We start from the raw sequence: 125,880 nt of genomic DNA, 5'->3' as shown, positions 1-125,880 counted from the left end.
CTATGAAGTGAGACGGGAAAAGGTGTGGCGGCTTCGATCAGGTGTGAGTGGGGCTTTTGTGTATGTGTTGAGGAGGGGGCGGGGCTTCAGACGGCCTATTGCATCACAGAACTGAGTGTGCGTTGCCTTATAAGGACATGAGAACATTTAGTGAAGGCACAGGAAGAGGCAGTTCAGAGTGACAATACCAGGAGACCGGTCTGACTGGACCGACCTGTCTGACTTCATTCTCTCTCTCTCTCTCTCTCTCTCTCACACACACACGCACACACACACACACACTTTCTCCCCTTGAGCTGTTCTTTGACACAACACATTAGGAGTCATGCTTAAATTAATAAGTAGCCTGATTAGTGGTTTTTGTTTAGGCAAGCGTTCACTATTAGCATATTTTCACTCCGGGTCAAAATTGCATTAAGGGAAAAAAGAAAACACAGATAAGTCACATTTGTGTATAAATTCACATTTTAATAAGTTCGTACTGAAATGACTGCATTACCATTTGACTTGCTCACAGTGCCTGCCCAGTGTTATCTTAGTTTTTTTTTGTTTTGACTTTTTGTATATCATTAAGCAAACACATAGCACTTTGGTTAACAATCACTCATAATTCAGTGACGGCACCCTAGCAACTTTAGTCAAAATCCAATCATGAATTCTTTAGAATATTTAAAACTCCATTTAAACGTGACCGGTCCAGTGAGATTAGTTGTTGTTAGATGCTGAATGCCCACTGACTCTGACCTGCAGCCGTTGACTCTGTGCTTTGACCTCCAGAACTGGTTTAGTGCATTCCACAGCAAATATTAGCCCAGAGAGGGACAGAGAGAGAGAGAGAGAGAGAGAGAGAGAGAGTGTTTATGTAAGTGCTGAAGAGACACATTCCATCCTGGTGTGGGCTGTGAGGAGCTGGACTGTCTCTCTCGCTCTCTTTCTCTCTGTAGTGGGAGTTCAGAGGGCTTCTGTCGCTCGCTCTCCGCTGGGGAATGTGAGGAATGAAGATCCACAGAGCTTCAAATGTTCCATGTTCCCCAGTGATAGGATGCTAGTATTGGGAAATCCGCATTTTAGCGAATTACTGCACTCAACGGAGGTCCCAGAGGTCCCTGCAATTTGCAAAGGCTAGGATGTAATTAAATAAACATGAGCACTCAGTGTTTCATAGTGAAGCGTGGCACTGTGTTCATTTACACGTGAGCAGCTCATGATCCGGTGTTTTCAGTGTTTTTTGTTTGAAGGTGTGTGGTTATTGATATGGTGTTTTATTTTCATCTTCTCTGAGAATAGGTCGCATATAGCATGCATTTGAAAACACAACTTGTGCCAACCATCTTCTCCAACTTAAGAAGTGCTCCCTCCCTGCGGTTTCAGCCAAAATAAGAGTTTGGTGGTTTAATGCTTACGAATCAAGAATAAATGTTACTCATGAATGTTAGTATTGTAGTTTTTACAGCTTTACTTTAAATTTACATATTTTAAAAAATTCATTAACTTGCCCAGCCCTACTTTTAATATATTTTATTTACTAATAATAGTAGTTAAAAGATAGTTTTATTATTATTATTATTATTATAATGAAAGTTAGAATTATTTTTTTAAATAATAATTTATTGGTATTTTAGTTAAATATTGCAGTTACAACTACCTGCTATAACTATATTCTAATTTATACAAATTTAACTCTATACTATACAGTGTATATATAGTTAACAATTGCCATTGAACCCAACCCCCGTATCATGCTGGACTTTTAATTACTGTAGTTTGTTACTCTGTTTTCCATTCTAAAGTAAATTATTGTGTATATCTGGTCTAGGGTGCTAAATGATTAGTACATTGTATATGTTGTGCTAAATACATATTATAACAAGCGCTAAAGTCTGTCAGACCAGAGAGACGGTCTCTGCAAGGGCAATCTGATTCCTCCTGGCAGGAACGATCTGATCTTTGGCGAGTCGCAGTATCGCACTTTCTGTGTCTCTGTATTATTCTCAGCCATGGCCTAGTGTGCTTCTGGTTTTTCTTTCTGTTTCTGATCAGCGTGTCGTAGATGAGAAACCACTTTATTTAATTTAGCCTGTTTCCGAGCACTCAGAAACCCACCAAGGTGTATTTCAAGCCTATTATAGAGGTAATGTTGGTAGAAGCAGGTGTCTACAGTACTTTGTGACAGAATTACCTGTTGCTATATTCTTTTTTTTGGCATTTTTGCCTTATTTGATAGGACAGTGTAGGTTTTAACAGGAATCAAGTGGGGGAGAGACAAAGGTTGGCAGGATTGGGGAAAGACCTCAGGAGGCCCAAAGCGCAACCGAGCCATATGTGTGCTGCCCACGAGGCTATTAGCGCCGACACTTGTTGGTATCTTAATCTGATGCACAGTCACTAGCTAGTAGCTACAGGTGTTTCTGTGTTTTTGGCTCTGCGTGTGTTGGCAGACTGGATTTCCTGTGTCCCTGTGAGGCCTCCGTTTAATCCGACCCGACTCACTTTCCTTAGTGAAAGCAGCCTTGAGAGAGAGTCCGATTCATGCATGTGAGTCAGTGCTAGTGAAGCTCTGATCCGCCACCAAAGATAAAACACGCAGAACAAGTAGTGCATCAGAAATAAGCCAAAACTGAGGGAGTCACTAGGTGAAAATGGGCAGAGATGTTGCTAGATAGTCGTGCAATCTGTGAAACAGTAAAGACGGCGCTGACGTTTTGTCAGTCTCTTATAAATTTGTCCTGACATATGGTCTGTTTAGCTGTTGTTGACTCCTGTTAGTTGGCTTATTAGTTACAGATTGACCTTTTGCCAAATTCCTGCTCGTCCGCCACTGCTTCGGGAGGATGTCGCAGGAATTTCAAGCGTGCTTGGTTTGGTGACCTTTCTTGGTAACAGTTTTCATTTTTTCCACAAACCGTTTAAGCGGTTAAAACACAAACCGTGAGCACCTCCAGAATCTCCGGAGCTGAACCATTATTTTTCAGTGAGATTCATGTATCTGTGTTATTTATGAATGTTTGTCTGAATGAGAGGTTTAAGGAATAATTCACCCAAAAAATTACAATTTGTTCTCAGAAAAAGCCATCTTTTGGCTTCTCAAGACATTAAGTGCTGGACTGGAGTGGTGTGGATTGCTTGTGGATGTTTGAGATGTTTTTATCAGCTGTTTAGACTCTCATTCTGACGGCACCCATTCACTGCAGAGCATCCATTGGTGAGCAAGTGATGCGATGCTACATTTCTCCAAATCTGATGAAGAAACAAACTCATCTTGAATGGCCTGAGGGTGCATACATTTTAAGCAAATTTAGATTTTTGGGTGAACTATTCAAGTTTAAAGTTAACAACCTCTTAAAATCTTAGTTCTACAATGCACAGCCTATTTTTTTAACTACAGTGCACAGCAGCAGTCTGTTGAGTTTAGTCGGTTGTGAGTCTGAAGAACGAGATGTTCTCAGACTTAATTTCCGAGTCCCCTACTTCCTGTCCATCTACACCCAATGACTGGTGTAGAGCTCATTTCCTTTGGGCTGTGAGATGTTCTTTCTCGTTATTTGTAAGTTAAAGGGACAGTTGACCCAAAAATAAAAAAATTCTACGATCATTTATTCCCCCTCATGTAGGATTTCTTTAAATGACAGAATGTTGATTTTTTTTTTTTTTTGGTTTTTTTTTTTTTGGATGAACTGTCCCTTTAAGACTGGAGCGATGATGTCACTCTCGGTTATTACTTTTTATTCCACCTGGAGTGCTTACCTCTCAATGACTTGCACATTAAACACTGAAACTTTTTTGGCATGATGTTTTGATCAGGTGCAATTGTTTGTCTTGTTCAGTCTCTTTGTGTTTTCTAGCTCAAAGGTTGTTCAGCTCGTTCTAATCAGATTTTAGAATCGTTTATTGTACATGTATGGGCTGAAGAAATATTTCCTGTGTCACATCCTGTAACCATAAAGCGCAGCACATCTTTGATTTGCGATGTGTGTGTATGAAGGTGTGAATTCATCTTCGACGTGTGTGTATGAAGGTGTGAATTCATCTGGAGGGGATGTTGCTACTAGTCTAGTGAATATATATATATAGTGTTGTAAATGGTCTAATTTATAATAATGTTGTAAAAGGGATGAATTTTATTATGCAGACTTGTTAGCTTGTTCTAAATTCATCCTCTCTAAAACTAATTTCAAGCCAGTATTATTTTAGGATCATTACTGTACTCTGTGAGTATTTATTGATATTTTTAATTTTAATTTGGGTATTTTCTGTTTTCATTTTAATTTTAGTTAGTTTTAATTTTTTTGTTGAATGTCGGATTAGTTTTTATTAATATTTAAATTTTAGTTTTTTAATGTTAAATAAAATATGAACACTTACTATTGTAATTTCACTGTAAAAATTTTGTAAAAAAAAATCTTGATTTAATATTTTTAATTTGTTTTAATGTTTTTTCATTTAAATTTTTAGCTATAGTAATGTTGTTGTGTTTTAGTAGTTTTTATTCCTTTTTTGTTTAATATTGTCTGTGTAGGGTTTTTTTATTTTCCTCCAGTAATTTTAACCCTCACACCTGACCCACTAAACTGGATCCTCAGCTGATGCGCTGCTCAGGTGAAGTCTTTGCATTTTCTCACGTCTGCTCACTTTCGGCTGTGTTCTCACTCTCGCCCTTCAAACACAAACACACTTCATTTGTTTGGACAGTCTCTCTCTGTGCGTGACATGCATGTCTGGCATTCCTAAAATCACTCTCGTGCTGTATTGGGATGATTTCAGTTCCTGAGCGAACTCTCCCCGAGTCAGACACTCCTTTCCAGCATTCTTCAATCAGCTTCTATTTCACAGACACAGACACTTTTCCATTAAATAATATTATTATTGTATTTTTATTATTACTACTACTACTAAAGCTTTTACCAAAATGTAAAAATTACTCTAAATATTTAAGAAAAATAATATTAATTGTGTTTGAAAATAAAAGATGGTGATTATCTTTATTATTATAATTAATAATTGTTATTGTTTCTATTATTATTGTTATTATTATTAACAATAAGAACTATTATTATTATCACTTCAACTAAATAAAATATTGAACAAAAAAGTACTATAAATATAAAAAAAATTGAAATCATTGTATTTTACAGTCTAATACTTATGGTAAAATTACAGACAGTGTGTGAGTTTAATGAGACTTTATATACTTCATAATAAAACATCTAATAAACATTATCTTTGTAGGTAAATGTGTCTCTGTTGTGGTGGCTTGGACTTCCAGAGGGAATCAGATATACACATGTTTAGACGTGGATCTGATGTCCAAATATCGGATATGTATCTGATTTAAAACCACATTTGGAAGGGCCGGAGAACAGATGTGGAAAAATGGGTTCACACGTGTGCGACGATATTTGATCTGTGTCAGATGTGAATAGAAAAATGACTCCTGCAGGTGTCTAGTGACTTTCAAGTCGTTCCAGATTTGCAGATCTGGTTGTTGGTGTTAGTGGTTTGAGATGGATCCGTCCCGGGCCGCTGCGAGGGTTAACGTTCCTGCAGTCTCACTGAGAAACCCGAGCCCTTCCGACGCTGCTCGGAGTCTCACAAAGACAGGAAGTGCTATAAATAAATCAACAAATAAACATGGCATCCACCAGGGCGACTCCTACATGGACGTCCCGCTCTGCTCCTCTCTCTTTTCCTGTCCTCCTCTGGACTTTGGGTTGCTGTTGTTGCTCCGGGTCGAGACGTTTCTTCAAGTAAATGTGAAGCTCATTGCACAGTTTTGGTTGTTGATATTCTCTCGGTTCTTGTTTAGATTGTTGTAACATTTGAGACTCACTGTGTTGTAGTTCTAGATCACAGGACGTCCCGAGGAGTGTAAAGGATCTATGTGCTTTCCCACCATTTTGACTGCATTTTGTGTCATTTAAAGGGGTCATATGATGCTTTTTTTAAAGATTGTTTTGTGTATTTGGTGTAACAGAATATGTTGACACGCTTTAATGTTCAAAAAACGCATTATTTTTCAAATACTGTACATTATTGTAGGTCCTCTATGCCCCGGCTCTCTCATACGCCTTGTTTACTACAAAGTCCCTCCTCCTGACAAGCGCTGTCTGTTCTGATTGGCCAACTGACCCAGTGCATTGTGATTGGCCGAACACCACAAGCACTCGTTGGAAATGTAACGTCCCTTTCCATAATCACGAGCTTCATCTTTTAAAATAAATATAAAGACAGTTAATAAAGTCCTTAGTTTTACAATCAGTTCAAGCCTGAAAGAGGAACAGAGTCACATGACAGAGACAGTGATGAAACTCGTATGTGTTTGCAGTACACAAGCCACAGACGGTTAAGACAGCTGACACCACTGTGTCTCTCTCTCTCTCTCTCTCTCTCTCTCTCTCTCTCTCTCTCTCTCACACACACACACACACACAACGTGCAAAACTCTGCATTTGAACAGTCAATAGCAAATACTGAAACTAATAACAAAACATACTTACAATAGTGACGTGACATTCAGCCAAGTATGGTGACCCATACTCAGAATTCGTGCTCTGCATTTAACCCATCCGAAGTGCACACACACAGAGCAGTGAACACACACACACACACTGTGAACACACACCCGGAGCAGTGGGCAGCCATTTATGCTGCGGCGCCCGGGGAGCAGTTGTGGCTTCGATGCCTTGCTCAAGGGCACCTAAGTCATGGTATTGAGGGTGGAGAGAGAACTTTACATGCACTCCCCCACCCACAAGTCCTGCCGGCCCGAGACTCAAACTCACAACCCTTCGATTGGGAGTCCGACTCTCTAACCATTAGGCCACGACTAGGCCATGATAGCTGATTCCGAAGCTGCAGATTGTCGTAGCAAAGTCAGAATTACCTTAATTTTGTATTTAGCTATCAGTAAATTTCCATCCCAGGTCTAGAAAATACACTTCGGATTCCCTCATAAATCCAGGTTTTGTTTATTAAATAAGTGACAGTTGTTAAGGGCATTATTTAAATATGAAATATTTAATATCTTGATTTTTAGTGAACTAATATTTAGTTAAAATTATTTTAAGTCATCTTGAGGCCTTCTTTGAAGTTTGCTGTTATTATAATATTCCATAGTCATTCACACTTGGTTTTATATAAGTTTTTTTTTTTTCATAGCACCACCTACTGGATGGGCCTGTTTTAGAGCTAAAAATCTCTGGAAACAATACTGGGTCTTTTTTAAAGCCGACTGTTGCCAGTTTATAAATGTCACAAATTCAGCTATGGTGCACTTCCTTTAGCGTAATGGATCTTGTGCTAAAGTTTGGTTTTGTTGAGTTTGTGTAAAGGCTCTTTGGCTCCGCAGCCGTTGAGTGGGTGATGATGCTGATCTGATGGAGATCTCGCAGACGGAAACACATTAGAGCTCGCAGAGAATGAGGAAACGGCTTATTACCATTTCAAATATTCCTGCAGAAGTTTCCTCTAGGATATGAACCCTGCTTGAGCAGTACTACTATTACAGACGTGACATTTGAGTGCAGAGAAAGTATTAATTACCAGTATATCAGCTCATCTGTACGTATAACCCTGAGTTCAACCTGAGAGCCAGAGATGCTTCAGATGAGCGTCTCATGCAAACCTTATAACAGTGACTGTATCATTCGGTACAATCATCGTCCACTAAATAGCATTGTGCACTATTTTGACTATTATAAATAAAATGCCACGGCCCCCAAAATATCATGTCAAATATGTAAAATTTTGTTATAATGCAAATACTTGGTTTCTATTACGTTATTGATTACACTTTTTTACTCACTATATTACTATATTATTAGATGTATTATTTAATTGTTTATATTTGTTTATTCTTACACTCTCAAATCCATAAGCAAGCTCCTGAAAGCAGGCCGGATGGAGAGAGTGACGGATGGTACAGTATCACTCGTGCTGATTGCGTCTCACCTGTCAGAGTTTGTGTGGGACGGCCCGGGAAGGAAACGATGTGCTTCTATGTCACATGCATTCTTGAGCAGGGAGTGGCAACCAAGAGAGTTTTGTCTCTTACATTTCCGAAACTCTGGCCAAAAGTGCCACATTAATGCATGCATGCATGTGTGGCGTAGTGGCTCTTTCTCTGTAATTCCTCTGACTTGGATGGAATGATGTCACCCACACCCAACTAATCACAGACGTCCCGCAGGGCTTTCCCTAAACACACACACACAGAGAGTGCCCCTGTGTGAGCAGAGGTATTTCAGGCCTCATCAAATAGTGTAGATGTGGCCGTCCGGCTCGGGTCCTGACTGGTTTGTGTGTATGTGTGTGAAGGCTGAATTGTTTTTGTGGCGGCCCTGTCCCGGGTAGGTGCCTGTCGTACGAGGGCAGGGGGTGCTGAAGGGGCTCATTATCCACTAAACTCAAAGGCGTCTTTGTGTTTCAGGCTGCAGGCCTAGAAACCCCTTTCCCAGTGTGATCTGATGCCTGTCTCTGTCTGTTCATGCTGCTTCATGTTGAGCTGCTGAGGATCACATAGCTATTAGACACTAGTCAGTTAGAGAAGCTAACTAATGAGTAAACCGCTTGTGTTTTTTCTTTTACTACTAATATTTTTTCGTAATATAGAGTTATAAAGGAAGTAAATGTAAAACACTTTTATTTTATTAGTATTTATATACTGTTATAGTATTTATTAATATTTTAAATTTCCTTTTATTTTTTATATTTTTCTTTTGAATATAATTTATAATTGTATGTATATTTTTAATATTTTGATTTTTTTTAATGTTTTCTTTTTTTGCTTTGTTTAATATTTGGATTTATATATTTTTTTTTTAATTTGTAATTTTATAAAGTGTGTGTATATGTGTGTCTGTGTGTGTGTGTGTGTGTGTGTGTGTGTGTGTGTGTGTGTGTGTGTGTATATATATATATATATATATATATATATATATATATGTGTATATATATATATATATGTAAAAATTTTTTTTTTTATATATGTATATATGTATATATGTATATATGTATATATATATATATATATATATATATATATATATATATATATATATATATATAGATAGTTTTTTTTTGTTTTGGAAGATTTGCCAGAATTTGTTTTCTGCTCACCTTGTCATATTGTTGTCATATTTCTTCAGCAAAGTATATAACATTTCAGTGTTTGTCAAACTGTTTCATACAAGAGTGGTCTTGCATTTGTTCTAAACACATCAGATGTTGAATTTTACGCCCTTGTGTTTCCTGAGCAAACATCTTCAGCATTCCTGCATGCCCTTTCCTGTTTCCCTGACCTTGTTTCCACTTTTTTGACATCATTTCCTGTTTGTTCTAGACTTTCACGGCCTGGTGCAACTCTCATCTGAGGAAGGCGGGAACGCAGATCGAAAACATTGAGGAGGATTTCAGAGATGGACTCAAACTCATGCTGCTCCTAGAGGTCATCTCAGGTCAGTGAGCTGCAAACTTCATTCATTCATTCATTCACCCAAGAGTCTCTAGTTCATTTGCAACTTCCCAAATCTGTGAGAAACACTGCAGAGACGCCGAGGAGAATGTAGTGGAGTTCAAGTTTGTGCTGAGACGATGGATATATTGTGGGAAAACATGTGAGAAGTCATCATATTTTTGTGCAGGGGAGAGGTTACCAAAACCTGAAAGAGGCAAGATGAGAGTTCACAAGATCAACAACGTCAACAAAGCACTGGACTTCATCGCCAGCAAAGGAGTCAAGCTGGTGTCCATCGGTGCAGAAGGTACCAACACTTTCCTGTGTTCACTCCTGATTTTATATACAGTGTGTGTATATATATATAGCCCGGATTATTATCATAACTAAAACAATAATTAATTTCCTGAAACAAAATATTAAAAATAAAACAGGCTTTGTGTTAAATTAAAATGAAAACTGAAAAAATAAAAATTGAATTCAACACATTAACAAAAACTATAGTACTATATCGGTGATACTAAAATAACACTGATGCATGCTAATAAATATTATATAGTTTATAGTTTAGTTTATATATGTAGTTATATTAATTCAAGCAAGTTTTTCCCTTTCAACATCTAACAGTGTTGTGTGCCTGTCTTTGTAGAAATCGTGGATGGAAATGCCAAGATGACTCTGGGAATGATTTGGACCATCATCCTCCGCTTCGCCATCCAGGACATCTCAGTGGAGGGTATAATTTAACCTCCATATTGTTTTAGAAATTTTAGGAACAGCTCTGCACAGCATAATCAAACATACTTTATGATGACTTAATGAATGTTTAGTGAATGTTTGTTTATGGTGTGTGTCTTTCTGTTGTGTCCTCCGCTAAAGAAGGATTGTTGCTCTGGTGTCAGAGAAAGACGGCTCCTTACAAGAACGTCAACGTTCAGAACTTCCACATCAGGTTTGAAATCTTTGACCTATGACCTTTATTTGACTGGGTGTTTTCTGTGGTTTTGATTTGTGGATTCACCTAAAGCTGGGTTTTGCATAAAGCGGTGTTATGGATGTATTTGAATAAACAAATAATAGCTAAAGATGATGGATGAAAAAATTGCTCTTAAATCGGAAATATCTCAATTACACAGTCACTTTGCAAGCAAAGTTCCTTTACTGTTAAAGTTTAACAAGTCCAACACTGACATGAATGCAGAAATAGAAGATTTATAAGCTGTGGTTTGAGTGGCGCCCTCTGCTGGTTAAAGGAGAGAAATATCATATACCTGTTTCCTCTGACCATCTCTTCTTCTTTCTCGACAGCTGGAAGGATGGTCTCGCCTTCAATGCTCTGATCCATAGACACAGGCCAGAGCTCATCGATTATGACAAGCTGAGAAAGGTTAGTATCTCATTAGAAAAAAAGACTAAGATGCAATCCGTAACTGTTAATGTATTGATTTGAGGGGTGATTTTGTGCAGTTCTTTAGATTGAAAAGATTAAAAGTGGAGCTGATACTAACTGGCAGCAAAAAGCACAGTCAAATTAGTGAATTTATTTAATAAGCATGCAAGGGTGGTGACAGATGTTGTAGAACTTGAGCGATGGATTTTTTGCTTCTTGTGGAAATTTCATATTGTGATATCAGAATTTGTGTGTCCAAAATTACAGTACATCAAAAATAGTATGCTAAAAGTGAATAACTGAATACCAATTTGCATACTATTCATCCTAAATAGTATGTGACATTACACTTAGTGTGTCCCAAATCTCAGTATACCATCCAGGCTTTTTTAGCATACTATTTTTGATGCACTATTTCTAATGAGAGGAGAGTTGAATTCCAATTCTCACTATCCGTACTAAATCGTATGTGACATGATAGTTAGTGCATCTCAAATCTTAGTACAGTTAAAAATAGAATGCAAAAAGTGCATGGATGAGAGAAGAATTTGCATACTGTCCAAAATAGCATAGTGAAACTAGCAAAACCTTTTAATAAACAAATATGTAAGGGGGTGATGGATGGTGTATATTTTGATTCTTGTGGAAATCTGTGGATGTTTCCGCTGTGTTCTGCAGGTGCTCTCAGAGGAAATGCTGAAATGACTGTTTGTTTCATTGTGTGTTAACAGGACGACCCAGTGACCAATCTGAATAATGCTTTCGAAGTGGCAGAACGATACCTTGACATCCCCAAGATGTTGGATGCAGAGGGTATGAACTCTTCTCTCGTTTTCTACATCCATCACTATCTGTGACTGCATATGTAGTTATTTGTGTGCTTTTGGCTGTGCGATGATGTGTGTGAGTGTGTGTGAGTGGGAGAGAGAGTGAATGAGTTGCTCTATTAAAGTGTGTGTGTTTTGTGCATGTCAGCACATGCCCTGTATTTCTAGGAGTTGTTCCTGCTCTCCGACACAGACAGTGCAAACACCCACACTTAATGTCTTTCACAAACATTGTGTCACCATGGTAACATCCCTGAGCATTATGTTATTTCTCCCTCAAGCATAACTTCTCCAGGATCTCTGTTCAACCTGCTGCACCGGAGTGCTGTGTGTGTACTGTTTTGTAACCCTAATTTGCATAATGGGCAGCCTCTATAGTTTGTGATATCACTGGTGGATCCCAAATCATAGTACATTAAAAATAGTATGCTAAAAGTGCCTGGATGGTATACTATTTGTGATGAGAAGAGAACCGAATCCCAAGTCACATGCCATACATCCTAAATAGTATGTGACATTACAATTAGTAATGTCCTTAATTACAATAGAATGCAAAAAGTGCCTTGATCGTTTATTATTTCTGATGAGAGGAGGAGTTGCATACTTTGTGACATCTTAATTAGTGCATCCCAAATCTTAGTAACATGCAAAGTGGATGGTATACCGTTTCTGATGACAGGAGAATTGAATCCTAGTTTGCATTCTTCCGATCCTAAATAATGTGACATTACACAATTAGTGCATTCCAAATCTTAGTATTCCATCCATGCACTTTTAGCATCTAGTTTTGATTTATTATTTTTAATAAGAGGAGTGAATCCCAATTTGCTTACTATCCATACATGGATGGTATATTGCTTCCAATGGATTTTCTAGATCTGATCTGTACTTGGTTTTGAGTACAAAATGAGTACTATTCATTTGACATGCTATATAGTAGAGAAGACCATAATCAGACATGGGGCCAGTTTTAATATTAATAATTTATGTTGATGCTAATGCTCACATACAAATTCAAACAGCATGGAGCGAATGGATCTGTGGTATCAAGATGCAAGTCAGTGACATAGTAGTATGTCCAAATACTGGCGTACCTCCTTACTGCATACTGAAAAGTATGTTCTTGGCCTTCACCAGTGAATTGAGGTTTGCCCATTCTCGTTGTGTGTATGTTAACGAGTGTGTAACTGGCACATGCCTGTTATAAGTGTGTGTTTGAGTCCCATCTGCGTCTCTGTATGTGCATGTGTGTATAACTCTTGTTTCCCTGCAGACATTGTGAACACAGCTCGTCCAGATGAGAAAGCCATAATGACCTATGTGTCCAGTTTCTACCATGCCTTTTCTGGAGCCCAGAAGGTACCCCATGACTCCTAACCCTTGACCCCTCATCATCTCCTCTTCAGCATGGCTTTTTCCACCAGTACTGGAATAACCAAAGAGGGGCGCTGGTGTCCTAACCCGTCCTCCTCTGGCCTACGACTCTTTTCTCAACAGCAGATATTTCTCTCACTTTGCGGGTTTTAACACAGGACTTCAAACCCCATTTCCCTCTGATGGGGAGCCCATAAAATGCATAACCACCCCCTCCTCTCTCGGTGGGGACACACAGGCTTTGGGTTGCTTTGCTTCACTGCTGTCTTTCTCTCTCTCTTTTTCCGCTGGGTTTGCTATAGATATCGTGGGTACTCTGCGACCGGATGAGAAGGCTATTATGACCTACGTCTCCTGTTTCTATCACGCCTTCTCAGGTGCTCAGAAGGTGAGAAACCTTTGACCCCTGACTGTTGGCCTTGAAACTCTTAAATGTGCCTTCATACCTGGTCTCTCGTCTTGGTTTCTTGTACTTTGTTCCAATCAGATGTGCTGCAAGAGTAAAGGACTAATAGTAAATGTAACTGTATAGCTTATACTCAAAATCTTTGCACATTTATGTTAATACAACAATAATAGACAACAGTTCTAGCATGGCAAATTGATATTGTCATATTGGGTTAGCTATTTCAAAATTCTTGTAGATGCTCTCCTCACAATAATGTAAACAAACATTGATGATAATTTTTATTCAGTCTGAGTTTTCCCTCGCTGTAGGCTCGCCATATGGCACTGACTTGTTCTGGATTGGGTCTTTCAGACAAACGGATGCCTTGTTTTCATAATCCATTGTTTTAATCCATTTGAGTCAAATACGAAGTCTTAAATGAGGAAAGAATCCAGTTATAATTATGGGAATGTAAAATTTTTAGACAATTGATACTTACATTGGAAATCCAATTTGTAACCTGCACCAAAAACCAATCCAACTGAACCAGGTGTGAAAGTGACTTGAAAGATAAGGCCACTGCTTCATTACACCCAAACCATTGCCCTCACCTCTTTCTATATATGCACTTATTTTCTAATGGTTCTGAAGTCATTTAATATCCTCAATGGGTGTACTGGTCTGTCACAACCTTCTTTAAATGCTGGAAAGGTGAATTTCATTGTTTGATGTTTCATATTTGCACTCACTGATTAAGTTTGTAACAGTTGAGGACAGTGTTGAGTGTAAATATGAAAATCATAATGCAATTCACAGTATAGCTCACATTTAAAACACTAGGGTTGTGGTTTTAATTCTTAGATGTTCTGTTATCTGTCTACACAAGCACATGTATTATGTTTGTTATTTATGTTAAGCCCACCTTTACACTGGACCGTTTTTTTTTCTGTGAGGTTTTGGTGCTGCATATGCTAGATATGTGTTTTGCATTTGAGGTGAAGCCACAGGCTTATAATCGTAATTGTTTAAATGTGCTTTAGCATTTTACACAAGCGTTTTGAACACTTTCTGTGTTTCAGCGTTAGTTAATGCTGTAGGGAACCCTGAAGAGATCCTCCAGTGGTGGTATAAAAATTGAGAATGCAGATTTGGTTTTACAATTGGCATGTGGATTTTTCAGCTAGACTACAAGTTTTCGAAACTAACCAATTGGTGTTTGCATGAAATGTCAATTAGTATAAAAGAGCTTAGAGGTGAAGTATGTAATGTTGATGTTAAACTTAATCTTAATTTCATTTGTTTTCACGCATGTTATTGTGTGTATAGCACTTTATTAACTTACAACACTTGGAGTTTTGTTTCACTGTGTACTCAGTACATCGTTTGCGTGTTTGTTTGTTTGTTTGTTTGTTTTTTGTTATACCCACCAAACCAAAAACCATTAAATACTGGATAGTTAAAAATTTCTTTCCTGTGTAAACTAAAGCAGCATCTTGACATTTACAGTTCTAAACACAGATGTGTCATACTTCTTAATTTAAGTGTATTGTGTATACTATATCATTGTACTTTAAATATATGGTATACCCTATATATTGGTGTAGTAAACATTGTGCTTTTCAATGTTTTTAGAATGATTTGATAAAATTTCATAATTAGAAATATGCGTGATGTAATACGATTGTAATTGTAATCTTCTGTGATAGGCTGAGACAGCAGCCAATCGTATCTGCAAGGTGTTGGCAGTTAATCAGGAGAATGAGCACCTGATGGAGGACTATGAAAAACTGGCCAGCGATGTGAGTTTGTGTCATTGTGTTTTTGCTGTTTAGGTGATATTCAAATAGACCTATTTATAGACAAACTACCCAGAGTGTTTAACTTTTAATGTCTCAGTATGTTTTCTGTTGATACTCTATTAATTTCTTTATTGCACACTTTTTTCTTATAGCTGTTGGAGTGGATTCGTAGGACAATCCCATGGTTGGAAAACCGTGCTCCAGAGAAAACCATGACAGAAATGCAGCAGAAATTGGAAGATTTCCGCGATTACCGTCGCGTTCACAAACCACCCAAAGTTCAAGAGAAGTGTCAGCTAGAGATCAACTTCAACACGCTGCAGACCAAACTCCGTCTGAGCAACCGACCAGCCTTTATGCCATCTGAGGGACGCATGGTGTCGGTAAGAAACGTGTAGTACATGTACAATTCAATTTATAAGACTTAAGTCTTTTTTGCTTTATCGCTATGATGAAACTTGTTCATTCTCAACCTGTGTTGTTGAACCACTGGCTCATTCTGAAAGATATTTGGCTTAAAAGTTTTCTTTCTTTCTTTCTTTCTTTCTAGGACATTAATGGTGCATGGCATAAACTGGAAGGGGCAGAGAAAGGCTATGAAGAGTGGCTACTGAATGAGATCCGTCGTTTAGAGAGACTTGACCATCTTGCAGAAAAGTTCCGTCAGAAAGCTGCCATCCATGAAAGCTGGACAGATGGTATGGATACAGAAACTACACCTGAACTTACTGATGCTTTTGACAGTAATTCACCAATCACTCTCAGTATACATTAACAGACTGCTTCTTTATGACTCTTCCATCAGTGTTTTGAATCTCATGAATGCAAAGCCTTGTCAGCCAGGCAGAAGTATTAAGATCTAAAATCTTTATAGATCTAAATTGATCTGTGTTTGTTTGTGTAGGCAAGGAGACAATGCTAACACAGAAGGATTATGAGACCGCAACTCTGTCTGAGATCAAAGCTCTCCTGAAGAAGCATGAGGCGTTCGAAAGTGACCTTGCTGCCCACCAGGACAGAGTGGAGCAGATTGCCGCCATTGCACAGGAGCTCAAGTGAGAAAACAACAAAAAATTAGAAGCAACAAACAACAAGAGAGAGGGCTAATTAATGAAATAAAAAATTCTGGCCGTAAGTGAAGTTGAGACAGTGTTCAAACTCTTCTGTGTGTGTATTATAGCGAGCTGGACTACTACGACTCCCCGAGCGTTAATGCACGCTGTCAGAAGATCTGTGAGCAATGGGATGCTCTGGGTTCCCTCACACAGAACCGCAGAGAGTCTCTCGAGGTACGCATGCTTTCTCAGAGAGACACTTTCTGGCATATTTCTACATTTTATCATGTTGACTGTGTGTTTTATCTGGTCTACAGAGAACAGAGAAACAGCTGGAGTCTATTGACGAGCTGTACCTGGAGTACGCCAAGAGAGCGGCACCGTTCAACAACTGGATGGAGGGAGCCATGGAGGACCTTCAGGACATGTTCATTGTACACAACATCGAGGAGATCCAGGTACTGCAAAATGTGTTGTATTCGTAATCTTTCTAAAACCTCTGAAATGGAGAACCTTGTTTTGTTGCTGAACAAAAGAAATGCTGGATGCAAGAATCCCTTCTCTGACATTTTTTCACTTCTCTCTCTTTCTGTAGGGACTGATAACGGCTCACGACCAGTTCAAATCAACTCTTCCAGAGGCAAATAAAGAGCGGGAAGCTATTCAGGCCATCCAGGCTGAAGTTCAGAAAATTGCACAGTACAATGGCATCAAACTGGCTGGAAACAATCCTTACACCACCATCACCCCTCAGAGCATTGACAAGAAGTGGGAGAAGGTAAGATCTGTTTGTGTTGTGAATGAGACATTGCTTCCTTCAGGTGTTTGGGTGTAGGTTTACAAATGAGTTGAGTTTGCAAGTATTGATGTTATCTTGCGTCCTTGTGAAGTGCAGCAACTGGTTCCACAGCGTGATCAGGCTCTTCAGGAAGAACTCGCACGTCAGCAGTCTAATGACCATCTCAGACGCCAGTTTGCCAACCAGGCCAACATGATTGGACCATGGATCCAAAATAAGATGGAGGTATAGTTGCCTCTATTTCTGTACCTTGATGATCTCATCATTTTCAAAGAAGAAAAATATTGAATAATTCATCTGTGTCTCCGTGGCATGATATTTGTAGGAGATAGGGCGGATATCAATTGAGATGAATGGAACGCTGGAAGATCAGCTGACCCACCTCCGTCAGTATGAGCAGAGCATCATTGAATACAAACCCAACATTGACCAGCTGGAGGGAGACCATCAGCTCATTCAGGAAGCACTTATATTTGACAACAAATACACTTCTTACACTATGGAGGTATGCATATGCCAATACACACATACTGAAACTATGCAGGAACCATAGATGTATTGTTTAGGTCAAGTGTTTACAATTCCTACATGCTGTTCCCCTCTAGTGTAAACTTTGTTTAGCTTTGTTGTTACTTGACAGTGTTTCCATTTGCCTTTTACTCCTCTATAGCACCTTCGTGTTGGTTGGGAGCAACTCCTTACTACAATTGCCCGCACCATTAATGAGATCGAGAACCAGATTCTGACTCGTGATGCTAAAGGCATCAGCCAGGAGCAGCTTCACGAGTACCGCACATCCTTCAATCACTTCGACAAGGTCAGGAACTCATTTGCATGTTTGACTGTGTGTGAAATGGACCACTTAATTTAGGTAAAAGAAGTATTTGTAAGACCATGAAAGTCATTCAAGGTTAGTGTTGTAGAGGAATAGATCACTCAAACATGGAAAAACTGTCATTTTTAACAAAAAAAGCATTGACATGTCAGGACTGGTTACAATATCCATAAAAACCAATGGTGCTTTGCATCACTGCTGATACATTGCTTCAAAATTGAGTATATGCAAGTATAGATGAGTATTGAGAGTTTAACATCCAATTAACAAAGAAAGTCATGCATTTTGGAATTACAAGATTGAGCTCATTTTTGAGTGAACTGTTCCTTTAAAAATCATAAGGTTTGTGTTTTTGTAACTGTGTTAGCAAAGAGATCTGAGCTGCAGGCCACTAAAAATACACAACATTGCAGAGGATTAAAGTGTCCATATAAAGAGAAATTTAGTCTGTGTTGCTTATGTGAAGGTGAATGGCTGTGTTTAATTTCAGGGTGATTGATGCATGATAAAAATGGACCTCAGTTTAAAATTTTGGTTAGACTTGTTTTAATATTTTCTCCACTTACTCTGGCACTAATGGGAGGGAAAACGTCTTAAATATACTGTGTGTCAAACACCTCTGACCTGAAATGTGCCACCTATAGCCAATATGTAAATATTGTCTAGTGGAGGTGAAGTAATGAAGGGGTTTTATGTTAAAGTGGAGAAATTTATTCACCATAAAAGAAGAAAAAACTGATATAGTGATTTCATAATGGCTCTCTAATATCATAAGCTGAACATTATGTCTGACATTCGTAAGAAATCAGGTCACTAACTGTCATAAGTATGTTTCATTATACTTGTTTAGCCATCAGCCCATGTGTCTGACATCCACAATGTTTTGTCTCCATCTTTTTTTTTTTTTTGTCATGCCACTGCCTCCATCCCACACATGCTGTTATGTCATTGTGTATTGGTATCATCAATCCTAATCTGCATGCTCTGATTGGTCCATCCACTTGCGTTATTGGGTTACCACAGGACCACAGTGGTGTCTTACAAGCTGAGGAGTTCAAGGCTTGTTTGATCAGTCTGGGTTACGACGTAGAAAACAACAAGCAGGTATGAGCACACCCAGAGAAGAAAGGGTTAAGATGGCTGTGTGTGTGTGTGTGTGCGCATGCTGCCTCACTCGTTCATTCCATCACTCACTAACTCCCTCACTCACCTGTTGTGCTGCTGCTTTAAAAGGTGCCCTCTGCAGGTCAGCTAAGGTTTTGCTTTCATGTGTTATGTTTCTCACTGCTTCCTTTTTCTTTCTTTTTTCTTTTCACTTGTCCTTGCTATAACCTCCCTCCTTCTCTTACGTCTCTTCTGTACAAACTCAATCTGATTCCTCTATCAAACTCTTCTGTTTGCATGCAACCTCTTAATCTCCCCAAATTCTCTGCTTTCCACATGCATCCTTCCTGTTTATTTTCTCATCCTTCCCTTTGCAAACTATAGAAGCGCACGGGGATAATGGACAGCGACGATTTCCGCGCACTGCTCATTTCCACTGGAACAGCTTGGTACTGCTACCTCCTTTCTCAATCTACAGCAACACAGTCTCTCCTGAACTCCTGCTTTTGCTTACTGTTAAAAAATAAGTTGTTTTGTTGGATATCATTGGTTATTTTTTCATATTTTGTATTTATATTTTAAGATCTGTAAAAAGAAAAAAAAATTACTGAATAGATTCTAATTATGCCTGTCACAATAACTTTTTGTTGTGCGATATATTGCCTCAGAAATAATTGCGATAAACATTATTGGCATTTTAAGACCATTTTATGCCACTGAATACATAATCATAATATAAAAGCATAATGCAACAAGGCCAACACACTTTCAAATGACAACAAACTTTTAATTCTTAAGAATATTTAGATCAGTGGTTCTCAACCACATTCCTGGTGGACCAACTACACTGCACATTTTGCACGTCTCCTTTGTCTGACACACCCATTTCAAGTCTGTGAGTCTCTACTAATGAGCAGGTGTGTTGGATTAAGGAGACATGCAAAATATGCAGTGATGGGGGTCCTCCAGGAATGTGGTTGAGAACCACGGATTTAGATTGTGGAAATTAAGTATCAAAATATTAGATACATTAACCTTGAATAAATAGTAAATAAACATTTCCTAACGAAAAAAAAAAGAAAAATTCACATAACTTTTTCCATTTACAGATTATTCCTGGACCTTCTTTTCTCTGTAAATTAAGGGTGCACTGTATTGATGAAAAACACACTCCCTACTTAGCAGTCAGATGTTTGTATGCACAAAGGCACCCCTCTGGAAGAGATCCCTAAACAAGGCCATATCTGCAGATGAAACTTTTTGTAGAAGCATTTTTTAAACTCAAACTAGCACCAACTACACCACGTTATGTACTAGAAAGTGGAATGCAAAAAACATGGTGACATTAATTTTTATGTAAATATAATGGCCAATGTATTGTCACCAAAAATTATTGAGGTCATGTACATATATTGATAATTGCAAGTCGATATATTGATAATTGCGACAGGCCTAATTCTAATATACCAGCGGTGGCCAACTTTGGTCCTGGAGAGCCACAGTCCTGCAGAGTGTCACTCCATCCCTAATCAAACATACCTCATCAAGGTCTAAGGGTTACTGGAAAGATACAGAAAGTGTTTTTATCAAGGTTGAAGCAAAGCTCTGCAGGACTGTGGCTGTCCAGGACCAGAGATGGCCACCCCGTAATAGACCATAGTCAAGCACCTTAGATGCAGTATTAATTTGGATCAAATGAAAATGGGGCTGAAGGATAGATGTAAAGTTAGCATTAGGGATGAGCATTCCAAGCAAAAATAATATTCGAAAATCGCTGGGTATTATTTGATTATTATTCGAAAACCGCACCCCTCCCCCACATGCACACACAAAAGACCCATAAACGGAGAGAGATGGAGAGAACTGGATTCACGCTTTCAATCTGTATGATAAACGATTTAATTCAGAAGATAGGCTACCTTAACTCAAGCTATATAATGATTGTAACGTGCTGAAAATCATTTGCCATCATCCTGTCAGTCATCTCTCCTTACTGTCTTTATGTAGTAAGTGAAATGTTATGTACTATAACAGGCTACCGCTAGCAAGCGGCTAACCCTTCAGTGGCTCCGTAGAACGTGTTATTTGTTTTCCGCGCCTTTCTGAATACGGATTCAGCCACACCTCTAATCCAGTCGGGGGTGTTTGTGGTCCACACAGAACTCTTACTTGATATCGTCCCAAGTTACTGTAACCGTTATATGCTATGCAAGTCTACAGTGTGCACGTGAGACAAAGTTTTCTGAAAACATGGGGAAATTTAAGACAGTAATCGCGCAACCTATTTGATATTCTCTAATTACATCAACCAACCGAATATTCGAAAATTGTGACCCATCCCTAGTTAGCATTCAGTGGGTTGTACTACTGTTCACTTTGGTATTTACCATTCAGGTGACCATTTAAGTCTTAAAATCAATGCATTGATCCATCTGTATGTCCAATTTCTTACAGCCTCGTTTTCATTTGCATTCAATATGGTTTCTTAACTTTGATTCTCATGACTGTCCTCATGGTTTATCTGGGTTAACCTCTAACCTCTGTTCTTCAGGGTGATGCCGAATTTGCTCGTATTATGGGCATTGTTGACCCCAACAACAGTGGAGCAGTGACCTTCCAGGCCTTCATCGATTTCATGTCAAGGGAAACAACCGACACAGACACCGCAGACCAAGTCATCGCCTCATTTAAGATCCTAGCTGGAGACAAGGTAAGAATATGCATGCCAGGATGTCTGTCTACATTGTTCAGAGTTCTTGTTGTATGGGACTTCAAACTATCCCCATCTATTCTCCTTTTCAGAACTACATCACAGCCGAGGAGTTGAGGCGTGAGCTTCCTCCTGACCAGGCAGAGTACTGCATTGCCCGAATGGCACCATACACAGGCCCCGACGCGGTGCCGGGTGCTCTTGACTACATGTCCTTCTCCACCGCCCTGTATGGGGAGAGCGACCTCTAAGGGCAAACTCCAGAGCAGTTCTCTCTCCTGCATCAGTGCTGATCTTCTCACAGACTAGATAGATGAGAGCCCTGGATGGAGCCGCATCTGTCTTTCTCTCAACCATCCAGTCCTTAAAGAGATCAGTGCTCCTGAGGAAGAGGAAGATATTTAAGAGTGTTGGAAATGGGACTTCATAGCACACCTGAGGGGGAGGGGGATAGATGTTTGGGGGAAGGGGGTTACCATGGCATTGTGGGAAGAGCAAATAACTGTTGATAAAGCTAGCCACGCATTGAGGGATAACCCTTTGATTCCGTGTTAAACATGTCAGTCTTGGAGAGCTTAAGGAAAGTTGTAGGATGGAAGGGAAGAGAGAAGTTTAATATTGCAGATTCAGTGTCAAGGGAAGAGGGTGCGTGGCTTTGGACTGAAGCCACAGCTCAGGTTCTTTAATCTTCTTCTGTTTCCTCTTAAAATGACATGCATACTATGAAAGAACTCAATGTTTTTCCAGCTTTTTAGTGAATTCTCACCAGCAGTTACCTGTAAAGACAGTTAGTGTTAAGCCGTTGGTCTCGTTAAATTAGAATCATATTATCAATTAACTCTATTAGGTTGTTATGGGATGGAACTAAAGAGAGCTTAAAGAATCAGCTTTGGCTGCAGTCTATGCCTAGACACTTAACCTGCACCCTCTACCCCGATGGGGAGAGCACAAGCTTTTCCAGTTAACATGCTATTTTCTTTGTTTTAATTTCGTTGTTTTCTTGCTAGAGTTGGTGGAGTGGGAGGTTTGGTTTGGCATTGAAATATGTTATTTGGCATATAGCAAGGCTGTATATCATAGGAAAATGGAGAGAATGACTCAAGAGTTTTGATAGGGAATTTGTGACATGCCCTCTTAACCCATTTTGCTGGATTGGTGGAACTCTTTGAAAATCTAACCTCAGCTTTTCCTCCCTTTTTTATTTCTCTCCTCTCCAGCAATTTTGAGTTAGCAGGATTCTATGCTGTACATACTTATGTATTTCCAGTACACAGAACTGTCGGACTACCCATGGCGGTCACACTGGGCTTCAAGTCATAAGCAAAGATTATAAAATGAGCATTTTCACCCCTGCGGAGTACTGTAGGCAGGTTTAGGTAGCTACAGGTCTGTTTTTTTAAGGGTTGAAGAATGAAGCTACAAAAATACCTAGTCGATTTATTGTGTTCCTTCCCCAATCAACCATACAGCGTTCTCTTATTGACTCCCTGACTAAAGTAGACATGTCCCTTAAGGATTTATTAACTGTAATTAATGTCCATCTGCCATCCATCTCTAATTGTTTCTCAGATATTACTGAATGTCAATGTGAGAGCTTCAGTGCTGATGTGAGCAGCATAGCCTTGTAGTGATCCTCCACTAGAGCCTATGACAACACAGCTGCTGAATCAACAGTGGAAAAGAGAATTTTATATAGTAAGAAATAAGTACAAATGTGCCTGGTAGTTGCAGGTTGCTCTCTCTCCCACTCATTTTGTCCTTTCCTTTTGTTGTACACTCGTTTTTCTCTTTATGTAGGGAGGGGCAGGGACCCAATGTACAGCTCTGGAGGTTGAGGGGAAGGAGTGGGAGAGCTGAAGTCTTAATGAACATTCCATTATGTCTTAATTAACATTAAATTACTGTTTAACAAATCTATGCAATCGTGTGTCCAATACCAACATGCTCTGTAATGAACGGCGGGGGTGATTTGCAATCAGAAGTGTTGAATTCAAGTGAGAACAAATTAAGGGTAGAGGGAGGGAAAAGGGTTGGGCAGATGGGCCTCAGAAGATTTGAAGACTTGGACCAAAAACCTGCTCTTACATCTGCAAAGTTGAATAAAAGCATTTGGAATTCTGATTTTTTTTTTTTCTTCTTTTGTACTCTTTAATATCAAACGTTACCTGCTGTACTGGAAATTTGCAAAAACTGCTTTCTGTCTCACAATGAAAAGTGAATTTCACATGCACACATAAAGTTTCCTTATAAAATATTACCACTTTGAATTATTTGTCTGTGTCCCTGCTTGCTGAGGTTTTCAACCAGTCATTTGACTTTGTCTCGCTGGAGCTTAAATGAATGAGTTAATGACGTTCTGTCTTCAATACAAGTTCTGTCAACAACATTGGTGTAAAAAATGATTAGCAATTTGTCTTTTAGACCATGATCCATCCTGTGACAGACAAATTTACTCTATTACTGTTTTAGTGTTAATGTTTTTCCTCAAAATAACTTTTTCCCCCCATGGTAATCTGCATTAGCCTATGCCTCACACATTGGATGGTGCTCAATTTGTGGGCTGCTGAAACATTATTTTAAGAAATCTCAAAATAGCCAGATACTATATGTGCTATTAAATTGCTATGTGCTGTTATACTTGTATAAACACGTTTAAAAACAGCAGCTCTATTAAACAGTTTAGACAGGTGAAGACTGACAACAACCAATAGTTAACTTACCATTCTCCTAGCCGTCCTGAGGAGATTACAAGACAGGTTGTTTTAAATGTGTTTAAGGATATATTATTGAATTTTAGTCGAAATGGGTAGTTTTTATCGCCGGTCTGTTGATTGTCGTCGTCGTCGAAAAACTCGTAGGGTGAAGAGCGAACGGTTAGGCTGCTATGACAACCTGAGTAAGCGCGGGCTTTTTTTCTGCAGTCTTCAACCTCTGAATCCTGGCAGCTAGGGCTGGGAGTCGATTCCAAAAAGAATCGAATCCGAGGCGTTGGGAATCGAGAGTCGATTCCAAAGCTGGGAATCGATTCCATCAAGGGGAATCGTCTCCTCATTTAGAGCCTTTTTCAGTCCAACAAAAGGCAGCACACACATTTAAATTCACGAAAATAAATTGAAAGAAAACGAGTCGGTAGCTTACTGATCATTTGAATTTTAGGATGCAGCCTACCTAACCGTTTGAGAAGCACCATTCACCTCCCTCATGCTCACGAGAGGTGTGAGATTATTATTTAAATTTTTATTACCATTCGCCTCCCTCGTGCTCGCTTAAAGTTATTAGAAGTCTGATTAGTTTCCTGATTCGGATAGCTAGTTTTAATGAACCAGAAAAAAAATATTCAGAGGTCACGGTGGAACTGCTTGACCACAATTTTGAGCGCTGCACGACAGAATAGATCATGACGTCATCTAGGGTCTTAATCTTATTTCCATCTAAAATACTTTTAAAACATTTCTATCAGCCAATAATAATTATAAAAGAAAACGTCACGAGCATAGATGAGTGGCCGAGAGCGCATCTGATTGACAGATAAACCACGAGCTCTATCAGTTATTAATGTTCTGATTATTTTGTTTCAGTGTGCAGTTTGTTAATAGTGTGCAAAGCATACAGTTAAAGTAAACTTCATCATTCAGCTGAACTGTGCAAATTGTTTAATTCATGATGCGATAAAGCATGTCCCTGAGCTGTGGGCTATGATCATTTCAAATTTTCGGAAAAATTCAGATTCACAGTTAAATGTATACATTTGCTAATTGCTACAGAAAATTAACTAAAGGTGTAATGAAAAACTTTTTATATTAGTATATTAGTAACTCTAACACAGGCCTATTAGTAACTAAAATATTAGTAACTAAAAAGTCACAAAGATTTAATATTTAACATAACCCTAGTGAAGGAAAAAGGGTTTTGTGAATTTCTTTGTATTATAGTATTGCAATGTGTCAAAACATGCACCTGTTAACCTGCAAAAAAAGAAAAGCCACCTGCACTTGTGAAATGTCTGAGCACATAAATCTGAATAGATTAAAGAGTATTTGTCTAAAAGCGATACAGGAATACATATATAGATATATATATATATATATATACATATATAGATATATATATATATAAAATCACCCCATTTTTAAAACGTCTATATGATAAAGACAAAAAATATTGGCATTAAATTCTAAATATGCACACCTGTCAGCAAAATGGCACCACATCTCTCAACCACCTGAGGCCACTCAGATGGCGGTGTTCATGTCTGCTGTTGCACATTGAAATTGGACTGTAAGTGTTTAAGGAAACGCGTAACCTAGAGTCCAAAAATTAGGAGTTACTTTAGTACCTTACCTCTGTCATTGAAATATTCAAATTTATTTTATATTCTTACAGTTGAGACCTAAATCCGCTGTTAATATATATAAATATGTTAAAAAAAATTGGTCTTTCCAACAGCTGTAGAACTTAAAAACATGCAGTGCATGCTGACATACACAGAAAATAATTAATAGGGGAAATAATAGACATTAATGTACTTGATTAATGACAAAAATGAGAAGAAACATTGATTAAATTCTAAATCTGATGGGTCATGACTTGCCCTTTACAGCATGTTATGCTAATGATTGTGTGTTGCTGTGTATAGAACATGTGGGCATGTGCACACTCATCAGAGATGGAAATGTTTCCACAAACGTCTGAGCATGTGCAAGTCATTTTGCAAGCTCTCTCTTGGGCTTATTTAAAGGACACACTGCTCTATTCTTTTCATGAATTCAGTAAACACATATGTTTGGGATATTCATGGGTAATGGAGCCTCTGCTATTATAAATCTAAACTACATCTCTCATGTAGCTTTGAATTTGGACATCAGAACTCCTTTATATACAATAGAAAAGATATATAGCTGTTTAATACTTGTTATAATCTGGCACAGAAAAATTGTTACTGTTGTAATTGGAAGACTTATGCTCTGATGTGTTCTTATCCCAGCGTTGGCCAATTCATACTGAGAGCAAACTGCCATCTGACCAGAGTTTTAGTTTTTCTTCTACTGGGACATGTTTCCTCTCTGGGTTTAGAGCGAGGCATTCGGTGGCGCTCCACTCCTGATCCTGACCAGCGCTCTGTTCTGACCGCTGCAGGTGAGTTCAGTGCGTATTACTTTAAACTTATGCCATTAATGAAAACTTACAATTTTATAATTTTAAATCCAGAAGTCACAGTGCCTCCATTCTAGGTGACAATCCTGCTGAACTCTGACCCGAGTGGAAACCGCTGTGACAGACGACCCGCTGGTGAGAGTGAAAGATGATCAAGGCTTCATTTGAGTGTTTTAAATACTGAATTTGTTCTGTTTCTTACTCTGCAGACTCTTTGAAGACCTGTGAACACGAGAGGATGTCTGTGCTCGCTGAAGTGGCCATTCAGGGATCAGAAGAGCGTTTTGTCCCAGAATGCAGTGCAGATGGGCGGTACAGAGCCGTTCAGGACACTGCTGGTGCGTGAGAGTGGACTCAGGACGGCCTGTGCCGGGCACTTCAGCCATATAGAGAGATTGTGTTTGTGTGTTAGTGAGTGTTGAAAACTGAAAACATGATTCTGTACTGTGTGGAGGAACCAATTGCCTGACTGCAGCCCTCAGGAAACACACGCTCATCATCAACAACAACTGCTACACCCAAACCCCTCTCTCAGGTCAGATCTCAGACTGGACATGATAAGTTGCACCCAGAATGGGAAGAATGTCAAAATGTTGGGACAACATGCCTTTACTCTTCTAAACCCAAACCAAGTTGTTCATACCGGTGTTGTGTCGTATAGGACATACTTGTGTTTCTGGAATAAAAAAGGTGATTTAAAGGTAATATCTTAAACTCAAAAAAGTTTAAGTCTGAAGTTTAAGTTAGCAAAAAAGTCTGAATTGTAAGATACTAACCCAGCATTGAGAGGGAAAAAAAAGTCTGAATTGAGAAACTCAGAACTGAGAGGAAAAGAAGTCTAAGTTTTAAGACATAAACTACCCAGCATTGATTGGTGTATTGAATTTTTTTTTGATTTTTTCTCAGAATTGTGAGTTTATGGCTCAATAATGTCAATAATGCAGCACTAACTTGTCTGTAAAACATATGTCTTTTTATCATAAGTACATTTAAAGGCACAATATGTAAAAAAAAAAATTATTAAAATGTCCAAAAACCACTAGAACAGTGTTACATATTTTGCTGACTCGTGTACTTACATGATCCCAAATTTTTAGAAGAATGTTTTATTCCAGAGAAATAAACAATTTTAACTAGTGACACGGACCGTTTCCATAGTGTCATTGTGTCACATGCCAATGACGTCATACAACCTCGATTTCCGGAAGGAGCGGAAGCGGTTGACTGTGGCATAATAAATGCTCTGCTGATTTCGAGCCGTGTGTCACGCTCGTTCTGCGGCCTTGTTTCGCTTCGACGACCTCAGCCTCACCCTGCTTCATTCTGCTACGTTAATAAATCATTAGCTCATCCATGAACATGATTTCTGCCCATCTGAGTCCCATCTGATTGCTTCGGCTGTGGGGATAAAGACCACAACTCCCATGATTCCACACTCAGTCACGGCGTCATCAAACTACGCCTTTGTTTTAAATACGCGCCCTCCAGCGGCGAAAAATTACATATTGTGCCTTTAAAGGATCTTTTATAGAGTTGTATATACAAGTTGTAATTTTGATTTTATACAATATTTGTATTAATTGTATTATTGAATGTTGAATCTGTATGTCATGTGAATATGATATGACGATGAATTTAAATGCAACCAACAGGTCCGATCTTAGCCTATTTGATTCACTAAAATATATATGGCAGATTTCATTTGGGATATCTGTCTGTGTTTGTGTAGGTTGTGCCAGTGTACAAAAGGCAGACTTTCTGAAGAGTTTAATGCAAGAATTTCAGCAGGAAGTTAAAAATGAGGCTCCATCTTCTGCTTCCGGGTTAGAGACACACACATGGATTATAGACATTTGACATCTTGACAGAGGATATTGAGTCAAGATGAATCAGAGTAAACGGTCACTCTGTGACTCTTTCATAACATCGATCTGTTTCCAGATGACATTTCAACAATTATTCATGAGTGAAGCAACAGCACGGATCAAAGTTGAATCACTTGAATTTAGTTTCGATTTTGCATTTTTAACCAACACACTGATATTGTGACTTTGTTTCAGTGTGGATGAATTCAATTTCAGTGTTGATTTATATGCATTTTGTTAACTTTATTATAGCCATTTATATTCAGTTTCTGACTCAACCAGTGAATTAAAGCATTATTTGTATGAAAACATCATTTTTTTCAATTCATTCTGGCAGCTGAAATGATACACTTCACATTTAAAATGGTATTTTTATTGTTAATTGAAACTATTAAAAACATATTTATTAATTAAAATAAATCTGGAATAAAATGAAATACAAATATTAGATGAAAAACTAAAACTTAAAAGCCGTAAATGAAAATGTTTCCTCGGCAGCTAATTGAAGTAAAACAAGTTTAAATTGTAGGAATATAATATAACTGAAATAAATATGTGAATAAAGCTAAATAGAAATATTTATGAAGGCCCGTTTCTGCCACTGAATAGAATTTTTTTTAAAAAAGGCTTTTGCGACTTTGTATCTTGTAATTCCGACTTTTTTTTCTCAGAATTGTGAGATATAAACTCGCAATTGCAAGTTAAAGTCCAATTTTGGGGAGGAAAAAGACTGATATGTTCTCAGAATTACAAAAGTTTATATCTCTACAATATAATCTACAATTATGACTTTAACACACAATTGTGAGTTTGTATCACACAATTATGAGAAAAAAAATCAGAATTGTGAGATAAAAGTCACAATTACCTTTTTATTTTTTATGTAGTGGTGGAAACGGGCTTCCATAAATATTTTCAAAATAATAGTAATAAAAATTTTTTGGTGAAAAAATAAAAAATTTTAAAATTAAAATCTTGCCTTGGCAACTACATGAAATAAAACCAGTTTAAATGACTAAAACTGAAATAAATATGTAAAGCAGCATGAGGACCATCTTTAAGGACTGTCGGGTCTGAAGAAACACAAAACCCAAGACAAAGACCTTCATTTTGCTTTTTTGGTGAAAAAATAAAAAATTCAAAATGTATATAATAAAAAAAAAATAACAGTGCTTTAAAAGTGCATTGAGAAGACACAAAAAGCTGATTAATTATGCATGCATTCATGTGATCTTTGTAATCTTTCTAATGATTTCAAACGCATTTCTACATTCTCATTACAGTGGCAGATCTGGAAAGTATGTTGATCTAGAACGTCCATCATGAGTTGAGTTTTGTGTCGTTTATGATGTTGTTCTTGTCTCCTCAGCTCTCCAGACTCTTTCTCGTCTGTTCAGACTCTCACTCAGTGCTTTACGTGGCTGGACGCAGACGCCGATGGGCTTCTGAGCGAGCGGGAAATGCATCCATTGTGTCTCCTGCTCTGCAGAACTCTGCGTCCTCTTCTGCGACCGGAGCGCAGACTGTTGCCTAAGTGCTCAAGAACTCACTTCCTGTCTTGGCATTTAAGGCCGGACTCCATAAATATTGTGCAGGATGAAGTATCTTTGGAAATGATTTCAGACTTCAGTCTGACCTTCATCTGTCCACAGCTCTTTTGAGTCTCAGACTGCAGCGTTCAATCACTTCACTCTGGGTTTCTGAATCTGTTTCAGCTCTCGCCCGCGCTCTGACCTTTTCACTTATGCAAGTCCAAACACTTTGCCTTTCAAATAAAGGACTTGTTATTGGTTCTGTAAAAATAACCACGGTTAAGCCTTTCTGAGTTTCACGAGTGTGTGTGACTGTATTTGAGTGGCTGAGAGAGTGAGTTTGGACAGTACAATAATCAATAATCATTTTTGTATTTAAATCTGAAACTAGAAAGTTTTAGGACTAAGAATTCTAAGAAATACAAAAAAAAAAATACTAAAAAATTATGAAATTCATCTACATGTTTTTAATTAGCAATGCTGAGAATATAATGTTGAGTTAAATTAGAAAATTTCCATTGGTGGTCTCAGATTTTTGAATATATATCATATTTTTAGGAATATATATATATATCTTTTTTTTTTTTATAAAAGCAAAATGAAGGTCTTTGTCTTGGGTTTTGTGTTTCTTCAGACCCGACAGTGCTTAAAGATGGTCCTCAAATCAACAATAAGTCCTTGATTATGAGTGAGTATGAATGGAAGATTCATAATACTGTGGTCCAAGCATCCTTGAATGGCGTAAAGAAGGTTTATTATACTGCTGTGACAGATTACACTCTATTTGCTCCGGTGTGTTTGTTCAACTCATTTTATATAGTATGTGTCTAAATATTGGGTTATGTTTGCTATTCCATGTTCAAACTTTTGTTTAGTTTTGTATTGTACTCTACCTAAATACTATCAGTTAATATAATAACACACATGACTGAATGTGTTTCTCCGTATCTTAGACAAGGTTTGACCAGCAACATCAAAGAACACCCCTAGGTGGCAGTGCAACTCTAGTCCAGCTCTGAGTGACTCTGCATTGAGTGACTGACTGACTTTGACTGTTGACTATCAGTTTGCTCCATGCATGATACAATTTTGAAGGTGGCTTTTCTTGAGATGTTTGGTAGCAAATAAGCGAGATATTAGTTTTATGTCAAAGTACAACTAAGGGCACGGAAATTACATCAATGCATTTCCTCTTTATCTCTGGCTAAAACAGACTGGCATGTAACAATCCGTCTTTAATATAGTATCTCAAAAGTGTTAAGAACAGAAAAGACTAAGACTCTAGAATATTCATTGTTTCAGTACAGCTTCAAATAAATGTAAGAAAGGTTTGCATATAAATCGCCATTGATTTATTAAGACTGATTGGAAAAACACTGGTTGGACAAAATGTTGTTTTTACCACAATTCGATTAAAATACAGCTTCCAACCTTCTTAGAATAAATTTGTACAACTTTTGATGTTTATCAGGGCAGATGTTGAAGTTCAGATGAAGTGCAGATGTTGAAGTTTAATGATTGTTACAACATTTTTTCACATTTTAGCACTGGTGTCTGTGATTAAAGCAGTTGCAGCTCTTTCATGGACGTTGGCTTTGTGATGTTCTCTGCGGTGGGTTTTTGTGGAAACAGGGTCTTCGAGGTGAATAGTGAGGTTTGCTGTCAGTAGTTCTGTGGACACAAGTTTTGTGTATGCAGTCATAATTGTAAAAACTGCTGTTTTTAAAACATCAAAATACTGGGCTCCTAAGGTTACAGACACTGCTTCTATATGGGCTCCCATGATTTGCCATTTTTGGAAATATTACAAGTCACCCATTTCACAGATTACTACAAAACACTGCTGAACACAATTTATACAAACTAGAGAATATGGACAACAAAAAGATAAATAAAAGATTATACATACAGCCAAAGCTGAAGAGATTTATTTCCTTAAAAAGCAGAGCAAACAGAATACATACTGTATATTGTAGTGACCTACATATTGTCTGGTACTATCAGTTGAAAGATCACTTTTAAAACATTCAAGGCAGCAAATATTGAAACTATAAGTATATCACTGCCACCTGGATTATAAACAGATTTCCTGATCACGTTCATTCATTTCCTGTTTGCATTTAAGCCAGTTTTGGTGTTCGAGAATCTTCAGTTTCTGCAGTAAACACAGGAGCACATGATTCATGATGATTTGTGTTTCTGTATGTTAAACACTCACATCACTGCATCAATGTCGCAGGCACCGGGTTTGCTCTGATCTGGAAACCGATCGCAGAATGCTCCATGGGATTTTCTCTCAGTGGGATTTGGGAAAGGCAAATGCTGGAACAAAGGCAAGATTCACTATTTAAATGCTCCGCTGTCCAGAGTGACTCACAGTGTGTTCCTCTGTGTACATTACATGCAAAGCTAAACATTTCATGTAAGTCAGCATTATATTTAGTAAGCTGCAATGACACAAAGTCATAAAGGGAGCAGAAAGAGTAAAAATGAACGCAGCACGATCTAATCTCATCATCATTATCATTATTGTTATTGCTAGCCTGAAGAGCATCATGAAAGAATATGTCAGATTTAGGCAGCATTATTGCTCTCAATAATGTTGTGTAATATTCAGTTCCTGTAAAAAAAAAAAAACTCTTCCAGTTCCTCTGTATTCTCGAGATACTTAAAAACATCAAGTGTGCTTAGTAACTTCATGGTTTTTTGACAGTATAGCTCTTTGCCAGAATAAGTTTCAGGAGAATAGTACAAATATTCTGTCAGCTCACTGTTAGGCATGATTATTATGAATCTTCATGAGATGGTTTGTGTCTTTACTTCTTTGTATATCAGTGATATAGGGCTCAGATTAAACCAGTAGATTCGGTTCAATTTAACTGTAATGTGTTCATGTTAAAAGTATGAACAGAGTTGAATAATCTGTATTTCTACGGATCTGAAGAATCATCAGTACTCTCTTTTCCGTCTACTTTATTTTGCAAAATCCATCTCTCTGTGTCTCTCTATCACCCCTACTTTATCAGATTCATCCTGTAGGTGTGCAGCGGGGAGAAATTGAACATTAATAAATCATAAATCGACTTCTTATTCAGCCTCCCTGTTAAGATCAAGATAATAAGCGTGTTGAAGGACTAAATTTAATAAAGTGTGTGATAGAGTGATTTGCAGCACCGTTCCTGTTGGAAAAACCAGGTCAGGTTGGTTTTTAGAGTCAGTAACAACCAATAACTTTTATGTTTCTGCCCACATTTATAATAGGAAATGTATTGGTTTTGATAGAAACTGTAATGGTCCCTGTGGGTCTCTACTGGTAAATGGTTTGCCTGAATTGGTGCCATGTTAAAACCACTAAATTCTAATGGAATTTGGCCCAAAACACACTACTGGACAGTGTTGCCAGGTCTGTAGCAAAACCAGCCTAAACACCAATCAAAAATATCCCAAAACAAGCCCAGTGACCTTATCCAAAATCAGAACTCAACATATGCCACTCTCATACCTGAAATACATATTTTACAGTCATTCTCATGCTTTAGAAAACCATTGAAACTTGAAAATGACTCATAGTTATCAAAAAAATAAAAGCGAGAGAGAGAGAGAGAGAGACAAACCACAGAAAGAAAAAAAAATCAACCCATGGCAACGGTTTACAAGTAGCACAATTCCACACAAACTTGAAACCATTGCTAAACCATTAGATATTGGTTTTAATGGCTAACAGTTGATGGTTTGTAATTGTATTTTTTTAGTGGAAACCTTTTTTTTTTTCAACAGGATGGATTTGCCAAATCAGTTAAAACATTTGTATGGTATAGTAGCATGCAAAAAAGCAATGTAAAGTTGTTCAACCATGTTGTGACCCTGGACCACAAAACCAGACTTAAGTGTCAGTTTTTCAAAATTGATATTTATACATCATCTGAAAACTGAATAAATAATCTCTCCATTGATGTATGGTTTGTTAGGATAGAACAATATTTGGCTGAGATGCAACTATTTGAAAATCTGGAATCTGAGGGTGCAAAAAAAATCAAAATACTGAGAAAATCACCTTCAAAGTCGTCAAAATGAAGTTCTTAGCAATGCATTTTACTAATCAAAAATTAAGTTTTGATATAAATTTACAAAATATCTTCATGCAACATGATCTTTATTTAATATCCTAATGATTTTTGCCATAAAAGAAAAATGGATAATTTTGACCCATACAATGTATTTTTGGCTATTGCTACAAACATACCCCAGCGACTTAAGACTGCTTTTGTGCTCCAGGGTCACATATTTTTAACTCAAGAGCGGGCGCCGTCATTTGTAACTTGGATGTTGTGTGAGACGTCCGGCGTCATTAGCTTCCAGTTATTTTACCTGTAGAAAAACAGTCCAATATGATGCTTGATATTTCAGACTGTTATTTGTTATCATAATATTTTAATGTATTATTATAATTATAAACGCTGGTTTGTAGCTCAAATAGATTTACACTGCACATCTTCTAGTTCACTAGCAGCTAATGAATTGGAATTCTTGCACCTTCAGATAAAACTGCTTACGTCCGCGTTTCCAAAATTTAAAAAAAAAATCCTCATCCTTTTGTTCTGACTTCTTTTGGACCTTTTTAAGCCCTCCAAATGTGCTCCATATTTAAACCCTTTTCTCGCAATGGCAGTTTGAACAGCGTTTGACTTTCTTTAGTACAGACAAGTGTGTTTTTTCACCGTGTTCTCTGTTCAAACGAAGGAAAATGAAGTGGACACACAAAGGCCGGTGATGTTGAATAGAAGGGATTAGACGAGAGTCGTAGCACTTCCACCGCTCAGTAATGGATGTGTTGACACGTGTCGGAGCTCGTCCTCAATTACGGCCTCTTTATGAGACCTCACGCCGTGTTGTGAGAGGACTTTAGTAGTCCTTTAAAATCCAAAGTCAATTATGAATGAAAAGAATGAGGTACAATGGATGAGAGAGACATAAAGTCGTGGCAGCATTGAGAGATCTTACTCCATAAACCCGCTCAAATATAGAAACGCGCACACATGCACACCTCATACCTATTGTCTGGCTAAATCTATCATCTTTTGTCGCAGCCTTCATGCTTCATGCTGAAATTGGCTGTCTGTATTCCGGTCCTGGACTCGGAGCTCCTAATGGAATAAATTGGTTCCAAGATGTTCAATTTAACTGTGACCCAACACCTCGGAAAGATGATTCATCTGATATGCAAACCAGAGCATGACCAGCAGGCAAGAAACGGCAAATGAACTGCACTCTCTCTCTCTCTCTCACACACACACACACACACACACACACACACACACACACACACACACGCAGACAAGAAGGTTCAGTGTGTAAACGAGGTCAGCTACATGATTTTATTAATTTGCTGATTGGTCTCGAATGTGAGCATCTTCAACGCATAGAAACAATGATACTACTGATAGTTCAGACCTGCTGTAACCTTGGTTTAACTGATCTCATACTTACTATATAACCTCAGCCAGTGGTTGTGAGATGAATGCTGCAATAAATTCAGCATTTTCTCTCTTTCAGTTCAAATTGGCTGACAGGTTAAGGCAAGAGAAGAAAACAAAATTACCTCAATATTATGAAATATTATTAAAATTTAAAAGCACTATTTACTGTATGAATTTATGGTAAATTGTAATTTATTCCTGTGATTTAAAGCTGAATTTTCAGCATCATTCTTCAGTGTCACATGATCTTCAGAAATCATTCTAATATGCTGATTTACTGCTCAAGAAACATTTCTGATTATTATCAATGTTGAAAACAGTTGTGCTGCTTCATATGTTTGTGGAAACAAATTTTCAGGATTCCTTAATGAAAAGAAAGTTCAAAAGAACAGCATTAATTTAAAATAGAATTCTTTTTGTAACACTTTGTTTACTGTCACTTTTGATCAATTTATTGTTTTGGTTAAGGTGTTTTTATTGTTGTATTGATTTATTTTTTTTAAATCCTATATATATATATTTTTTTTTTAATAAATCAATTATCTCATTAATTTAGAAAATATAATGCGAATCAGTACTGTAATCACTGCCATCCATAAAGACACAAAACATTAATGTCTGTCAAAGTACTTGCATTTGTACATACCTCCAGACACACAATCGTCAGCTATCGGTAGTCATTCTGACTCAAACATATAATTTCAAATACTATACTTGTGCTGTCTTGTTTCACTGAACCCATCAGAGATTGATAAATTCAAAAAAATGAACGTTATGCTTTCTCTTTTCTGTTCTCTCAATCTAATCACACACGCATGATCTGAGCAGATGACTTATGAGAGAGGTTTTCTCCTGATGTGAGGAATCAGAAGCACATTACTAAAGACAGAAACACAGCTGGGTCCAGATCATCAGCTCTACCCGTCCTCCAGCTGGACCGCAGGAGGAAATAAGACACAAAAGGTCAAAGAAATTTGAGTCTTTCTGTCGTCCTTCCTTTCTCTCTGTCTGTCTGTTTGACATTTGCTTCTCAGTTCAATCGTTCCTCGTGAGCGTCCTGTCATTCCAGTGAGGGTTTAAACTGGATTCCTCTGATTATTTGAATGTGGGTTTGCCATTTTATTTCTCCGTCTGTCTGCTGTGCTTTGCCTCCCAGTTCATTAACTGTTCATTTACACACTCCTCTTTCCTTCCGTCCGCTTCTCCCCAGTCTGCCAATGATTGTTTATCTTCTCTGATTCAGTTTTTAATTAAAATACTCCTCTGCTGAAGCTGTGGAGAGATACGGGCCTGCTAAACCCTCAGGAAAGATGAGCTTGGACTTGCTCTGCTTATCAATCAATCTGCATTATATTGCTTTTTATTATTAGTTCATTCAAATAAAATGCAAATTTGTGTGGTTTATAATCGTGTTGGCGGGCAAGTCTCACATAGCCAAACTTTTGAAAATAACCATAAGAGTTCAGCTTGTTCTGAAAAACACAATTTTTTTTGTGATATATATTGGTGTGAAACTATTTTATATAGCAGGTTTTGCTGAACTTAGTGGTTGTGAAATGATAAAAAGCTAATAATTAATTAAATCATGAAAATGTAAATGTAATTTTTTTTTTTTTGAGGGAATCATAATACATTTCTTCTGGATTCAATGATGAGTATTTTTTTTTTAATTAATTAATTTATTTATTTTTATGTAGTATAAATGTATACATTTTTTATTTTATTTTTTCCCCTAGTTTAGGAATCCCAGTTTTATAGCATTGTCATAATATAGACCAGCATGCAAAAAACTTTAAATAATTTATATTTATATTTCCACTCCTTTAAGTGAAGGATATAAACCTGTAAAAATCCTCCATAAGTTCTTTTTTGGACTTTTTTAAACATGTAAACACAACTTAAACACAATTAATCAGATGTGACCTGCAGATTCATTGTTGTGTGCAGTTTATCTGATCCTGAGACTAACAGGTAAGAAATGGCTTGATTGCTTTTATGTGCATACTGGAAGTGTAGTACAGTATTTATGATTGTGAGCACGGCACTATTATGTGAATTCATCCATTTGTCTGACCAGTTAAATCACGCAGGAATCGCTGATGTCACCGAGAGATGAATGCAATGCAGTCAATTAAAGCTTTTTTAATAGCCAAACAGACAAAATCCATAAAGTCTGTCTGTGCGAGAGCTGCGCAGACGCCAGTATGGAGCCAGCGGCGCGTAATAGTGTTCTCCAGGCCATGACGGAAAGATTAAATATCAAACGAGCATCTCAGAGGACCTCAGTCTTTGATAAAATGCCACTAATAAAATAAAGCCTGAAAATGACTGGAGACTCGTTATCAGATGGAGTCCACAGAGCGGGAGAATTTACAGAGAGAGAGGATGAAAGAGAAATCCGAGGAGGTGAAGAGACGTCTACAACATATGGCCTTTATGAGACACACAGCTGCTTGATGGAAGGACACTAGAGGAAGTGCTCTGGCATCCTTCCTGTTTCCTCCTGGTGTCACCTCGTTTGATGCCCTCGTGAGGACGCTGGTCCAGATGTGCCCACAGCTGCTGATGACTCCGCACACCTGTCCTTCACCACCAACTGACCGTCATAATATCAAGGATGCTCCTTCAAGTGTGAATGACAGACATTTTACATCAATAATGTATACATATTTTTTTGTTTTCTGTTTTCATCAAGTGCATACTACACTGACAGTCAGTTGAAGAATTAAAGATTTGTTTTTTGATCATTTGGCCTAATTGTGACATTTACTGGAGACCCTTCCACACATTTAACATGGTATGCACAGTTTCAAAATGCTATAAAGCATACTGTATGCAGTTAGAAAATGAATGAAGGAATGCTTTATGCTATTTGAAGGAGATTCTTTATTTTGTTAAACAGTAAAAACAATGGTTGACATGGTAAGTGTGATTTTGTGACAGATTTAGAATCTTTAAGATTCCAATTCCTTTGTTTTGAAAATAAATAATACATTATGCATGCATAATAGATAAGTGAGATCTATTGGTTTATTTGTTTGTTTATGGGTAAAACTGTAAATGTTTGTAATTTTATGACTGACATCTAATTATCAAATTATTTGTGTAATATAACATTTTATTTTGTTTAGAAAATAAATCATGCATAATGAATGCTTGATAGATAGATGTTTGTAATTTTATGAATGATTTCACACTGAATTTGTGTTTATTTTGTCATTTGTTTGTGCTTTAAATTTCTCCAGGGAATGTCTGATGAGGTGCTGTAAACCTCCTCGTTAAATAGTGCAATCTGAGATCTAAACCATAATGAGTTCAAGCATATCTCCTCATTACAGGACGACTGAAATACAGGAGCAGCACAGTGAGACCATCAGCAGCAGCAGAGCTCCATCATCTCTCTCTCTCTCACTGCTGTGCTTATAATGGACTGGACTCAGCATTTACTACAGTATTCAAAACCTGAGAGATTTTTTAAACTGAAAATCTAAAAATCCATAACATTAATCTGTTATGCTTGATAAGGTATTTATTTTTCAACATTGAGAAGGAGGTCTCATGTCTAATTTCACTGAATGTTTTAAGAGAAGAGCATCACACCTTTAGTTCATTGACGTCTGGACTGCTAGTGAGTGTCTGATTTCTCGTTTGACTTCACATAATAGTTGACTTTCCCTCTCCCTTCCCTTGTTACTCTAAGCCAGTATAGTAAGAACCAACATGAAACAGCATTCACAACCCATTTTACCTTTATAATGTGACGTATTTCTGAGTGACACAATATGCAATAAAATGTGTAAGGTGGGACTCATCTGATAAAGAAAAGTGTCTCTGTATGTCAAGCGAGTAGAGGTTTGAAAAATGAAAGGGGTTTGGAGTTAGACTTTCGATGATGAGCAATAGTCTTCAGTGGAATAAGGTTCTGTGATGATCCACAATAAGACCAGGAACATGTAAGGAAGTTAACAGATCTTGAATTCATGATTTCTTTCTCTGTACAGATATAAATGTGTGCTAAGAAAATCAAAGAGCATCTAAGGATCTAGTACTGAACGTGCAAAAAAACAGAAATCACTATTCAAAGAACATGGAGTTTCCATGGTTACACATCAACCCCCACATGTCTTACACACCCCAGAATCCAGAGGGGTGCAGGACTGAACTCCGGTGGCACGGATTTTGCCTCTTCTTCTTTTTTTTTTTTTTATCAGGATATACTCTTGGTCACATGACAGTTCCATAGGGTGAATGTTTTATTTTTCCACAGATCTCTCTCTCTCTCTCTCTCTCTCTCTCACTCTCTCTCTCTCATCTTTTTTCTCTCACACACACACACACACACCTTAAATTACATGTTGCATGTTGTAATTGTAGACCTGGCAGGTCTATGTATATGTAGCTATGTAAAGAACTCAACTATTCTCAGTTGATGAATACACACACACACACACACACACACACACACACAAACACAAACACACAGTATATACATACACTGAATTATATACATATATATATATATATATATATATATATATATATGTTATGAATCAATATATATATACAGTGTACCATGACCTTTAATACATTAATCAGCAGTGAAAGGAAAGTAAATTTTTTCAACTATCTGTACTTTACATCATTTTGTAATTTCATAATTGTAATGATTTAAGAGATGAATTATCAATATTTTAGTACACTTAATGTTTTGCTAGTAAGTATTGGTGCTAAATTAAGAAAAATCTGCTTATTTTTCAGATCAATACATATTCAATGTCTGCACATACCTATCTTATTAGTGCTGAATAATAACTATCCTGACTATGGCTGCACTATAAGATAAGGAATGTATTAAAAGTAATAGTCTGTTTTGATTTCATGTTGACCTCAAACTTTTAAGGTAGTGATATCATGTGCTACAGCATGTAATATGTTTATTGTTGCTATGTGTTGTGTTTCACTATTGTTTTTGTAGTATGCAGTACACTAGTGATTTATTCTCAACAAGAGTGCATCTTGTTCCGTTTGTCAGGTTTCAGGAGAGTTAATGACTTTGTCCACTATTGATCTCAATCACATACCTGCACATATGTGTCTGTTACTGACATTTGTTAGCTCGTGGTTGATCTATGATATGATATGCCTGTCAGTAGTCATATGAGTGAAATCTGAGCTTCATTCAACTCTTGTCCACCTCTGGGTCGCTCATATTTCCTGACGTCTGTACATGCATGTCATGATTCACAGATGTCACACTCGCACACAGATGCAGCTTTTCTCATTACTGCATGTGTCAGAGATGCTTAAACTCCAGAAGAGTGATTACTGTAATCTACAGGTGTGTGTGTGTGTGTGTGTGTGTGTGTGTGTCACTCAAACAATCACACACACATTTGCAGCAATGCATGAGTGACAAGCTGACACACATTCGTGCATTTAAACAAATGTTCTTTAAATGCTGCTGTACATGCATCACAATTATATTTGACTTTTGTTGTGATTGATTTATGAATGAAAGCATTTATAACAGCAGCTGTATGAATGAATCTTCGTTTGCAGACAGCTGATGGGCACTCTCTCTCATTTTTAATGCACAAACGCACGTTTAGTTTTAATTAAATGTCAAGCGATGTCAATTTTGATTTTATCTGCTATAATTCACTGGCCTGTTTCTAAAACTGCTCTTTTCTTTCTCCAAATGGAGTATTTACAGATCATCTCCATTCCTAACGTCCTTATTAATGTTGTAATCTTCAGTCTTCGGGCTCATTCTCTCTTTCTCTGTCTGTTTCACTGATTTCTATCCTTTCATCAAAGCTGAAGTGTGTGTCTTGTTGTGTAGTATAAATACATTTCAAGACAGCATTAGACACATTTATCACGAATTTATTATTTATTATAATATAATTGGACTGAAAAGTTAAGACATTCTATTCAAACTTGCAAATTATGATTATTAGATACTAATCACTGAATTAATCATGCATGTCATGAGGTCATGTGACGGCAATGTAACACAAGTGTTTGAAACATTAGGAGCATGGTCACATTTACTATTTTCCATCAGATTTCCGTGGACAAAATACACATTTATAATGAATTTGCAGTTTAAAATATATTAACTTTTTAAATGTAATATAAAAAATATACTACAATTAAAATTATTATCATGTTTTTTATTTGTGATTTAGTATTTTAGTTTTAGTTTATTTGGGTTTAGTTGTTTTGTGGGTAAAAGATTATATTTATAATACATTGTACTTTAAAATGTAAAACATTTAAATTATTTGGCATTTTTAAAAGAGCACTTAAGTGTGTTTAGTCATGAGTGTACACTTAGCTACTGTGGTGTTTTATTTAAATATTACTGTATATTATCAGCAAGTAAAAATTTTAAATGTAATATTAATATTTACTTTTAAGAATTATTAAAAGTATTTAAACAATAATAGTATTATACTTTTAAAATTTTAAGTACACTACAAGTGCACATTCAACACAATTAAGCACCTTTTTACCTTAATAATGCTAATTTAGATTTTTAACATTTTTTTTTAATTTACATAATTGTATATTTTTTATTTTATTATGAGTGAAGAAATAAATGTCAAAAAAGCTTGTTATACTAAGTGAAATTGGACATTGCATTGTTGGATAGTTTATTTTTTACAATGTGCTCGGTTGTACAGTTTTGCTGCAGTATGTATAATCTGCACAGACATGCATTATGTGATAGAATATGATATAAAAGTATAATATAGTATAGTATAATATATTCTTATGTCTCTGCATTTTCTTGATACTTCAGATTTTTTTTTTTCTTTTTTTTTTTTTTGACTGCTCAAAACTTTCAGCTAATTATAGAAGAGGATTGGAAAAACACAATAAAAAGAGGGCAAAACCTTTAAGAGAAGAAAAGAAAAGTGTTTCTCTGTGACAGGAAGACCTTGTTCTCCTGTGGACTGTGACGGCCTGTCAGAGCCAAACAGCTCTGGGGCGATGTCAGCCATTCCCAGAATTCAATTCATCTCCTCATTTAAAACATCCCAGAGACAGAGAGAGAGAGAGTTGATGAGGGAAGGGTTGTAGTATGATCGATGGACTAAAACATCTCACAGTAATTGAGACCGAAAATGAATCTACTCTTTTCATTTCTGAGAAATTCAACCTGATACTGAACAAGAAAAAAAGAGACAAACATGGAGACCTGAGCTGAATGCAGATTCATGCATCCAGTGCAAGATTAGGATTAACACATTCCCAACCTATAGTGTGCTGTATGGATTGTGTACTATTTAATAGCAATGAATTCTGAGGTAAACTCGTGAAATTTTGCTAGACTTATGCTTAAATGCAAAAGTACACAGTATGTGGTGATTATGATGCAAGGTTATTTTTTCAAATTAAAACGTTTGTTATACTGCCTTAAAAGTTTGTTTAGGCAACAAATTTGTAACTTGGTTATATAAGTATCTCAAAAATCCAGAGAAGTTATTCTAATGCTACATTTTTAGTAAATAATTGCCACACTCACTTTTTACAATTAGTACTGTCTTCAAATGTACATGCTTTCCAGTCATCACAAGCAAAGTACACGTCAAAAATATTAAGCCTAAATTTAAGATTTATGTAGTTGAATTGCATAAAAATATAAATTTAAATACATTTGGATAACACCATTTTAGCAAACTTAATGTGATGTCAGTCATACTTAAATGAAACAGGTCAGATTTCTGTAATAAACTTAACTTTTTGAAATACACAGTAACGGGGTTAATATATTTATCCTCAATAAATCCAGTTTGTTTCGATCTCATACACTTTAATTATTCCACAGCTATCAATATTTTAACCTTGTTCATACATTTTCACAATTAACAGATTTATGCAGATTCTAATCCATTTGAATAAATGCATTTTAAAAAATATGATTATTTAAATACAATCAAATAGATTCAAATAGTAATAATATACTTTATCAGGAGTTTTTAAATCTGACCTGTTTTCTGAGAAGGTGGAGAGAACTAAATAAATAAAAGAGGTATTTTACAGTCATAATCAAGGGCAATAAAAGCCTCTCAGGATCCAGAAGCATGTGTATCATGTCAGCCCACCACATCAGAGCGAGAGCGAGAGAGAGAGAGAGAGAGTAAATGACTCACTGACCTGCCGGTCATGCTCTAGTTTGCATATCAAATGAATTCTCCTCCATGTGTGTCGGGTCAGAGCTGAATTGACCTGGAATATCTCGCAACTAATTTATTACATTAGGAGCCGTGAGACTGGAATCACACGGCCTGAGCGAACACACACACACAGACAGACACACACACACAGATCTTCTGTACCTCAGTATATGATACAGTCCAATTCAACAGCAAATTATGCCAAGAAACTCAATGAATAGTTATTTAAACATACAAAACATATGTATTGGTACTGTCAGCAAACACACCAAACACCTTTCATTGTGCCTGTGCTTTCTAGGGTAATCATCAAAAATAAAAATGTGAAAATAGGCCTAAATTTAAGATTTATGTATTTGAATTGCATATAAAATCTCCAGCCTTTGGTAACAGGTAAGATTTCCGCACTCAAGAAATCATGGCATAGTTTATTATAAACTATTTGCATCTATTTTTTATTTTATTTAATCATATTTTCAAAATGCATTTATTCAGATAGCTTAGAATCAGTATATATTAAGATATATTAATGAACTTGGTTGAAAAATGGCTAGCAATATTCAATTAGTTAAAGTTTATGAGATTTAAAAAAATGGGATTTATTGATGATAAATATATTAAGCCAGTTATTGTGTATTTTAAACACATTCAGTTTATTAGTATTGTTACAGAAATCTGACAATTTATGACTGACTGGCAAATATGTAGTACTTCAAGTTTATAAATTTATGTTAAAACTGTGTAATCCAAATGGATGGAAATTTTATGCAATTCAAATACATAAATCTTCCATTTAGACCTAAATATTTTTTCTCTCTGCATCTTCAACTGGGTCACAAAAAAAGTATTTTAACATAAAAATAAAAAATAAAAAAAATTACACTACATGTAATAACATGCCTTAAAAGTACATTCTTTACATTTCTGCTTTCACCTGTCCAGACTTGGTATGATATGATTAAAATTTTATGAACTTTTGTAATAAATGCATCTCTTATTGTTTTTAATCAAACTGAGAAATGTCAAATTTATTGGATCGGATTCATAAAACATGTTTAAGAATGATATTCTTCTTAACTGCTATATTCTATGTTTAGAATATTTAGAATTTAGAATTTTTATTTTGAATTTTAAGAATATTATAATCCCAAAAACGTTTCTTAAGAATGTTTTTATCTTTTTCCTGAAGACTGTTCTAAAGACAAAACTTCAGGAGAATTTGAATGCCAGAAACATCTTCATCTTCAGAATTTTTTTTTGTGAATCTGGCCAATTGTATGTAATAGTTGATAGCCATATATATTATCTATACACATTATATTACCAAAAAAAAAAAACCTTGCAGTTTTCAATAGCTGTTTCTGGTGTGGTGTGTATGAGTTGATGTGTAAAAGCATCTCGAGAGGCTCCTGTTGCTCCAGCAATTGCACAAAAGTTGCTTTTAAATAATACAACAAAGCCTAATAAATAACCTCACACACAATCATGCAGCATTTCGCTGAACATGAACACATTCAAATCCCAGCAGCGAGAAACAAACAAGCGCAGAGGGAACACACACTTTATTAAAGATTATGTTTTATTAATACTTTAACTCTGAACCCTTCTGCTGTATACTGGGTAAATCCAGTATTTACAGGACATCACCATATACTGTATGCTCTTATAAAATATAAATATATATATGTATGTATATATATATATGTATATATATATATATATATAGATATATATGTATGTATATATATATATGTAACTGACACTTGATAAATAAAAAGAACAAACATTGTCGGTTGATAGCAAGTAGTGTTTTAAACAAATGAAAAACATTAGAAATCAGAACATTTTACAGGGTTTCTACAGGTCTTAAAAAGCCATAATTCACCCCTCCACAAATTAAGGCCTTAATTCAAACCAAATATTAAGTTACAGCATTAATGTTGCATGCATTGCACAAAAAAAAAAAAAAAAAAAAAAACCTGTTCTAATCAAACACATGAAGTTCTGTTTTCTAAGAAGTTGAGTAAAATGAAATGAGTTTATGTTTAAAGCAAGCAAATATCTGTCATTCGGGAATGAAAACTTGTTTTCTCTTTGAATTAAGTTGATTTTTCTGAGCCTATTCGCAGATGTTTGTTCTTGTTTTAATCATGAACTCACTTCATTTTGGATCAGTTTCTTAAAACAAGACTTCTTATCTTACATCATTTTGCTTCTCAAGTAAATGTATCTTGATTTAAGAATCTTCAGACATTTGCACTGGAAAACAAGCACTTTCAAGCACAAGTGTGATCAGAAGGATCAGTAAAAGTTTTAGGAGCAGATCTATTCAAACCTTTAGCTTTTTTTTAGGGCTGTCAAATGATTAATCACGATTAATCACATCCAAAATAAAAGTTTTGTTTACATAATATATGTATGTGTACAGTGTATATTTATTATGTATATATAAATACACACACATAAATTATATATTTAGAAAATATTTACATGTATATACATTTATATATTTATATTCTTATATTTTATATTATATATAAATATATTTAATATATATAAACATAACATATTCTTCTTAAATATATACATGCATGTGTGTGTATTTATATATACATAATAAATATACACAGTATACACACATATATTATGTAAACAAAACTTTTATTTTGGATGTGATTAATCGTGATTAATCATTTGACAGCCCTACTTTTTTTGTGAAATGAATAAAGTAATGTAGATCTGTTGAAAGTTGTATTTTCAGAGTTTGAAGTGTTGTGAATACAAGACATTTAGACACCATACTGACATTGTTTTCCTTACATTTTATTCTTTAAATTTCCTTTACGTGGTTTTATAAAGTCTTATATTTATTTTCAGAAACCCTGTTTTCGAAGAATCTGCAACTGCACGTACCGGAAATGTTCAAATTCATCAATACTTTTAATACCTGAATAAATCATGAGCAGCATGACTTCGGCTGACTTGAAAAAAATTATGGAAAATTCACTTTCAGTTTCACTTTGCTCAGAGGGCAAAAATATAACGTTTTTAATTTGTTGGTTTTGCTTATTCAGCCGATTTCTGTTTGCAAGTAAAACTATGAATTAACAGCAAAGTAGGTCAATAAAATGATAATAAAATGAAAGAATGGACGGTAAAATGCAGCATTGGCCTTTTGGGGTTTTGATTCTGCAGGAACCTGAAGTTCTTGTGAAGTTCTGCAGATGGATTTCTCACCACTGTCTCTTTCTCTTAAAAAATGTCTGCTCTGCAGAGTGTTCGATAAGGCTTGTTACCATGGAAACCGAGACAAGGCGACAGGGTTGCCCCTGCGGCGCTGACACAGATAAACAGAGACGAGAGGAGACGTGAACGAGATGAGAAGAGACGAAACGTGATGGAAAGACCTGAAAGAGCCAGGATGAGGTTGAATGAAGTGCTCCTCTGGGACCCTCTGGAGATCTTCTTCAGGACCTGAAACACGCCGAGCAGGTTCCTCCGCGGCTGGACTCCTGCTGCGGCGAGATGGTTTCTGGGACCTCTGACTGCAGCAGATCATTCTCATTAGCTATAATGTGCTTCACCAGACAGTGTGCGGCCTCATCTATATTAATATTCTCCTGGAGAGAGAGAGAGATAGGATCTTTCCTGTCAGTGTTCACACACCTCGTCTCTGGCTGTGACTGCATTAATTAGCTCGTGAATATTCATGACATACTGTAGCCGAAGGACGGGTGAGTCAGCAGAAAGTGTGAGCGGTTTTGTCAACTCTAATCATCTTCACACACCTGATTCACTACAAATGAAGTAATGATGCTGAAAATTCAGCTTTGATCACAGCGATAAATTACATTTTAAAATATATTCATAATAGAAAACAGTTGTTTTAAATTGTAATAATATTTTTGATTTTAAAAAAAAATGCAGCCTTGGTGAGCAGAAAAGACTTCTTTCAAAAACATAAAAATATGTAACCGACACAGTATAAACATGAATAAATATAAATTAGATTTGAGACTTTTAACCTTTGTTGTCATCTGAGGAGTCTGACCACAAGTTTCCGGGGAAGTAAATGATGACAGAATTGCAATCTTTTGGTTAAAAAAATGAAATAAAAAATTAATAAGCTAATTGCGACTTTCTATCTCACAATTCTGACTTTTTGTGCAATCTTTTCATTGTGAAGAAAACAAATCTCAGAATTACGAGATAATGCAATTCTGCCTTTTATCATCAAAATTTATAACTCACAATAATTTTTTTTTTTTTTTGCCATGGAATAAAAAATAAAAAAGTAATTGAGACTTTCTATATCTGAAATCAGATTTATTTCCCTCAGAATTGTGAGTTTATACAGTATCTCACAATTGCAAGTTTTATAGACTTGTAATTGCGAGTTTAACATTTTGCAATTGTTTTTTTTTTTTTTTTTTTTTTTTTTGTCAGAATTGTGAGAATAAACTCAGTATTGTGAGATAAAAAGTCTCATTTATGTGTGTTTTTTTTAATCTCATGGTGGAAATGAGTCCGAATGAGAAGCTTCCATGAATGAGTGTGTGTCGTGTGTTAAATGAGTCTTTCAACCAATTAAACCACAAACCTATCATATTTACTCTTTACCCTCACCATGACCTCTCACGTGACCTTTTAACCTCTGTGTACACTGATCTTGAATATCTGAAGACTCTGATGATGATTTGAGATGATTCATGATGTACCTTAGCTGAAGTTTCAAACCATCCCACGAAGCCGTTCTCCTGGCAGAACTGCTCCATCTTGATGCCATTGTTGGTGAGAACGTCTCTGCCCTGATCGCACTTGTTTGCGAGCAATACGGCCGCCACGTGTTTGCCGGTGGATAAACTCAGCTTGGCATCCAGATCCTCCTTCCACTTGGTCACGGCCTCGAATGTTGACGGCCGTGTGACGTCGAAAACAATGAAGGCTCCCATGGCCTCTCGATAATACACCCGCGTCATGTTCCCGAAACGCTCCTGGCCTGCGGAAGAGAATGAATCAGAACAAACCGCATGACAGATAAAGTCTTGTGTAAATCCCAGCTATAGGTCATGAACATACATACATTTCACCGTGACTTCATGATGATCACAGCAGAACTCAAAGACAACAATGAGAGGTTTATCTTCAGCTGAAGCCTCGGGCGAATGCGCTAGAACCTCAGTCTCTTTGCTTTTTCTTTTCTCTGATCCATGTGATCGTAATTTGAGATTCTTGTACACATTTCCAGGGGTCCGAACTAAAGCCTGGATATCGTTAATGAGGAAAAGCACATTCCAACGGCTCATACTGATCAACTCCACTGAGCTCCAGCCTCACGCCGTTAAACTTAAAGCTCAGTGCTCAGGATTAGTGTCAGAAGTTACAGGAGCAGCGGAGTGGAGACTGAGAAACTACCCAGCTAGCCAAGTTAAGAATAAAGTTCTTCCAAGAACTTTTGTTCAAATTATGTGGCCTTTAATAACATTCTAAAAATGTTAGCACAACCATTATCTGTACATTGTTCATGGAATGTTTTTTTTTTTTTTTTGAGACACTGTAGTTGAACGTTTTTTAAATGTTTCTATTTGTTTCAGAATATTCGGAGAATATTGAAAAGTAACATTCCATAATGTTTGCAAAATTCTAAAATTGTTTGCATAAACAAGAAAAAAACTTTTTTTTGAACGTTTAGAAACCATTCTAAACCAAATAAATTATGCTTTCTTTACAGTAAATGGCTTTTTGATATCAAATGGAATGACATTCAGTCATGTAAACGTTTTAAGTGCCCAAATACATCTGTAATGGAGTTGATTTGTTTTTTTCTCTTGAGAACGGCTTCACAATGGCAAATCATGCTCCTGTCTGATGTCTCTGCTCATTTCATCTATTTACAACAACGTTCCTGTTTTCCTTGTCTTTTTTTTTTTGTTTTTTTTTTGAGGTGGAAATCTCCCTCACATGAGAGACGAACACATGACCGCGCATAGCGCGCGTGCCTGAGGAACGTTATTCAAGAGAGAGTAAAACAATGCGGCTTCGTAACTAGATGTACGTTTGGTCCACATAACAACATAAGAAAGTTATATAAAGCCTTTGTATTAATTATACATATAATTTACATATATAAAATTGTGCAAAACTCTACATGAAATGACTTTTCTGGTAGTTTTTATTATTAAAAAGAGAACCAGACAGCAATAATATCGAATAATCAATCTATCTATCTATCTATCTATCTATCTATCTATCTATCTATCTATCTATCTATCTATATCTATCAAATATTATGCAAGTTATGAACTTTGACAAACTGAGTAAACAAAAAATAACGTAAAAATACGCACATGGTCAATGTCTAAGGCTACATATACAAATTAATAGGCTACGTTTCTTGTTGTTATACTAATTTTAAACAAACCTTAGGCACAGAAGAAGAGTTTATTTGGAAAAGTATGTAATAAAAAATAAAAACTTTTTGTGTGTAAATTACCGGCGATGTCCCAGAGTTGCAGTCTAACGGTCTCCTGGTCGAGGTTGAGAACTTTGAGCGCGAAATCCACGCCGATCGTCGCGCGGTAGTTCGCTGAGAAGTTCTGGTGCACGTACCGCTTGATGATGCTGGTTTTCCCCACACCCAGATCCCCGATCACCAGGATTTTATACAAGTGCTCCTTCAGGTGATGGTTCTGCATGTCTGTGTGAGACGGAGCCGCGGTCAGACTCTGAGGGAAGGAACAGAAACGCCCCGCGGAGAGAAAAGCGTAACTTGTGACTCGTCAGTGGAGCATGAGACCGGAGACGTGAGGAGACGGAGGGGCTGAGCATCTGTTGAAACCTCATCATCGGTAAGGTAATCACAGCTGGCGAAAAAAAATCATTTATACAGTTAGATTAAACACTAACAAAGAGTACCAGAGTATACAACCGCTGTGGAATGTATTTATCATGATCAACGCCCTCAACAACTGACAAGTTTTCTTCAGCAGTTACAGTGGTAAAGGTCTTAAGGACTTAAGTGTAGGACCTATTGTAAGTTTACACTGATTATCCTAAAAATACAGGGGTCCGCGAAATAATCTCAGGTCTGCATGAGGTGCTTCTGTCATCTCACTGTATGAGGACATTAACACATTAACTTCATCTTCAGAACTGCTCTGAGAGTCACTTCACCAGCAATTCCATTCAAATTTAATTTGAGAAATTACTCATATTTATCACACACACACACACACACACACACACACACACACACACACACACACACACACACCACACACGATATTTGGTGTTTGGGAAGAACCGTTAATATAGATGTACGGTTTGAAACTTGAAGGTGTTTTGACAGAAATATATTACTATTGTACAATAGAATGTACATCTCAAAGTAATAATAATAATAATAATAACTTATTTTTATAGGAATAATCACAAATGCTCTTCCATGTTAAAGTTTTAACAGTAAAACCTGTTGTGCAGCACTTTGTTGGCAAAAAAAAAAAGAAAGTTATAGTTGCATTTTCATTTGATTATATTTTGAAAGTTAATGTTTTGACGCTTTCATCTTGTTACCACTGTTTTTGATTATAAATTTGCATTAAATCATAAATTCAGAAAAAAATTTAAACGGGCAACACAGAATTTCTTATTGGATAGAATTTTATAGGGCTCTGTTATTGTACAAATAAATAAATAGTTAAATTTTGTGTTTTATTATTTCAATGTGGTTTCTGATTACTACAATTTAATTAAATTATTAAAACCAAAGTCCAGAAAAATCTAAACGGGAAAAAAAAAACCTTCTACAAAAATTAAACCGGAAGTTACGATGGCATCTGAGAGCAAAAACTGCAAGAAGCATATGCTTAATCATGTTTATAATTATGAGGGGGTCCCAAAAAGTTTGAGAACCCCTGTAAAAATATACCACGTTAAATCTGTAAGTGGTAAGTGGTTCCTTTAAGCTTTAAATAAGGTGTACCCAGAGATCACTGAAGCAACTGACATTTCTATCATAACTACAGCATTACATCTCAAATGACCGAAACCCACTTGGATTCTGAACTAACTGAATTGTTAAAACCAACTAAAATTGACTTACAGAACTGGTTTATACAAGTTTGATTTCATGCACTTTTCACTTAGGCTACACAAAAGTCAAGTACACCGGAGGTCAAAAGTACCTTAAAAAGCAACTTTATTAAAATCATGACACGTATACAGGAGCACAAAAAAAAAAAGCCAAAATCAGAGATTGTGATAAAACCATTGGATTCAAATATTCTTGAGCAGCTTAACTGTTGGCAAAGGACTCAAAATACACATACACATCCCTTTAGTCTACTGCTATTGATAAAGTGTGGTTCATTAAACCAAAAGTACTGATTTTCCTGAGAAACTTGACAAAATAACTTTATGTCCAATTAAAAGAGTGGTGTAAAAATTGAGGTGGCAGAGTACAAATGTGACATTCAGAGCTCACATGGATCAATGGAAATCTTAAATCCCTTTTTTTTCTTAAAAAAAAAAAAAAAAAATTTTTAAGCAGCTAAGGCACATCGCAGGACCTGAAGGCACCCTACTTTCATTAGCACAGATCTAACTAGAAGAAAAAAAAAACAAAAAAGAAAAAAAATATTTGAAATGCTGTTTTGGATCATACAGTCCTTGTGGAAATCCACACGAACAGTACAAAAAAGGACAAGACAACTTTGTGTTTTAAAAAACAAATTAAGATTTTTAGGTCAATTTAAAACCATAAGTGGGGTTGGTTTTGGGTGACCGCAACAATTGGAAGAGTTGGTGACCCAAGACAGGAACATAACCGGCTGAATCAGGTGGACAGGTGTCTCAGAGGAAGATGATAACTGGGGAACTTGAAGAGGCAGAAACTAAATGGCCCCACCAAAAACAGAAGCAGTAAAAGGCACAGAAGATGTATAAATTCTCTAGAGACCAAAGAGAAGAACCTTGAAGCCAAACTGAAGTTAGTTTAAAGTTTCGTAATGTATGAGGAATTGGGAAATGAGAGTGAAACAAGTCTCTATTGATTTGAAACTTCACGTTTTCAAACTGTTTGCTACAAAAAGAAACCGAAAGGGAGAAATATTGTGAAGTTCAATCTTTATGGCTTCTTTGATCACTTAACCTGTCTGCTGGAGGTCATGGGAAAAGACAGTTTTTACTAAATTTTTTTTTGAAGTTTAACTTAGCAACAAAGTTTAAAAAAATAGAACAGCACTGATTTCCAATTTTCAGAACTGCCATTATCAAAATACTCTGAAATATTTCACCTGATCATTAATCGGTCTACACTCTCTAAAGTTTGGCGATTGGTGTAGCAGCTACAGCAATGCTCTCAATGGCGCATTCATCTGTTCCACGACGGATTCTGAAAAACCCATTCTCGCCCCATCCGGCTCCCCAGCTGTTCTTCACGATCCAGTACTTCTCGCCAGTCTTATTGCACTTCCCATACCCCACCAACAGCACGGCGTGATTGGTCAGCTCAAACGGATTGTTGGAGTCACGGAGGCCGGTGTGATGGTAGATGCCCTCCTTGTAGTTCATGAAATCTGGGTACACCTCCAGGGCCACGCCCATGGGGCCGTTCCTGACCAGCTCCAGCATCATGGTCGCCTCACTGCAGCCGCCGTAAAACCCACCCACGTAGTGATAATCAGAGGCATAATACCTTGCGCATTTCTCAGGTACTTTGCAGGGAGAATCAACCCCGATATACGGGAAACAGTCCTCCTCCACAATGCCAAAGTCCTGGATGTATTTACCAATCAGGTATGGAAAACCTCCATCACAACCTGTATGAAAGACAACAAAATCATTTGAAATACAGACACTAAAATCCAAAATGTTAACGTTATAACATCCATTTAATTGCAAAATTTATGGTGGAAAAAAGAAGGGAAGAACCAGGGTTATAACAGTACCTAAATGTAAAGACATTTTCCAATACTTAAAATAAATGTTAACCGATAATACATGTTAACTGACAATAAAATAATAAAAATAAAAATAACTACTTCAGCTAGTTCCCAAGGCAACACTTCTCATTTTCTTTTAGTCTAAATCGAAGTACTCAAAATAACTGAAAGATAAAATATTACATACATACATAAAATCTACATAATTTACAATATTTATATACTCATTTATATAATAAACAACAGATTTATAATCAAATAATGAACAAATGAATTAGCCTGACTTCAATCAGAACAACTTACAACCTCAGAAAAATTATAACTAATTGTTTTGGTAGCAACATATACATATACATATATACACACACACACACACACACACACACACATACAAAACTGTTAGCAACAATTTTATATGCTAAAACTGCTGTTAACTATAATAATTTCACTAGTAATAATAAACAATCCCTTTAACATGCTTTCATTTCTCTCCCAATCCACCGTCCCATTAGGTTTTATAAAAGGAAAAGTTAACTTAAATGCATTTAAAATTAGAAAAAAATTAATCCTGAAACTTTACACATTTACAGTGAAAAGCTTTAATAATGAATTAACAAATGTAAAGATGTATACAATTTTGCATCCATAAAAAAATAAATCTTTTTGATGTTATAAAACCTACAGGAACCAAAGTCAAACATTTACACAAGGAACCCATTCTGATCTCAATCGGATTGTGTAACCATAATCCTAAGGGTGCTGGAAAAGCAAACATTCATGGTTTTATAACTGCAAATATGCAGACCGGTCCTCTGAAGTTCAGCACAGATACGGGTCATATTTAACGTTTGCTTCAGTGCATCAACACGTGCTTTTACCTTGAGAATACTGGGAGCAGGACACCACTTGCTGTGGACTGAACACCGGCTGCTGTGTGTTGTTCGTTTGGATTCGGACTCGTGCTTCAAGCATTCCCATAATAGCGAAAGAGTAACAGCTGCCGCATTGAGCGAGAAAGAAAGAAGAGGAAATCATTTAGAGATGAAAAAAAAAAAAAAAAAAGACAATTTACAACCTCATTACTTTGTCCTACAGATCCATCCTCTAATCCCCACTCCTTCCTCCTCGAATGCCTCCTGAGCATCTGAAGGAGCTCTTAACAAAAGTGAGACACCATCAGGCTCTGAAAGCAACGGGCCACTCCAGACACGTCGACCATCGCTTGAAGAAATGATCATCTCACACTTATTTCAGAGAGAAGCAACCAGCAAGACGATATCAGTTTGTGTTTCTCGTCAACAGTAAAAGACTGACTAGGAAAGATTAGATTGTAAACCTAAGAGTAGTATGATTTAGGTACAAGTGGAAAAAAAAAATCATAATGGGATTAGAACCTTTAGTCATTGATGATTAGACATCTTAAGATAAAGAAATAAGAGGGCTTTAAATAGATAAACTAATGACGAGGCTTTGCATATGAGACCACAGATCTTAAACCAAATCACTTCAGTCCAAAATATCCATTTCCCAAAAATATCCTTAGAACACATGGCTAATTCTGAAATGCATTTAAAAACAAGATGTAGTTACTGCATGTACCACACATTTGCCATAAAAAAAAAAAAAAAAAAAAAAAAAAATCATTTGTGGTAATTGAAAAAGCTGAATTAAAAATATTTAAATTAAAATAAATTCCATTAAAAACTTAGACATTTGTAATTTTGTCATTTAAGTTGAATTACTATAATTGCTAAAAATGAGAAGAAAAAAAAAGTTACTAAAACTATACATTAAAATTTAAAAAGAAAAATTATAAATATAAACTATAAATATTAAATTAAATATTAATTAATTGTATTAAGTTTAATATTAAATATCCAGAGGTTCTTCTATTGAAACCTTACTTCACAATTATTATACAATTATACAATCAGAATCAGAATCAGATAAATAAAATAAAATAAATACTGCATTAAGTCAAATTTCTTGGTAGTGTTTCTAGCATCATTTATCAGGCTGTGCTATAGTAAGAAAAGCTGCATTAATCAATAACACACACACTTCCTGGATTGGAGAGTGAACACAATCAATCAATAGTAGCATATTGAAGTTATTCCCAGGACTCAACTGTAGGTGGTACAGGACTGCCAGGGGTTTTTGATAGAAATCACATACTCAACTCTGAGCAATAGAGGACATAGACTGAAGCAACCGTTTGGTTGCAGTATTTCCTCTTATTTACGCCCACACACACACACACACACCTTGGTTGCGGACAGGGCTAACATAACTGAGTCCGTTCACGTCTCTCCAGTCCCAGTGTTCTGGAAGACCGGCTGCCATCTTACTGTCTGCGGAAACCATCACAGGCCTGACACGTCTGAGAGAGAGAGAGGAAAAACCCAACATGACATCACAATCGACCATTTTAAACTTATAAACTAAATGTTGCTGCTCTTAATTTTCAGTACACATTATACTGCAGATGAAAAATCGCCAACACGGTTCTATTTTTAGTGCAAGATGCTTCTAAATTAATTGCACTAGACATTTGTGAGCCCAAACTCAGTTTTAAAGGCATCAGTTATTTATTTTTACACAAAGCCCTGCCTGCACCAATTAAAGTAAGCGTACCGCGGTATACGAGAGGCATGTCCTCCTGATCTTCTCAGCATATCCTGTATGGTGAAGGTCTCATGGAGACTGTATGTTGTCGCTTTCCAGGACTTCTGAACAGAGTTTATTTGATTCACAAACTCCATGTTGTTTGTGTATGGCAGCTTCATGAGCCTAGAGATCATAAGATGTTTGTTACCACACAAACCAATAAATACATCAGCTATTCAAGGCTGATGAAATCACACAAGACCTTATCAAGATATACAGCAAGATAAAGAACAATTGCATCACAATAGAGAAACAAAGACTGCTGACACACTTACAGATTGTGTTCAAATCCAAGCATGTGATTGTGGTCGATTCGAGGTGGGATGGGCTGCACCTTCTTCCCAGTGAAACAGGCCCAGTTATTCCCCAAAACATCATGAACCCAACCAGGTAGTGTCTGATCGCAGTAACTGGTCACCTCTGAACCCTGCTTAGAATACTAGACACAAAGAGAGAGGAAAAAAATAAAAAATAAAAAATACTCAGTGCAATAAAGTTACTGTTAAAGCACAATATTTAACCCTCTTTTAGACATGTATTATTATGAATTAACTGCTTTTAAGTATTTTAAACATTTTATGTGGTTCCCCAGCAACATATTGTGAGCCTTATTAATAGGGATGTGCAAAACTATATAAAAAAAAAAAGTTTGTTTTTTGTAGTTATAAAATGGTTCATAAATATGTATATGAAGACAAAAGTAATTATTCTCTTGACTTCTTAATGTTTGAATTTAGCAGTGTTATTAAACTACGGCTGTGCAAAAAATCGAATACGATTTTCATGCGCATCTCATCAGTAAAGACGCTCCTGTAATTAGTAGTATATCTCCAGCACGTGCATTCAGATCAGGGTTGCCAGGTTTTCACAACAAATCCTGCCCAGTTGCTTCTCAAAACTAGTCCAAAAACTAGCCCAATCGCGTTTCCAGGAGGTTCCCCGATAAAAATTGCATCCCGGGGTTAAAATATACGTTTTTGGCATGGTTCCCTTGGTAAAATTCTCATTTTAGGGGCTAAATATCACGTTATTGGTATTGGGGTCGCTTCACCCCGCGGACATGAAAAACAACCGCAGACTTGGCAACACTGGTTGAGGTGGAGCGGCATTTACTACACAGAGCCGTAGTCCACAGACAAGCTACACAAAATCGCTTTCAAAATCGACAAAGAATCGCCTGCCATTTTAAAATCGATTTTGTGTAGACTGTCAGTGAATTACGGCTCTGTGTAGTAAATGCCAACCAGTGTTGCCAAGTCTGTGGTTGTTTTTCATGTCCGTGGGTTGAAGCGACCCCAATGCCAATAACGTGATATTTAGCCCCTAAAATGTGAATACTGTATTACCAAGGGAACCCTGCCGAAAAACATACATTTTAACCCTGGGATGCAGTTTTCTATCGGGCAACCTCCTGGAAATGCGATTGGGCTAGTTTTGTACTAGTTTTGACAAGCAACTGGGCCGGATTTGTTGTGAAAACCTGGCAACCCTGATCTGAACGCACGTGCTGGAGATATACTACTAATCACAGGAGCGCCTTTACTGAAGAGATGCGCATGAAAATCGTATTCGATTTTTTGCACAACCCTATAACAAACTATCAAAAACTGTTTTTGGTAATTGAAATAAAAATATTTAAAAAAAAAGTTATATATATATTAAAAAAAGCTACTTTCAAACATTACGAAATTCTAAAATAACACTAGAACTCAGATCCTAGAGATTGCATGTGTAAAATGCATGTGTTCCTGTGGCTCAGTGGTAGAGCATTGCGATAGCAGCTCAAAAGGTTGTGGGTTCGATTCCCAAGGAACACATGTTAGGTAAAAAATGTTTGCTAAATGCATAAATGTAAATGTAAAATCATATCACGTTTATTGAGCTAGACATCTCAGTACGATAAAGAACAGCGAGCTGATGTCAGAACTTCCCTTCTGTTGTGAAACCTCAGTCATCTGACCCATCATGTGTTGTCACCCGAGACTAAAAGTGTCTCGTCATGCTTACCTTGAAAAACCCAAACCACTTGTAGTCATTGATCACCACTTCAAAGCCCTGGTTATAGATGAGAGTGAAGAAGCCAGTGTAACCGAGCTCATCCACCGCTAGAGACAACTTCTGCAGGTCCACAGTCACAGTTTTCACTGACTTTCCTGTTTAAAAGTTAACAAAGTTTAATTTAGAAACTTAAGGAAGTAGCTTTGGTGTTATGCAAACACAAAGGCTGCAATTCAAAACCTGCCTCTGCATCATGTGTGCTATGAATGTTCACAAGTGCTGCCTTTGAAGGCAGTTCACTAGGTTTTAAAACACAGACAACATACACGATAGGAAGAGGAAACAATGTTAACCAAAAATGAGAATCAAGTTGATACTTCTGTACTCTCAGGCAGCATTAAAGTAGTAATGTAACATTGTTAATTACGATTAATATCCTTTAATGGACACTGACAAAATACTACACTACATTAATATTGTACTACCGTGTTTCTGAGTAACATTGAAAAACCATGGTATATGAGCACGGTAAATATTAAAGTATAATGTCAATGCTAAGAATATACAAAAAGCCAAATGTATAAAGTAGTTACTTTGGAAATACCATGGTATATGAGCATGACAGTCACTCAGTAGCATGGTAGATATCAACGTATTACGGCAATACTAACAGAGCTTCCTTTGTAGATTGCATTCTGTACATCATGTGCTTTTGAATATTTAGATGCACCCATGATGCCTTCTTAGGGAACATTGGTGGGCAGTTATCTAGGTTTAAAAACACACCCAACATATACACAATAATATTTACACTTCTGTACTCTCAGACAACATCAATGTTTTTATGAGTAACTGTATATGAACATGGTAATCATTCAGTAGCTTGGTAAATAATTAATCAAAGTGTAATGGAAATGCTAATCATTGCACCATGGTACTACCACAGTGCCAGCGTTATTAAGAGTAGGCTATACAAAAAGCCCAAAGTATATCTTAATGCCATCCTCAATGCATCATTTTAGAATTACTCCTAGAATTAGGTCGATTGTATTAAAGAGGCACAGATCTTTAGGTGAAGACCTCAGCATGAAACCGAAAGTAACACACTGACTGAACTTCCGTGTGGAAGACAAAAGCGCGTGATGGTCTGATCTGGTCTGACCTGTGCTGGAGCAGTTGATGGTTCGGTCTTGACCCACATTATATACGCTGAAGATCCAGGTGCCCAGCAGGTCCTCATAGGTGCAGTTGGCCGGAGTGTCGGCCGCAGACCCGCCGATAAACGCCAACAAAACAAAGAGGGCGAGCGCGCGCATCGCGGTGATTTGTAACGGGACAGCGCGGGGTTCAATACTGACCGGACGCAAGGAAACTAACGCGTGTCCTTCTCGTCCTTCCGCGCACCTGCAGCACTAAAACTCACCAGCTGCGTGCTACTGACCTTATACAGCGATGATCATATGACACGAGTCACATGACATGCCAGTGAGCGCGCGCAGATGTAATGATACTATCATCACACCAACAAAAACACATTTCATCATGCAAACATGCGCGATTGATTCTATCACACACAATAATTAACTCTAAAGACAAAACACGCATTAACTCAATCACATACATTGATCACAAATAGAAACCCATTCATCATACGGACAAGTAAGATACATATAATCTAGTAATGCACACACATTTACAGACACAATTACTCAAAGTCAGAAATACATCACGTTACAGAGCTTAAGTGTTGTGTTGAATTTAAATTCTAATGATGTTTTCAACAAATATGTCTCCAAAGAATAACTGCATTAGAAACATGCAAACCCCTGGAGACGGATCTTTAGTGAAGTGAAAATTTACAGTCATGACCTTTAAAACCTGAGTCACACACTTCTGACTGATTCTAAAGTCTTCTGTGGGGATTTTAATACCACTTTATCAGCAAAACAACAGAAGGACGAGCTTACTCATTTCACTTCTGACTTATTTCAAGCATTTGAGGTTAACGGTTTTGAGGCCTGTAAATAAAAGATGCAGCTATTTGCTTAAATGTTTTGCTCTTTTAGGTCTCTGCTTCTGTGTGTTTCAATAGCACAACATTGTGTGCTTGTCAAAAAGTTAATGGAAATGTTGACCTACAAATGAAATGTAGCATTGCATCACTTGCTCACCAGTGGATGCTCTGCAGTGAATGGGTGCCGTCAGAATGAGAGTCCAAACAGCTGATAAAAACATCACAATAATCCACAAGTTATCCACACCACTCCATTACATCAGTTAATTCCATGTAAAGTGAAAAGTTGCGTGTTTGTAAGAAACAAATCCATCAAGATTAACTTCAAACCATTGTTTCTGGCTAAACCATAAGTTTCGTCTGCCACAATTGTTTTGAATCATTACCGTATTGCTGACACTAATGAGAAGATGATTTCAGGGCAGTTTCCTGTCGCTGTTACGCTTGTGAAGTGGGAAATGAAAAGGAGAGATCGCAGAGCACTAGCATACTGCAGTATACTGCATGCTGCTTAGAGTTTCTAAAATAGTAAACAGGATGCACTCATAAAAATAAAGCTTCCAAAAGGGAGTTTTCGCAACAGTTCCCCAGAGAACCTTTAAGTAAACTCTCCTTAAAAGAACCATTTTCTTAATCTAAAGACCTTTTTTTTCTGCTATAAAGAACCATAGAAAGGTTCCATGGATGTTAAAGGTTCTTCATGGAACCATCAATGCAAAAACTTTATTTTTAAGGGTGTAGTATGCAACATTATGTGTTATGTGTTATGTGCTTTGAGTGTGAGGGCTTTTGAAATTGACAGCTGTGTGTGTGTGTGTGTGTGTGTGTGCACGCCTAAAGTGGTCTCATATGTGATTAGTGCAATCACCACACATTTTCATGGTGTGTGTGTGTGTGTGTGTGTGTGTTTGAATGACATGATCTCGGGGTCTTGAATTCAAACGTGTTGCTGTTCATTGCTTTCGCCCACACATAATTACATAAGCTCACCATCTGCTGTCACTCCAGTACAGTGTTAAAATATACACATGCATCTTACCCCAACTCAGACTACTTCTATAGTATGCAGTATGCATTAGTAAAAAACTTTTCTTTATGCATAGAGTACTCTGTATCCATTTGACAACCAAAGACAGAGACTTGTAGAACAAGTGCACCACAAAATTTAAAAATAAAAGATAATTGGGACTTTTTGAGTTTGTATCACAAAGACACAATTTCGACTCAAAATTGATATAAAGTCAGAATTGTGAGATACAATCTTGCAATTCTGAGAAGAAAATTTGGAATTGTGAGATATAAACTCACAATTGCAAGAAAAAAATCAGAATTGTGAGATTAAAAAGTCACATTTACCTTTGTTATTCCTTTGCAGAACCCAAAAAACAAACAAAAAAACGGAATTGCAAGAATTCTGAGAAAAAAAGTAATGTAAACTCAGAGAGATGTAAACTCAGAATTGCAATAAAAAAATTCTGAATTCTGAGTTTATATCTCATATTTCTGAGTTTATATCTTGCAATTGTATTTTTTCTCTTAGAATTGCAAGAAAAAAGTAATGAATGTGATATATAAACTCAGAATACAAGAACAAAAAAATCAGAATTGTGAGATAAAAAGTTGCAATTACCTTTTTTATTTTTCATTCATTTAGGAAACAGACTTCCATAGAGACTTGATCTACTACACAGAAAAAAAAAATTAGAAGAAAATTTCACTTAGAAATTGCTAGTAAATTTCACAAACAATTACAATGAAACAGCAGTGTGTTGAATTAAATATTAAAATTTGAAGTAAATGTTCTAAAATGTTCTCAAAATGTACTAAAATGTGATTTTACAACTTTAAAAAATATATAATTTTTTTTACAGTGTATTTCTAGTGACCAGAAAGTAGTAACTATTATTTTTAACATCTCTGTCTAGACTATTTGCCCAGACTGCCAAAAGTTAATACACTTTGTATAAAAAAAAGAATGCAAAGAACTGTATTTATAACTTGCTGAATCAATGTAATGAGGTCATGTGACCTCAATACTCCAATGTTTATTTTTACATATACAGTAGTATATACTGTGCAGTACTGTATTTTGAACATACTGTAGCCATTTTTGCTTTGCATGTTCATTCACTCACATGACTTTGCCGTGCGTGTGTGTATGTAGTACTGATAAATGAGCTCAGAAGTGAACACACACGGCTGAAATGATGAAGCACACTGCTGGTCTGCTGCTTAATGATCTGGGCTGGTGAAATAAAGCTCTCATGCTGGGCGACACTATGAACTAGAGTTGCTGAGATACGATCTCCATCGTATCTGTGAGTGAGAGAGAAAAGCTCCAGGGGATAGTGTTCATGCAGCAGGTTTGCAGCACAGTGCTTTTGAGGAAAAGGTTCTTCAAAATAACAAATAAATTAGTAGCTAAAAATGTGCATTACCTGATCTAGAAAGGATGATTCACTTGTACGACCAATGGCAGACGGATGGAGTACAGATGCAATTTTTATGCGCATTTTGGGATATCTCATTAAAAAAAAAAAAAAAAAAAACCCTGCATGTAAATGCCAAGATGTTAAAAATGCGCATAAAAAAACATATGTGCTCAACTGAGCCAGATAAATTTTTTTTCCAATAAAAAAAACGTGCATAAACTACAATGGAAACTTGTTTACAGAATAAATTACGCAATGTGCATCAACAAAGTCATGTGACTGCATGGTGGAATATGCAAAGTTTCTCCTACTGCAGCAAATTACATTTTTCTTAATAGAAACATGGCTAGTGTAGTTTGGTTTCCATTTGTATTTTCAATACATTTTATTCTGCCCAAAGCCAGGCAGATTTAGTCTTCCGTCTAAAGGTCTGGGCAGTAATATATGTGAATTATATCTGTATTTATAAAGCGCAAATCCATTAACAGTGTTGAATCTTTTTAAATGGCTGCATGCAATGGCCTTCACGTCAACACTGTATCAATCCTCCTCCACAGAGAGATTTTTCATATATTGTCCTCTGCTTTTTCTCTGCATTTTGGTTTCATGAATGCTTCAGATTTGTCAATTAACAAGAGCACGGAGTGGGGAAAAAAATCCTAAATGCCGGTACATGAGCAAAGAGGAGTCAGGGGTTTGTAAGATGCCAAGCGTGTTTGATGCTCTCAGTCTTTAAAAGAGAATGAAAACTAGATAATAGAAACTTCCGCCCACTTCTACACAAGCATGTGTGGGGGTGAGAGTAAGACATTTGTTTGAGTGATGGAAAATAATACTGACGCACTTTCATTCATATGTTCATCAGTCTGTCGCCGCTTCAGAGTTTGAGTATTTTTCTGCAGAATTGAAACTATTCTTACCCAAATTGTTGAATGCAATTCAATGCAACAATTTACGTAAGAATGGTTGCATGAACAATTCGCACACAAATTCATTCTGCTCGTGTGTGATGAATGAGGTTCATTGTGGAGGCTGTTGGCTATGAGCTCTGAAATGGGAAATACAATAACAGACATTATTCAGCAGCATCATATTAAACCAGTCAGCCAATAATAACGGATTAAGCTGAAGCAGATTCACATTTGGTAACTTATGCTGATCCATATAAAGTGGAATATCTCTGACTTTGGTCCATAAGATGGAAGAAGATGTGTAAATAAACAAAACGGCAATGCACATTTACTGTATGGAAGGTGATTTACTATTTTACACATTCTTTGATTATCATATATTAAAGGAACTTACCTTATTGAGTTATTTATTTGCCTTAACGTGACCATTAGCCAACATTACAGTAGCTCAAACAGTAGAGTCAGGGTCATGGGTTTGATTCCCAGGGAATGGATATTAATATATATGACTTGAGTACACTGTAAGTTGCTTTGTTGCTTTGGATAAAAGCATCTGCCAAACGTATAAATGTATATAACTGTGCACCATGCACCCCCAATCAGTTTTTAACTAAAAAATAAATAAAATGTTACTTAAAATAAATGTTAACCAAAATAAAATGGGAATTTATTCTATAAGAATAAAATTTAAACTAAAAAAATTTATTAAAACCTATTTTATTAATTAAAATAAATGTTAGTACAATTTAAACTTATTTGACTGTTGAAGGACAATGCTGTATTAGCAGTGTTGCCAAGTCCCCGGTTTTCCTCCGGAATTGGGCTACTTTAACACTGTTGACGCATGGTGTTTTTCATGTCTGTGGGTTGAAGGGACCCCAAAAACATGATATCTAGCCCCTGGAATGTGAATTTTACCAGGAGAACCCCCGAAAAAAAAAACTTACTTTAATTAAAAAACTTATTTTACAAGCGCCAACCTTCTGGTCTCTCTCTTGAAACCAACACGGAAGTGACTTAAACTGCAAATTAATCGACTGCCCACTAGAGACTGGCTCCAAAAGTGAGTCAATCCCATAGACCCCCCATGTTAAAATGGCCAAAAATTTACAGCAGAAAAAAAAATATGTTTGCAGCCTGGTACAAAAAGTGTTTTTTGGTCTATATAGCTAATTTTGCCTGATTTATTTTTATAACTCATCCGTTTCAATGATATTAAGCCTTAAATCTCTGCATAATTAAGGGCGTGGCCACTTGAGTGACAGGTGGATTTCCGCTGGTGTCAACACCATCGAGCAAGGAGGCGTGGTTTCAGCAACCAGCTCCACCCACGTCCCGCCTCTTTGCCCATTTTCAATTATCCAGGAGTGATGCACGGTTACACACTGCCAAGATGGCGACGGCCGACTCTGCTTACTTTAGGCTTCAAAAATGCTCTTCAGAAACCTACGGGTGACTTCACGGATGCTATGTCCATGTTTTTATACAGTCTATGGTATTTTACCCTCCAGGAACAGGAAATTTGATTGAGCTAGTTCAGGGCTAGTTTTGAGTAGCGATTGGGTGGGTTTTGTTGTGAAAACCTGGCAACCCTTGTTGCTATTGGGTGGGTTTTGTTTTGGTGAGCTGGTAACAATGTGTTTTGTTTTTATTATTTATTGGGCATTTAAAATCAGCATTCAAGTTAGAAATGCCTTCTTATTAAAGCTATACAAGTTACTCAGTCCAGAGCAGTGAGTGATTTTCTGTTTCTATTTATTGTTTGGGTCATATTAACAGCATAGACAGCAGCAGGAACTGTATATTATACTCTGCTGTCACTCAATACACAGATCTAATATAAACATGCAATTTATTTCTCAGCTGTTTACCTTCACAGACATAACCGACTGTGTTTTTATAACTTATGTGTATTTTACAATTTAAGCGCAATAAGACATGAAAGAGAACTTAATTTAGTACTCACATGCCGTGTGACAACCGCTTTCTGTGCGCTCAGAAAACCGCATATCAGAAGTTTAAAGTTGCCTCAACAAAATCATTAATTCTCAGAGACAGGTGGATTTATTCCATGTTTTTAATAATGACTGAAAAGATTTCATACCACACCACAACGGTTTCCATGTCAAGAAAAAGGGAAAATGTTTTTATACATCCGTAAGCATTTTCTCACATTTTTATTTTCCCCACAAAACTGCAAGAAACTGGAATATCAACAAATGTCAACAAAAGTCATCTGCAGTACCACGTCAATGATGATCAACATCCTACAGAATCTCTACATCAGAGAATCAGCAAACACAAGTCCCAATATATATAGCTATAGATATAGATATAACAAAAATAGAACCGGTCACTTGAGAGTAAAGAATTATACACAAAAAAGATGTTAGCACTTGAGATGGAGTCACAGAGTCGGTTTCGTCCTTCGGCCACGAACCTGTGCGAGACATTCAGAACAGCTATGTTCTGTAGCCCAAATGCTAAATGATTGCATTTCACCACTAATAAAAGATCCCATGTACTCCAGCAAGCATGATAATGTAGCAAAATGTAAACATCAATGTGAGTCTACTATAGGCAGCAACATTGACATTCAACCCAGAGCTCCTACAAATGCACCAAATGTATCTGTCATGTTCATAAACCCACTTAATGAAGAGAAACTCGCAAACAGAAATGGAGAAAAAGGAGAGATCGCCTTCCAGGGGCAGATTTATTAATATTTCACAGGATCTTTCAAGCATCATGTTTTTGATCTCGGCAAATGAAATTTAAGCCTTTCCTGACAAACCACAGCTGCTTCCTAATGTACCCCAATAAATCTGAATAATCTCTCCGGCTGTTCCTGTGTACCTGTAGCAAAAACACTAAAGCTTATTACCAAATGACATGCATGTTATAGATCATCTGGAATATTACACAGATTAATGATTCAATATATGGCCCTGATATATATTAGAAATGTAAACAAAGAGAAAGGATGAATTACACTGACCACAGTATTTTTTCTGAGGAAACAGCCATTTAGCAAAACTGTGTGACAAGATTTTAAAACCATATTCCTTCGATCATCTTGATGTTTGATACACAGAAAACACAACTGCACTTTCTATTACATCAGTAGTCCATTCATCGAACAATGTTCTAACCAGGCACAACGTGACAAGTTTTCCAACGACATACAGTTGTCGGATCCCTGATCTCCTGCACAATCTGAGTTTAGAGCTCGCAATTCTGACTTTATCGTCGGAATACTGAGTTTAGAGCTCGCAATTCTGACTTTATCGTCGGAATACTGAGTTTAGAGCTCGCAATTCTGACTTTATCGTCGGAATACTGAATTTAGATCTCGCAATTCTGACTTTATCGTCGGAAAACTGAATTTAGATCTCACAATTCTGACTTTATCCTCGAAATACTGAATTTAGATCTCACAATTCTGACTATCGTCGGATTACTGAGTTTAGATCTCGCAATTCTGACTTTATCGTCGGAGTACTGGGTTTAGATCTCGCAATTCTGACTGTAATCGTCGGAGTAAGTAGTACTGGGTTTTAGATCTCGCAAATTCTGACTTTATCGGCGGTATACTGGGTTTAGATCTCGCAATTCTGACTTTATCGTCAGAATACTGGGTTTAGATCTCGCAATTCTGACTTTATTGTCGGAATACAGAGTTAAGATCTCGCAATTCTGACTTTATCGGCGGTATACTGGGTTTAGATCTCGCAATTCTGACTTTATCGTCAGAATACTGGGTTTAGATCTCGCAATTCTGACTTTATCGTCGGAATACTGATACTGAGTTTTTAGAACTCGCAATTCTGACTTTATTGTCGGAATACTGAGTTTAGATCTCGCAATTCTGACTTTATAGTCGGAATACTGAGTTTAGATCTCGAAATTCTGACTTAATCGCCGGTATTTCTGAGTTTAGATCTCACAACTTTTCTGAATTCTTTAGATCTCGCAATTCTGACTATCGTCGGATTACTGAGTTTAGATCTCGCAATTCTGACTTTATCGTCGGAGTACTGGGTTTAGATCTCGCAATTCTGACTTTATCGTCGGAGTACTGGGTTTAGATCTCGCAATTCTGACTTTATCGGCGGTATACTGGGTTTAGATCTCGCAATTCTGACTTTATCGTCAGAATACTGGGTTTAGATCTCGCAATTCTGACTTTATCGTCGGAGTACTGAGTATAGATCTCGCAATTCTGACTTTATTGTCGGAATACAGAGTTAAGATCTCGCAATTCTGACTTTATCGGCGGTATACTGGGTTTAGATCTCGCAATTCTGACTTTATCGTCAGAATACTGGGTTTAGATCTCACAATTCTGACTTTATCGTCGGAATACTGAGTTTAGAACTCGCAATTCTGACTTTATTGTCGGAATACTGAGTTTAGATCTCGCAATTCTGACTTTATCGTCGGAATACTGAGTTTAGATCTCGCAATTCTGACTTTATCGTCGGTATTCTGAGTTTAGATCTCACAATTCTGACTTTAGATCTCGCAATTCTGACTTTATCGTCGGAGTACTGAGTATAGATCTCGCAATTCTGACTTTATCGTCGGAATACTGGGTTTAGAACTCGCAATTCTGACTTTATCGTCAGAATACTGGGTTTAGATCTCGCAATTCTGACTTTATCGTCGGAATACTGGGTTTAGAACTCGCAATTCTGACTTTATCGTCGGAATACAGAGTTTAGATCTCGCAATTCTGACTTTATCGTCGGAGTACTGAGTATAGATCTCGCAATTCTGACTTTATCGTCGGAATACTGAGTTTAGAACTCGCAATTCTGACTTTATCGTCGGAATACTGAGTTTACATCTCAAGATTCTGACCTTCTTGTTGAAATTCTGAGTTTATATCTCAGATTTCTGAGTTTTCATCTCAGAATTCAGTTTTTAGATCTCTTGTTTCTGCCATAGAAATCTAACAATTCTGAGATTTTACCACGCAATTATGACAGTCTGAATTGTGAGCTATAAACAAAGAACTGTGAGAAAAAAGTCATAACTTAATAAGAAATAAGCGTTCATATTTTATCGTGTCGTACCTGGTTAGAAAACTGTCTACACTGGAAGTGACCGACATGATTTATCATCATATATTACTTATTATAATGATAGTATTGCTACAACATATAGTCAACTGGCTTTTATGTAACTGTTGGTACTTATTTAAACAACAAACAAAATTCATAAAAGTGTTAATTCAAATGCACAATATTTTGAAACAGAATTTTATTTCAGGTGGATGGGGGTTATAAAGTGGCGTAAGCTGATGTGCAGATTTTAGTGTAGACCGAAGCATTTGATTTTAATGCAAGCAATCTAGTTTTGATGCGTTTCTGGTCTAGACGAGGCCTAAATCCCCGAAATATGATGTCAGGGTAGTTCTCATTCACAGAAAAAAGTTTCAAAATGATTAGAAAACTTGATGTGGCACAAATATCGTCTAAAGCCGATGTGCTTTGTATATGCGTATGGTTTGTATTGCTTTGAGTCCCAAAGTCTGGTATACTTATAATATATATTTATAATATATAAAAAGAATACTCATCACCATAAAAACTATTCATATCATTATGTTACGAAAAACACACATTTCGTCCCATCACCCTCCCCTCCCCCCTTTGGCACTAAAAGCTCTATTAAGATAAATATTAATTGTAAATCTCACTTTTTTGATTTTCATATAATTGCTTAACACTTGAGTAGCCTCACATTCATCTAAGCACGTTCTGTACACAAGGGAATGATAAGAAATGACATCTTTAGACTTGTAAAATCTTCTGGTATTCCATCCTCGTGTAATCCATGTAAGATTACTGCTATTGTTCAGGTTTGACGATAAGTCACTGTTAAAACTTTACTAGACTTGTTGCTCTGCGCATGCCCTTGATATTTACACAATCAGTAGGAATGATAAACCAAAATGATTAGAATGGCTTCATGGTGAACTCATAACTCATATTCTTTATGATTCAAAACCTAAAAGATAGAACAATAGAACAATGAAACAATGATAGAACAACAGATAGATAGATAGATAGATAGATAGATAGATAGATAGATAGATAGATAGATAGATAGATAGATAGATAGATAGATAGATAGATAGATAGATAGATAGATCAATCTTCAGGAAACGAAACTGTTTAGATACATCTTTAAGATTACTTAAAAAAGCCCTCCTCCTAGAGAAAAGTATAATTTAAAGACAACATGAAACGCCATTTGCAGCCCATTATACTTCTGTAATGTGACAATTTGTACATTATTTCAGAGGTTGAACAAGTTATTTGGAATAACAGATTAATTGTTTAAAATAACACCAGGAATGTGTATTAAGAAAGTAAACAGGGTGCATTTTCGTTCCATGTTGACTGGACCAAAATGTTGTTCACTGAGTGATTTGATTCAGCTCAATGATGAACCACAGTGAACTAGTTTGTTAGGGGAGATGTGACTTCTTCCACTACCAGTACTACGGTATTCTTAGAAGTAACTTGGAGTGTCATGGTATTACCATCATCTGATACCATCACTGTATCATGGTACCGTAATGATTTGGGAAGGAGATTGGTCCCACAATTAATCTAAAAAAATAAAATAAAATACAGATGAATCTCATGAAGTCAAGTTCAGGGTACATTTCAAAACCCACATTTGCAAATAAATAAATCTATAAAATCGAATAAATCAATTATTTATTATAAATCAATAAAACTTTAAATAAAATAAAATAAGCATATTTTAAGAGAATTGCAGTTTTCATGTATTTTAAAATATTGACCCAATATTAAAATACAACTTAAAATAATAATAATATGGATAAAAAAAAATGTAATCCTAAAATTCATTCTGTTTGCTATGTACAGTTTGTTTGTTTTATTTAATTATTTATTTATGAATGAATGAAATATAATCTTGACAGTTTCCATGAGATTCACCCGTATATTCTGTTCCTGAAAAAGGCAGGTAGAAAGATGGGAAGAAACTGGAAGAATAAGGAGAAAAGAGAGAAAAAGGAGAAGAGAAAATCATGGAGAATGACTGATGCATCTGAGTATCGGTCTGTTTGCTCTCTCACGCTGCCCTGTGGTACATCAAACAAAGCACTTTGTTCAAAGATTGCGTTTACATCTCAGAAAGCATCGGGGACTTCACCTCACGCTCTTCAATTATTACAGTGCACCAGCAGTCGCGTACGAGTGTGTGAGCTAAAGATTACGCAACATGTACTTATACAGGCTTTTCCCTTTGCTGCCATGCCTTTTCCCAGCCCTTAATAATCTCATTGTTTGACTATGAACGTAGCAAAATAGCTCGTAATGTCCGTGTATTGGAACGTCCCAGGTTGGGTGTTCGTCCACCTCCGTCCTGTTGGGGTCACAACAACATATTGTAGTCCTCATAGAAACAGCACTAATTAGATGAAAGCCGTGTTTGTTTAAGGCCACTACCAAAATAGACCAACGGAACGCCAACTAGACGAACGATTAGACACCGTTGTGATTCTACTGCAGGTCTGATGCTGGAGATATTCCTCCGCAGGGCCCTGTTTTGCATTGGTCCGAAGGTGAGAACATGTAAACACACACACTCAAGCAGTGTCCGTCTCCGCCGGAGTGAATTACATCATTCTTCCATCTGTTGTCCTCATAACGAAGACGAACTCTGGCTGTAGTGTCGGAGCACCAGGCACTCGTATTTTGGGATGGGCGGAAGAGCGGACGTTTCGGTATCAGAAGAGGGAGAACTCGGCGAGCCGCTGCACGACCCGACGGAGTCCTTGAAGGGGGAGGGCGGAGTCAGCGCTAGCAGTTCCTCAAGTTCCTGCTGATTGGACGGCGACTCCAGAGCTGAGGATACGCCCCCCTTTAGCTCCTTCCCACTTGTCGTGGGTGACGTTTTGAGTCGTGATGAACCAGAAAGTGGGCAGGGAGGGGTGGGGCGACCCACATTAGACTCCACCGGTGGGAGGGGCTGGATCTCAGCATAGGTCGTCATGGTGGTCGGCATGGAAATCTCTCGGGACAGGCGGTAGGGCGGAGCGCAGCAGGGCTCCACAGGTTGTGCGTGTGCAGACGCGCTGGTGGACAAACCCACAGGACTCCCTGGAGGAGAACTGGAGAGCATCATGCTGTTGAGCTCGCTGATGTTAGCGGTGAAGCGGTTCACCACGCAGCTAATCTGCTCCATCAAAGAGCCCTGCGACGCACTTCCACCGCTGTTGCCGCGGTGTGGAGGCTGACACATGTATGTGGAGACGCTCATGACCTGGGAGTTAGTGGCGCCAGCGCTCTGTGATAAAGCGAGGCTCGCTCTCTGGGTCACGGTGCTGATCGGTGAAGGAGTGTGGGGCCGGTAGGTGATGGGATAGCGCTCCTCCACTTCGGTGACCTCGTAGAGCATCTTGTTGTTACTGTTGTCGGTGTTGATGTCGCTGCCTCCACAGTAACGTCCCTCAGACGTTTTGGAGAAAGGTTTGATCACAGCCGTCTGGTTGCTTTCGCGCTTCTTAATGTGGAAGGAGAGACGCTGCCACAGGTGGCCACCTTTGGAACTGCACTCATTCTGGGCCCACGTCACCGACTTCCCATTAGAGCTGAAACAGCATTTAAAATAATAAATTCAGTTAAAATGATTGCAAAATAACCCCAGTGCAAACAACATCACTATTTCTGTTCATATCTATCTATCTATCTATGAGGGCTACACAATTTGGATAAAAAAATGCAATTGTTTTTTTTTTTTTGGGTGGGGATTTAAAAATCTAATTGTGATTTTTCTGATAAAAATTGCGATTGTGGTTTAAAACACAATTTAAAAAAAGCTCCAGGCATGCTGTGCTTCATTGCAGATTTGCACAATTTGGACAAAAAATGTAAATAATAAAAATAATGTCAAAAATACAACAATAACAATAATAATAGTAATAACTATTATTATTATAAAAATATTAAACAAAACAGAAACTATTACTATTTTAATATTTCCCCATAAAGATAAGATATTATAGTAATTCTTTTATTAATCATACAAATGTAAAATGACTAAACTAATACTTATGTTTCTATCTATTTAAAAAAAAAAAAAATGCGTTATGTAGCATATGTGAACACAGAGATTTTGTGGTAAACACTCCGGCAGTGTGAGCAGACACACTAAATACATTCATTCCTATAATCACAGGTCATCTAAGGTAAACACTCTCTTTTTATGGATGTCAATAACTTAACAGCTCCATCATTACCACACAAAAAGATGTGCACTCAGTGTTATGACAACAGCAGAGCGACAGAACCGAAGCATAAAACCTGAACTTTTAACACTATTTATTCCCTGCTATGAATGCATCTGTTTCCTTTAGGAAAAACAAATCTAGACTCTCAGAAACAAAGGTACAAAAGCTGTCACTTGAGGCAGTATCCATTCAAAAGCTACACCTTTGTACCTTATTTACCCCTAAAGGATGTTTATTAGTAAATGGTACCTTTTGAAAAGTATTGGTGCACAATTCAACACACCTGAGTGTCTCTCCTGACGATCCTCGTCTCTTCCATAGATTGACCAGGCTGCTGGACCGGCTGGCCGCGGATGATGATTTTCCATCTCCCACATGCATGCGCACCACTGTCGACGTAGTGAACGCGCTGCGGACGTTCCTCTCCGGTTTAGCCAGGATAATGTAAACCTTGGGCACGAACATGCAGCCCAGAGCCACGGTGGCGCTCAGGCTGACGGAGAAGCACATGGTGATGGTCTTATAGTTCGAGCCGAAGTAAATGGGCACGAAGGCCAGCCAGATGATGCAGGTGGTGTACATGGTGAAGGCGATGTACTTCGCTTCGTTAAAATTGGCGGGAACATTGCGCGTCTTAAAGGCGTAGAATGTGCAGCTCATGATGAGGAGGCCGTTGTAGCCCAGTGGCGCCACCACGCCTAAGTTGGTGGTGTTGCAGATGAGGTTGACCTCGCGGATGGAGGGATAGTCGTGGATGACGTCGGGAGGCTCCATCATGAAGAGCGCCACGATGATGCCCAGCTGCAGGAGGATCAGTATGAAGGTGATCACCAGCTGGGCGCAGGCGCTCATAAAACGAGGTTTCTTGGTGCAGATTTTCTTTTTGCTGCCGGCCAGGATCCGAGCGATGCGATTGGTCTTGGTGACGAGGGCCGAGTAGCTCATGGCGGGTGATAAGCCGATGCCCAGCCGCTGCAGGTAGCAGTAGATGACGTGAGGTTTGGTGATAAGACAGAAGGTGCACAGGTAGCCCAGACAGATGCCCGCCAGAATGATGTAGCACAGCTCGCGACTGGACGATTTCACCACTGGAGTGTCGCGGTAGATGATGAAGATAGAGGTAACGAAGAACGTGGCCATTAGGCCCAAGCAGGAGAAGACCACGGCTGCGATGGGCTCAGGGTCACCCCACCTCAAATACTTCACTGGGATGGGGTCACATCCTGAAACAAAGGAAGAAAATGAGAATTAGTGGTGCTTGTAAGATTTTTTCCAAATACTTGTGATTACTGGATATTTTTAAAAAAAAAAAAATATATATATATATATATATATATATATACTAATATATATATATATATATATATTATAAAGAATACACTAAATTAGATTGTAGTGTAGTTCTGGAAATATTTTAGAATATATATATATATATATATATATATATATTATATATATCTATATATATATATATATATATATTATATATAGAAACAATATTTATTTAGAGATTGCACTTTAAAAGAGCATTTTCTAGTTGATATAATATTTTTAAACATTTTAACTTTTTAAATAGTAAATAAACACTATAAAATTAAACAATACTTAATGCATATTTTCTATAAAATATTTACTATAAAAACTTTGTAAAATATTGCATCATTTCATTGATATGATACAATACATTATAATTTGTACTATTATACTTGAATATGGGATAAGGATTTTTAAAAATTATTTTATTGAGACTGCACTTAAAATGAGCAATGTCTATTGGACAAAATAGAAATTTTAGAAAGCAAACATATTTAACTATTTTATTGTAAAAAAACTGACTATACAAATAAATTGAATATTTATATTTATTATATAAATATTTGTATTTTCTAAAAACATTATATAGAATATCGTATTTTTTTATATAATTTATATATATATATATATATAATATATATATATATATATATATATATGTGTGTGTGTGTGTGTGTGTGTGTGTAAAATTTTATAAGCAATTGTTTTAATTGTAAATATTATAAACCTTAAGTAATTGTTTTATAGAGACTGCACTTATTTCTAGTTAATAATATATTTTATAAAACAAAAATATTTGCCTATTTTTATAGTACATAAACACACTATAAACGTAAAAAGAATATTTATCTTGTGACGTCGTAACAATCTATATAAATATTTACTATAAAAATAAAATATTTTTATTTTCTAAAATATAAGTAGAACATCATATATTATATTACAATGTATTATACAAATTGCTTATTATAAACTTAATGATTAATGATATCACTTAAAAATTATGCCCTGGAAATTGAAAAGTATACATTGACTTACTATTATCATCTGAGTGTGGCGAAAAAATAGCAATATCATGGAAGCGGGGGTTGCAGTGTACAGTACTTGATAATATTGGCTGTATGATTCTTTCTTTCTATCTAATTGTATAAATAGGCGCTAATAAAGTGTGTGGGCCGATCACAGGGAGACAGATTTGATCATTTCAGCTCAGACGGTTTTGATGCTGTTAACCTTTTAACTCAATGAGTGTGTGTATTCGCTTTTCCCTCAATTGATTTATTGAAATGCATTTGCTTTCTGTGGCACACATATCTCTCTTTCTTTCTTTCTCTTTCTATTATTGGCAATGTAAGAGAGATGCAATCATGCGCTTTGCAAATAACTTGTTTTGGTCGTGATTTAAGATCTGACACTCCATGAAATGTTAGATTTGTATTTGAGTATCAGTGTGTGGCCGGAGCTCCAGCACTTTACAGAATTAGATGTACTAAACTGGACATGAATAGAGACGGATAAAACGTGTCATTGAACCCTCAGTGTAACACAAGCATGGGCAGTTAATGCAGGAGAATCGGGGTCAGACGGATCTGTGTCATCAATCTGATCTTTACGCTGCAGTCTTCATCCGTCGGTGGGTTGATGTGTTTGTGGACTCACCGGTGAGGTCATTGGTGGGCCATGATCCAAGCTCACACGCGCGACACGTGTACTCATCAAAAACAAACTCGTTCTCCTTACAGGGGGTGCATGTCCAACAGCAGCTGACCTCTCCTTTACGGATCACCTGCGGACGAGATAATCACATCAGGACATAAAAAAACATGAAAATAGTAAATTTAGGACAGCCGTTTAATGATTCACCAGATGATAATAAGAAGTCAATTTATGCTTTACAGTCATGGAAAAGTAGATAAATTATGTATAAAACACTTACTGCAAAAATTACAAAAAACAAACAAACAAACAAAAAATCCTTATAATATTTTAAAAATATAACTTATAATATTCTACTTATAATATTTTAGAAAAACTAAACTTTTGTAGTGTTTATTTTATTTAAAAAAAAAATTCTTCTAAAATATTATAAATATATAATATTGCATAATTTTAATTAAAATATTACATATTTTAGAAAATAAATAAAAATATAAAATAAATATAAAGCAAATATAAACATTAGATTTACTTTTATATCATGTTTTAACTTAATTTTATTTTATAGGTTTTGCCTATGATTCACCGGATGATAATAATGAATCAATTTATGCTTTACAGTCATGGAAAAGTGGATAAATTGTGTTTAAAATATTTACTATAAAAATCTGTAGAAATTATTTCCTTATAATATTTTAAATATATTACTTATATTATTCTACTTATAAATTTTCAGAAAAACTAAACTTTTGTAGTGTTTATTTACTAAAATGTTTTTTTTTCTAAAATATTATAAATATTATATAAATTATGCTATATTGCATAATTTTTATTAAAAGATTAAACATTTCGAAAAAAATAAATAAATATATTAAATAAATATAAAGCAAATATAAACATTAGATTTACTTTTATTGCATGTTTAAAGTTACTTTTATTAAAAAAAATTATTCATAGGTTTTGCCTTTGATTCACCAATCAATTTATGCTTTACAGTTGTGATATTCTAAGTCATGGTAAAGTGGATAAATTGTGTATAAAATATTTACTATAAAAATCTGTAGAAATGATTTCCTTGTAATATTTTAGAAAATCAAAGATTTATTTTTGTAGTAAATACTTGTGAAGTAAATATAAAGATTATATTTAATTTTAGAATGTTTATTTACTTTAAAAATAGGTTTTTAATATTGTAAGTATATTGTAAATAATACTGCATTCTATAATATTTAAATAACATTATATTGGATAATATTAATTAAAAGGAGTTATTTGAAAATAATAATAATATAAATAAAAATAGTATTTTTATAATAAATATTTATGTAGTAAATATAAAAGTTAGATGTTATTTTATGTTTTAAAGTATTTAATAGTCTTGAATCCAGTTGGATTTTTCTTGTTATTCCAGTATATTTATCAATGAAAACACAATTATTAAGCATTATTAATCACTATGGGGGTTAATAAGCAGCTCGCCATCTCCTGACCTTGATTTGACCTTTATCGCAGGGTTCACTGCACACTGATTTAATAATGTCGTCTTTGTTGGGCCAGATCTCGTCGTCATTGATCTGCAGTCCGCTGTTGTCCCAGCTGCCCACGTTCGTGTAGTCGAAGTAATCTTTCCCCATCTTCTTAAAGTTCATGATCACGTAACTACGAACACAGTTAGTAGTATCGATTTAGTGCACTGAAATGAAGATGAATGGAAATGAAGGGTGGATTCATCAGTCTAACTGATGCATTGATCCATTCATTGACTAAGTGACTGTTTGATTGATTGGCAGATTGATTATCTTATTTATTTGATTGGATTGGATTGGTCTGGTACCTCCCAGGAGAATCTCCGTTCTCATCAAAATAAATGTTTTCCCCGGACACTCCAGAGAAGTTGGTCTTCATGAGGAACTCGAGGAGCTTTGCACCATCGATGGGCCACATGGCATCGCACAGTCCCACCACACCGGGACACAGAGCTTTCTGCATGTTGTGGAGGCCGAAGGCCATGCTGTAGATGGCATTAATCACGAAGCCCATCTTGGTGTCCTGCGCGTACTGCTGCCGCAGAGAATCCCGCTCTGAGAGAGGAGGAGGAAATTGGGGTTAATGACAGATGACTCATCTTTTCCTCATATCCTATAGGCAGGTCAGTGATGAACTGTGCTAATTAGCTTATGCTCTGTGAAAATGCCAAGTTCTATCATGAATGACTGATGGGTCATTAACGCAAAATGATGATATTCACAGTGTTCGACTCCTTGACACAAGCTGATTGAGATACCAATTGGCTTGCTGCTTTACATTCAAAAGGCTTTCTGAGTTCCTCCGGAACCCTCCACCTTCCCCAGCTCCACCTGTATAGATCTGCTAAGGGTTATAATACGCTATTTGTGCAGCAGCAGCATGTCTTAAATACTCACAGCACTGTATCGGCGAATGTACTGGCAGTAGCTACTTGATTTACAGCAGCAGCAAAAATCTACCAGGGCCAGAAATTGCGACTGTTTTGTTCCCATATGCGCCTGAAATGTAATCTGTGTGACCCCAAAATACATTTGGGAGCATTTGTGCGAGTGCACATAATTGTTGTGGTGCAACCGTTCTTCATTTCTCTGCTAAACATTCGCAAATTACTTCACAGTAGACCGCTCCACCATTCTATTGCAATGTTACGTAACCAATTAAGCTTCATCTTTACATTCTTAATTTTAATGCGTATTTTAGATTGGGTATATTAGCTGTCAATCACTCCCTTTCGCTACACTCCGTTGTCACGTGACTCGGAACCGACTGTTTTTTGTTTTATTTCAGCCGTGCGAAATATTGAAAGAAAATCCTAAATATTGAATTGGTAGTGGAGGTTTAAATAAATGTATTTCTGAAGGGAACTTACTGTCTTGACTGAGAAAAGTTTAAATGACATTGTCTTCTCATGTTGCCTCTGTATATTGCTTATATAAAGAACTAAGCAGTGCAGCGCTGCTTTGTTTACAGTGGTAACGCTGTATCTGCTGTTCCATAAGCACCACCTGCTGTCAGAGAGTGAATCTGCATTATCAGTAATACTGCAATAATACTGCTATAAAATAAAAACTTAAATTAAAACACCAGATTTGATGCAACAGCTTGGTGTTGTTAGTCAGTTTAGTATATTAATAATAAAGAATATATTACCCAAATTACAAATGCCATATATATTAATTCAAATTGTTTCACAAAGTAAAAGAAATGGAGGAGAGAAAACAAAAACAACAACAAACTACTTTCCAAAGAGTACAAAGGCATTTTATTGCTCATAATTTTATAACTTGGAGAAGCGACTCATTCCATCAACTAGATTCTACTGTTCTCGAAAAAGCTAAATGTTTGTGTATTAGACTGTGTTTGTGATTATGAGCTGCACTTGAAAGTCTTGCTTTCACAGCAAATTTGATTTCATATAGAAGTGTCTGATCCCCTCGGGCACGCACTGATTGAAAATTTCGGTTTTGAACCGACATTAAAGCAACATCTCTGTCCAAACTGTTGCTCTCTGTCTGCTCATGCGGGTTTATATGCAAACAGCTCTGATTCCTGTTTCAGAGGTTGTTCTTTGTTTTTTTGTTTTTGTTTTTTTTTTTTTTTTAAATTTTTTTTTTTTTTTTGTTTTTTTTTAATCATGAATTAGATTTTGTATATTTTTGCAATGAAAGACAGCGAGACTAATGGAAGGTGTGATATCTGAAGAAGAAGTCTGGATGAAAGAACGCAATCGTGTTTCTGTCTGCGAGAGAGAGGAATTGCTTTTCTTTGACTACTGCTAAACGTCATCGTGGGAGCACATGAGGACACAAACGGAGACTTCAGACAGTTTGATTTGAATTGTTTTAACGCTGTGGTCACTTACTCCCGCAGGTGCGGTTGTATTTGTTGTTCTCCTGCGGGTGTCCCTTCAGCCGGCAGTGGAAGCGGTGCTGCCAGAACTCGGGAAACCAGGGGTTTCTCAGGTTGTTTTCGGGACGTAGTTTCAGGTAATAATCGTCAAACCACTTCACGTCTGGGGACTGCAGCTTTATGGTGATCCCGCCTGCGGCCTCGCGCACGTACCCATCAGTGACGTCGTAACGGTCCGCCCAGCCGTCACTGTGAAGGAGAGAACCAATCAGTGTGCAAAGTCATAAGGCAGCATCACATGCATCCTTTGTAGAAAACCACAGCATGCATTGCAACAAGATCAGTTGGAAAAATGCATCCAAGGTGACAAATTTAATATATTTTTTTTATTATTATATATAATATAATGACAAACAAAAGTAAAATAAATATCAACAAATATAATAACTCCAAAGCTAATAAAAAAACAATATAAAATATAATAATCAATAATAACAATCATATTGTTTAGTTAAAAAATATATGAAATTGTTAATGTTAATTTTTTAATATATATTATTAAAATATACGTGTATATTATCCAAAACTAACTTAAATAAAATGAAAATACAATTAAAATAAATTATAATAATATAATTAAATAAATAAACAGCATAAAATACAATTATATTAATAATAATAATTTCAGTAATGATAAAGACACATTATTTTGTTTAGACAAATACATAGGATTAATTTTGTTATTATTAATTTCTAATATTGCAACAATTTCAGTGGGAAACATCCATCCAATATGACAGATAAAGTGAAAAATGTTGATTATCAATGCACTTATAAATTATTCAGTGAAACATAACTAACATAACTAACATAACTAAAATATAACTAAAAATATAACTAAAATATATTTTCTTGACTACAAAACTAATTTAAATTAAAAAATAAACATATATATATATATATATATATACATGTTTATAAATATATATAACTTCTATGCTTATTAGCAACATGATAACAGCATTTCAAATTAGTCACTTATGAGGTTATATAACATTTAGGGTGTTGCCTTAGAAGGTGGTTCCCTATGTAGGCAGCAGACAGCAAGGCTATGTTTTGGAACTGAGCCTCTCTCTCTCTCTCTCTCTCTCTCTCTCTCTGTGTTTTGGTGTGTGTGTGTGCTTACACACAGGGCGTGTGACGCGTCAGTGCAGCAGTGTTGGAGTAGTAGTGCTTGTAGGTCTTGTAGTTCTGCTGGCTACTTTCTGCTTTCAGCTGCTGCCACCGGATAGCCCCTTGTTTTTTTCAGGGGCGAAAAGAGGAGCCGAGTGTGTAAGCCTCCTCAGCCGGTACATAGCCTCTCCACTGCCAAGATCTCGTTCACGCCTCCTCGCGGCACACATGGTAACTGGGCCCTTGCGGTTCCAGGCTAAGTTGCACGGGATCTCGGAGGAGCAGCAGTGGGCCCCAGAGACGTGGCATGCAGGCCCATCAGTGAATGGAAATGCCCTGCTGCCTGTCAACCACTGTCCCAGCTATGGGTAAATAGTCCCAACTATGGCAAATAGCAAAGACCCCCAACGGCGGCGCAGACGGAAGATGGTGGTGTGAGAACCACCACAACGGCTGGGCAGGCGTATGAAGGCAAACCCCCTGCCACGTGGGTTAACTCGGGAGGGTACAGTGGCTAGGGGAGTAAACCCCGAAGACAAATCTGCACTTGGGGACAGGCATAGGCGGAGTCCAACTGACCGGACCACCGGCAGCCCCCTGCAACTTCCTGCCAGACGAAGGTCGTCATGGGTTCCCTCATGCCACTGGAGGTCCATCTGGCAGGAGTGAAGATGGTGGGAGTTAGGTTTGCGCACCCTCACCCTCACCTTAATCCTCACCTATGCGCAAGCTTCTTGCTCCCCCCCCCCCCCCCATAAAAGTCCTGTGGCGATGTGGAATGGTGGTGGGCACAGGCCAAGGATGTGGCTGGGGATTGTCTAGCCAAACTATGCACACAGGCGGCAATGGAGTGATGGTCGCTAGGACTGCGGGATGGAGCAGCGAGTCTTTTCGGCAGCTTCCACTGCGACTGAGCAGCCCCACACTGCTCACCCCTGTGATGGGGAAGGACCTGGAAAAGGTGGTCCAAAAATTGTCTGCTCCCTACACTCCGGACGGTAAACCGCAACCGTCGGAGCATTCCCCCCTCGCGGTCGAAAAATTAAAGTGAAAAAAAATAAGCTAAGCATTGCTTCGTGGAACGTGCGAACACTGCTGGACCTGGTCGAAACCCCGGACAGGCCCCACCGCAGGACAGCACTGGTGGCCCTGGAGCTTGCAAGATATGATATCGATATTGCTGCTCTCAGCGAGACCAGACTACATGGGGAGGACTCCTTGACAGAGGTTGGTGCTGGGTACACCTTCTTCTGGAAGGGGGTCCCCGAAGGCATTCGTCGTAATTATGGAGTTGGCTTTGCTGTGAAGTCTAAACTGCTGCAGCGCATTCCGGAAACCCCTATCGGCATCAATGAAAGATTGATGACATGGCGCATTCCCCTGGCAAAGGAACGATTCGCCACTCTCATTAGTGCATATGCTCCAACTCTTGATGCCGAGTACAACATCAAAGAGGATTTCTATAGAGCTCTTGATGCCATCCTACAGAAAACCCCAGCTACAGACAGAATCATACTCATGGGAGACTTCAATGCTAGAGTGGGTTCGGAGCATATGGTATGGAGTAAAGTCATCGGCCAGCATGGTGTGGGGAAAATGAACCGCAACGGGCTCAGACTCCTCTCTCTCTGTGCAGAGCACCAGCTGGTCATCACTAACACCATTTTCCAGATGAAGAACAGGCTCAAGACCACCTGGCAGCACCCCCGCTCAAAACACTGGCATCTCCTGGATTACGTGATTGTCCGTCAAAAGGATAGACGAGATGTCCTTACCACTCGTGTTATGCGCGGAGCTGAGTGCTGGACTGACCATCTCATGGTCAGATCCAAATTACTCATGAGTATTCAACCTCGTGTTCCGCGGCGAGCCCCCAAACAAGAAACTAAACTGCACAGCTTTGAACAACCTCACCATCAAAGACAACCTCCGACGGCTCCTTGCTGAAAACCTTAACATGATCCCGGAGGAATCAGCCGATTGGCCAGCTCTACGTCAGGCTATTCATAACGCTGCTTCAGAAGCGCTTGGCCAATCAAGGAAACATCACCAGGACTGGTTTGACTGCAACTCAGCTGAGATACAGTCACTTCTTAAAACCAAGCATGAAGCCCATAAAGCTCTCTTGTCCTGCCCTGGATCTTCTACCCATAAAGCCACCTTCACTGCTGCAAGAGCAGAAACCCAGCGAGCCCTTCGGACTATGGAGAACATCTGGTGGGTGAAAAAGGCGCACGAAATCCAAAACCTGGCAGACTGCAATAACACTCAAGGCTTTTACGATGCCATAAAAGCATTGTACGGCCCCAGGAAGCGGGTGATTGCTCCAGTCCGATCAGCTGAGGGGGTCTACGCTCTTCAAGGACCGCCACGAGATTCTTGCCTGTTGGGTAAATCATTTTGAGAATCTCTTCAACCACACCAACCCTGTTGACCAACACATCCTGGATAATCTGCCAGACTTGCCACCCAACCATGCACCTGGATACTCCACCACTTTTCTCAGAACTCCGGCAAGCTATTTCAGGGCTGAAAAAACAACAAAAGCGCTGGACCCGATGGAATCCCTGCAGAGGTTTTCAAACATGGAGGATACACCCCTCACGCGTCGCCTGCACCTCCTGATTCAAAACATCTGGGAACATGGGACCCTCCCACAGGACTGGAAGGATGCTAACATTGTTGTCATATACAAGCAGAAAGGAGACAGAGCAGTCTGTGGCAACAGCCGTGGGATCTCTCTCCTCTCCATCGCAGGGAAAGTACTGGCCAAGATCATGCTCAGCAGACTGGTTGAGCACATCTCGGAAACTGTGCTTCCGGAAACGCAGTGTGGCTTCCGGAAGACCAGATCCACAACAGACATGGTTTTTGTCTTGAGGCAGCTGCTGGAGAAGAGTCGAGAGCATCACAAAGACCTTTTCGTAGCCTTCATCGATCTCAGCAAAGCCTTTGACACCATCAACCGTGAGTTGCTCTGGAAACACCTATCCAAAATTGGGGTACCACCCAAGTTTCTCAGCATCCTACAGCAGCTGCATGACGGGATGCAAGCCAGAGTCCTCATGGGAGAACTCCAATCAGAGTCTTTCGGGGGTAAACGTTGGGGTGAAGCAAGGCTGTGTCTTGGCTCCGATGCTCTTTAACATCCTCCTCTCTGCCATCACATGCCTTTTCCACCGTGTTCTGGGACATGAAGACGGTGTCCATGTGGAATACCGACTTGACGGAAGCCTCTTCAACATTCGTCGGCTCCAAGCTCACACAAAGACAAAGATCCGCCAGATCTGCGAGCTTCAGTATGCTGATGACTGTGCAATCTTAGCCCACAGCCCAGACTCTATGCAGTACGCCCTTAACATAATATCCAGTCTGTACCAATCTTTCGGCCTACAGGTTAACACTCAAAAAAACGAGGTCATGTTCCATCTCACCACCCCGTTCCCGCACCCCCCATTTTTTCACATAAATGGGTGTCCCACTTAAATCAGTGGACCACTTCACCTACCTCGGCTCCACTCTGTCCCTCAAGCAGCTCCCTTGATACAGAAATACACACTCGGATAAATAAAGCCTCATCATCTTTTGGACGCCTACGCAGCAGGGTCTTTGAAAATCGTAACCTGAAGGTCAGTACCAAGGTTGCTGTTTACAATGCGGTATGTCTCTCCACTCTTCTTATGGGGCAGAGTCATGGACCCCATACCGCCAGCACATCATCCACCTAGAGGCCTTCCATATTCGCTGCTTACAAAAAAACCCTCAGCTTGTCCTGGAAAGATCGAATCCCCCAAACAGTCATCCTCAGCAACACCGACTCAATCTGTATGGAAGCTGCTGTGGCCAGAAAACATCTGCGTTGGATAGGGCACACCATACGCATGCCTGAACATCGCCTGCCCCGCCAAGTCCTTTACAGTCAACTAGTGGGTGCTAAACGTTCCGCCGGAGGGCAAAAGCGTCGTTTTAAGGACTATACCAGGGACATCCTAAAGCGGGCAAACATCCCCCTCATGAAGCTAGAATCTCTGGCACTTGACCGATCAGGCCTGGCAGGCCACCTGTGCCGCTGCGGTCTCTCAAATACACCAAACCAACCAAGACCAACGATCCATGAGGCGAATCAAGAGACACCAACGGGCGGCTGGCACCCCCCTGGTATCTGGTTTCCCCTGCTCCATCTGCGGTCGAGTGTGCGGATCAAGGATCGGACTTTACGCCCATGAGAAGTGGCACCAGCGGCATGGTTGCTGAACCCCCCACCCCCCATCCCTATCCCTGGAGCAAGCGTTATCATCGAACACGATGGACAGCTAAGAGTGTGTTTTGGCAGCATCAGGCTGAAACATTCGGTTCAGCAGCGTGAAGCCTTCCCGTAACGTACACTGACTGATACATTTGGACAAATTAAATAGTTTTGATACAAAGTAGATACAAATTGCCAATTAAATGAACACCCGCACACAAATGACTCATTATTTTTCTCTGCCTGCACTGCTAGTTTCCCCAGTAACCATGACAACTAGAGGCATATTTTTAAAAGACTGATAATTGTTCATGTGGAAATCTCACATGCATCTGTATGTAAGTATATATGTGTGTGTGAAAGACTGAATCATACAGATCATACACCAACGAATCATTTCATCCATGATATCTATATGCACTAAATTACACATTAAGACTAGAAGTGATTTATGACTTTATATGTTATAGAAAATGTCAAAGTTGTATGTATGATTTTGTAGCCAAATCCTAATATACATATATAATATACAAATATAATAATTTCAAAGTTAATTAAAAATAAAATAAAAAGGATAACAAATCAAATAAATAATAATAAAAAATGTAAATAAATAAACAGTAACATTAATAAAAATAAAATTAGTTTAAAATATGTCAAATTAATTTATTATTAATATAAAATTATAAAAAATTAAATGTAAAAAAAAATAATTCTAAAAAATGACAAACATATTATTTTGTTTAAAATATTAATTTATTATTTATTTTATAATTAATTGTATATATAGAAAATCCAAAACTAATTTAAATAAATAAATTAAAAATCAAATAAATAAACAATATTGAATATAACAATATATAATACATCATATTAATATTATAATAATATATAATAATAATTTCAGTAATAATAAAGACATATTTTGTTTATAAATATATAAATCTATAATCTGCATCTGTATGCAAGTGTATATGCGTGTGAGACACAATCATACAGCACTGAATTATTTCTTACACTAAACCACACAATAAGACTGACTAGAGGTGATTTATGAGTTCATATGCTAAATATAACATCAAAGTTGCACACATTTAAAAGTTTGTGCATGTATGATTTTGTAGCTAAATCCTAATGAGCATCAGAACTGAAATGGAATGTTTTAAGTGACACATTTGTAGTGTTCTTCATAGGCAGCATCTCAAGCACCAAAGAAATACGAAGGCAGTTCACTAGGGTTTGTAACAGAGCTTGTGTGTGAATGTGTGTGTGTGTGTGTGTGTGTGTTTGCTAACTCAATTACATCCTTGCCGACAGGTCAGCTAAAGAAATCAACCCGGGGTTAAACTTAATACAAAGCACAGACATCAAATCACGTCGCTTCACAACACACACTTCAGTCGGGACAGAGAAGGACAGTCACCTCAGTAATGAAACTAGTGCAAATGAGCACAAAACACACACACACACACACACACACACACACACACACACACACACACACACACACACACACACACACACACTAAGGGTGCAGATGGCATCATTGTGGGCAAACTCATCTGACACCCTGTGTGCTTGTGTGGAGGGACTGATGACCTCACAGCTGGCTGCGACGTGATTGGCTGAGACTGTAGCCATGGCGGCAGTATTGGAGTATGTGCTTATGGGGGATTCCAAGGAAAATGATAAACTGTGTGTTTGTGTGTTAAAGGATGACTGTTTCAGTATCAGCTTAATCTCAGATGTTTCTTCTTAATTGCATTAGGATAAATAAAAAAAATAAACGCAAAAAATGGAATAGATTTTTTAGATACTATTGTCTCTGAGGAGAAATGGTTATACTTCTGAGATATTGTTGAGATCTCGTCTGAAACTCTAGAGACATGTCAGATTATTTACAGTGTTATTATAGTTCAAGAAAACTAAAATGGAACATAAATGAAAACATGTTTATTCACTGAAATAAACACAAAAACTAACATAACTGGGAAAAATGCAAACTAAACTGACACTAAATGTAATCTACTGACTCCAAATGTAAATAAAATAAAATAAAAATGATTAAAAAGAGACACAGCATAGTATAAACCTTGAAACCTTTGCAGCTTACCTCCATTTAACATGCAAGAGCAATAGAGAGCAATGAAACTAGACTGTGCTGAGAAATATAATACTGTTAAATGATGTTAATATATTAATTTTATAATTAGTAGCCCTAAAATACTAAAATGAAAAAAAAACCTAAATAAATGTAATTAAATTATAATTAAAACGCCATACAACTAAACTGAAATGATAGAGCAAAACCTATCAAAAACTAAATCTAAGACAAATTGAAAACAAAATAAATACCAAACACTAAAACTGAATTGAAACCGTAAAACTAAAATAAATAAATATTATGAAAACTATAAAAAAAACTAAAAAGGCAAATTAAAAATAAAATAAAATGAAAACTAGATGCCATAAAACTAAACTGAAACAACAATAGAGTGAAACTTAATAAACACTAAATACTAAATGTGTAAAACTAAAATCTAAAAAATGATAGTAAAAATAAAACACAAATGAAAAATAATGGGAATGAAAACTCAAAAGAAAAATATCTTAAAAGCATGGGATTTGAACAGAAGTCTGACTCTAAATGTGCAATAAGAGTGAGAGAGAGAGATTTTACAATACTTTAAGACAAACCAATTATTCAAAAAACAACTGATCAACTCCCATTAAATCAACATATTATTAAAAATTAATTCATCCTCTACAACAGAGCAAAGTATATTTCTGTAGCACCAAATACTGGAGAATTTTTCAAGATCATTCATCACACTATAGTAATTAAAGCCTATTTTAAACGAACTTTCAGCATTTTAACAAATATGAATACCATATCATCATCTGTAGATTCCTCCACCCTATTTCATTTACTCATATATAAATATACAGTCAACTTTGCTTTTCCCAAAATAAAATGAAAAAGCTGACACTGCTCACTCTTTTTCATGGAATACCTATAACCAAGAATAAACATCTGTTGAGAAAAAACTACACCAAACAAATTAAAAAGATTCTCCAGCATGGAAAACAAAGGCAAGAGACGGCAACAATCCATAAAACAACGAGAAACTGTTTCAGTCATGAACAAAGTTTAAAACAGAAATAAAAGCATTAACAGCCACAGCTGCATGTAAAAGCTTCCACTGCAGATCAGCAACCTTCTTCAACAATAGTGCTGTGTACAGTGCTCTCCGCTCAGGTCCAACACTATCAACCAGACTCCGAGGAGTGTCAATTTTACCATTTCATTTGCCTCTGTGAAGAACTTTAACAAATAAAGTGTACAGCAATTTCTTACAGACACAAAGGAATTAGCCTTTTCTAAAAATAGTCCCATACAGTCCTTAAAATCTGGGAGAATCTTAATCGAAGGAAAAAGATCATTATCATTGAGTTGAACAGAACTGTTACAATACAGATGCAGCAAAGTACGCTCAGAGTCTGTTAAATCTTCATTCCACTTATTGAGTAACAATGTGATTACCCGAGTGGAGTGTACCTTTAAATGTTGTCCATGTTTGTACCTGTAAACTGAATTACATGTCCCAAAGTCACTACATTGGACAAACAAAACTTCTTGAGTAGACTAAGACCCATCTGACAGGTTGTACTCAAACGGGTCCTGTGTACGACCAGTACAATGAATCATGATATCCCATCCTCTCCCGTCTGAACTCTTTCCACACTTCGACCAATCCACCATAAAAAGCTCCATTAGAGTTGAATTGTTTTCAGTCCATTAAGTTCTGTACCAAAAGGAATCAACAAAAAGCGCCTGAACCTTTGACAACAATTCCGGCGGAGGATCGAAACATGTCAGGCGATGCCATAAAGTGGATGAAATCAAATTAACAACTCTTTCCCCACCAGCATTTTTGAAAAAAGTTGCCAGCCACCGCCAGCGATTTTGATGATTTTCACTACAATTTGATGGCCTACAGTATATTTTGCTGTATGAATATTTGAATATGCAATACAACAAAATAAAGATCAAAGTTTTATTCTAGCTTAAAGCATTCTTTTTTATCAACACTTGAATATAGGTAGGTTTCATAAAAATTTATAATTTTGAGCAAAAAGGTGAGAAAATCAACTACAAACTACATCTGGATAATATTCAGTACGATTATCAAAGCATTAATCTAGTAAATCGCTTACATCAACACCTCTAAAGCTTGAACAGACATATACCACTTCCTGGATCATGATTTTACTCCGTAACATTATGCATTTTTCATTTATATGCTGTCTATTGCTGATGATCATTCATAATTGATATCATATGCATCTGTTTACATAAGAGATTGCTAGTTTTTCCATCCTATTCACGTGTGTTTTTGTTCGGGAGGTTTTGTAATCGTTCAGAAGATGTGTAATAGCGCCCCCGAGTGTATAACAGTGAAAACATGAAAAGCCATAAAAACTTGTCAATGGCGGGGAAGCGTTGTCTTCTAAATGACGAGATAACTTGTCAATGGCGGGGAAAGAGTTAATAACAAGAACACGACCTCTATAAGAATCCACTTCCATTCGAATACAGACTTTTAACCTTCTCAAGGACATTATCCTAGTTTTTAAGTACAACATTTTCTTCAACCAAAAAAACACCTAAATATATTAGCACAAACACACACACACACACACAATACAAAGTCTTCATTTTATTGATAAAACCAGGAGTAAAACCAAAAGCAATCAATCTTTGCTATAATTGATCAGAGACAGAGAGCAGCTCATGCCGCTGTCACATCCCAAGGTGAAGGATTAAACAAGCGCTGACCAACAACACAGTTCGTCATGCAAACACACTCTCGCCTGGAACAAGTGCTGCATAGCGGAGATAACTGAACCGTGACCGTACACAAACAGTAGCAGAATGTGTCCGGCCGTCATCAGAGGGGCACAAATGCCATTTCAGTGCCAACTTCCTCTCTCCGCCAAACCCTTTCTGTCCCCGGAGCCATTATAGCTTCCCACAATGCTCTCTGACAAACCAGCCTTCCGAAGAACTGTTATTCGCAGCGGATTATTGACTCCTGAGATCTGTGAACTAATGAATCGCGCACAATAACACCACGGGTGTGTTTAAAGAATGTAAACAGGCAGGGTCAGTTCTGAGTTCATGCCGAATGCAGAACGCACTCGCTTCAGCTCGGATCGTTAATCACAGCTCCGTCAGGTTTTCCCGAAGGGAGGAAGCTTTAATCTCCTCGTGCTTCTCCATTCAGCGCTGAATCTGAACTTTTCAGCAGCCGAAAACTGAAAATCTCTCAGTCTCTCAGCATCTTCCTGCAGACATCACTGTCTCACCGTCTCCATCAGAACAAGCCCGTCTCCGTGGAGACGAGGAGACAGATCGCCATGGCGATAGAACTATCATTGTTTAATAAATCTGACAGCAACTTTTGGAAGAGACAAGGTCAGTTTTACAGAGAGAAACATTTGCTATTTTTCGACTTCATCTCTCTTTCTCTTGTGGAGCGCCTCATACAGGTCACACCTGCGCTTTCTGCATCTGAGAGAGTGATTGTTTGTGTGTTTAAAGCTGAGCATAATGTCAGTCTTTATTAATGCATTGGGAATGTTTGAGCAGGTGTTTAAAAATGAGACAAGCCTCATCAATCAAACTCCTATCACTGCAGAAACATTAATACACACACACACACACACACAGATATATTATAATATATTATATAGTATTTTCACATCGATATCACCTTTAAATTTAGTAAAATGTAATAAGTTTATTACAATTAAAAGCAAATTACACATACACACACACACACACTCATACAGTCCATTGCATTGCAAAATATATATAGTAATACACTCATAATCATATAGATATATATATATATATATATATATATATATATATATATATATAAATATTCATATTATCCATATTATTATTCAATTTTGGTCCAATGAGATTTCAGTGTGGGCGGAGCTACTCTGTGCACCACAACAGAACTAAAAAAGCAAGTGACTATGAAACATTCCTGCCGTTTTTCCATTGTAACCATAGTTTCAACTAAATCACCGTAATTAATACAGTTATTGCTCATGTGAAATTAGAATAAATTAGCATGACATCACCTTCCAAAAGTGAAAAAATTTAACAGTAATTTTGTTTGTTGGAAAACAGCAAGTTACCAATGTTTTACAATATTAACAATAATTAATAACTAGTATTTAGCAGAAGAAATGCTTACTATGGCACTGGCATTTACATTACATTTACATGCATTCCTTTAGAAGATGCTTTTATGCAAAGCGACTTACAAATGAGGAACCTATCAAGCAATTTGTCACAAAAGGTCCAAATCAATTCCTTTAGAAGGGTCAATTCAAAATCAAAAGGTAATTTATAATTAAGCGAAAGGTACAAAAGACGGTTCTATAGAGAATATAACCACGGGTAATAGACGGGAAGAGCAACAGCACAATGGTTACTTCAAATTTTCATTAAATATTATTTTAGGATTGACCAACCAGCATCCAGAGCTGAAACTATCTGTTTTTATGACACAGAGTGAACTGAAGAATTTCTTTCACAAAGACTAAACTCAAAATTGTAAGACACACAGATACTTTATTTTTTTTCAGATACTTAATTTTTGACTGAGTTGTAAGAATCTAGTGAAAGAGCTGAAAATGTGTGTGTGTGTTATGAAAGGCTCTTTACAACAGACCTCTCACACTTCATACAAGCGCCACACATGTGGGCGTCTGCTCTTCAACATGCAGACCTCAAAAAGCCTCTGTGTGAGTGGGCGTAAATAAAGAGCTTCCTGTTCGCCGCGGTGGGATTAAATATCTTACATTTATTAATAAATGCAGATAAGCATCATCTACCTGTAAACATGATTGACTCCTTTACCCCCGTGTTTGGTTCGAGTATGTATTTATTGGGTTTGTGTTTTTTCACTATCTGTTTATTTCCATCGGTGCCGTCAGGAAAGGAAATGAACAGGCAGACGGACACGGTCTGGACTCATTTATTTGCGAAGGATCATATCTATCCTTGCTTTCACACAGCTGCGCCCCAAAATCTCATCCACTGCTCCACGAGAAAGACCATTATAGAAAACACTCACTCTCTGCTTCGCTCTCAATAGGCAAGAAAAACAACAAACGAGATCTTGTTAAATCTTGAATGTCTTTCAAGTAGCGAGATCAAATGGAGAGCAAATTAAGATTTTACATAAGTCTCCTGCATCTCACTAAACTCACGTGTGGCTCCGCTTGGTTTTCAGAAGAGGAACGACTAGTGGTTAACTAATATATAGCCAAGGGAGACATATTGGCCGATATTTGGCAATTTTTATTTATTGGCATCAGCCGGTAAGTTTTCTGTTCAGCTACATCTCAAGTGTGGAACTCCTAGCATTTCAGAACAGAAACAATTAGTGGATGACCGATATATAGCCGATATATCGGCCGATATATGGTGATTTTATCAGCAACAGCCGGTAAGTTTTTCAGTTTGGCCACACCTTATGTGAGGCTTCTCTAGAGTTTCAGAAAATAAACAATTAGTGATTAACTGATATATAGTCAAGGCCAATTTATCGGCCGATATTTAGCAATTTTTATTTATCGACATTGGCCGATAAGTTTTGCCATTTGGCCACATTTCACGTGTGGCTCCTCTAATGTTTCAGAAGAGAAAAAAAAACAGTGGTTGACTGATATATAGCCGATATATTGGCCGACATTTTGAAATTTATATTTACTGGCAATGACCAATAAGTTTTTCTGTTCTGGCTGATGTGTCTGAAGTGGGACTTTTATTTTGACAACGCTGAGAATACCAGTGTCTGAGCACCTACTCATCATATTCCATTTCTGTTAAATTTCAAAGAAACAAAGAAAATCGTTCAGGTTAGGAACAAAATGATGACAGAATTTTCATTATCAACTTTAAAGGTGCAGTGTTAAATTTTTCAGCATCAAAATACTGTGTCAGATCCCCAATGAATATGAAGAGAGAGCTGTAAGTAAGTCAATGTTGTAACACTGTGTGGCTTTAAATGTCCCTCTAGGTCTTTCTCAGAAATGCTCTCTCTCAGTACGGCAGCATTACACATCTCAAATCAATACTGATCAATACTATTTAATAATATAATATATAATCAATAAATTATATTTTCCAAAATATTTAAACGGAAAACTGTTATTTTAAATTGTAATATTTCACAATATTACTGTATTTTTGATCAAATAAATGCAGCCTTGATGAGCAGAAGAGACTTAAATCACATTAAAAATGTCCCAAAAGTCCCAAACTTTTGAACGCCAGAGTATATGAATATTATAGACTCAAGATTGGAATCGAACCTGAGTGCTTCGCTAGTGTTGCTGCCATGACAACAAGAAAAACACGCCAAGGTTTTACAGCAAACATGTGCTGATCAGCATGAGGTGACGGAACTCAGAGGACGTTAAAGAAATCACACACACACACAGACGGGTCACAGGAGGACAGCGTCAGCGTGTGCCAGCGTCTCTCCATCAGATCTGTCTCTCCGCTCTGACAGTTACGACCTCCAAATGAATTGTGTTGTGACTGTTCAGCCCAGATCAGACCAGATCTCCTCTCATCTCCTCTCTGCTCTCCTGTCATGTGTAAAATGTTGTGATGGCTGTAGATGAAGTGACGTCTTCAGATGGGCTGATAATTGGGTGCCAAATGACAGAAACAGGCATAGAGAGAAAGCAAGAGGATAACATCAACATGAAACAACATTTGCAACCCATTTTACTTCCTAATGCTTACGTTTCTTTTTTAAATGAATCATTATTCACGTTTTTTGCTGTGACAGTTATTAGGAGGAATCATGATTGGCAAGGTTTTAGGCTAACTGAAAATATTTTTCCAAATTATAAATGACATTTTCCCAGGTCAGAAATGTAAAATTTTAGTCCTTGTAGTAATATAGACCAATAAGACCAGAAACATGTATTAAGAAGTTAAATTGGGTCCATTTTAATCTCATGATGGCTTTGAAGGACAGAGTAAATGCAGCATGAAAGGTTTTGCGGTAAACAGGGTTTGTGAAAGTGTCAGAAGAGATGAAAAGTAAATAGTGAACTAGAGATTTCTGTGGTCTTTCCATTCGTTTACGTCAGGCCATGATGGGGGATCGTCAAGCATTCAGAGAGAGAGAGCTGAAAATAGAGCGCAATTACTACAGCCAGTCAAAACACTGGCCACAGCTGTCCTTCACACAGCACACATGCTAAAACAACACTGAACATACCGACCGGGAGCTTAGATAACCTCACGATCGTCACAAAACACAGGTTTTCAGTCAAATGATTTGAGTTTCTGAGTCTTTCATTTTAGCAACCAAGCAGCAAGCTGGTAACAAGCTATCAGCCAAAAATGAAAATCTTTCTCACCATCTTCATCCAAAAACTTTATTTTTTTAATGTGTATTCAAATTTCCATATTATTTTTTTTTTATGACTTAAACTAATACAACATCTTTCAAACCTCATGCGTTTAATTAAGTCTTAGGATGAATGGATGCCTTCAGGATACACTAAGACTGCACAATTTGGGGCAAAAATCAAACTGTGATTTTTCTAATAAATAAAATAAAAAAATTACAAAAAAAAACATTAAGAAATATTGATATTGTAATATTTTATTGAAAAACAAAAAAATAATATTTAAGAAAAATAATGTAGTAATAATCATTTTATTTGACATTACAACTATAAAAAAAAAAATACTAATATTCTTAATTTCTTCATTTATTTTGACTGAAAACTGCAGGGAACGTATAATGTTAATAAGTGGACTTCTTTTCCAGTGCTTTCAGAGGCATTTTTTTGAACTTGACAGCCCTAGACCACATTCACTTTCATTGTTTAAAATTGAGCTGTGTGAGCATTCAGCTAAACATCTCATTTTATATTCCACAGAAGAAAGAAAGAAAGTTTGGAATGACAATAAATGATAGAATTTCATTTTTGGTGAACTATCCCTTTAAATATGGTTTTAGTTTTGTAGCATATTTGAGTTATACTCTCACTCACTGTTCATCTTTTTATTTTTGGTCTTGAAAAACGTCAGGCTAAGTGGTATGTGTGTGTGTTTTAGGCTTGCTGCAGATCAGAACCATGAGGTTGAGGTCTAATGCTGTTGCTGTCTGCATAACAGTCCAATAATAGTCTATATATCTCAATAGAGCATTTCCTGTGTTAAATATCACTGCCCAAAACAAACACACACACACATACACACACACACACACACACACACACACACACACACACACACACACACACACACACAAACACACACAGTGAACTCTGACAGGACAGAAAAACAGACACATTCACATCAAGACTGATGGATACACACACACATACACATTGTTAAGTTTGTCAGACAGAATACCAGAGGGTGCTGGCAATCATAGGACAGCTTAAAACAAACACACACACACACACACACACACACACACACAAGTGACCCACAGGGTTTCTCACATTGAAATGTTTCTGTCACTTTGATTGGCAGGTCAGGAAACTTTTGAGACTGTGGAAACTCAAACAATCACTCAACACTTTCAGACGTTTTCTCTCTCTGTATCCTTCCATTACAGCCTTACACAAACACCTTAAACACCTTATTCAACGGTAAAACTGTACTCTCTCTCATTTAAAGCATTAGGAAGTCTGACTCATTTAAATGAATCAGCAAATGATTCGGTTCAAAAACTGATTCTCAGAATTTTAGGTATCAGTGTTATTAAACAAACCTTTTTTGTTAATTGTATTAAATACATGAAATCCTTGCACAAACATTTAAATTAAAAACTGAACTGCAATAAAATGTTCAGGATAAAGTACTAAAATGATTAAAACTAAACAAACTAAATAACTAATTAACTAAAAAAAGATAAATAAAAAAACACTAAAACTAATTAAAATGACAAAATGACAAAATAAAATAAAAATAAAAGCTACAAGTATAATACTATGTAAATAACACAGACCTATCTATCTATCTGTCTGTCTATACAGTATGTATATATTACATTTTTATTTCATAATTTTTTATGAAATATTATTAACACCCTAATTGAGTTCATTCAAAAATCCACACTTTCCAATATATATATATATATAAATTATATAATTTATCATTTATCTCAATTAGGGAATTTTATATATAATGTAAAATCTTACATAATATTTTATGTAATTTTTTTTGCTGTTAGGTTGTGTAGTTAATGTTAGATTACGAGGAGCATGAGAAGCAGCTTCACCAACACTGATTAAACACCAACCAGAGGCGAACATAAAACGTGTTTCTCTTTGTTTCCAGGTTTACTCTAGACTCTAGAAACCATGGAGCAGCTCTGAGCAGCTGTACCTGTGTCTGTGAAAGTTTGCGGTAGTTCATCAGCGAGAATCCTGGAGGCAGAACGAGATATTCATGGTAATTCCAGAGGCCTGACTTTAAACTCTCTCTCAGCCTGTTCACATCCCTCTCTGAGTAAATCTGAGGCTGGCGGAAGGCGGTGGTGTTGGTATGGGTGACAATTCTGTTGCTATGGCAACAAGCCGTGGAAGGGTATTGGTTCTGATTTCGTTCCATCTCCAGCTCAGAGTGCAGCACGGACGGGGAAACGGAAAAGAATAGTTCTGTCAACCGCGCCAAACACATATACACACACACACACACACACACACTTGGAGCGTCATTAATCAGTTGGCACTTGGTCTGTGGGGTAAAAGCTGCAAGCAGGACAGGGCTAATGCATGGGCCGTAGAGATCACTGTTGTGAGAGTTCAGTGAGACGGGTCCATTAACGCTGACACGCGGGTGTCTCACATACAGTTTCATCTCTGTAAACCCTACAAGACGCTTGCGGCGGGAATGAGGAGAGGGCAGATGTGCGAGCCGCTCGTGATGGGCTGGTGTGTGCTAGTTCCTCCAGCAAGAGCGTAAGAGGATCTGGGATATTCCTACTGTCGCACGTTTGTAATCCTACAAGCCCCATCCACGAAACCACATTGGTCGTGCCAAACCTGTGTGGAATGGCACATGACAAACTATGAGCAATTAAACCAATATAAAGTGTGCATTTTCTGTGCCGACAGCAGCACCAAACAGAATAGTACAAATTACTATATTTTTAAATTTTTTACAGGAAAGAAAAGTGTCTCCACAATGCTAAGGTGTTTTGAGTGGTTGCTAGGGCACTGCTGTGGTATCCTACGTGGTTGCTAGGACATTGTTACGGTATTTTGGGTGGTTGCTAGGGCATTGCTATGGTTGCGTGAATGTGTTACCAGTTCTGGGCAGTTTCTAGGCCATTAGTAAGGACATCTGGATGGTTGCTAAGGTATTGCTAGGCTTTACTAAAGTGGTCAGGTTGGTTTCTACGGCATTGCTAAGGTGTTCTGGATGGCTGTATTGGGTTTTTTATGGTGTTTTGGTTGGTTGTTATGGTGTTCTGGATGGCTGCAAGGATGTTGTTTAGGTATTTAGCACTTTTTACAATACACACTGATTCAAAGCTGCACCATAGTAATAAACAAGATGGAATTCTAGTTGGTTGCTAGGGTCTTCTGGGTGGTCGCTAGGACATTGCAAGTCAAGTCAAATGACATCAGACTATATAGTGCTTTATACATTATATACTGATTCAAAGAGGCTTTACAGTAATAATACAGTGTTCTGGGTGGTTGCTAGGGCATTTCTAATGTGTTCTGGGTGGTTGCTAGGGCGTAGCTAAGGTGTTTTCGATGTTGCTAGGGCTTTACTAAGTCAAGTCAAATGACATTTGACTATATAATGCTTTATACAATACATATTGATTCAAAGCAGTTTCACAGTAATAATACAGTGTTCTGGGTGGTTGCTAGGGCATTACTAAGGTGTTCTAATTGGTTGCTAGGGCGTTTCTAAGTAAAGTGAAATCACATTAATTTATATTGCACTTAATACCATACATACTGATTCAAAGCAGTTTCACAGTAATAAATAAGAAGGTGCTCTGGTTAGTTGTTAGAACGTTACTAAGGTGTTCTCGATGGCTGCTACATGATTCCTTACAAAACCTCCCTCAAGTCTCTGTGATGTTCTGATGACTAAATTTACTAAGGCATTCTTGGTGGTTGCTAGGGTGTTGTTTTTCTTTTCTCTGGCTAATTTGAACAAAAACATTAGCGCAAACACATCTGCGCTGCCTGCTCTGTCATTCCCTTGCTCTGGCCCAGAATTCTTTGCTTTCCTTCTCTCTCGTCTCTTAAATATTCCTCTCACACTCTCGGCTCTGCCGGGAGGAAGAGGAGGATGACGAAGACTTGACAGCTCCTCCGCATGGAACACAGACCACCGCACAAACATCCCATCCTGCCTGAGAGGGAGGCAGACAGGAAACGCATCATAAACACTGTCAGGGCTTTTAATGATCATGAAGTTTGCTCTATTTGCTTGCAGTTTCTGGATTGTCGCGTGTCTGACCTGAAAGCTGGACTGCCGCGTTCTGCACACAAATACGGCCACAGCTTCTCCAGCGACAAACTCTAATCAGATTGTCTGGCTTCACGCAATTTCCGGGAGTCGGGAAGCACCGATTTCTATCAGTCCGCCAGGAAACAAAGTCATGTTTATGAGTTCCCAATGTCATAATGAATGCTTCTGTGAAAGAACTGGGATTTGACGAGGTGCAACAAATCTGAGAAAGATACTGACTGTAATAAAAGAAGCAGCCATATATATGGCTTTTACTTTTATTACAGTCGGTATCTTTTACAGTCCTGCAAGGGCCTCAAATTTAGGCCCTAGTCTGGCCCGTGGCCGACAGCTTATCAGAATTTCCGGCCTGACCTTGTCTTTTTTTCCCCTTCTCCCTAATCAGCTTATATTACTGTTAAGCTATTAAAATAGTTCAGTTTTGTATATAATAGCAAAGTGGTTTTATTTTGTTTAATTTTTTATTAAGTTAATTTAGAAAAACATTTGGAGCATGTTTTTTTTTGTTAAATATAAGTTTTACTTTTTTTTAAGTAATGACCAAGCGGCCAGTGTCAGACAGTGAGCCTATGTTTGATCAATTTAGCCTTCTCACATCATCACGACTTGCCTAAAATAAAATCTATAGATATAAAACAGTTCAAGCATATAACAATGTTTAAACGTTAAACCTAGATAAATGTGCGCTTTATCCAATAGTTTGTGTAGAGACGCTTTGCAGGACATGGAGGTGCCAGAGCGATCACTTGCATTTTTTTCAGTGCATACGCCGTCATTTTTGCTCATAAAGGTAAGAGTAATCATTCGTAACTGCAAAGGGTCTACTTTCAACAAAACGTTGCGCTTTTATAAAATAAAGAAAACAAACATGATGCGCTTTCTGCCGTCTCGTCTTTAACAGGCGTACAAAAATAAATCGAAACTCAGCGAAAACTAGAGCATTACAAAGGTGTTCTGGGTGATTGCTAGAGTGTTGCTAAGGTGTTCATGGTTGTTGTTAAGGTGTTGTGGCTGGATGCAAGTGTGGTGGTATGGTGTTCTGTGTGGTTTCTAGGGTGTTAATAAGGTGTTCTGGGTAGTTGTCATGGCGTTACTATTCTGACTAGTTGCTAAGGTGTTACAAATTTGTTCTGGTTGGTTGCAAGGGTGTTGCTAAGGTGTTCTGGGTTGTTGCTAGGGTGTTGTAGGAGGTTGCTAAGATGTTACTAAGGTATTTTGGCTGGTTACAAGGGCGTGCTAATGTATTCAATGTGATTGCTGCGCATTAATAAGGCATTTTGGGTTGTTGCAGGTGTTGCTAAGGTATTCTGGCTGGTTGCTAGTTAGTTACTAAGGTGTTCTGGCTAGTTTCAAGGGCATTACTAAGGTGTTCTGGCAAGTTGCAAGGATGTTACTAAGGTGTTCTACCTGGTTGCTAGGGCAGTCCTAAGGTGTTCTGGGTGGTTGGTGTGGTGTTGCTGAGGTATTTTGAGGAGTAGCTTGGGTATTACCAATGTTTGCTAGGGTGTTATGAAATGAAAACAAAGCTATGAGATGCACATTCTTTCAATAGTGTTGACTGAACCAAATAGCTTTATTAAATTGGACGTGGCCCAAGTATTTTTAAGGGATAGTTCACATAAAAATGACAAATATGTCATAATTTATGTTACACACACACACACACACACACAAGATGCACACAGAAGATGAAAAAAAAATCTTAATGACTTAAATTTCAGTCTGTTCCTCACAGAAAGTGCATGCACAAGCTTTAAGGGCCACTTTAATTTCTGTCTACACATGCTGAGTTGTTTTGCGGTCATCCATCGACTCTTGTTGTATTTCCACTTCAGACAGAAGGAAGCACTCCATCTGACCTGAGACTGAAGCAGTAAATGCGGTACTAACCGTGCCTGAGAGGGTCTTACAGCGGCCATCAGAGACATTCAGACTGCAAGAGAGGAGACGCGTGTGTGTGTGTGTAAGTGAACTCTTAAAAATAAAGGTATTTTATTGGCATTGATCGTTCCATAAAGAGCCTTTAACATCCATGGAATCTTTTCAATCCACAAAAGGTTCTTTATAGTAGAAAAATGTTCTCTTTATATTTGTTCCTAAGAACTGATCTCTGCAAGGTTCCTTGAGGAACCATAAATGGTTCTTCTATGCCCTTTTAGAGACTTTATTTTTAAGATGCACAAAACCCTAAATTATGAAACATACCTGCAATGATGATGCTGATGAAGATAATGTAATGATGACGATGATGGTTAAGAAGATGACAATGAGGATGATGATGATGATGAAAACTTTCTGTTGGTTCTCATCCTTACTAAGCAGCTGATGCTGAAAAAGTCACACAGATTTCATAACAGTAGTCCATACAGTTAAAATCATAAAAAAACTTGAAATAAAAAATTAACTGAAATAAAATAAACTACCAAAAAAAACAATAAATAAATAGACTTATTTCAGCTAGTTGCCAAGGCAACATTTTTTCATCTACATTTAGTTTTTTTTTTTTTACATAATTTATTAAACTAATTTATTACAACTTTTTTTTAGTTGTAGTTTTTTTTTTAAATATGTCTTTATGGTTTTGTATTAATACTTATTCAAGTTTTAGTTATTTTAGCACATCAGATTAAACTAAATAAAAATGAGAAATGTTGTCAATTAGATGAAATAAAAGTGGTTATATTTTATATTAGTTAAGATTTATTTTATATCAAGAAACAAATATGTTTTTATAGTTGTAATTTTAGTTAACTATAGTAACCCTCTCTCACACACACTTCTCATTTTTAATTTGGTCTTCAAGTAGATGGGATGGTTCTACAAATTAAATCTCCAGTCGAAGGTCAAGGAAAATCGCACTCAGTTTCTCCATGTTTTTCAACATTCATTCCTCCACTGACCTGCCGACCAACAGGAAATCTCCGACGAGGTTTTGTCGTCTCATGGCCATCAGGATGTTTCGTACGGTCATGCCCTCGCAGAAACACGCCACCACGCGAGCTTTGGGCAGATACTTGCGCAGTTTGACCAGCAGACGGTCGAAGCTCTGCTCACCGGCGTTACTCCAGATTTTATCCGAGTGAGCGATACAAATCCCTTCCTTTCCTGCCATCTCTTTAAACGCCTCCATCCCACTCTCACCATAGTTCCCTGGAAAAATAAAAACAAATAGATATGAATATTCAATTAACTTAAGAAATCAGTCATGAGTCATAGTATTATATTCAGAATGTTTGACACACTTTTGATACTCCAAATAATCTAATATATATATATATATATATGTATAACAATTTTCTAAGGAATACACTGGGGAAAAAAATTGGAGTAGAAACAATTTTCGCTTAGAAATTGCACAGATAATTAACCCTAACCAACCAACCCATAAATTCAGAGAAAAATGGATTAATTCATAAAAATTATTGTTACTTGCAAAAATATATATATATATATTTTTTGACAGAATACACAGTTGCTTTTGAACTGCTTTTAATAGAGAAAGATGATTTTCAATACTTATGTGTGAACACTGAAAAAATGGCTTTGAAACTATTTTTATTTAAAAATTGCTAGTAACAGTAACATTAAATTATACACAATTATACACAAAAAGATACTAAAAAATCGAGTGAAACTTGTTTCTACATCATTTTTCATTGTAGTTATTAAAATGATAATAGACTACTTTAGTTTTTATGTAAGGTTAAATATAATAATACAATCTAAAAAAATGATTTTTCAAAGTTGTTACTGGAGCACGTTTTACATGAAAATACTATTTCAGTCTTTCTACTTCAAATTTCACATTTAATTCATTGTGTTACTTGACATTTCTTTGTAATTCTTTGTAAAATTTACTAGCAATTTTTAAATAAAAATCGTTTCAATGTAAATCCTACATAATTTTTTTCAGTGTATAGAACAACTCAAACAAAATTTAGAAAAAATATATTTTATAACAATCTTTTTTTTCACACTTTTAGAGCAGATTTCATCTGTTTGCACAGAACATGGTGTTACAGTGTGAAATACCGACATTATATCAGATTACAGCTGTATGGATTAAATATAGTTTGCTGAGACAATATTGACTCTCTTTCAGTGTCGGTCTCGCTTTGTCTCATGTAGAACTTGAGGACGGAGAGGTGTAAACTAGGTAATTAATCTCACACACATAATATACACAGAGATCAACCACTCACACTCATATCAACACATAAATGAAGCTGTGAAAGTGTCAGATGTGTGGGAGAATTGAGGTTCCTCAGAAAGGTTTCATCAGGTTCTGGTCCTGGTTGTTGTGGGTACATGTAAAGTCTTGTAATTAGTCTCACAGTGAGAGTAGCAGACACGAACAGATGGCACACACACACACACACACACACACACCGTTGACATAAACACGCAATCAGTCTCCGTTCATAAAGAGAACACCAGCCTTCACTTCCTGTCAAAGATCATTGAACAGAGATCATTTTCAAAGCAAATATACATTTGATTAAACTAATGATCTCTATTTGCTGAGGACCCATAATGTCCTTCAGGACCATAAGAGAGAGCTAAAATAAAATAAAATAAAATAAATAAAATAAAATAAAATAAAATAAAATAAAATAAAATAAAATAAAATAAAATAAAATAAAATAAAATAAAATAAAATTAAATTAAATTTACTTATAATTTAGTAAAATATTTTATAATATAGTACAATTATTTTTATAAGTGTATGAATTACTTTAATTCTTAATGGTGAAAAATTCCTCCAGGACCATAACAGGGAGCCTAAAATAAAATAAATTTGTTTAATATAAAATGAATTAATGTTAGATTTGATTGTGTTTATTCACACAAGTTAAAATAAAATAAAATAAAATAAAATAAAATAAAATAAAATAAAATAAAACAAAACAAAATAAAATAAAAAATACTTATAATGTAGTAAAATAGTTTATAATATAGTACAATTACTTTTATAAGTGTATGAATTACTTTAATTCTTAATGGTGAAAAATTATATTAAATATCTTAAATAAATTATCTACCAATGCAGTACATTTACTTTCATTTACTTTCAAACTATTGTTAAATCTGTAAACTTAAACAATGTCCATATTGCCTTAAATGTTCCACTAATTATTTATTCTAAAAAGACACAAATTAAAGTGCAATTTGAATCTGAAAAATGTATGCAATTATCACAACTCGGGTCATTTGATTTTGAGAGAATTTCATTAGAAATATTTGAACTCGTATATATATTTTGATTGAATATTCTGGTATCTTAACAAATCCAAGCAGTTTAGATTTCTACAGACAAATATGAGTCTTTTTCTGCAAAAAACCAGAGGAGTAGAAGAGTTCAATAAAAGTGTCCATTTAATCTCACCGCTGTCTAGGAGAAACGATAGAGATCTCATTAGTGATTTCCTAAAGGGAACGGATGGCTAAACACCTTCTAATTTATAAACCACACACACACACATCTCCACCTCAAAGTGCTGCACTCGCTCGGCTGGAATGTGGATAAATATTACAGCAGAAAATCGAACATCTGAACGTCAAACGCTGAGCTGCCCTTTACAACCCGAGCAGAAATACGTCAGATTTCAGAGAGTGTGTGCGTTAGTGGAAGAGCGAGGTAACAGTTGTGTTACCTGAGTGAGTGTTGACATGGATGTGTTGTAGTGTGTTTCTCTGTAATTACAGCAGACTGGAGCTGAAGAGAGATGCTATCAGTACTGTGTGTCTCTCTCTCTCTTTCTCTGGCTGCGCTTCAGCTCTCTGGACTGAATTGTTGCAATAGTTGAAAGAATGTGTAGGTCTTCATTCATTCCTCTGGATTTAAAGGGACAGTTCACCTAAAAATTTAAATTCTGTTATCATTTACTCACTCTCAAGTTGTTCGCAAACTCATACGACTAACTTTATGGAGCACAAAATGAGATGTTTTGAAGAATGTTCATGCTGCTCTTGTCAATACAAAATAGTGAATCGGTGGAGATCAACCTGAAAGAAGTAAAGCCAGTACCAAAAAGAAGTAACTATGACTATATGCATCTGTCTAATGTCATATGAAGAGCATTGATGAGGAACAGACCACAATTTATGTTGAATGCTGTTGAAACATGTTTACTTGTATTATACTAGTACTAGTATATTGACACAAAATGTATCGTAAACTCCTCCATGACTCATTTTTATAACTTTGTTCTGTGACTGATTTTGAAATATATATATATAAAAAATGCTACCATAAAATAAATGTTAATTGGTTGTTAATTGACTTTCCATATGCAATGAAAATTATTTAACAAAACATATAATTATAGTATAAAATATTTCTTTTTTTTTTTTTTTTTTTTACAATTTTTACTGTTTGTAATATATTTATTTTTATTACTTTATATTTAACAATAGAAATAAAAATTACAGCAAAAACTTTCCTCTCATAAAAAGCTCTTCCATGACTAATTTCTTCATAACATTTCTTCAATTTCTTCAGATTATTCTGAAACTGTTATTAAAAAATGGCACCACCAAAATAAAATAATAAAATAAAATAAAGGAGGTTTAACAGATAAGGAATGTAAAAATGCTACCATAAAATAAATGTATACAGGCTACCTTTAAGATGACTTACCACATGTAGTGCAAATTATAATTTTAATGTACAATGCTGGAAAAAAACCTCTTTATTTTTAGAAGTATATGAATTTTTATTTAACTAAAGAAAATTAATATTAGCTACAAACGCACAACAAACTCCTCCACGTTTCTTAACATTTTGTGACTTATTGAAGGATGGCACCAACAAGACTGAAAAATGCTGTTGTACAGTACAAACAGTTTTGGCTCAGAAATTGCTCGTATGGCTTGAAATTGCCCCGCTGCTCATGTATAAGAGACAGATGCTGTTATATGCGAAAGGTCTTTCTCTGCCTGTTACATTATGTGAGGTATTTGCACTAAATCAAATGGAGTATCCAACAGCATCAAATAATAAAAATGCCCCGCCGCGTCACGTCATCTGAAAAATGTCCCGTGGTGATATCATCGGAAATCCATCTCTTAAAATGCATTTCCCCCCTCAGCTTTACGCTCCCACTATCATTTCCATGATTTAACAGCGTACTACATCAAAATCCTACGAGCATTTTTGGTTTGAGAGGAATGTAGCGCTGATACCTCGACACACACATACATACACGTGAGCAGATGGCACATACATGTCCGTCTCCATAGTGATGGAGAATCTCTCCTCACTGGGTTACTGTACTTGTCCTAATCTGTGATTATGCTAATGAGACTCAAACCGGAGAATTGTGCTGGATTACATCATAATCACATAACCCCTCCTCTGCTATTGGTTATTGGCTGGTTTGAGTGATTGACAGATAGAAGACACTTAGTCAATAGTTTGCACACACGTCATTTACTGGTACTATGTGGGTTCTGGAAGCACATTCCCATTATGTTTTTCATAGGGATTTCAAAGAAGTCAAAGTCTTCAACCAAACCAACCAGCTCAGATTTAATCACAATCTTACAAAATTTGATAAAACAAACAAACAAAAAAAGCATTAAAAGACTCACACAAGGATTAAAATCTGAAATCAGCTACACTGTGTGAAGTACCCAACAGTCCTTAAAAAGTAAACAGCTTAATAAACCTATAAAATAATGAGAGAATTATTAAATAAAACACTAAAAAAACTAAATTTTTAGGAGAGAGAACGCTTGCACATTTAGTACGTTTGGCGTCAGTACAGTTTTTTTTTTTTTTTTAAGAAATAAAAGCATGGATTCATTAAACTGATCAAAAGTGACAGTGAAGACATTTACAATGTTACAAATAAATGCTACAAATAATCTTTTGAACGTTCTATTCATCAAAGAATCCTGAATTAAAACGTATCACGGCTTCCACAAACAGCACAACTGTTTTCATCATTGATAATAATCAGAAATGTTTCATGAGCAGCAAATCAGCATATTAGAATGATTTCTGAAGATCATGTGACACTGAAGACTGGAGTAATGATGCTGGAAATTCACCTGCGCATCACAGAAATAAATTACAGTTTAATATACATTACAATAGAAAAGGCTTATTTAAAATTGTAATAATATTTCACAATATTACTGATTTTAGTGTATTTTTTATCAAATAAATGCAGCCTTGGTGAGCAGAAGACACTCTTTCAAACACTTTTAAAAAGTCTTACTGACCCCAAACCTTTTATACTTCTAGAAGACTCTGTGAGGAGCCCTAACATTGTCTTCTAGCTGCCTGGATGTCAGTCTCTGAGCTCAGAGGAGCGTCCCGTTGCTGTCATGACAGATTGCAGCCTGTGGATCTGTAGATGTCCAGCTGTTTCCATCAGTACAGATGTGTGAGGAGCCCTCAGCTGATGTTCAGCGCTGAGGAGTTTTGTGCTTCGTCTAGTCAAGTCATATTTAATTCTATAGCACTTTAGTAGCTTCACGCAATAAACTATATAAGGAAAATACCAGGATAAATGCTGCAAAATTCTTCAATTATGAATGAAATTAAACAAATAAACAAATTCAATTCCAGCTGAAGATGTCAGTTTAGTGTTGAATCAATAACAGTGTCGATGTTGCAGAGTTCATCAGTTACAAAACAAACCGTCTAGTCTCATGTATCCCAAATGTTCGACTATCGACAAAAAATCTGGCACACATTGCAACTGATTCTGGCCAAGAATCGCCTACTTAGACAGCAAGAGACCGCCTGACCGACACTGAAATTGACTGACCATAGTTAAAACTCAAACAAATCTGAAACTGCATGTGCTGTCATTATTTAATCACCCTAGTGTCATTCCAAACCTATTCGACTTTCTTTTTACTGTGCAACACAAAAGATGGTATTTTGGAAAATGTCTCAAAAACAAACCTAATTTAAATTAAGTTTAATTTCAACTTTGAAGCATAATCAATTTTTTAAAACTGTGTCTAGTTGAATCTCTTACCTATATAAAATATAACTGAAATTGGATAAATTATTTGGATGAGTTAAAAGTAATATGAAAAATATGATGCCTTGACTTATTTTTTCTTACAGTTATGTGTTTTTCATCCATAAAATGAAAGCAAATGGTCTCCCAAACATTTTCTTTGGTGCTCCACAGGTTTGGAACAACAAGGTAAATAAATCATAACTGAAACGTCAATTTTAGGTGAACGATGCCTTTATAACTTATGAATGTCCTTCATCTGATGCCATAAACTTTGCAATTAACAGCTACATGTTCCTCAAAAGAGCTCAGTGTTCAGAGGAGGAGGGTTACATTAAAAAAAAAGTACTAATTAATTTCCAAAAAGGACTTCATCAAGGCCACATATGCAAATGAAGACAAGCCTAGAATATAACTAATACAATTAAAACAAAAATGCACAGTGACATTTGCACTGAAACAAACTGATGCAGGATTTATTTTAAAACAATTTTCACTCAGAAATCACTAGTAAATTTCACAAATATTTAGAAAGAAAGAGCAAATAACACACTAAACTAAACAAGAAGTTGAAATATTGAAAAACGATTTTCTTGTAAAACGTGCTTCAATTATCTGTTTTATTCACAACCTAATTTTTTTTTTCACAGTGTGTACATTTTTCTAAAATGAACTGGTATCATAATTTATTTCTCTTAATTTAACTGTATATGCAAATGAGATAAACAGGAAGACACAACCTCATAATTCATTATTGGCTATTTTTTTAGCATGTCTAAGACTGTACAGCAAGACAAAAGGAGCATGACAAGCATCTGAAGGAGAAATGGCAGATGGTGAAGTAGGCAAAATTAATGAGAAATATAAATGCAGAATAAAATCAGGATACACCTACACACCATTGCTCTCATCTGTTCTTCTCTTGAATTAAAAAAAAGCTTTTCTTTCATCAGAGCAGAAAAGTGACTCTCTCTCTCCACTTTGATTAATTTCCGCTGAATTTCCATACAAAAGTGACCTCGTTCATTTTATCTGACCACTGAACAGCAGTTAAAAGGCATAAAAGAGAGAGATGTAGAGCGAGACTGGGCAGATTTCCAGTTCATTCTGAATGGGTGTAACTCAGGTCAGTGCTAACGGAGACGGCTGTATGTTCAGTAAAGCCAAGAGATTTCCTCATAGCCTAATAAAATCAGTGCAGACTTAAAAACAAGCATCCTGAAATCCTGACAATTTGATCTGCGCATGTTATTTTGATTTAGTGTGATATTTAGACATCGTGGTTAATTGCCGCGGCGAATACACAGAGAAGATACGCCTCTATGTGTGTGTGAATCCATTAGATGACTTTTAAAGGAAAAGTTCACCAAAAAATGAACATTCTGTCATCATTTACTCTCCCTCATGTTTTTCCACAAGTGTGACCTTCTTTCTCTGGTGGAGAAATTTCACGCCGTTCTTTTTCATGCAATCAAAATGAATGGGGACGGACCAAAAAAGCATGAAAATAATCATAAATTTACTAGTTATGACTGATGAGCTGTACTGGAAACCAAATGCAATGGTTTAGTGAGGAGAACAAGTCATTGCTTGCTGCATTTTTAAAACTTCTCTATATAAGCAAGACAAAAAATATAATATATATATAATAACCATACTTCCCCAATTGATTGATTACATTAAGAATCACAAAAAATTTTTTGCATTACAAGGTGTGAAATGTTATGTTTAAATATCCAAATGAAGTATTATCTAATGAAATGTGCACAGATTTGCATACATTATTAGAACAAATATCTATCAATCTATCTATCTATCTATCTATCTATCTATCTATCTATCTATCTATCTATCTATCTATCTATCTATCTATCTATCTATCTATCTATCTATCTATCTATCTATCTATCTATCTATCGTATAAAATGTTGCAAATCCTGTAAAAACCTTTAGAATATGGATAGGTATAAAACTGTAAAGTTTGTTGTATGTAAGTGCTACTGAAGGAGATTTTTGGCTCGGAACACGAGAAAAATCTCATTTTGTGAAAATGGTCTTTAAAGATATTGAATTGAAGGTCTTGATATGAATATGGATTGTAATTGAAATCTACAGATGCAAATAGATAAGTGCTATAAAAGAAACACTTAAAAGTGTAAATTGGATGTTTTCTTTCCACTATTCTGAAAAAAATTGTTTATGAAAAGCCAAAAAGCCCAAAATCTCAAAACTGACAGATCCATGAAAAAACTCTGTTTTTGTCTGTAGTGTCTCGCCATAAGTAACCTCTGTAATAGCTCATCTCTTTCCATGACCTACAACAGAGGGATGTGTTTTTGTAGGCCAAAACCCAGAAATGAATTGAATTTTAGCACCTCCGGTTCCTTTGTCCCGAAGTCTATTAGGATTTTTGAATAGGTTTTTGGTTAAATGCCTGAAATATTGTCTCTGACTGTGATGCATTCAAAATCTGGCCATCATCTCTCTAAACGTTTGTTGTAAATGATTTTCTGTCCTCTTACGTTCCTGAATAACTGCTGACGACAACAGCTGAGTGCAGAGACTCTATCCTGTCCAATTCAAAATCTATTGAACTCAAACGACATGACATTTCAATCTAATTTAAATATAACTTCAGGTGAAGCTTCACAGCAACTCTTGGAAAGTCCCAAACGCTTTGCTTTCGTTTTTTTTATGGAAAGGGAAATTATAAATGTCTTCAGAGAAAATAAAGACAATCTGATGACCACAGTATTGCTAAAAATGACATGCAGGAAAATATAATCTAGAAATATGTGCCTGAAAACCAACAGATAATCAAAACTGACCCTGTTTACTCTCTCAGAACAAGTTTCTGGTTCTCACTGCACAGTATTATCACTAGTATATAAAATACTTTTGTCATCTTTTAGCAAAATATAAATAACTACACTGTAATTTTTTTTTTTTTAAGTTGTAAAAACAGATTATTGGAGTAAGACTCTTTCAGTCTTTAATGTAATCTACTTAATCTATGTCAGCGGATTGGTCGAGCGTTGTGATGTCACAAATATGATTGACAGCCGTGTAGTCCAATGGTCATGAAACTGAGAATAGTTTAAAGAGACAGTGGCAAAACAAAAGCACAGGGGAGAAAGAGAGAGAAAAACTAAACAAAGTGCACAAAACACATGTGGAACATAACACAGTCTACTTAAAATTTTCACATTTAATTCAGAGTGTTACTTATGGAAGGTCATTTCCTCCAAAAAAAAAAAAGGCAATTGTGAATTTTTTTTCTCACGATTCGGACTTATTTTCCTCAGAACTGTGTAATATAAATGTGCAATTGCAAGTTTACATCTTGCAGTTCTGACTTTATAACTCGAAATTGCAAGTTTATATCATGCAATTCTGAGGGGGAAAAAAGTCAGAATTGTGAGATTAAAAGTTGCAATTACCCTTTTTCATTTTTTATTCAGTGGTGTAAACAAGCTTCCATAATTACTTGCTGTTTCTGGTTGAGAAAATTAGCAGTTTCTTTGATTTAAAGTGATAAAATGTGATAATAAAGACTTTTTTGACTATTTTGAAATAGAATGCTTTATATGTATGTGTGTATATATATATATATATATATATATATATATATATATATATATATATATATATATATATAAAATAAAATGTATTATGAAGTAAAACGTTGTTTTATGTTGGCTTTATAGAGACAATTTTGCAAAGTCATCATGCTGCATGTTTAATCTTTTCTTTGAGCAATTTTTCAGCATTTAAACCCATCTTTTTCTAAAAAGTCTTTGCACTTTTCTGATCCAAAATCTCTACAAGCATGCGTAGCCACCCGCCACCATTTAACACCGGCCTCAGAAAATCAAATGAGGGAAATTAGTCATGGCTGAAATTAGAGTTGGCTTGAGAACGGATGAGTCTGGGATCATGAAGTCACCGGACGGCCGGAGAGATCAGAATAGATGTTTGTGTAAATGTCAGAGAGAATCAGCGGCGTTAGGATGACAGTAAACGGCCCGCAGCGGATCAGGGTGTGAGATGCCATATTCACAAACACATTTTCTCAATCCCAAGAGGCTTTGAGATGATCAGTGATTCCTTTTGGCATTTCTAAGGAATGAACTGCAACTAAAAGGGTTTGTGCTGTTTGTGTAAGGAGCCTAACAACATGAAATCAAAACTGACCCAATTTTCTCACTTAATAAATGTCCCTGCACATATTGTGAGTGATTCATCAGTGCACATGATTCCAAATCAAAAACATTGCTTTTATGAAAATGTAATAAGTTTTTCTGGCTCCGAAACTAATTTTCTGTTCTGCTGATGTAATCAAGACCACATGGGTGGGACGAATAATATTAAGCCAACTTGATTTTACTGTGGAAAATTTGCAGCCATGATACTGGTCACCAGGGCATTGCTATACAGTTGCTAAGGTGTTTTGTGTGGCTGCTGGGGCGTTGCTAATTGGTTGCTTTCTAGACGAAGTCCCAAGTCTCTATTATGTCAAACTACATATTTTTAAACATGTATATATTTCCTAACTAGATCAAATGCAAGAAATTCTACTCTATCTTATGCATTAGATGAAAATGTTCAGACTACAGCCAGATGAAACCCACGTCATCATGTGAAAACATGTGCAAAACACCACAGACTGAAGACTCCAGCTGTCACCTGTCTGTTTATAAAACAGGAAGTGTCTGCTGCATGGAAAACAAAGCCACATTTACATTAGAAAGGCTGAAATACATAAAAAATTCCACCCCCGTTTGCAGAAATTGAAACTAACGGTGAAAATAACATGCTCCATGACCCCCTGGAGATGCATTTCTGAGTCTGCACTGCTTCATATGAAACACACACTAAGAAACATAATACCTCTGATATAAAGACTACTAACAGATTCACAAACCTCCTGAAAAGTGAAGCGTGCAAATCCAGGGCCACATGCATCACCACGCTGTTTGCTAAAATAACTGTTTTTAAACAGGTTTCCTATACTGCCATTGGGCAGATAAACAGATACTAACTCCTGCTATTGGTCCATTGGTTGAGTCAGATTTGCTGTTTTTTGCCTGGCCGATATGTTTATAAAAACATATAAAGGTTTTGAGATAATTGTGGCTGAATATTGAACTAATGACACACTTCACCCTTAAATATCTATACATACATAATACATACAGGAAAAATCCTGTAGATGATCCCATCAGAAAAAGTTTAGGTCAGGTTTTACCCTAAAGTACACACACACACACACACACACACACATATATATATATATCTATATATATTAAAATAGGCTTTTATGCAAAACAAAACACATTTATAACATATGTATGTATGTGTATAGAGAGAGAGAGAGAAACCATACTGAGAATGACAAAATATTATAAAATAAATAAACTAAATACAATTTTATCAATATTTTGACTTATAAATTAATTAATTATTAATTATAAATAAATAAAATATTATAAAATAAATTTTATATATATAAATAAATATAAACACTTAAAAGGTGATTTCTTATATATAATTTTATATATATTTTTTGTTATACTACTGTATTATATATACATTTTATTTGTCACAGTAAATTTATTTCAGAATGATTATATTATATACATGACATGTAGATAATTATTATTATTATTATCAGGTTTTATCATTCTCATTACTGTAAATCTATGTTTTGCATTATGATAAGAAATTTTGTGCAAAAAAATAAAAACCCTAATACTCTTAAAAATAAGCTTAATTTTCTTAAATGTCATTTCTCTTTAAGATATCAGTTCTTATTTGTTTTCTTTTGATTTTGGGGTGAAATATGACCCAGACATGTTTTTGCAAGATTCGCCCTCTAAGAGACAGACTGAATTCAATCCAATTGGCATCACAGATGCAAAAAAAACAAAATTAGCAAGGGCAACTAAGCAAGGCAGGACTGTATGTTCTTAAGTGGCACCGTGTCCTTTTGCGCTTCGGCCGGAGTCTGTTATGCAGCACTGCGTGTGTCGCTGAGTAAAGGTTGTGAGACTGTGCTCCTCGTAAAGGTTCCTGTGGCTTGTTAAGGGCACATTCTGTGCCTCGTTAAGCCAGCTGTGTTCCTGCGCTCATCAGCGCTACTGGCTGATAGAAACGACGCAGACGCAGCTCGCATCAAAACCCCGCTTTTATTCGTGCCTCTCTCTCTCGCTCACTCCATCCACCCACGCAGCTCAGAGTTTACAATTCAAATGAAAAGGACAGAGAGTGAAAGAAGGTAGAGAGGTTGCCATGGAGAATATGCCAGTTTGTCATTAATAATCATTCAAAATATTCTCATTCACACTGAAGTCTGAGAAACAAAGAGACGTTTCTCTCCTACAGGACCAGTGCATAAACAAGTGCTTGCAGGTGTGTCGTAGTGTGTGTGTGTGTGTGTGTGTGTTGTGTGTGTGAATGCAAATGCAGGCAAGCAGGTAAAGGGATCAAAAGAAAAGAAACAGATCGAGACAAGACGAGAGAGCAGCCCAGTGTCACGATGAAACCCTCGCTGTAGTGCTTACTCTTCAAAACCAGAACCAAAACATCTCAACGTGACAGCTTTACTAACCTCACTTCAGATGATTCAATAACACCTCGCTTATCTTCTAATGTTACTTGCTCAGCAATGGATGCTCTGCAGTGAATGGGTGCCGTCAGAATGAGAGTCCAATCAGCTGATAAAAACATCACAATAATGCACAAGTAATCCACCCCACTCCAGTCCATCAGTTAACATCTGGAGAAGCCAAAAGCTGCGTGTTTGTAAGAAACAAATCTATGAGTCCATAACCCATAACACTTCCTCCAAGGAAAACGTTCATCCACTGTTGTCCTCTCACATCATAATTTACCTACATATTTATTTAGAGCTGTTTTGGCTTGTAAACGTCGTTTGCTCTCTGTAGATTCCTCTCCTGATTCAGACGAGATGACTTTTTCCACTGTAGAAAGCAATACTATGGATAGAGGACTCATATTTTAGCTGGAAGCAATGGTGTAAAGTTAAAATGTCTTGATTGATTAGTTTCTTACAAACATGCAGCTTTTGGCTTCACAAGACATTAATTGATGGACTGGAGTGATGTGGATTATTGGGCCATATTTTAACGATCTAAGCACATTGTCTAAAGCACACGGCGCAAGTGCACTTAAGACGTGTCCGAATCCATTTTTGCTAGTTTAACCATGTGAAAAATGGTTGGTGCGTTGGGCACATGGTAAAAAAGGGTTGGACCTATTCTCTTAATAAGTTATGGGTGTGTTTTTGGCGTAACGTGCAATAAACCAATCACAGTCTCATCTCCCATCCCTTTAAAAGCCAGTTGCGCTCGCACCACAACGGATTCGCTGTTTTACATGACAGAATTTGCAAGAGCAAAGACTGAACGTTTCTCCAGAGAGTAAAGGTTCTGCTCGTGCCCAAGGTTAAAATGCACAAGCAGACCATCTACGAGGCACAATAATAATCTTTTACATTGTAATCCTTTCATTTTTAATATTTGGCATGTTTTGGCATGCATTTGCTATTTAAAAAATGTGGTGCAGGACATGAAAATGAAAGCTACCAAAGACTGAAAAAGCTTCACTTTGTGCAAAGTATGTGATACAGCCCATTGTGTTTATCAGCTGTTTGACGGCACCCATTCACTGCAGAGGATCCATTGGTGAGCAAGTGATGGAATGCTACATTTCTCCAAATCTGATGAAGAAACAAACTACTGTAGTAAACTCATCTGCTCACTAGTTGCTTTTACAGTTTATAATTGCGCTCTTAAAAACAATTATAACTCAAACCTTTAAGGAAAATGTTTTAAATAAATAATGAAAAAGATGTTGAAGGTTAATGATGGTAATGTTGAAGTCATGCAACCGTAGTGTAGTTCATTTATAGCCTACATAGTATTTAGACTTAGAAATTCATGAAAATTATCATGATGAACAAAATGAGTAGGAATCAACCTTTGTTAGTCACAAAGCTAATTCTTTGCAATAATCCAAAAGCCAATGGAAAAATCCTACTGGGTTTTTATTGAGGGATCCAGATTGATGATCATCTATGGGTTGGCCAACAAAAATATCACCACTTCAGCACTCTATGATGTCATGGTTGTAAATGGAACCTTTGTTTTTTAAAAGTGATAATTCACCCAAAAAAGAATATTCTCTCATCATTTACTCTCCCTCAAATCATTCCAAACCTGTATGATTGACTTTCTTCTGTAGAACAGAAACAAAACAACAAAATTAGAGCCCATTTTGTGATCCACTGTAGAAAGGAATGACATGAGGGTCAGAATGATGACAATTTTCTTTTTTTTGGGTGAACTATCCCTTTAAAAACCAAAGTTCCGTTTAGAACCATGACATCATTGAAGAACCTTTCAAAATTCCACTAAGAACATTTTTGGGTACACTATCATTTTAAGACTAAGCATATATGATGAGCTCCTCAGATGTCCTCAACTGAATTTTTTCTATTTCACTTTCTGCTCTTCTCTAATATTCTTCTCCTAATCGTGCTATTTGGCTTTCTCTCTGTTACGGCCGTCTCTCACTCCCCCGCCCCTCTCCATCTCTGACTCTTTTCCAGCGCTCGTCTCATGCCACTTTTTTCTGCTTTTAAATTCCACCCAATTTAGTTAAACTAATCTCTCTTCCATCCTTCAATCGCTCTCTCCACAGCTGCTTATTCCTGAGAGGAGCTGGTATGAGATGCGCAGACAGAGAGAGAGACGGATGCGAGCGTGGGAAGAGAGCTGAAGTCCTTGAGATCTTAAGTGAAGGTTACACTCCACCAGATTCTGACACACACACACTCTGTACTGAATGATGATTACGAACACAATGGCTTCATTTACCATGACTACTGTGTTTGCTTTCCCAGCATGCTTTGCAGAAGAGATGGCCATAACCATGTCTGATGTTATCGATGCCAAATGTCATTGGCATCCCGTAATGGATTAAACGTGTCAAATTTTAATAAGTGCATATTTAAATGACAAAAATGAGATTTGAAAGCTATCAGCTACTGAGAGCCATTCAGTCTGTTTCATACACTAAAATACTGTATGACTTCAGACAACTTGGAATATAGTGCATGGTTCATATGGACCAATTTTGGGTGTTTTGGAGATTTACAGTCCCTAGTTGTTTTTTTGTTGCACTGAAAAATTAAAGTTGCACAGGTTTGGAACAAAATAAGGGAAACTTAACCCAAAAATCGATATTCAATGAATAATAAATATTTTCTCACAATTTATATTGTGAATCTTTTGTTATATTTTGTTTGTCAGTTCATTAACAAGTATAGCTCGGTGAAGATCTTGTCCATTTCTTTGTGTGTGTGTGTGTGTGTGTGTGTGTGTGTGTGTGTGTGTTTACCAGTTCAATTTTACACTGTCTGCCATCTTAATTAAGTCTGGGACACATTCCAGGTCCTCAGCTTTGGGGACCAGTCAGTAAAAGTGCTTACAACTCTGAACCACATGCACACACACGCACACACACACACACACACACACACACACACACACACACACACACACACACACACACACGCACACACACACACAGTCTCTTGAGTCTCAGAGATCAGACGTGGAGTGGGGAGCGGGTGCTTCTGGAACCATGTAATACAGTGGGATGAAAGGAGACCAAGTGGAGTGGGGGGAAGGAAGTACATCATGTGTGTGGTGTGTGTGTGTGTGTGTGTGTGTGTGTGTGTGTGTGTGTGTGTGTGTGTGTGTGTGTGTGTGTGTGTGTGTGTGTGTGTGTGAAACCTTAGAGGAAAAGAAACATGTTAAGGTGTAAGAACAGAGTCGTAAGCCTGGAGCATCTGAAGAGCAGAGCTATGACTACAACTAAAACTAAGATGGAAACTATTACTTTCAATTATAAAATATAAAAAAGCAAAGTAAGCAAAAACCTAATACTCTATGAAACAAAAGCCATTTGAAATAAAATACATGATGACAATCGTCTAAAATCAGAAAACGATCTCATACATCTCAATGGTAGTTGCTCGACTAGTACAATATCTGCTCACAAGCCAATCACTTGAGCTGTAAATGTCATGTGGCTAAACTTTTAGTCACACTCTGATGTTTTTCTTTCGCTTTTGCTCTTTACAGATGTCCACACACACACACACACTTTGCAAACATCTTAACGCACAATTCCCATCTGACACTAAAAGAGTCCACAATGTGACACTTCTGTAACAGACACCAGGCACATCACGCCTCATCGCTGTTGTGTGTGTGAGTGTGTGAGTGTGTGTGTGTGTGTGTGTGTGTGGGCAGCACTGCACTGATGCAGAATCTAAAGTAGCATGGCAAAACAAGTCATATTTTAGCTAAGAGTTTGCAGTTTAAATGGAATGTTAACATTACTACTGTGATAAAATACACAAAAAAATAAAATGAACAGCTTGACCAGTGCAGTCCATTTCATAAACAAATCACTCTTTGAGAAGTTCATAACAAGAATCAGGACATAAAAGAATTTCTTGCTGAATCCACTTCACAAAAAATGACTCTTATAATTTGATTCCTGTAATGAATTGGTCAAAAAGAATCATAAATACCAGGTTTGAAACAACTAATGAATTATTTGCTGAATCCAATTCACAACTGAATGAATTTTATGATCTGTTTTCTGTAATGAATTGGTCAGAGAGACACTAGTTGAATCAGTCAAACAAATGACTCTTTTGATTTGAATCCCGTAATAAATTGGTCAAAAAGACTCACAAATTAAAACAGTCTAAAGAATTAGTCCCTGAATCCAATTCACAAACCAAAGTCTGAAACATTCATAAAGACAAGTTAAAACAGTCCAATGAATTGCTGAATGCAATTCACAAACAAATGACTCTTTTGATCAAACTCCTGTAATGCATTGGTAAAAAAGAATGACTCTCATCATTGCAATGAATTGTCAAGAAGACTGACATGTTGAATTAGTCTAATGAATTAGTGACTGAATCCAATTCACAATCAAAAGACTCTTATGTTGTGATTCTTGTAATGAATTGGTCAAAATGACTCACAAACTTCAGCTGAATGAGTCTGAATCCACTTACTGACTCACATCTGGATGTTGACAATGTAAATTAATCACTCACCCTCAGTGTGGATAGCAGATACGTAGGTCCAGTTGTATCTCTTCACTATGTCCACCATGGCTCTGGCCTGCTGGGCGTCTGACGGCACGACCCTCATGAAGTATTTGTAGAGTGATTTGTCGCTGAGGTCCATACTGGTGGCAGAGTATGCGATCTGCGGGATATTAAACAGCTGCAGTAAATTCTGCACTTGAATGGCCACGGAACTCGAACCCGGACCGATCAGCCCTACGATTGGCTTCTTGCCCTTCATGGCCGTGGCTTCCGGATCCGCACACCTGGTCCCGCCCCCAGCCTCCTCACTTTCGTCGGCGGCGACCAGCGAGTCCCGTATGAACTCAATGCTTTGCTCCAGAGCGACGGAGGAATGCCAGCAGGAGTCTCGGATCTCGCAGCCCAGCGTGACGTTGGGGAGGATTTTGGGGTCGGCGTTGATTCGGTCCAGTGTGTGCATCATGGCCTCCACACGCTGGATGCCGTACTGCTCCCGAACTGCCCCACATTTGCGCTCGTGCACTTTGTCGGCCGGCGGCTGGTGGTGGACGGAGAAGAGGGCGCCGATGATGATGTCACCGGGAATGTGGGCCACGACGCGCCGCTCGTTGGACTGGGCCACCGTCGCCAGGGACACCAGTCGCCATAGCAACACCGTGAAGAGATACAGGCTGACCATATCAGAGTAAATTCTGTTCCTGTTCAGGCCAAAGACGCGATCACAGTGAAGAAGTTCAGTCCAGTTGCTTCGCTCCTTCTCTGAACTTGCTTTTTCTGACTGCACAAAAAGGGGATTCTGGAATCATGCGGCTTTGAACTGTGCTGTCATTTGTCCGAAAGCTTCTATGACGACCCTGAGAAGGATGCTGGGTCGTTGCCGTGGCAACCTTGAGCTGGGGACGGCATGAGATGAGGGGCCTCATAACCTTGAATGAGAGGAGATGGACACAGCAATGTTATTATTTGCACACAAACAGACAAGGGAAATGTACAATGAAAAATTATTTTTCAAAGTTGTAAATCAGATTAAGATTATAAGAGCACATTTTACAATAAAATACTATTTCAGTCTTTCTGCTTCAAAATTTCACACTTAATTCAATATATTTGCATTTTTTTTAAATAGAAAATAAATTAAATTAATGTTTTTTATTATTTGTAAAAATTACTAGCAATTTCTGAGTAAAACTGTTTAAAAACTATTGTTTAATGACATCATTCTACAGGAAACATAAAAGTGTCATACAATTGGTGTAGGATTTACTTTTACACTGAAATTGCTAGTAAATATCACAAATTAAAATTCTGTAGTAAAAGACTGAACATTTTCTTGTAAAACATACTTTAATAATTTTTGTTTTATTTACAACTCAATTTACAAATGTATTTACAAATCATCTTTGTAATTTACTAGCAATTTCTGGGTAAAAGTAAATCTTACACTAATTTTATTATACACAAATTTCTATTACACTTTTATGTTTTAAACAGCTTTCCTGCAGAATCATCAAATATTTAAAAATTGATAACAGTGAAAATTGTTACTACACCAACTTGCATCAGCTTAAATAAACTTTAATATCATATAAACTTTAAAATGAAGTTGAAATTAGTTAAATTGTTTTAATTAGTTGAAATAATGGAACTTTCAGAAAATATGTAATGTTCCATTTTCCAAACTAAAATTCCAGTATACCTCTGTAAAAAATTAATTAGGGCTATCAAATCGATTAATCGTGATAAATCACATCCAAAATAAAAGTTTGTGTTTACATAATGTATGCGTGTGTACTGTGTATATGTATATATAAACACATACACATACATGTGTATATTTAAGAAGTATATGTAATACATAGGCCTATTTAGATTTATATATAATATAAATCACATAAAAATATAAACATGTATATGTAAATATTTAATTGAGTTAAGCAGAAAAGTAAAAAAAAATCTTTGCTAGTCATTTCTTATTCATGATAGTAATTTCAGAGTGAAAATTGTTTCTACACCAGTTTTTTAGTTTATATGATTGCAGGTTCATCTCTGATGTAGAGGTTTTAGTGTACTATGATGTATTGTATGGGTCTGAAAGTGCAATGAAAAAGCCAGCATTGCTACACAGCTGAGAAAGCTTTCATGCCCTCGACATTAATAAAAAAACACTTATTTTGGCTGTCAGACCCATTCATTCCAAGTGCAGACCACATAGAGACCAAAAATGAGTTGACAATTTTTCAGAATAAAACCAGGAGAGCATTTACAGAATGAATGGACTTGCACTGCGTGGTTTTCACAAGCAACTCATTTTAGTCTCACAGCAATGGCATCTGTATAAATAAATACCATCATAAATGAATTTCCTCGTTCAGGTGCATTTAAGGGCCGGTTTCATCTGCCAAACCGCAGATTGGACCCTGGGTCCTTGTTAAAATGTGGGGTCCATTAGAGAGACGATGAAAAAGCTCCCTCGCTTTCGAATAAAAGATTATGGCAAGAGCTGAATGGAAGGGAAAATAACTAATGCATCACACTGAACCATCCTTCTGCCTCCGGCATAAAAGAAACAATAGGAGGGGAAACAAACTGCAATCCCACAAAAACCTCGCCAATATCAGGCATTCGCATTGAAATCGTGCTGGCATTTATTGCACACTTCATTCAAATAAATGCAAATGTCAGGCTGATAGAGCAGAGAGCTCCACTCAAAGATCGAACGGGACGGATGAGAGTGAACGACCTTGCCGCTGATCACCGAGAGAACGGGAGCTTTGCGCTGTCCGCGGTGCTGAAACGCATCACACTGCAGTAGCCAAAGAACTCCATGTGCTCAAATGCATCTCATAAACAACCTCCTGTATCTCCTCAGTTTTGATAAGACATTGCATATTTAACATTGCAAATATAACATTCTTTATTAAGTCATACATGCAATGCTTATGAAATTGCACAAGTCACACTGGTACCCATGCAACCGATATGCTCACAGTCGGTCGATAATCTGCAGAGAGCCAAACACAGAAAGAGAGCGCGCGTTCCTCATTCCAGAACATCATCGCTTCCACAGATCCAAACTCGCGCGCAGAGCGTGTGTCCGTGCGCAGGTTGTCTGTGGTGATGTTCTGGTGACGGTTCTTCTTACCTGCCCCGCGCCAAAATCCACTTAGGTCACGGATGGCGCGTGCTTTCCACAGGTGTATCGTCGGAGATTTGGGGTCGGTATCCCGGTAAACGGAGGGGCACCGGAGAGCCACAGCTGTAGTGTCGTCTCGTCTTCTTGGCACGCACTAACACTGCCGAAGCGTGATCAAGCACACACATCCCAGTCCGCGACTCAACCCCTCCCACCCGTGAACCCCGAGACTGGCTGCATCCAACCGGCCGCGGCACCTGCAAGCCTGCGCTTCTCCTCCTCACGTCTACTGCTGATTATTTTCAGTGATTATTTTATCACTGAATGTTTAAACCAAGGGGCCGTTTGCGAAACATGCTTTTCTGCTGTTGTGAATGAATGGATGAGGCTCTAACGTAGGTAATGGGGTGCCTGCTTATGAGTGACAATATTTTAAATGATTTATTTTTGTTTCGGAGCCTCATCAAGGAGCAAGATCGCATATGTTTTTAAAATGTAGGGGGCCCCACACTAATCCCTGCGGTACCCCACCTCAAACAGACACAAACCAGCAGAAGACCACCACCTTGTGGTACTTCAATACTCGGGACTGGAATATAAATTGCCTCTTTTCAAAGTCTAAGGGATGATGTTTATTTAATTCGTTGGATTTAAGATCAGGTACAGGCTAAATTAACACCAGTGTGAATGTATAAGGAGGTAGAGTGAATGAAAATGACTGCGAAATGAAAGCATAGGCTAGTTCACCCCAAAATAAACACTCTGTCGTTATTTAATCAAGATCGTTCCAAACCTGTATGACTTTCTTTCTTCTGTGGAATATAAAACAATATATTCTTAAAGAACGAAAGGGGTCAACCAAAGGTTTTTCAAAACATCTACTTTTAATAACCTTAGTTCTAACTTAAGAGTGGACGCGGCAATTTGTTTGATTGGCTTCCAGTTATTTGACCTATTCAGAAAGTTCAAAAAATAAAAATTAATTTTAAAATTTGGTATGTGTTGTTATATTATTTTAATTCATTATCATAACCATAAACACGCTTGTTTGTAGCGTAAATAGTTTTACCGTTCAGTGCACTGTTGTTTTTTACGCGTTGGGAACGACATTAAGGTGAGTAAATCATAATAGAATTTACATTTTAGTGTAAACTAGCCCTTCAAAAATGTAAATTAGATTTTCTCATGAGCTAAGAAAAGAGAGTGAAAGAAGACTAATGGGACTCCAGTTATGTAACAGTTAAAATACAGACGATATTACAATATATTATTAATTTAAAAATGTATTTAAAAAATAAATATTTAGTAAACAAAAAGGAAAAAGTCCGTTTATTTATTTTTTTATTTTAATATTAATTATATTTTAGTTATTTCTGAAAGCAACTATGCTATATAGTGACCACAGAAAAAGTTTAAGTTACTCACCAGCAAACTTTATTTTCTGGAGTCTATTTCAAGCCAGCGTGATGTTGCTAAAGCTTCTACTCGATCTGGAAGAGCGCGTCACTTCTATTAATCCACTTTTTACCATGGCAACCGCGGAATCTCAGTCGCGCGTCGTTGCGCTCGCCCACAACCGCTGCTTTATTTTCCCGCTCGTTTCACACCACAGTTTGAAACACAAAACGGCGCGGTTAGCCGATCGATATCTGGTGTGTAACACTTCTCGTAGTCCTCTTCATCAAATGTGCGGGCACGAGTGGATAAAGCGGTGGCTGCTTTACCGGATGGGGCTTTTTAGCCAAAGTGGCTTTGTGCTTCGCGCTGGATTAATGTGCCCGCCAACTGCGCGCGGGATTAACGACCGTTAAAAGGGCAAAACCACTCCAGCAGCTTCCTGTGATGTTTACCACAATACGGATAGCCTTCCTCATGAATCTCTCTAAATTTCTCATACTCACGCAAAGTCGTAATTTACACCCTCTCGTTACTGAGAAATACTGAGAAAAGCATGAGTTAGTCTAGACTGGTTTTGGCGCGTCAGAGCTGGTCTAGCACCGTGACCAACTACTGGTCTTTTCAACAGGACACCAAAAAGCCAGGTAATCTTCTTAATCTCAGTTTCACCAAGTATTTCTCTTAAATGTCTGATTGAGATGGCGTTTAGTGAGCCCACCACAAAATGGATTAGAGAGGAAAATCAGCTTCCATATTCACATGCAAACATCTAAAAATTATAAACAGTATGCTGAACATTAAGACCAACCAGCTTTCAAATCTTCCCCAACAAAAACAAACACATACTGCAAGCTATATGATTCTGTGAGGGCTGATATAACACATATTTCTTCATATATATTTGATTGTTTTCATACTGTATTATACATGTGTATTGCAGAGCTGTCAGAAGGACTATGGCTCAGTAACAAGGTCAAAAGTTTAACTGCAAATATCTATCTATCTATCTATCTATCTATCTATCTATCTATCTATCTATCTATCTATCCATCCAAACAAAAATCCCAATATAGCTCGTAGGTAAACGAATGAACACAATAAAACCACTCTGGAATACAAAGGTTTACTAATGATTTTATCAGAAAAGTCCAACTGTGTCTTCAGGACAAGGGTAGCCTTCTTTTCATAATTGTCAAGTTGGGGCATGTTGTCACATGCATTTTAGAATACATACAATTATTAATTGCATTACCTGTAGGCCAAAACGATGGTTTGATATCATTTTATGTTGTATAATTACAGTTAAATTTCACCAAAACAGGCTATAATATGATATTTAAAGGAATAGTTCACCCAAAAATGACAATTTGCAGAGAATTTACTCACCCTCAGGTCATCCAAGATGTAGATGAGTTCGTTTCTTCATCAGATTTGGAAAAATGTAGCATCGCATCACTTGCTCAGCAGTGAATGCTCTGCAGTGAATGGGTGCCGTCAGAATGAGAGTCCAAACAGCTGATAAAAACATCACAATAATCCACAAGTAATCCACACCACTCCAGTCCATCAGTTAACATCTGGAGAAGCCAAAAGTTGTGTTTGTAAGAAACAAATCCATCATTAAGACATTTAATGACGGATTAACTTCAAACCACCAGCTTAAATACAAGTCCATAATCCATAAAAATGCTTCCTCCAGTGAAAAAGTCCATCTCTTGTTGTCTCTCACATCAGAATCCACCCACATATTTGTTTAGAGCTGTTTTTGCTTGGAATAGCAGCTTGATCTGTGCAGATTTCTCTCCTAATTCAGTAGAGACAACTTTTTTACTGGAGAAAGCATCTCCTATTCTTATTATTGGCATGTCTCCATTGTGACAACATACCCCGCTATTAGAGCAAGTTGTCATAAAAGGTCAGAAAATGTAAATTATCTTTTTCCCCAAAACAATAATGGTGGAAATTTTCAACATGTTTTTTTTTTAAGCAAAGACTATTTAAAATCATTCACTCAATACAGAATATTGTAGAATTGTACAATATTTTAGAACAATTAATACAACCGGCCAGTGTCATTACAATCAATACTAGTGCAAAACCACCTCCCGCTGAAATCATGTGACCCATCTAATCCCTGTTCACTTGACCGCTGGTTGTTATTTTGAAATGATTAGTGGTGGGGATGCATGTGT

The 125,880-nt window shown here is 36.9% G+C and overlaps 4 protein-coding genes and 2 long non-coding RNA genes across 8 annotated transcripts in view; 2 read left to right on the top strand and 4 right to left on the bottom strand.

Moving 5' to 3' along the window:
- Positions 1-23,999, top strand: part of LOC109104020 (actinin, alpha 4) — a 38,139-nt gene extending 14,140 nt beyond the window's left edge. Inside the window, exons 2-23 of the mRNA XM_042771595.1 lie at positions 9,338-9,452; positions 9,639-9,758; positions 10,101-10,190; positions 10,319-10,403; positions 10,760-10,838; positions 11,573-11,654; positions 12,942-13,027; positions 15,137-15,229; positions 15,382-15,612; positions 15,780-15,927; positions 16,134-16,284; positions 16,410-16,518; positions 16,602-16,742; positions 16,880-17,062; positions 17,174-17,308; positions 17,409-17,588; positions 17,754-17,900; positions 18,942-19,022; positions 19,407-19,471; positions 19,992-19,998; positions 21,574-21,732; positions 21,825-23,999. Coding sequence (XP_042627529.1) covers positions 9,338-9,452; positions 9,639-9,758; positions 10,101-10,190; positions 10,319-10,403; positions 10,760-10,838; positions 11,573-11,654; positions 12,942-13,027; positions 15,137-15,229; positions 15,382-15,612; positions 15,780-15,927; positions 16,134-16,284; positions 16,410-16,518; positions 16,602-16,742; positions 16,880-17,062; positions 17,174-17,308; positions 17,409-17,588; positions 17,754-17,900; positions 18,942-19,022; positions 19,407-19,471; positions 19,992-19,998; positions 21,574-21,732; positions 21,825-21,983 — 2,646 coding nt within the window. The 3' untranslated portion in view covers positions 21,984-23,999. The remainder of the gene's footprint in view (positions 1-9,337; positions 9,453-9,638; positions 9,759-10,100; positions 10,191-10,318; positions 10,404-10,759; positions 10,839-11,572; positions 11,655-12,941; positions 13,028-15,136; positions 15,230-15,381; positions 15,613-15,779; positions 15,928-16,133; positions 16,285-16,409; positions 16,519-16,601; positions 16,743-16,879; positions 17,063-17,173; positions 17,309-17,408; positions 17,589-17,753; positions 17,901-18,941; positions 19,023-19,406; positions 19,472-19,991; positions 19,999-21,573; positions 21,733-21,824) is intronic.
- A 2,542-nt stretch (positions 24,000-26,541) lies between these two features.
- LOC122147864 lies at positions 26,542-27,713 on the top strand. Its single transcript, XR_006161867.1, has 3 exons — positions 26,542-26,868; positions 26,964-27,021; positions 27,096-27,713. It is a non-coding gene; the product is annotated as an uncharacterized LOC122147864 (long non-coding RNA).
- A 3,977-nt stretch (positions 27,714-31,690) lies between these two features.
- LOC122147863 lies at positions 31,691-35,540 on the bottom strand. The gene is made up of 3 exons (XR_006161866.1): positions 35,335-35,540; positions 32,502-32,605; positions 31,691-31,954 (listed from the first exon to the last, which is right to left on the bottom strand). It is a non-coding gene; the product is annotated as an uncharacterized LOC122147863 (long non-coding RNA).
- Positions 35,541-46,666: 11,126 nt separating this feature from the next.
- Positions 46,667-51,140, bottom strand: LOC109104018 (ras-related protein Rab-38-like). Of its 2 annotated transcripts, none has more exons than XM_042771594.1 (3): positions 49,030-49,596; positions 48,665-48,945; positions 46,667-47,566 (listed from the first exon to the last, which is right to left on the bottom strand). In XM_042771594.1, the coding sequence occupies exons 1-3, from the start codon at positions 49,250-49,252 to the stop codon at positions 47,414-47,416; spliced, it is 657 nt and encodes a 218-aa protein (XP_042627528.1). In that variant the 5' UTR covers positions 49,253-49,596; the 3' UTR covers positions 46,667-47,413. The 2 variants fall into 2 exon arrangements, with proteins under 2 accessions (XP_042627528.1, XP_018972924.1); XM_019117379.2 differs by lacking the exon at positions 49,030-49,596 and adding an exon at positions 50,440-51,140 and having other exon boundaries at positions 46,670-47,566.
- A 986-nt stretch (positions 51,141-52,126) lies between these two features.
- On the bottom strand, positions 52,127-60,025 carry ctsc (cathepsin C). Of its 2 annotated transcripts, XM_042771592.1 has the most exons (8): positions 59,715-60,025; positions 58,562-58,707; positions 56,830-56,993; positions 56,522-56,677; positions 56,152-56,267; positions 54,971-55,042; positions 54,766-54,897; positions 52,127-53,764 (listed from the first exon to the last, which is right to left on the bottom strand). In XM_042771592.1, the coding sequence occupies exons 1-8, from the start codon at positions 59,866-59,868 to the stop codon at positions 53,265-53,267; spliced, it is 1,440 nt and encodes a 479-aa protein (XP_042627526.1). In that variant the 5' UTR covers positions 59,869-60,025; the 3' UTR covers positions 52,127-53,264. The 2 variants fall into 2 exon arrangements, with proteins under 2 accessions (XP_042627526.1, XP_042627527.1); XM_042771593.1 differs by lacking the exon at positions 54,971-55,042 and having other exon boundaries at positions 54,766-54,898; positions 56,153-56,267.
- A 10,710-nt stretch (positions 60,026-70,735) lies between these two features.
- grm5b (glutamate receptor, metabotropic 5b) lies at positions 70,736-122,478 on the bottom strand. The gene is made up of 9 exons (XM_042771591.1): positions 122,300-122,478; positions 119,164-120,083; positions 101,916-102,165; positions 80,043-80,278; positions 77,988-78,234; positions 77,644-77,812; positions 76,157-76,283; positions 73,467-74,406; positions 70,736-72,544 (listed from the first exon to the last, which is right to left on the bottom strand). The coding sequence occupies exons 2-9, from the start codon at positions 119,834-119,836 to the stop codon at positions 71,596-71,598; spliced, it is 3,591 nt and encodes a 1,196-aa protein (XP_042627525.1). The 5' UTR covers positions 119,837-120,083; positions 122,300-122,478; the 3' UTR covers positions 70,736-71,595.
- Between the last annotated feature and the right edge of the window lie 3,402 nt (positions 122,479-125,880).

Source organism: Cyprinus carpio, chromosome A15 (assembly GCF_018340385.1).
Source record: "Cyprinus carpio isolate SPL01 chromosome A15, ASM1834038v1, whole genome shotgun sequence".
Taxonomy (NCBI): Eukaryota; Metazoa; Chordata; class Actinopteri; order Cypriniformes; family Cyprinidae; genus Cyprinus; species Cyprinus carpio.
The sequence above is the reverse complement of the archived record's forward strand: the minus strand, read 5'-3'. Positions and strand labels throughout refer to the sequence as shown.

Excerpts from the sequence above, each read along its gene's own strand:
- grm5b (XM_042771591.1), bottom strand. The coding sequence starts at position 119,836 with ATGGTCAGCCTGTATCTCTTCACGGTGTTGCTATGGCGACTGGTGTCC. Across the intron at positions 76,284-77,643 it reads GCGATAAAGGTCAAATCAAG|GTGATCCGTAAAGGAGAGGT; the intron begins GTCAGGAGATGG and ends TCTCGTCCGCAG. Across the intron at positions 74,407-76,156 it reads GCCCACCAATGACCTCACCG|GATGTGACCCCATCCCAGTG; the intron begins GTGAGTCCACAA and ends CCTTTGTTTCAG.
- LOC109104018 (XM_042771594.1), bottom strand. The coding sequence starts at position 49,252 with ATGAGCCGTTGGAATGTGCTTTTCCTCATTAACGATATCCAGGCTTTA. Across the intron at positions 48,946-49,029 it reads TCATGAAGTCACGGTGAAAT|GCCAGGAGCGTTTCGGGAAC; the intron begins GTATGTATGTTC and ends TCTCTTCCGCAG. Across the intron at positions 47,567-48,664 it reads GGTTTGAAACTTCAGCTAAG|GAGAATATTAATATAGATGA; the intron begins GTACATCATGAA and ends CTCTCTCTCCAG.
- ctsc (XM_042771592.1), bottom strand. The coding sequence starts at position 59,868 with ATGCGCGCGCTCGCCCTCTTTGTTTTGTTGGCGTTTATCGGCGGGTCT. Across the intron at positions 56,268-56,521 it reads CATGCCTCTCGTATACCGCG|ACGTGTCAGGCCTGTGATGG; the intron begins GTACGCTTACTT and ends TCTCTCTCTCAG. Across the intron at positions 53,765-54,765 it reads CTGCTCCCAGTATTCTCAAG|GTTGTGATGGAGGTTTTCCA; the intron begins GTAAAAGCACGT and ends TCTTTCATACAG.